General features: G+C 43.9%; 9 protein-coding genes across 15 annotated transcripts; 7 read left to right on the top strand and 2 right to left on the bottom strand.

The window, feature by feature from the left end:
• The first annotated feature begins 7,926 nt into the window (after positions 1-7,926).
• ptpn3 (protein tyrosine phosphatase non-receptor type 3) lies at positions 7,927-23,047 on the top strand. Its single transcript, XM_030102640.1, is given in 34 exon segments — positions 7,927-8,010; positions 9,052-9,186; positions 9,346-9,388; positions 9,545-9,626; positions 10,698-10,707; positions 10,709-10,743; positions 10,832-10,884; positions 11,075-11,089; positions 11,092-11,185; positions 11,281-11,311; positions 11,313-11,369; positions 11,477-11,499; positions 11,501-11,563; positions 11,640-11,703; positions 12,650-12,703; positions 12,705-12,753; positions 12,756-12,855; positions 12,953-13,044; positions 13,047-13,074; positions 13,178-13,339; positions 13,492-13,585; positions 13,678-13,708; positions 13,711-13,754; positions 13,847-13,886; positions 13,889-13,902; positions 14,964-15,120; positions 15,228-15,403; positions 15,679-15,769; positions 15,933-15,994; positions 16,089-16,235; positions 17,037-17,165; positions 19,562-19,707; positions 19,838-19,973; positions 22,910-23,047. Coding segments are annotated over 34 exon segments (2,601 nt in total). The 5' UTR covers positions 7,927-7,941; the 3' UTR covers positions 22,985-23,047.
• A 2,669-nt stretch (positions 23,048-25,716) lies between these two features.
• On the top strand, positions 25,717-43,537 carry epb41l4b (erythrocyte membrane protein band 4.1 like 4B). Its single transcript, XM_030102237.1, has 23 exons — positions 25,717-26,583; positions 30,124-30,228; positions 30,320-30,362; positions 30,956-31,034; positions 31,288-31,332; positions 32,165-32,217; positions 32,491-32,611; positions 33,383-33,470; positions 33,554-33,642; positions 35,137-35,206; positions 35,300-35,469; positions 36,496-36,605; positions 37,266-37,299; positions 37,446-37,467; positions 37,624-37,727; positions 39,857-39,999; positions 40,641-40,762; positions 40,859-40,972; positions 41,062-41,117; positions 41,206-41,358; positions 41,577-41,697; positions 41,883-42,016; positions 43,255-43,537. Exons 1-23 carry the CDS (start codon positions 26,275-26,277, stop codon positions 43,316-43,318), a joined length of 2,349 nt encoding a protein of 782 aa, XP_029958097.1. The 5' UTR covers positions 25,717-26,274; the 3' UTR covers positions 43,319-43,537.
• Positions 43,538-45,422: 1,885 nt separating this feature from the next.
• esrp1 (epithelial splicing regulatory protein 1) lies at positions 45,423-56,992 on the bottom strand. 5 transcript variants are annotated; one of them, XM_030102232.1, is made up of 16 exons: positions 56,658-56,992; positions 56,110-56,274; positions 55,884-56,000; positions 55,375-55,486; positions 54,811-54,954; positions 54,283-54,337; positions 54,077-54,187; positions 53,799-53,931; positions 53,658-53,700; positions 52,701-53,020; positions 51,730-51,954; positions 51,370-51,622; positions 50,064-50,250; positions 48,874-49,015; positions 48,298-48,387; positions 45,423-46,761 (listed from the first exon to the last, which is right to left on the bottom strand). In XM_030102232.1, exons 1-16 carry the CDS (start codon positions 56,787-56,789, stop codon positions 46,633-46,635), a joined length of 2,358 nt encoding a protein of 785 aa, XP_029958092.1. In that variant the 5' UTR covers positions 56,790-56,992; the 3' UTR covers positions 45,423-46,632. The 5 variants fall into 5 exon arrangements, with proteins under 5 accessions (XP_029958092.1, XP_029958093.1, XP_029958094.1 ...); XM_030102233.1 differs by having other exon boundaries at positions 45,424-46,761; positions 51,382-51,622; XM_030102235.1 differs by having other exon boundaries at positions 46,625-46,761; positions 48,265-48,387.
• Positions 56,993-57,811: 819 nt separating this feature from the next.
• Positions 57,812-72,938, top strand: virma (vir like m6A methyltransferase associated). 3 transcript variants are annotated; one of them, XM_030102404.1, is made up of 27 exons: positions 57,812-57,896; positions 58,343-58,455; positions 60,045-60,131; positions 61,779-61,830; positions 61,908-62,070; positions 62,167-62,286; positions 62,872-63,096; positions 63,687-64,417; positions 64,638-64,775; positions 64,861-65,087; positions 65,184-65,711; positions 65,818-65,972; positions 66,051-66,133; positions 67,108-67,201; positions 67,361-67,749; positions 67,829-67,984; positions 68,490-68,725; positions 68,812-69,070; positions 69,160-69,377; positions 69,481-69,613; positions 69,852-69,992; positions 70,102-70,256; positions 70,471-70,567; positions 70,740-70,906; positions 70,985-71,334; positions 72,266-72,412; positions 72,487-72,938. In XM_030102404.1, exons 1-27 carry the CDS (start codon positions 57,834-57,836, stop codon positions 72,714-72,716), a joined length of 5,457 nt encoding a protein of 1,818 aa, XP_029958264.1. In that variant the 5' UTR covers positions 57,812-57,833; the 3' UTR covers positions 72,717-72,938. The 3 variants fall into 3 exon arrangements, with proteins under 3 accessions (XP_029958264.1, XP_029958263.1, XP_029958262.1); XM_030102403.1 differs by having other exon boundaries at positions 62,872-63,126; positions 72,499-72,938; XM_030102402.1 differs by having other exon boundaries at positions 62,872-63,126.
• A 2,110-nt stretch (positions 72,939-75,048) lies between these two features.
• Positions 75,049-78,265, bottom strand: rnf41l (ring finger protein 41, like). Its single transcript, XM_030102306.1, has 6 exons — positions 78,259-78,265; positions 77,946-78,152; positions 77,717-77,856; positions 75,703-75,865; positions 75,494-75,614; positions 75,049-75,390 (listed from the first exon to the last, which is right to left on the bottom strand). Exons 1-6 carry the CDS (start codon positions 78,261-78,263, stop codon positions 75,049-75,051), a joined length of 978 nt encoding a protein of 325 aa, XP_029958166.1. The 5' UTR covers positions 78,264-78,265.
• A 3,090-nt stretch (positions 78,266-81,355) lies between these two features.
• rad54b (RAD54 homolog B) lies at positions 81,356-93,011 on the top strand. The gene is made up of 15 exons (XM_030103513.1): positions 81,356-81,484; positions 81,916-82,105; positions 88,057-88,278; positions 88,416-88,718; positions 88,921-89,083; positions 89,203-89,428; positions 89,568-89,654; positions 89,727-89,847; positions 89,918-90,057; positions 90,139-90,429; positions 90,559-90,722; positions 90,799-91,060; positions 92,211-92,277; positions 92,374-92,571; positions 92,663-93,011. Exons 1-15 carry the CDS (start codon positions 81,356-81,358, stop codon positions 92,890-92,892), a joined length of 2,793 nt encoding a protein of 930 aa, XP_029959373.1. The 3' UTR covers positions 92,893-93,011.
• On the top strand, positions 84,707-87,712 carry LOC115397285 (fibrinogen silencer-binding protein). Its single transcript, XM_030103514.1, has 2 exons — positions 84,707-85,520; positions 86,202-87,712. The coding sequence occupies exons 1-2, from the start codon at positions 85,114-85,116 to the stop codon at positions 86,743-86,745; spliced, it is 951 nt and encodes a 316-aa protein (XP_029959374.1). The 5' UTR covers positions 84,707-85,113; the 3' UTR covers positions 86,746-87,712.
• Positions 93,012-99,576: 6,565 nt separating the features above from the next.
• gem (GTP binding protein overexpressed in skeletal muscle) lies at positions 99,577-101,087 on the top strand. Its single transcript, XM_030102790.1, has 4 exons — positions 99,577-99,945; positions 100,196-100,272; positions 100,498-100,702; positions 100,804-101,087. Exons 1-4 carry the CDS (start codon positions 99,591-99,593, stop codon positions 101,085-101,087), a joined length of 921 nt encoding a protein of 306 aa, XP_029958650.1. The 5' UTR covers positions 99,577-99,590.
• A 3,896-nt stretch (positions 101,088-104,983) lies between these two features.
• On the top strand, positions 104,984-114,545 carry cdh17 (cadherin 17, LI cadherin (liver-intestine)). Its single transcript, XM_030102305.1, has 18 exons — positions 104,984-105,031; positions 105,493-105,588; positions 106,657-106,794; positions 106,908-107,043; positions 107,761-107,919; positions 108,271-108,423; positions 108,879-109,084; positions 109,196-109,327; positions 109,422-109,572; positions 110,180-110,380; positions 110,463-110,539; positions 110,621-110,809; positions 111,016-111,260; positions 111,916-112,043; positions 113,304-113,528; positions 113,630-113,740; positions 114,212-114,328; positions 114,457-114,545. The coding sequence occupies exons 1-18, from the start codon at positions 104,984-104,986 to the stop codon at positions 114,543-114,545; spliced, it is 2,601 nt and encodes an 866-aa protein (XP_029958165.1).
• The last annotated feature ends 986 nt before the right edge of the window (positions 114,546-115,531 follow it).

Here is a 115,531-nt window from a genome sequence, read left to right as displayed (position 1 = left end):
TTTCACCTCTTTATGTTTATTGTTTTTGTGTCTTAGTGATGGAAAGAGCCATCAAAATGTGTCTAAATCATAAGTTAATACTGTTGTTTTTCAATACACAGGGAACTGCAAAGTCACCTCAAATAGAGAAAACTGATAAAAATAATCACACACACACATCAAAACCAAGTTTTTAGAGTCACCAATCAATCATAAACTCATTATTTTCACACTTTTGGAAAAAAAAAACTAGAGATCCAGGAGAAGCCCTACACACAAGGTAACAGGGAGAACATGCAAACTACACAGAAATCTCCCCCGCAAGCCCAAGCTCAATCTAGGGATTGCTGTCAGGTGGAAATACTAACAATTACATTACCTCCAGAAAGTGAATTATACAGTTTACATAAGGTGAATGTGTGATGTCTATATATATATATATATATATATATATATATATATATATATATATATATGGTCACACTGTAGTCTTTTAAGTGTTTTTGTGCACTTTAGGGAATAAGAAACTGGGCCCTGAACACAACATACTGAAAGACCTGGTGCATTCAAATGGGACTGTGCAACCAGTATTTTCTTTCTTTCTTTCCTCTGCCTCTTCCTCATGTCTTCCAGTCACAGGTGGTTTGAAGGAGGACTGCATACCAGCTATAAATCAGACAGTGGGATAACCACGCTGACAGCGTAACATAAAATGAATGTGAGTGTCAGTTTGTTAACACAAGTCTTTATAATGTTGGCTGTTATGTGGCACACATACACATGCTGGAAATGGGTCCAATACACTATTTCAGTTTTCTTAGACAGTGGACTAGCAGCAGGTTCCTGTTGAAGCTAAGGATAGCTAGTAGGTCATGGAGACCATCCTATGTGAATGCATGACAGCATTGCAACATAGGCTGCCTGGCGCGTGTCTCGTGCTGCACGTCGCTGAAATCAGCAGGACCTGTCCGCGTCTTTGTAACCCAGTTTCTTGCTTGAGATATATGGCCTGTCCCCCGTCTCTTATCTGCTTGTAGTTTCTCTGCAGTTTAAGGGTGACAGCTTGAAATCCAGATCTTCTTTTGGCAAATTAATTGGACTTTCAAGAGTTTTACATCAACTTGCAGTTACGTAACGAATGGAAATAGATGAAACATTTGTCCGGCGCAGTTGGTGTTAAATTAATTTTTCTGAGAGGAGGAGACAACACTTTAAACAGACGAACTAAAAGCTGATCGCTGAACCTGGCATGTGGAAGAATAATTTAAAAATTCTGAAATGAATAACTGTCCTTGTGTGGGGAGGAGTGTGGGGAACATAAGATTGAAATGAGAGTATGAATCAGATAAAGTGAGGTGATGCTCTGATAGTGATATAACATCAAGTTTGTTCCAGCGTCCATGGAGTCTAAATTTGGAGTGGGGGGGGTTCAAGGCAAGGTTGGTACAGGATGTCAACTACTGCAGAAAGTTGATCCTCGGAAAGCGACAGGGGGCGGTCCCTTCCTGCTACTGTGAAAGAGAAGACCCCCCCCCCGCCCTTACCTTCTCCCCCTTCTTCCCTCCCCCCGTCACCCCAAAAGCAAACCAGTCTCCACCAGTCAGACCAGCTGACCGCCCTCACCCTGAAACCTGTTGTCCAATCACTCTGACAGCGGGACGACCGGCTCGAGCCGGTTTCACCTCCGTGGTCATGCAGAAGGTGACACTAAACACAACTCACACATTTCATCACTCTGACAGCACTCATAGAGGAACGGAAACCCGCCATCAAGTCTTCACATCAGCTCCACTGCACTAAACAACTGCTCTGAGTGTCACAGCAATGAGCCATAAATCCACATTACCTAATAAACATGAGCTGCTTAACTGATTTCAAGGTCCATTCTCACGACATTTTCATTCATCAAACATTCAAATTGCGCTTATACCACCATAAGTTGCTCTTACAATGTAATGAGATGCTGTTACCTCGACTGTCAGTGCTAGTGAGACACATTCACATTTTAATTCATTTGAAAAAAGAAAACATTTTTAAAAGTTCAATTTGTCCCCCCCCAAAAAAATCAGTCCGCTGTTTTTTCTTTCTCTGAAACGGATTACCAGACTGGAGTTATGTGTGGCAGGTTTGAGTTGCTCATTGGTATGTTTTATGTAATACAAGTTCAGGAAAGCGCGGTGGTGTGGTAATTAGTACTATCACCTTACAGCTAGCAGGTTGGTGTTTAACTCCAGGCTGGGGCCTTCCTGTGGGGAGTCTGCATGCTCTTATTTTATGTGTGTTTTCACCTTGTATACCAGCTTCACCCCACTGCCAAAACACATGCTTGTGAGGTGAAGTGGTGACTGTAAATTGATGGCATTTTTTTTTTTTTTTTTTGTGAGGGATTTTGCTAAAGTTTAGGCCACTGGGTCATATTATAGAAAGTAGTTATTTTTACAGTGTCAGCCTCTTCAGTAAATGTGAGGAACAACATTTTCTTGATGAGGCAAGTTTCTCAGTCCAAACAGCTTGCGTCACATTATTCCTCCTTTCTTGTAAAAAAAAAAAAAAAAGAGGAGACGGGGACTTCCATCTCCTGAAAACGAGTCTCTTGGTGATTACCCTACCCAGAGTTAATGATCTTTGCTTGGGTGTGGTGAAATGATCAGTCAGCTGAGAGCAGTTTAAGATTATACACCCAACATCTGGATGAATAAAATTAGGAATGGAAGCAGAAAATATGTATCTTTGAGCCAGAATCCAGTTGAGTGGTACAGAACTAGAAAGCTTCTAACAGTCAGCCATTTCATATCACACATCCAAAACAGAAGAATAAAAAATGTACTATCTTCCTTAAGTATAGAGAGAGGTGGGCAATTTTAAACGTAGAGAATGTTAACCGTGTGTGTGCCTGTGTGTGTATTGTGGGACTTTTATTTTTCTACTGTAAAACATATTGTTCATCTTCAAAAATTAACAAAGGGAGTTACCGGTAAGACTGAAGTTGAATCTCTTTGGCATCCCATGGAAACAGTAACAGGCATACAGTCTATATGTGGCTGCAGTTCTTGGTGCATCCTGTAAATGGCAACAACAAATTTGGAATGACATTCTCTTCCCTTTATTGATTTTTAAACATTTTGTATCGTCATGAAAGAGGAAAAAGAAACGGCACCTTGTAACTCATTATCACTAATAAGTTTCTATTCTAGCTACATCATTTCAATTAAATTCAATGTCAATCAGAGGCTAAAAAATACAACTCAATCACCTCAAGGCATTCAATGTGACAAGGTCCAGACCATGAAAGTAGCCCACTCAGTAATGAAGCAATTAATCGTTTTCAAATAGCAGCAGTGTCTCTCCTGTATGCTCAGTGTACCGTCACATTTCAGAGTGGGTTATTCAAATCTCTTTTCAATTTTTTTTCCTCCCAGTGAAGAGCAACATGAAATCAGTGAAACCAATGAATGGACTATTAGTCATTAAAGAATAAATGAAATGCAAATTCCTGTTTGGTAACTATAGAAACAAATGCATCTCCGCGCTGAAAAATAGTGTCTGTAGTTCAAAAAGTTCATTAAATTACAAAAGTTTAGGGTTAAAAAATTGTGTATTTGTGTGCTCTCTGTAACCTGTTTAATGTATGATTCTGATTGCTCTCTTCTGTAGGAGATATAATGACTTTGTGTTGTTTCGGCATGTGTTTCCCCACAACTCTCACAGTACTTGATGTAGGGTAACACAAGAGCACAATGCAAAATTCTCAATTCCTTAATTGAGAATTCCTATACTTTTTCCCATTATTGGTATCATCTAATTTGAAACAAAAATCTCTAGAAACCAAGTTATATAAGTCCAATACATTACAACTACAGCTTAGCTATTAAACAAAAGGATGGACGGATTACATTCATGCAGTTATCTGAGAGCTGCAAGTCAGTGTTTTTTGGATTATTTTAAACTTCAAACATCACATCAAAGGTTACAAATTTATTTCTAAAAGATTTTTTTATACCATCTGGGCCTTTGTGTGTGGGGTTTGTATGTTCTCTTCGTGCGTGCATGGGTCTAATAACAAGCATGTGAGTTGAATTGTTGATCCTATGTTGCTCCTGATCCATACTCTGCGCTTCATGACGTCAGCCAGCAGCCGAAAAGAGTTCAGCTGCTGGCTGACATTTCCATTTATACTCCACGCCAAGCCGAAGAAAGTTCGCGCAGGATGAGGGTGACGGGGTCACGAACTTTGTTCTGCCAGAAGGAGCTGCATACTCGGAGCAGCCGAACTTTCTAGATCGCCACCATCAGATAGATCCCCAGCAGTTCATGGTCTGAAGCCTGAAGTGGAGCGATGCTGTGGTGAATCGGAAAATCAATCTGTACATCTCCTTTCCTCTCCTTCAATCCCCTCACCCCAACCGGAATAGCAGAAAGCCGCCACCTCTGAGCCTGATTCAGCAAAGGCTTCTTCCTTCAAAAGGGATTTGTTGGGTTTTTCCTCGGCAAAAGTGCCGAGAAATGACTGTGTTGCACCTGGCGCCAACTGAATTAGCTGGGATTGGATCCGGCAACCCTGCTCAGGATGGATGACTGGATGGATTTAGAAATATATAAATTGATTGTAATAAAATTAAATAGTGATGTGTTTAAGTGCCTCATCATCACAAAGTCACAGGCTCTCACACCTTCCACTAAAAAAAAAAAAAAAAACAGACTCCAACACAAAACTCAGTGAATACGATTATAAAGAATAACAGAATCTAATCAGCCTGTATTGTCAGTTTTTATAATTTTTTCATAGAAATATGTATCTGTGTTATAAAATTGAATACTGAAAATTTTTTATGAACTTGAATTCCACACAACCTCTCACGGCCAACCTGTAATAACTCCGTGGACCACCAGAGGGCCGCGGGCCCACACTTTGGGAATCACTGACTCAGGGCTTCCGGGGCTGGAGGGGTTTCCACAGAATTTCTGACAAAAACTCATACCAATAATCCGCATGCTGTGGGTTAAAGGGGGCTCCAGGGAGGGCAGGCATGGAGACTGGAGTTGCTGTGAAACACACTGAGACAAAATACATCCGGACATGCAAACAAGAAAATGAAAACAAATCCGTAGTGACATAATGCCATTCATGCCATCTTGTCCCTTTTTACTTTCTCTACTTTTCCTGTGCACTCAACTAGATCCGTGCTGTAATCTAAACATTGTCTGACCTTTACTCTTGCCGTTTGTCGTGTCTTTGGCTTCAGAGGTGATGGAACCCTGTAAGAGGTCATCCATGTGCCACGAGAGGCTCATGGGAAATACACTGATTGTTTTCATATCTCAAGACTCTCAAAGTTACCACATTTGTCCAAACCAAGGTCTTTGAGTAGCAGTTTTTGTCCACCTACACTTGGACAGAGAACGTAGTTTTACCATTTGGGGACCTCTGTGGTTCATAGAAGCCCTGAGATAAATCAGAACAGTAAACAGACATTTTTTTTTTTTACCACACTTTCCTCATTTCAGCTAAATATTTTTACTTATTTGACCTTTAGACATGTTTTAGTTGGCCACATTAAATCCAGTTTAATCCCACTCTAGATTTGCATAATAGTGCCATAACCTTTAATTTGAAACTTTTCAGATTTTCTTGTTGTGGCACAGAGTATACATGATAAAATTGTCTATATTTTTGCTGAACCAGAAAATGCTACTGAAAAAGACTACAATAAAACACATGCAATTTAATCATTGTTTGCCTTGTGTATGAATGGTGCTGTACAAATAAACTTCCCTTGCCTAAAGTAAAATTTAACACTAACTTCTGGTGCGAAAATACACTGAAATGTAAAAAAAAAAAGTCTGTTATATCTGTTGCAATAAAAATGTTTTACAACTCCAGTTTGCTTGCAATGAGGCTGATATCTTTTATGGCTGTTTCACTGATATCTCAGCTCCGCCCGGAAATTTGTTTTAAAACAATAAATATTTTCTTTCATTTTTTTTTTTTTAAATACATTTGGTGATTTCACAGGACGAATTGGAGCCTCTTGTAGGCCCGTTTTGGTCCACGAGTCTTACGTTTGGCACCCTTTTTACATAGTGGGTTTTATTATTCCTTGTGGCCACCACATTATTTCTATGGAAGCGCGCTCCCTGCGTCGCGTCGGCGTCGCGTCTCCCGGCGGGAGCGCGCGCGCGGCCAAGGGGCGGGGCCGCGCAGAGTCAGCGCAGCCAGGGATGAGAAACTTGTCCCGGATATTTACCTAACTCTACCTGGCTCCTCCGACGCGCCCCGTCCCGAGGCTTTCTCAGCGCACGCAGGAGGAAATGAGCCCTCTCTGAAGCGGGAAGACTGAGGTAGAAACGCGTTTCTTTATCTGCTCTTTCCAGCCTTTCACTTCCCCAGAAAACATGAACTTGGCCGGACCGGAGTTTGCGAGGACTTGCTGTGCGGCGGTTAGGAGGAAAGTTCGCCTGTGGTGTGTTCCTCCTTCTTGGGTGTAGCTGTAGAAGAAAAAAAAAACTGGAGGCTGTCAACAGGTTCCTTGTTCGTCCTGTGGCTCAAAGTACAGCGAGGTCACGGGAGAGTTCACTAGCGACAGGTTGGCGCACAGATATGGGCCTTTATTCACCGATATAGGCCCGTTTTTTACTCGCATACATGTGCGAAGTGTGTGAGGCAGCAGGGACGAGGTGGGACATGTGAACACTGTGACAAGTACATTATATGTCACGGAAAAACTATGCGCCTGAAGTGGGAGTGCTTCAGATAAAGCACAGAGTATCCGTGTGTCAGTGTTAATTGTAAAGTGCGATAAATCAGGACTAGGTGGAGCCTCCTCTTGGCTTCACAGCACACTTGTACACAGTTTTTGAAGAAACAGGCTTGGAGATTGTATCAACCTGGAGAATTCAACACAGGTCTGCTTCAGATTTTCCTGTCTCTTTAAGGAAACTCAGACAGACCTCACTTTGTTGAAATGAGGGCTCCAGAAGGTACCATTTAAAGATAAGCCTGACTCTATGTTTATGTTTGTTTACTGCTGCTGAATAATCAGCGAGGAGCCAATCAAACATCCATCTGCAGATATTATATGATGGATAGGGAAGTTTATATTACACTGTCCTGCATATTATGTTGGAGGTAAGATGCAAATCACCTGCCACTAAATGAGATCATTTCCTTGTAAATTCATCAGAGGCCTGCCTGTGGGAGGGTTATCATGGAAAAGCAGCCGTCCAACTAGGACCTGCTCTGTTTTAATAGATTCAGAGTGTGTCACTGTGTTCAAACATTAACTCCCACATTGTGTGTCCTTTCAGAAATCGTGTGTGACAGAGCTGCTGGATCCGATAATCGTTCACCTGGAAATTGAAGATAGGACACATGTATGTAAACACACATGCAGGCGCATTAAAGCTGGCACGCAGGGTTATGATAAAAGTTTGGGCGACTCGTTTAATTCCAAATGTGCATGCTCGCACGCACACACGTAGTGGTTAATGTGTTTGTGTTCATGCGTTGCCTCCAGTGGCTGGCCGGAGCTTCCAGTTGTGCAGCTGTAGATGGGGCGTGTTCAACTCTGAAAATGTTTAACATTCTTATCATTCAGCTGCCTGCAAAAGGCGGAGAGACGCGAAAGGAGAGCAGCAGGGAGAGGGAAGGGACATGTTCAGACCCAGGCCAAATAATAAGGGATTGCACAAACAGACGCGCACACTCGCACACATACGCAGTCACTCCTTCACATTCATAGTGCATTACTCACTGCAGCCCGATGCTCCATCCAGCACATACATTACTCACCACACACAATGTCATCCTGAGGGAGGCGCTTTCCTTGGAAGACAACAGCCTGGAAACATCTGACACTGTTTTGTGGTTGTGTGTGTTTGTGTGTTTCCAGGTCCCCTCTCGGTGACGATCTGAGGGCAGGGTGTTTGTCTTGAGAGGGAGGCAGAGTTACCGTGGTAACAGACATGCCAAAACCGGACCTGCTCTGCCTGGTTCAGCTGCTGGACGGCACTATCGAGACCTTCAGAGTTAGCGTGTGTACACACACATACACACACACACACACACACGGGCTCAAAGACACATGCTGCTGTTTGTTGCTCCTCGCTGTATCTGTGCTCTGCTGATGATCACAGTGTCACATAAGATATAGTGGCAGACTATTCTTTTCTATTCCTATTGATCCACATCTCTCATTCAACTCAGTGACCTTGGGTTGAAGGTCATTTTCACCTCCCGGAGCTTCCAGTGCTTGTTGTCACACTCGGCATCCTTTACCATCATCGACGTATCATGTTGTATGCATCCTAATGACAGCACACACATGGAGTCATACATGCACACACTGACAAGCATCTACACACACACACACACACACACACAACTGCACAGACACTTCAGAAAGACAATCAGAGCATTGCTTTCTAGGACATCCTCTGTGCAGCATTTTTATGTGAACAGTGGGAGAGCAGTAAGAGTGGGGTGCTGTTACCCTGTAAAACCAATATCTAAGTCTCTTTTATGGCTCTTTTGTGTTGAGCTGCAGCTCCTTGGTTGTTTTCGTAGTCTTACTTATTCTTACAGAAACATTTTTAAGGCAGGCAGCGCCAGGTTTTAGCAGAGCATCACCTGGATTTCGTCTCCACGCACTTCAGAAATGATTGCTTCCTGCTGCTGGAACACAGCGTCTGCAGCAGTTACAGTAAACAAGGTCCTCTTGTGATGTGAATATCCTTCCAGTGACGGAAAGTGGAAGAGAGACGAGGAAGACATGTGGACAAGCTTGTGGGTTATTCCTCAGAGTGATTAATAAAACAATGACTAGCTGTGTTGCTGCAGATTGCCTTGTGGAAATCTCATTCTCATCTGAATATATTACATACAAAATGTTTTCTTTTAATTTAAGTTAAATATATCGTATTTCACACTGGGAAATTGATTAATATCACATTCCGTCATATTATTTATCTATGCATTGGATTTGGATAATCTCAATTAACTGCAATGACATGTGTGTCCAGAAGTCTGTCTGGTCTGAATGTTGGTTTTTGTTTTTTTGTTGTCTATGCTTTCAGAAGCAGGATGAAGGCGTGGTGCTGCTGGACCTCGTCTGTGACCACCTGGGCCTGCAGGAGAGGCAGCTTTTCAGTCTGCAGATCAGAGAGTCCAGCACAGCCATCGCTTCAATCACAGCCAACAAACACTCTCCCGTGAGCTCGCTGTTCATCTGTGGCCCATTTGAGCTAAGATTGTAATGTATTGCACTTGCTGATTGCTGTTTTGTTGATGATAACCACCGGGCACACTTACATAAATGTTTTTTTTTAGCCCTCGATAGCTGTAATTCTTAATGAGTTTCTCCCTTTCAGAGATGGTTGGAGCCGGAGAAGCCCATGAAGAAGCAGATTAAAGGTACGACTGTCTTCTCTTCTCGCAGAATCACATTTCTAGTCATTTCTGAGTGTATTTAAATGCAGAAATTAAGTAGAGAGAAAGAGGTTAGGGGTGAACCCGTGGCTTTAGATGCTTTATGTGTCAGTTTTTTTGACAAGGTGACATTCTCTGCAGGCCTGGTTCCTCCTTTTTATCTGAACTTCAGGGTGCGATTTCTTCATCTCTGATCCAACTCTCTGCAGCATGAGCAGACGAGGTTTGTACCTGAGCTTTTCTGTCACATATTGCAACAGCCATAAACCACAAATATCATGATTGTGATGAAAAATGAAACATTTGCTAGTTAATGTCAACGAATTATATGTATCTGCATGGAGAAAAGACAGTGGACAGGAGGCATTACAGTGTGTTTGGGTTGGTTTTTCTCATTCATCAAGAATACATTGGGGTAATTTTCTCTTCATCTTTCACTCTCGCTCTGGTGGTGACCTGATTGGACGGAGAGGTTAAATATCATGTTCACGTTCTTTGGCGAATGAAGCATCTCATAAATGCTTCGAGGGAATTTCCTCAAATTGACCACAGATGTTCACCAGTATTTATGAGCGAAGAGGGATTAGAGTGTGGTCAAAGTTTTCAAGGTCACTCTTTCCTCCAATTATCGACCTGTAGTTGAAGAAAAATTCATGCTTGACTAGAGTCCCAAAAATATTTTGACAGACTGTAGATTTGGCGTCTGGGACAAATATCAGTGACAAGGTTTTATTTTAAAATAGCATATTTTTCCATGCAATTTGGTCAGTTCCTTCAAAGGATTGAATGAAAACTAATCTTTATGAAAATAATTTCAAGGAATTTAGTATGGAAGGTAACTGTTAATTGTGATGGTGTATTAACAGTTCTGTTTTATTTATTTAGACATTATACATAAACTCCATTGTCATATGATTTTATGGTTATTTTTATTAAAATTAGAAATCTCAGCTAAAGTTCGAATTAAAATGATGCACTGTTTCATTGTTGCTGATCCTCGCAGGTGAATCTATTGAGACTAAAGTCTGGCCATGAAACAGCGGCTGAGGGCAGATTCTCATAGAGTCCTGAACATTCATCACCTGGCCATTGTTATATCTGTACCAATTTTCATACCGATCCTTGGAGCTGAAGTTGATTTATTGTGCAGGATCAGTGAAGGAATGTTTCCTCTGGGAGTATTGAATATCTTCAAACGAGCAGAAATAGACTGAACAATGTGTGTCGATTTCTAAAGCAGAGAGAGTCGAATGCTGTTCCGTGTCAGTAAAGTTCCTCTTGTCTCGTCCTGCAGGCATCTTTACCTTCCTCCAGATCAGGAGCGACATTAAAGAGGGACGGTGAGTCACTCAAACTCCCCGTCCTTCTCCCTCCTGTGCGGCTTTATGTTCGGCTGTTACGGAGCGTAATTGTTGCATGTGATTGCAGGTTGCAGTGTCCTCTGAGTGCAGCTGTAGTGCTGGCTTCTTATGATGTGCAGTGTAAGTTCCACCTCTTGTCAGAGACATGATTATGTCTTAATGGACCATGTGAGCGATTACTCCTACGAGGATGCTCTCGCTCCTCTCAGTGAGCAGGCTCTCTCACAGACGTCAGATCTAAAGATGTGTGCTGCTCCCGGTGTGTTTCCGTGCGGATGCTCAGTGTCTCTTTGCATCACCTGTAGCGGAGATGGGGATCACTGTCCGTCCGACTCCCTGGTTACCTCTCAAATGCCACTTCATCCCTCAACAGGTATGAAGACTTCCTATCCAAAGTGGAGGATCTGCATCCACAGCACAAGTAACGCACACCGTCCCATCACATACGACTGAACAACCGGCTCGGTTGTTTCTGTTGCCGTCCGTCATTTTTGACTTTGTTGCGTGTGTCCCCAGGGGTCTGAAGCAGAGCGAGGCGGAGCTCTGTTTTTCTCAACACGGCACGTACGCTGGAGCTGTACGGAGTGGAGTTGCACACTGCCATGGTAGCGAGAACTGCCTCAATTAAATTTCATTTGCTTTCAAGGTGAACTTCCTCTGCATTTGTTTGTACCTTTTTGTATTTATGTTATTGCATTTTTCTTCCTATCAGGATGCAAACATGCCCCTCTTATGGTGGCTTGGCCTCAAGCGGTGTTGCAATATTCTGTAATATGATTTGTTCCAGTTTCTTTCCCTGGTAAGTGAAGCCGGTAATGAGAAAAGCTGTTCTTGTGTTTTGTTAGCTTGTAACTAAATGTCTGCATCTCTTGCAGGGGAAACATCATCAAGATTTCATTTAAGAGGAAACGCTTTTTCATACACCTAAAACGGAAACATGTGAGTTCCTCAATCTTTTGTTGAATATTTTTTACTATTTTTGCTTTGGATATCTGCTCTGCATCAACCACCTATTCACACAGACCTGCTACAGCTTTGATTTAAGGCCATGCACCTGCTGGTTGAACACTTTGTCCCGTTTCACTCGTATTCACTCTCACTAAAACACGGACTGCTCATGTTGTGGAGGTTAAAGGTCATCACAATCTCATTTTCCCCCCCTACTTTCTTGTGATTGCATCTGCAGTATATCTGAAAAGACTACACATAGTGCCATTTTATTACATTCCTGAACAATCTTTGAGGCATATATTTATGAGTCTGGACAGACATTAATGGAAGCTGCTCTTGGCAGATGTCTAAAAGTGCAAGTTGGGAGTTCATGTTTTTCAGTGTGTGCCAAGTATAACCCCGAATTCAAAGAGGCTTAGATGCTGCTGTGAGACTTTAATAAGAATACTAACTGAATGCAATGTTCTACTAACTGAATAAGCCCATATTTTCTTTGCAATATAACATAAAACCATAAGAGCGTACTTTTTTTTTTTATTTCTATATGTCTGTTCCTTATTCACAAGTGAATACTTTATTTTCACAGATACACAATAGTAAGCATAAATCTGTCCTAACTTCTTGGGGATATTTCGCTTCAAAAAAGTTCACAATCTAGTATTATAAAGAACTTGTGAAATGCTTTTCTTTCAACACCTGATATGTTTATGCTGTGTTGTAATAACAATCTGTGAATCTGGTTTCTTAACCTCTCCAGTTTTTGTTTACATTTCACACATCCTCCCAACCTTTTAGTGTTTTAGTTAGTCATAACAATTACACAATGCATAGTTTGTCATTGCCATTTATGTCTGAAACATGAGCATTTAATGAGGAAGCAGGGACATGGCCTTCAAATTAGTTGTATACACAAATTAATTTCCACTTGTTACAGGGGGAGACTCAGGACTGTGAAGTGTCCCTACTTCTGCCCTGCCCCAAGACCTGTAAAGAACCTGTGGCGGTCCTGCATCGATCACACTCACTCCTTCTTCTGCTCCACCGAACCGTGAGGACCTCCAAACAGAGCAACAGCTCGCTCAATTCCTACAGGAAAATGATAACGCAGCACCTGGGCCTGGGCAACAATAAACCCGAGAGGTGAGCTTCTTGATTTATCGTGTGTGTGTGTGTGTGTGTGTGTGTGTGTGTTGGCACATTTTCATCATGAATGCCAACATTTCCCTTTCTGCGACAGCGGTCCTATGGTTGAAGCGCGTCGTGGCAGGACGTGTGGACCCCAGCCCCCGCAGGCGCTTTCGTCCGAGCATCTCGAGACCATGAGTCTGCCTCTCGGTCACCCCCGACCACCCCCAACTGGTACAACGACCTGCACCCCCTCCCATCCTAACCAGGACTGACAGCCGTTCATCACTGATTCTCGTGTTACAAATCGCATCTGCTTGTTTCGGTCCTCTGGCAGGCGAAGCCCGAGAGTTCGTCACGGCATTCGTAAACCTCGGCCGTCTTCCGTGGAGTTGACCAACGACCTGAAAGACATGTCAGAGGGGGAAGACGTCTTCTACACGTACAGGGCTTCTGTGAGCAGCAGCAAGGACAGCGAGGGAGATGTTTCGCCTCAACAGTTCGTACCAGAAGCGCTTTTCAGTTCATTAACTGCACCAAACTTCAATTTTTTTTTTTTTTTTTTTTTTTTTTTTTACAGTCCCAATAACTATGCAGTTATTCTCTTCTCGATGTTTGTCAGAGCATTAATGTTAACCGCATCTCCTCCAGCGTTTCTGGTACTTTCAGCCAAGGCTCAGACGAGGGTTTGCTGCAAGCTGATGATAGTATAGGAGAAGAGGACGGCTCACCGCACTACAATAAGGTTCATTATCTCTCACACGGACTGGTTAATGTCTTCATCAGTGCACATTCACTCAGGATGCGTATGTTTGATTCCACCTCTTGTGTCTGCAGGACGCTCTCGGTGACGGCGACCTCATGGTCATACGTATGCCCCCGATCAAGACGGCAAGTTTGGCTTCAATGTTAAAGTATGGTCTCTCCTACACACACTCAAACCTTTGTGTGTAATTGCTTGCTGCTCTCCCGTCCATGCTCTGTATAATTGTGACTCTCCTCCCAGGGTGGGGTGGACCAGAAGATGCCTCTAGCCATCTCCCATGTTAACCTGACTCACCGGTAAGAACAGGCTCGGGTGTCTTTGAATGCTGTTTCTCTGGCAGTCTGAAAATAAGACGACGTGAACTCAGAATGACAGACAGATGCAGCAGTGCACCAGGCACAGCCGATACTTAGGGCAAATCTCCACTGACTGATTATCACTGAGCAGTGCATTGCTTTGTCCATCGTTTCTACACTAACAAAAAATAAACTAAAAGATTGTATGTAAACAGTCTGAAATAAATTTATGTTTACAGAAATCAGTTATTAGTTTAAAAAATGGCACCTTAATATTATTAGATAATTTATACTTAAAAACATTTGAAATGCCATTTTGAGTAACGAGTAAAATTCTCACCCTGTATTCAATATTTTTTTTAAATCAAGAGAAAACAATTATCATTTAGAGGGTTGTGTTTCTTTGAGGAGGTAATGTGAGATCTGATGTTAAAAACGGATGTTGCATTATTGGAAGTGAAATTATGCAGTGGACTTAGTGATGATTTGAAATTATGTAAATCTCTGGGTTTCAAAAAACATTGACCGGTAAAATACTAAAAGATTATAATGGTAAAGATTAAGAAGAATAATTTAGAGTAAATCTGGTTTACTTTTTTGTTTTCCTTATTCTTTTTATTCCTTATAGGATAGGCTAAAATAAGCCTCTGAGCTGGCGTGTATAACAACTCTCCGTTAGCTGACTGCACACAGTTTAAGTTTTGTACAATTTATTTTAATGGAAATAAGTCATTCAGTCATTCATTCAAATGTTTTCTATTGTATTCTCAATATTGTTTGAGGTGCACCTGGTTTAGAAGTAAGAATTCAGCTTTTTTTTTTTTTTTTTTTTTTATTCAGGTAAAATTACAGGAATATAAGCGAACGTGTGCGAAGAATAAAAGCAGCCCTTTGAAGGACATGTTTTGTTGCCTCCTCTGCTTTTTTGAATCAGGGACTTCAAACATATAAAAGCAGCTCCTAGACATTTTCCTGCTTCTTTGTCTTTGTGCTGTCGCCTCTCTGTCAGTCTTTCTGTGAAATACTTGGTGGTTGTTAGATGGACCCTCTGCTGTCTGTAGGCAGGTCGGTGCGAACCCAAACTCCTGGAAGGAGACCTGGTGGTGCTGATCAACGGTCGAGACATTTCTGAGCACACACACGACCAGGTCGTCATGTTCATCCGAGCCAGCAGGGAGTCGCACTCCAGAGAGCTCGTCTTGCTGATCAGACGTAAAGGTGCGGAGAGAGAGAAGTGCTGACGCGGCCGGCGTTTCCAGCGTACGCTCCGTCTGTCATGTCTCCGTTAATATTTATCACAGCCTTGTTTTGTCCTTGACATCCAGGTCCTGTCCGGGCGGCACCCCTGCTGCAATTACCTCCTGCCCTCACGCTCACCATCCAATCGCAGGAAGATAAGCCGCAGTCGCCCGGCCGCTCGGAGCAGGTCACCACACTGGAGGAATCCATGAGACAGCTGGAGAGACAGATACAGTCTGGAACTCTGTGTTTCCATTTTGAGGTATTCAGAAAGTGTGGATTTAAACTTGCATAAGAACAAAACGCAAACGAGTATGTTTGTCTTCTTCCGTTTTCAAAATCAGAATTTATCTTGTTCCACTCGTTCATTTATAACGAGCCTTTTAAGTGTTGCGTTCGGGCCAGATGTTGGCCCTAATCTTTGCTCGGACTTAGCTCACGATGATTTGAAACCAAGCTGCCGCGACTTGTCTGGAATCTGTACTTTCTGTTTGTGTATGTTGACCTTCATGGCTGCTTGCGTTTTGTGATTTCCAGAACTTGTACAGGAGGAAGCCTGGTTTGTCTCTGGGCTGCGCTCGGCTCCCCGAGAACATGGACAAGAATCGATACAAGGATGTTCTACCTTGTGAGTGTTTCCTAATATGGCTAACAGTATGGCCGTGCCCTGGCGGTTGCTCTTATCGTCTGTGTGTCTCTGGCACCACCCACACTTCTGATCCAGAGCTCAGCACGGCGGCTCCTCCTAAGATTTAGTGCGTTGACGGTCTGCTGTCCTGCTCTCCTTTCAGACGATGCCACCAGAGTGGTGCTGCAGAGCCAGGAGGACTACATCAACGCCAGCCACGTCACGGTGAACATCGCTGAGCCGAAATCACGCGTCTTGTCTCGTTCAGTGTAACCTCATCGTCTGTCTATGTACGTGTGTTTATTTGTCCGTCTTCCAGATGACGCCCCCAGTGTCTGGTGTCCGTTTACGTTATGTTGCGGCTCAAGGTCCATTGCCTCAGACCTGCACTCAGTTCTGGCAGGCTGTTTGGGAGCAGAAGACACACACCATCATCATGCTCACAACTCTAACAGAGCGGGGACGGGTATACACACTTCTTTGCTTTTATTCATTCACATTATGAAAGGACAATTTGAAATGGAAATGTGCAAACTACGTCATAACAGTCCATCCATTAGTCTGTTCATGAACGGGTTCAACAGTTAAAAGCTTCATTAGTGACTGACACAGTGACAAACATTTTAGGGTGATACTTATTGTGATTATTTCTTTGAGAAGCCACTAGGGGGGAAAACTTGAGTTTCCGTTTAGAACCACTTCCACCAACACCACCCACTGTGTCACACACTGTGTCATTTCATTGGAATCATGATTACTGTAATTTGAGGGTACTGTGATCATGTTTGTACACAGAAATGATCAATCACTTGGCACAGTTGTCTGTAATTTTGAGATTTGGTGGAGTACAGAATTGTAAAATGCAGAGTGTGAGCAGGATGTTAATGAGATAAATAATTGGAAGACAACTTCCACACAGACGATGCGAGGTATCAAGGTCCCATTCAATGAACATGTCTCTGTCTCGGCTTGCCTGTTGCTTGGTAACCAGATGCTCTCATTAATTGATCATTTTCCTGATATTCATCAGTGTCTTGGCTCTCTCTCTCTCTGTGTCGGAGGCTCTCGTATACATGCATGCACACACACGTAGTGACTTCGGTTCTCATCCTGCTGCTCATGAATGCTTGTCTTCCTCGAACATGCTGTTGAATTTGATTTCTGGAGAGCTGAGCGCGGCCGAGGCAGAGGTAGTAAAACCGTATCCTGAGTAATGGCTCGCCTCGGCAGTAATGCAATTTGTCGGTGATGTCATTACGCTTTGCAGACCAAGTGCCACCAGTACTGGCCGCACCCGCCGGAAGTGAAGGATTATGGGTGCATGCGGGTGAAGTGTCATTCGGAGGAGTGCAACCTGGCGTACGTGATGCGGCACTTCACCTTGACTCACACAAAGGTACAGTAGCAAAAAAAAAAAGAGTCAAAACAGGGTAATTACACTCCGCTATTGTGCCATTAAAATCCAAACGTGTCCAAAAATACAGAAAATTATAGGCTGGATGAGGAGGAGCTGGCAATCGCCAGAGCTGCAGTTTGTGCTGATTTCTTAAATAGTTTGCAGACTTTGTTGCAATCAAACCATTGAACAAAAAGCCCGGTGCCAAACTTTTATACAAGTTTAACAAAATGCTGCCAAGTCAGAACACTTTCAAAAATAGAAGTGGTATTGATTAATTTCTTCATCACTTGATACAATGGAAAGTGAGTGGACTGAAAAGGAATCATGCTATTTATTTGTTATATCATAGAACACTTAATAATATTTAAAACACGAGGAGCAGCAGCAGAAAGTCAAGAACACAACATCAGTTATTCATGCTCACTAAAGAGCAATTAAAAACTTGCCGTAGGTCAGGCCAGTTAGTGATTGTGATTGCATTTCTATGAAATAAGATGTTATTCATCCCACATGGGAGATTTAGTTTTCACAGCAGCCCCACATTGCACAAAGGTTAAAAAAAAATATATCTGAGATATATGTGAAAATTGAATATTAAAGAAGAAAGAATATTAAAATATGAATATTTAAACTGAAAATTATACAGTAATAAGAATTTTCATTAAAAACCACGTCGGTGTTCACAGCAGAATATAAACAAGCGAACACTTGCCTTGACAAACACTGAAAGGGTTTCAAAAGTGGGGGGAAAAAAAGATAAAACTCATAGTTGTGAATCTCCTCCTCTCAGTTCCAAAATAGTAATGTACAAGGGGACAAAAACATCAGAAAACAAACGGTAACAAAAAACTGGAAAAACACAAACTAATTGAAGTATCATCGGTAATACCGTTCCATAATCTCTATTGTCTGCCACTGCCCACTTCATTTCTGTATCCTGTGAACATTAGTCTTTATTTGGAGTTACTGTCTTTAAACAGAATTTCTAAGGTTTGGAATATTACTGTTTGTGTCATTTTCTTTTAGTTAATTTTGAGTGCAGGATTGAATGAGTGTGATCAGGTGACTTCACTGTGTGTGACCAGTATTGCCTTTTAGTAGGAATGAATTTATTGCGCTGCTGTTGAGTGGTTGGAGTTTTTTTTTATTCAGCATGATATAATAGTAACATTTCTTTCAGACTTTTCTGAATTTGATTGTAAAACAAAGCAGCTTAAGGAGAGTGAATGCAGCTTATGCTTTCACTGGACTTTGTTTGAAATCAGAGATGATATTGGTAATTCTTTTATGGATTCTTGGGCCGAAGCTTTTTCGCCTGATCTTATTTTCTTAAGTTGACGAGGCATCTAATCAGATCAGTGATTTACAGAATATCACATAAAATTAGACTCAGCTTTACTGCTAATGACTTCCATGTTTCCAGTTGACTGGTAGCAAAGCCGGACCACGCTCTCAGGGGCTGCAGTGTTTTGCGTTGCATGTTGCAGCGGCATGTTGGACCATGTTGGTACCATATGTCACCGAGCGCAGCTCGCTGCAGGCAGCACTCCCTCACTTCCGTGTGGGCAGTTCGGCCTGCATGTGTGTATGGGTGATCGTGTGTGTTAGAGATGTTAGAGAGCTTGTGACCCTAACAGTATGCATGTTAGTGTGTGTGTGTGTGTGTGTGTGTGTGTGTGTGCGCGTGTGCGTGGCAAGACAGCAGGTGCTCGTGCTGGTCTTCTTGAGAAGCTTCTGTTTGATTGTAACATGGTTAGATTATCAGATTAGATGTTCTGTCTCCCACATCAACATCCACAGCGGACAGGTAAATAAACACATGATGCTCAAGGAGGCATGAAGTATGAGTGCACACACACACACACACACGCACACACACGCACACGCATGCATACACAGATACTGCTGTGTGGTCCCATCTGTTCCTCTGGCGGAGTGAGTTAATCCCTGCATGGAGTCTCAGGCCACGTGCCCGATATAAACTCCAAACTCTGCCTTTCTGGTCCGTGCCCCGCCTTCACTTTTTCAGCTCTGGTGTTTTCCACAATCCTCCCTCCACCCCACCTGTTTTTATCTCTCGGTGTCCCGCTATGCTCCCTAATCTCAGCCACCTATTTGTCATGTGTATTTTTTTTCCCTCCTGCTACGTTCACAGTGCTTTATTTCAGCTGTGGCAGAGCAGGCTCTCATATCAGTGATACACTCACTCTGCTCAACAGTTGCATATTTTGGGAAATGCAGCCATGAAATCACAGCTTTCGTATCAACTTTAAATTGCATTTGTGTCCCTTTTGAATAACTGCTAAACACTGACTATTCAACACCTAAATATCTCTACATTTATTTTAATTTTCCTTTTTTTTTTTGTTTTTTTTGTTTTTTTTTTTGTCCAGCTGGCGGAGGAACGTGCAGTCACACACCTCCAGTATGTTGCGTGGCCGGACCACGGCGTACCCGATGACCCTTCAGACTTCCTGTTGTTCATCAGCTCAGTGAGGGAGAGGAGGAAAGATGAAGAGCCACTAATGGTACACTGCAGGTAACAGCAGCACACACACACACACACACACACACACAAAGTCATTGGGGGGAGACTTTAATTGAACAATGTTCTGTACCATCATCTTCTATATACTCAGTGCGGTGTTTGTTTGAAATCACTTTGTCAGTGCTGGGATTGGACGGACAGGTGTGCTGATCACCATGGAGACGGCGCTGACTCTGCTGGACGAGGGCCGGCCGGTGTTCCCACTGGACATTGTCAAAACAATGAGGGATCAGCGACCCATGATGGTTCAGACAACGGTATGGAGGCAAAAAAATAAAAATAAAAAAGCGTTTAAACCTCAGAAACTCAGTGATAGATTACTGTTTTCACTAGGATTACTATTGTGACAGTACAACATCAGTAGGGTAGAACTAACCTGTCTCGTGATGGTTGTGTTATTTGAACTTGAGATGAAACCTTTTCTTTTTTTTTTCACTCCGAGGTATCAGCACGTCAGAGGCGGCTGGTATTTGTGTTCATTTTGAGATCTGAGGAACGTAATCGCAGATTTCTGCTGATGCAGCATTTGCGTGTTTTGCCTGTTTGATTCCAGTGTTGTCACCTTCACACCACATCTCTCTCAACTCACCGCTGCTCAAAGTTAGAAGTCGCCTCTCCAAAAAATATTTCTATTCTGCCGTTTGTTTAAACTTTCCGCAAGAGCTGCACACTGGATGTTTTCCCGCGAAAACTCCTGCAGTGAGAGTGGAGGGATCCTCTGAAACTCTCTGTTCCCAGAATTCCCTTTGTCTCAGACTTTGACAAGTGCGAGGTCCTGCCATCGGTAACCTCCATCAAAGCACAGAGGCCCGAATGCCACAGTGTTTCAGTGAGCGCTGCTGATGAGCCGAGGCTGGAAGCCGTGCTCTCCAGAACCTCCGTGTTGGCTGTCGACGGAGAGGAAAGTGTTACTCATCGCTTCAGCGGCAGGGAGCACTGGGAATATGGCAATCGTCCAGTCATCGGCCTGCTTCTGCTGCCACTATCTCCCGTATTGTGAAAGGAGACTCGGTCTCTGTGGGTCATCTATCTGATGTTTTTGTGCTGATGGAACATCTCCCCGGGTTCCCGTTCATAATCTGTCTGTGCATTACTGGTGGAAATATGCAGTCAGAGGGCATCCTATTATGGGACAAAGTGGTTATTATGTTCTTTCTTCATTCTTTATAAAAACAAACATATGACTCCATCTCACGGCACTGTTCGCTAAAATATTTTTTTTCATTGTTTTTGACAGTAAACCTGCATTCAAGGCTAATTTGTGACTTTGGATTGCCCTCAGATGTCAGTGTGTGTGTGGTAGACCAGCGACCAGAAGATAGATGGCTGAATTAACGTATAAACAATGCAGAAATAAGCCACCAAGGAAAAACAATAAAACTGTTCAGACTGACAAACTTGCGCATATTTCTTTAAAACATGACAGACTCAAGTTGCCTCACACAAGACAGAACTCATCTGTATCTGCATGTAGAAACCTGCAAGATATCACAAAGGCATCAGCACAAATGCAACTTTTAGAACAGCTTTTTTTAATGTTAGACTTTGTCTTTCTTTATAGTTGGATGCTTTGCGATTTCACCTTCACCCACACACTTGTCAGTCTCAAGATGGACAAGTTGTCAGTCCACTGCAGAGATTACACAGCTAGATGGGCAGTCTCTCTCACACACACTCAAATCACATCTGCGGGCATTTTTGAGTCACAAATTAACCTAAACACTTGTTTTGAACTGAGGAGGAAACTGGAGGACCCGGGCACAAACAGGGGCCCGGAAAGCTTAAATTTAACCTGGAACAGTCTGTCTGTGAGCCGAAAGGAATAACTACTGCACCACTGTTGGTGTTGCATTTGCCATTTGACATTTTTTACTTTGTCCAGAAAAATCTCCAAAAGCAAAAGTAATAATCTACAATATACAAAATGAAATTAAGTGACTGAGTACATTTACTCATTTATCCATTCTGATTGCCGGTGGAGCGCCTCAGCTTAAAGATTAGTCGGCTCCTTAAATTTGTGACCAGAAGTTAAAACTGCATTGTTGGAGACATTTTTTTGCTTCTTTCTTTAGTGACTGACATGAAATGTCATTTATGCCGTCTGTCTGTCTCTCTCGCTCTCTCCCTCCAATCAGAGGAATAAAGCAATCACAAATATAGATGACAGATCAATCTCACCACTTCTGAGACGTGCCCCATCATTCGGCTGTCCGCTTATCGTTTCCCTCTCCTCACTGTAGATTTATCCAGTTGGATTTGACTGTAATTACTCCATGGCTACTTTGTGCAGCACAATAAAAGTTACTTAACGTGCGTGGTACTCGGAGGATGAACTGCAATAACTGTGCCATTCCCCTGGCTTTTCCTTATGCCACCAGCGGGGTCACATTTGTAGGTTTTAGTAAAATATCTTTAACAACTGTTGGGATGTGATGCCAGAAATTTCAATGTGAGCATTTAGGTTCCCTTCAGGATAGATTATAATAACTCTTAATTATTCCCTGTCTTTTCGCAACATCATCAAGTGAAATTACAGCAGCTGTGTGCTGCGGTTTCAGAGGAAAGAAAACAAGCCAATTTTTGCCTGGATTAAAATTAAACTGAGTTCATAGGGGAGGATATCCCTTTGCAGGGCAGCGTGCAGAGGTTTGACTCAAAGAAAACAAGATTGATTACTATGTTTCCTATGTTTTTGGACAATTGAGGAAATCGGTGGCACATATAAGTTACAAAAGTATGAGGCATTCACATGAAAGGTTTTGCTCTATTTTTCTGGATCAACACGATAAGAAAACAGAATTTACATGGATTATTTAAAGATTTTTTTCTTGTGACTCAATATGCTTTAGTACAATGAAATGTTTGTGGCAGGGAGAGTCGGTTGTCTTACAATCTTATTGTTGGTGAATCAGTCCTCTATCTCTATCAGAGTGTCTCTGGACAAAACATTCAGCCCAAAATATTCCCAGTGGTGTGCAAACACCTGACTCAATTGTGTGAAAACAGTGTTTTGAGGCAGCAGAAGTGGTATAATGAATCCATAACACAAGATGTAAGTGTAATCTATATTTGTATCTGTCAAAGTAACGAGTTTATTCTGTAGGAGTTTTTCTGTCAAAATTTTCTAAAAAAAAAAAAAAAAAAAAAAAGCTTGCATTTCCTGACTAAAATTGTGTTTGGATCTGTGTTTCAGTGTCAGTTCCAGTTTGTTTGTGAAGCCATTCTGAGGGTCTACAAAGAGAAGAAGGAGAGCTCAAAAGCATCGTAATCAGCAAAAAAAAAAAAAAAAAAGCTCCGAAACACAAAGACTTTTCTTCCTCTGCTGGGAACCGAGAGACCTACGGAGCTGCAACAGATTAAACTCCGTCGCGCTTATGGGACTGGAGCACAGGCTGGATAATGAGAGCACGAGGAGCTTCAGAGCACAGCTGTCTGTGATCAGTGTAGCTGTGAGCGGATATCAATCTTACACCGAGTCGGCCTTAGTTTTTGCTGAAAGTGCGTTGAGCTTGTAGAGATGGCGGTCTCCATAGAGACTGATGTAAGACTGACGTGAGCTGCTGATTTCTGTACAAGAGGCCACTCAGGAATGACGCCTTTACCTGTTAAGCTATGTGTGCCTTTAGACTGACACTTGGACAGTGGATGAATCAAACAGGGCTGTGGAAGCCGACCGGGATCGTTGTAACATGTGGTTTGTCTTTGTATCTGATGACGAGGAGTGACGTTGGCTTTAGATCACTACAGCAGATACTTTAAGGTCATGGCGGCGCAGCACTTCACGCTGTCTGCCAGAGGAGCAACAAATTCACTGTTTGTCACTCTTAAATTATTAAGACACCGAATAAAACAATGATTTATACTGATGTGTGGGTCGTTTCTTTTTTTTTTTTTTCCTCACACTGAATTAGATTAAATGAGCATATGTCACTTTGGAGTTATTTTTTGAAAGGAGGAATGTGTCTTTTGGGGAATTTCAGTGGTGTGCTTTTTTTAACCTTCAGCTGTGGAGTGCCATTAAAGCTGGCACATCATCAGTGAGACTATCTCGGCATCACAAATCAGCTCAAACAGCCTGCTCATGATAAAATATGGGCGTAAAAACACTGTAACCGGATGTAAAGCTGCTGAGAGGATTGCAGTATCTGCTGGTTTCTAATGATGTGTGGCTCTTTCCTCGGAAGGATAATGCAGGTAAAGATTCAGATTCAGATTCAGATTCAGAAAACTTTATTGATCCCAAAGGGCAATTTGTTTGCAGCACATCTCGAGTCGTTTCACATGTAAATACAACATGAGACAGTTCAGTTTAACCACAAGTGGAACTCAGGTTGAACAATATTAAAACAAGCAATACAATAACAATTTAGGAGCTGGAATTCAATAATTTGATTGCAGAAGGCACAAAAGAGTTTGAAAAACGGTTAGTTTTCCTAGCTGGAGCAAAATACCGGCGTCCAGAAGGCATCAAGATAAACTCTGGAGTCAGAGGATGAAGAGGCTGAGCCAAGATGCTGTGTGCTTTACTCAGCACCTGCTGCTCCCACAGAGAATGCAAGTCCCTCAGTTTAACACCTGTGATTTTAGAGCAGGTCTTGACAATGTTCTGCAGTTTGTTTTTGTCCCTCACAGACAAGGATTGAAACCAACAGATAAAAGAAAATGTGAGTAAACTCTCAATAAACGAGCAGTAAAATTATTTAAAAGAGTTTTGTTCACATTAAAAGAGTTCAACCTTCTTAACAAGTAGGTCCGCTGCTGCCCACGTTTGACAATGTGCTCAGTGTTCATGTCAAATCTTAATTTGTCATCCATCACCGTGCCCAGATATTTATAACTATTGACAATTTCCACGTTTTCTCCATGGATGACACTGACACTGTGGGAGGAAGTCCGTCTAAAATCAATGACCATATCCTTAGTTTTTATAGTATATACAAATATGCTTGAGAAGCGTCAAATCCAACCTGTTCTGCAAGGTGATGAAGTAATTGGCACTCATGCCTCACAGTGAGTGCATGTTTACAATTGCTTTTACAAGAGTAAGAAAAAGAAAATCTGGCGTTCAATGAAAAAATGATTCCTTTGTGTGAGACGGAGCATGTGTGTTTTTCGGGGACCTGGGGATGGCAATGTAGTTCAAGGTCTGTGGGACTGTCTCACTTTAAAAACCTCTGGTGTAATTGTGAAGGGATTTGTATGCCTCTTATATCTATGATCAAATTAGGACACGAACACTCACTTCCAACACTGATTCCAACTGGACAGTTTGTGTTGCTGTACATTTAGTCAGTTTTTGAACTGAAAATTTCTTCCGAATTCCAATTTATTGGTTGTTTACCTCATTTCTGTCATAAAATAGCAAACAATGTCAGACTGGTTAAAATGTGATCTGTGGTTTTAAAAAGATAAGGAGTATTTACATCAAAGAGGTCAAATGAGTATGTATTATTTACATGTTTAAAAAAACTCATTTAATACATTTAATACAACTCACTTGTCATCTCTTTTTTTTTTATTAGTATTTGTTAATTAGAAGTAGTTTTGTATTGATCAATCAGTTCTTATAGTTTTTGTGTTCCAATTTCAGATTTGGAAACTTTTTTTTTATCTGTTTCACTGTCGTTTGAAGTTCCAAACGTGTATATTCTATAAATTGTGTTCATTAGCTAAGTATTTGTGCAGCTTATATAAAATTTATTGAAAGTTTGAAGTATTTGTCAAGTGAAGAATGAGGACATAAATCATCAGCAGGGACCTTTTAAATCTCTTTTAACGGCCTGTGTTGGTCCCCGGGCCCCACCTTGGGAACCGCTCCTGACGTTCCGCGGTGTGTTCCCCGGGCAGGCGGCGGGGCGGCAGACAGGTGGCGCTCCTCCTCCGGCCGCGGCGGGTCTGGTCTGCCCCAGTCAGCGGGAGCAGAAGTTTGTTGTGCGCCGTGTTTGTGCGCATGCGCACACCGCGCTGTTTGTCCAGTTTCGCTGGTTGACTTTTACCTGAGAGGTAGACTAGTTTCGGTTCGCCGGCGCGTGCAGGCACACACCAGCCAGCGTGGCCCGGTCCGGCCCGGAGGTGCTCACACCTTACCCCCCCCCCCTCCCCAAACCGTGTCTCCCCCCAGCGGCCCCGGGTGACTCAGGGGTTCCCACTGCGGAGCGCCGGACGGGATTTCTCCGGGATTTTGGAGTCGGTGCGCAACAGCGAGGAGGCAGGTGCACGAGAGAGGACAGGACAGAGGAGGAGGAGGAGGAGGAGGAGGAAGGCTGCTTGTGTTTCCGTGACAGAGTCCTGGATGGTCGGAAATCAACTGGTTGCCTCCTCGGTGGGTCGTTTGATTAGTATGCGGCTGGAGTCCCCCGCTGCCGCCGACCTCCAGCCCTGAAGTCTCCTCCGTGCCTGCGGAGTGACTCCTCGCCCCGTGGAGGACGAGGAGCGGGAGGCGGAGCGGGAGGGGGCGGCGGTGAACGCAGCAGGACCCCGGCTGCAGCCGCGGGGCCGTGGGGCACTTTGCACGGACGCGACGCGGACGCGGACCTCCTCGCCCGGCGGATCGGGAAGATGATGGGCTTTCTGCGCCGGACGTTCAGCCGCCGCTCCCGGAGCCGCTTCCAGGCGCGAGAGGTGGACGAGCGGGACGGCAAGGAAGGAGGGGTGGGAACGGGCGGAGGGGGAGGAGGAGGAGGAGCCGGAGCCGGGGGGGTGACCGGGAACCCCTTGCTGCTGGCCCACCAGCAGCAGGTCGTCCACGCGCCCGCCGTGGTCACCGGGGGCTCGTCGGTCCACATCCCGGCGGCCGGGGCGGCTCGGACCACCATCACCTGCCGCGTGCTGCTGCTGGACGGCTCGGACGTCAACGTGGATTTGCCCGTGAGTGTGTGTGTATGTGTGTGTGTGTGTGTGTGTGTTTCAAAAGGGCAGCCTGGCAGAAGTAACGCCGGCTTCAAATGTGGGGTCCGGGGACCCCGTGAGGTCCCTTTAAAGCCCCTCGGTGGTCTCCCGCAGGAATGTGAGACGATGAACTGAATTTTAAAAAGGCTTTTGAGGTTATCTCTGCTAAATGTCAGCCTATAAATCTAAGACAACTTACTGCTATTCAATTAAAAGTTTGGGAGAACTCAGCTGTGGGGAGAGAAAGTGTAAAAGTGGAACAATTCTGACTCAGTTTTGCTTCTTCAAGTGTTCAGCAGGCATTCAGATTACATTAGAGCTTAAAGTTAGCCTCACTCATTAACACAATATCAGTCTGTGTAGTATTCTTCTCATATTAATGGGATTAAGCATTGAAGACAATATGAATAGTGCATCTCTCTTTTGGAAAACCGTCACATCTGTACAGTTGAGTCTAACCAAGGTCATAATTCGGCAACAGTGTTTTAGGCTCTGGAGCTTTAAAGGTGAATGTCTGGAAGGGAAAAAAAACCCTAATTATTGACAAAAAATTGATCCATCAACTGAAAACAAAGTGTGCTTTGCCTTTGTATGGATAAGTTTCCCTCTGGCAAAGTTTCCCTTCCTGTAGTGTAGTAGTGGCCCATATAGTGTGTGTGCGTACGTGCGTGTGTGTTTCCCGTACAGTGAGCATTGCAGCTCCAGATGGTGTTATGATCAGCCAATTCATCACGTTACTTCCCCGCTCTGGCTGCAGGGAACTGGAGCTGAAGCAGACCTGAAGCTGCCCGTCCTGCTTGCTCCTTTTTACAGCATCTTCCTCCCGCTTCCCCTCCTCTCTCCATTCGCCTGAATCCGATCTCCCTCCGGCAATCTCCGCTCCTGCCCAGCTGCCCTCTTTGTGCCACCCTCCCTCATAATCTCCTTTTTACACTCCCTCTGTGGCCTGCTCCCTCGCTCATCATCATTTGACTCTTTCATTCTCTGCCTCCTCCCCCCCCCTCCTCCTCTCTCCTCCTCTCTTTTCTCCATCCATTCCTGCCTCTGTCTTGTCTCTCCCTCTATTCCCCGACTCCCAGATCTGATTTACCACTATGGGCACCGTGTGACACAGACGGGTGCCACGAGCGTGCGAGGGGAGGGGGGGGGGTAGGTGGGACGATCGGCGAGTGCGTGGGCATGTGTGCGTAACTGGTTTCTCATAAGACATTTTCATTTTAAAGGTTGCGTGTGTCACAGAAGCTGCTGCGCCGCGTGCGTCACCTCAGATACAGCCGGCCGGCCGCTCGCTCGCTCGCGGGCCGTCGGGTTACAGAGGAGAGAGTGGCTCTGCCGTCCTACGGAGAGATTTACAGCAGTGACACGAAGCCTCGGCCTCTGCTGAGGCATTACTGTTCAAAATGACACATGGCTTGTCAAAGCTGGCGGCTTAGTCACAGGTGTGTTAGAACAAGTTTGTTCATGTGCTCTTGTTTTCCCACAGGCATTGATACAGGTGCACTGAAAAAAAAAAGAAAAGAAAAGAAAGAAAACGCCTATTAAAGCTTTTAGTCTGTCACTCCAGGCTGAATGCAGACAAAACACGAAGTGAAAGAAGAGGGGGAGGAAAAAATATTCACTGCCTTTGACTTTGTCAGGAGTATTTTCCCCCGTGTTTATCGTTCATGCGATAGAGGCTATGATTTCAATCAGCCTCCCTGAAGTACAAGCTGCAGAATGATCAAGAGTGATTTATTTTTTCCTTTTTTTTTTTTTTTATGTCCCCAATCCTTTAATACCTCTGATTTCCTCACACATGCAACAGCACAGGAAGTTCAGACAGGTTATCATGGTCCAAAGTACAAGGCTGTCATCTCTCCACACACCCACAGCGCTTTATGTGGGTCAGTCTTGGTTCAGGCCTTGGTATATGGGACGGTGAGGTGCAGCCTCTCGTAAACCGGCGAGATAAAAGTCGAGGACAAAAACGCTGCAGTAGTTTGTGTAAAGATGACCTGTGGCCATGGTTGTTTGCATGGAAGGACAGTAAAAAAAAAAAAACGGTATGAGTGCTTTGTTTCGGTACTTTATCTAAGCTTTTAACAGGTTTGGGACGCTTTTAACTACTGGAGCCAAAGAATTAAATCATCAAAAGGAATTAAAATGTGTGTATTTTCACATTTTCAGAAACATCCAATTATTTTCTGTTTTATTTTCATAACCTCAGTCACAGCGTCGCCTTGTCATGGCACAGCAAAAACTCCCTTTTCGCCTCCAGCAGATCCACGTTCAGCTGGCAACCATTTGGATGTAAGAGGAAAAAGACCGACAAACTAACAAGTGAACATCAGACAGTAAACTCATCAGTGAAATTAAAAACTTTATGTAACCATGAACTGCAGATCACAAACTCTGCTCCGCTGTCGGGTCCTCAAAGGTTAAAAAGATTAAACCTATATAGCAGATTAACTTGGAAAATCACCCTGAGTGACCTGAGCCAGCCTGATGTGTGAGCTTGCTGAGAGTTTTACACTTTAATAAAAGAATAGGAAACTTCAAATTTTACAAACTTAAAATTTCATTATAATTGTAATTTTATTTTTTGAAAATGATCTTTTTTTTTTTACTGCAATTCTGTGCTTTTAGCCCCAAAAAAAGAGGCGTGACAAAGAAAGAAAAAAACATTGATTTAACATGACGTCTTTGACCGGAAGAGGTTGTCGTCACATGGCGGAGGGATGAATCAGGAAGGAGCTGATTCAGAGCAGCAACACTACTATCAAATTTAGAAAAAAAAAAGCTTTTTATTCAAAAACATTTTAAAACTTACTTCAGTTTTTTTTAATGACAAGAACACGAATCAGTTCATTTTCAGCAGCTGCTTCGTCCAGAATGAGTCCAGAGGATCAATTAACAGCGAACATCAAGTGAAACGCAAGATGCAAAATAGCATCCAGCCATAGACAGGTCAGCCACGGGGCAAACACACTACTCAAAGGCACTTTAGGGTCAGCAATTAAACTTGCATGCATGATTTTTGAGTATGGGAGGAACCTGGAGGAAACCCTCACACAAACACACACAGGAAGAACATGCAAATTCCACACAGAGAGGCCCCGGCCGGTATTTGAACCAGCAGCTATTGGTTCTATAATTGTTACTTATTTAAATTGAGGATTTTAACTTCTGCTTCAGTTTAACGTGTGCGTGTGTGTGTGTTCACTCTGAATGAAGGCCTTTCCCTTGCAGACTGATCTTTCTCATTTCGAGTCAGTGTGTGCTCACTGACAATCACTTTGGCTTCTGTTCCCAGTCATGCTGCTCCTGACGCTGGACTCCAGCTCCATTTCTAATGCGCTGTCACGTCTAAATCACAACCTGCACGGCAAAGCTCCTCACTCGGTTTTAACAACTCACTTTTTTCCATCACAGAAGATCCGCTTACCGCAAAAAGCAGAAATGAAAAATGAAACCTTCATTCAAAACTCAGGCGAAAAAGAAAAAAAAAATCATAATTTTCTTTTTTCCCCTCGACTGTAGAGCAAGTCCAAAGGCCAGGAGCTTTTTGACCAGATCATGTATCACATAGATCTGGTGGAGACGGACTACTTTGGCCTGCAGTTCATGGACACAGATCAAGTCTCAGTAAGTTCCTTCTTTCATCTTAGCGAACCAAATCCTGCTCCGACTCATCCCCGCCTGTGTGCTCACGACTCTTTTACTTATTTCTTTTCAGCACTGGCTGGATATGACCAAACTTATAAAGAAACAGATCAGAGGTACGTTTACGCCTTTAGTCTGTTTTTCTAATTCAGTTAAGTGTGTGTGTGCGTGCACTGTGCAGGTGGATGTGCAGGGCGCCGCGTGCGCCTGTGGTAGCAGGTAAGCGGGGAGCAGGTGGAATATTATCAAATGTTGACACGGTGATTAGCGTGCGCTTTAGGAGCTGCGCTGCTGTTTGCTCTTTGGCTGGTAACAGGGGGATAAATGGTGCAGTCGGAGGGGAGGGAGATGGATGTTGCGCTTGTCGGCTGATCTGCCTGCCTGCCTGCCTGTTGTGCGACCTGAAAGAAACTGATTGATGCTGGAACAAAACAGGAAGGAAATCTGAAAGTAGGTTAAAGAGAACTGTGAGGGAATGAAGTTTTGTGGCCCGGTGACAGTGATCGATGGACCACGTGGGGGAAAAAAACTGTCAGGAAAAAAGATGAGATTAAATGGATGAAATAAATCATGAGAAGTTTTGCTTTGATTGAATTAATTCTCAATAAATTACTGCTTCTGGAGGTCGGTACTTTATTCTCTTCTCGTCTTTGTGGCTGGTTAGTTCTCCATCAGCTCACAGTTCTCCTTCGATCTTTGCTCCTTTTAGATGGTCCTCCTTACAGACTGTTCTTCAGAGTGAAATTTTACTCCTCTGAGCCAAATAACCTGCGCGAGGAATTTACAAGGTAAAAATCAGACACACCCATCCATCCCACACTCTGTTCCCTCTGGAGCCCAGCTGAAGAGGTCCAAAGGGGGCGTTGGGGCTAATTACTCTGCTGCTGTGGGCAGATCGCAATCAAGGCCAAACGGACGGAGACTTGTTAAAACAAATTACGTGTCGGCGATGAGGAAGACGTCTGTGATACATCAACTGATTTATGGTCTGGTTCAGCCAGCGTGTCAGTCACTTTGCTCTGTTGTCTGTTATTCCAACAGGTATCTGTTTGTGTTGCAGCTCAGACAGGATATACTGTCTGGCAAGTAAGTTTTTTCCATCATTAATACACACAAACACACACATTTGATATGACCGTACTAAAAACACTTGTAGATTTTCTAAATTTTAGGAGTAATTACTGTTTGAATCTGGTTCTAAAGTGGTTAAATATCTTTTCTCGTCCCGGTGAAGCTGATTGAGGATGTGTCCGGCCGCAGGCTGCCGGTTGACCATGTCTGATTTGAAGCACTATTTTGTTGTAGTAATTCAGTCTTTTGGGACATTTCTAAATGGATGTTTAAGTGTTGCCGAGAACATTGACTCTGGTGTCTTATCAGCTTTTCCCGAGGACTGGAAACAAGCTACAAGTTAAAACAAAATGAAGTTTGCAGTTGCTCTCTCCTTGTATCTGAGGAAGTCCAGATCTAATCAGTAGAATTAGACCTGAAAGAAACGCTCACCTGTAGCGGCGCACAGACAGGTCGCACAACACTGGACTTTTATAGACTTCTGTACGGAGTCTCGCCTCTTTCCTTCCTCACAAACACAATCGAGCCCTGCACAAACACACACTCCAGACAGTGTGTTCCCTCTCTCCCTCCTCCTGCCTCTATCTGGGCCACGCATCCCCAGAGCCCAGCTCTATTATAAAGCTCAAGATCAAGAACAGCGAAGGGCTGCTTATTTTAGAAAAAGGGTTGCTCCTCTCCTCCTTGACACACACACACACACACACACACACACGCAAAGTGTAGGACATTTGGCCACTTTTAGGTTTCTGCAACACATGTTAAGATGTACACATCAGGGGAGGGCAGAATCGTGATGGTCACTCTGAAAATAGCTCCTCATCTCTGCCTGTTTCTCTGCCGTCAGGTTGAAGTGTCCGTACGACGTGTCGGTGGAGCTGGCGTCGTATTGTTTACAAAGTAAGTTCACTTTTAACTCTCAGCTGTGTTTATTGGGGGGGAAAAAAAGTATCTTGCATTATTCAGGAGAACCGCAGCGATCACTTAAATGAATGACAGTAAGTGAGGGCAATAATTACGTGCACATATGGCATCTTGCACGTGTGTGTGTGTGTGTGTGTGTGTGGCAGACTGTATTTTGTATGCAGCAGATATTTGCAGCTCCTGCCCCCGTGTGTGTCCGGATGTCTCGGGTTTTATACTGAGCATCTGTGCTTAAATGTTAATTTGAAGGTGAGCTGGGAGACTGCGACCCCTTGGAGCACTCTCCTGAGCTGGTGTCCGAGTTCCGCTTCACTCCCAAACAGAGCGAGGCCATGGAGGCGGACATCTTCAGCAGGTGGCTGGATCTCAGGTGAGGAGATTTAAAAGTTAAAGTCCTTGTTATTTTTTTTTTTTTCTTTGAGACCCACACATTATTCTCTCTGTGCACTAAAGCCGAGGACACATGAGAACTTCCCCTCAGGCGTCTGCAGCGGTTACCACAATACATCCGCTGTGTCACACCAGCCTCACTGGAGGGCATCCAGTGGTCGGCAATTTGACCTCAGCGATCTGAAACAAGTGGGGCAAAAAGCTGAGCGCGGCTCGGAGAAGGAAGTCATTCTGCCGCGTTCTCTCAGTGACAAGGGCGTCTGATTTCACTGCGACTCTGCCCTCTTGTCCTGCGCCTCAGCCCCGTACTCTCGCTGGTCTGCGTGAAGGATTATGGGATTAATCCCTGGAGGGTCTTGATTGATTCCAGGCAGTATTTAACCCAGCCGAGCGCTGATTGCTCCCGTCTCGGATTAGATTACACACACACATATGCTGTGCTTGACTGGACCGACGGAGCCACACACACACACACACACACACACACACACGAGGACAGACTGAGATCGCAGTCATTCTCACACTGAACAGCACTAAACTGAGTCAGGGACGCAGCCAGACGGTTTCTCACCGAGTGTTTCCCTCAGAGCTAACACCAATTACCAGCAGAGGTCATGCAGCAGGTGTTATTGTTGATGGCTTCCTTTATTTTTTCGAGCGAGCCGCCAAGCGGAGCGTGAGCGCCGAGGTGTCGGAGGGAGTGAAATTTTTTGATATGATTACCCACCGTGGTCTCGTTGTTTGCGCTCAGGGGAAAGAGCCCGTCGCAAGCGGAGATTTCTTTCCTCAACAAATGCAAGTGGCTGGAACTCTACGGCGTAGATATGCACTTTGTCAAGGTGTGTGACTCTTTCTATAAACATCAGCTGTTTTGTGTCACTACGCCGTGAACGGCTGAACGTGTGCACGTCGTGTCTTCCAGGGTCGGGATGGAGGAGAGTATGCGCTCGGGCTCACTCCCACTGGCATCCTGGTTTTTGAGGGCTCCAATAAAATTGGGCTTTTCTTTTGGTAAGTATATAAATTGCATTTTTCATTCGACACATAATACTCCAGCTGTTGTCTTCTTTTATGCATTTCCTTATTCGTATGTAACAGAAGCACAACACAGTTGTTTTATTGGTTTCAGACTTTTCCAGGTACACAACCTTAACTTTTTCTATTAATTATAGTTTAAACAAAGACTATCCTTAATTAAAAACTAGTGATTAGGCACATTATTGGTCAACATTTTATGGTCAAAGTGTCGATTGGATTACTTTAGTTTTGAACCAGAATGACCAAATTTAGATATTTTCCATCTGTACTCTATTGTGTTTTGTAAACATTGGTTTACAAGGTGCTGGACAGTCACATATAATTGCATTCACACTGGTTTAATCACCAATTAATCTAAAAATCCATGTTTTTAGACAGTGGGAGATGATTACCACTGCACTAAAAGCTGTCTCAGGATACATTTTAAGATTTCTGAAAGTGTAGATTATTGCTATTTCTGCTTAATCTTCTCAAACCATCAAAAAAAAGTCCAGATCAAACAGTCGCGCTTTCTCTGAACAGAATGAACAGAGCAGACTGAAGGTTATGTATCTTCTAGACTGAATTTTTCTTTAGAAAAAAAAACTTTCTATTTGATATATTTAACAGTATTTTCATCATTAAAGCTGGTCTTAAAAATCCCTGCTGATTTCACACCTGATTTCTTCATCCCTTTCTCTGAATCTCAGTCTGTCAGCTGTTCTTGATCAGCCTGAACAGGTAGAAATATGAAAGTATCCAATCACTATTGACACTGGAATCACCGCCACATTTTAGCATCAGAATTTTCAGCAAAAACCTTAAAAAAAAATCATCTTTATGCAATGGTTTCTTCATGACTGTATCCTTCAGCCAGTCGGTGTAGTGACTTTACTGTTGGTCGTGTGACGTTCATCCATGACTTCAGTGAGAAGGAATAAAAACCTTGTCTGCCCCGAAATTGTCGACACTTTCCGTGTCAGTCTAAAGTGATTTCATCTCCAGTGAGTACTTTATTAAAAAAAAAAAAAAAAAAAAAAAAAAAGTACTGTCACTCAAGTTGAAATGCCCACAGGAGCTCCTGACACTTCCCCTCCTCTTCCTCCTCTTCTTCGGACTATCAAGTGTCAAGTGCTTCAAAACCCACTCAGCACAAACTTTATGATATTCCATGTTTGAAATGTTTACTTAGTGGAGTCGAGGCTTCATCGCAGCATCCGGGGTTGTGAAGTGGAGTCGCAGGGAGCCGAGCCCAGACTTTATTCAAATGAATTTGGAAACTGAGATTTGAATGTAGCATAGAGTGTAGTGAGAGTAATGGCGGCTGTGTGACTGCAACCGTGTCCAAACATCACTTTCCTTGATTGAAAAGTCACTACTTTTGATCCCATTTTAGTAATATGTTAATTAATTGTTTGTGAAACTATTTGAGGGATTATTTCAGAGTCTTTAAATTTGTTTGTGTCTTTTGTTAACTGTGTTAATCAGGCCAAAGATTACCAGACTGGACTTCAAGAAGAGTCGACTCACACTGGTGGTGGTGGAGGACGACGATCAGGTCTGTGTCCTTCATGTGTGTCCTTGAATAAACAAACGGCACGAAATCGACTGACGCCGTGTGTCGGGGGGGGCGGGGGTGGCGGCTCTGCAGGGTCGGGAGCAGGAGCACACCTTCGTGTTTGAGCTGGCCAGCTCCAAAAGCTGCAAGCACCTGTGGAAGTGCGCCGTGGAGAGCCACGCCTTTTTCCGGCTCCGCCAGCCGACCACGGGCAAGGCGAGCCGCAGCGACTTCACGCGGCTCGGGTCCCGCTTCAGATTCAGGTAGAGCGCCGACGGGCCTCTCTAGCCGAACTAAACACATCAAGCAAATTATCTCACGCGGGTCATCGTGGCAAACGCAAGTTATCAGCACATGGGGAATAGTGTCACATTAAAAGGAGCCTTTGTATCTATGGTTACTGTGTATCTATGGTGACATGAATCTGTTCCTATGGCGACTGAGATATTGCCTTCATATTGTTTTTCTTTTTTTTTTTTTTCGTGACTATTATCAGAGGTGGTTGAGGCAAATTCTTGAGGGGCACTTACTGTTATTAGAGCAGCAGAACCAAAGCGGTATGAAAACACTGAAGTGAGGAGAGAAAGACTGAGGTTACGGCAGGTGGTGGTGGTGAAAATAAAAAAAAACCAAGAATGCTTACACAATGTTTAAGGAGTGGAAAAACCCTCCAGAGATACAACTCCTTATTGTTCACGGTTTATGATGACCGACATAAAAACTCAATAAAACCTGAAGGCATCCAAAAGACAGAAACACTTTTGTAACAACAAAGGAATTAGTACCTTTATATAATGATAACATTTTGATTAGCTTTGTACTTATATCTTTAGAATTGGTACCAATATCCATATAATACCAAATATTTTAGAATAAACAAAAATCTGTTGAAACAAATTAAATATGCAGTTAACAAGATATTGGTGTAAGAAAAAACACAGGGTTTCAAAACTTACATTTTCAGTTTGAAATAATGTAATAAACTGCTAACTTGAAACTCTCTGCAGCTTGAGCGCAGCAAACTTGCATTTGAGCATGAAGGGAGTTTTTACACACTTGTTCAGCCCATTGCTGGAGCTTTCGAAGGACTCGGTCGTTCAGTGCCGAGGATCGGAGCTGCGACTCGGGCCTCTGTCGGAGTGCAGCTGCCAGACAGACGTCATGAGCACAGAGGTGTGCACAGCTGATTGAAAGGGCTGATATAGGCGGGATCTGTGGAACCTGCGTTTAACGATAAGTCATGATCCACTAGCTGCTGAGACGGTTTTCCCTCTGTGTGTTCTCCTCAGCGGTAAAACGGAGTATCAGGCGACTCACGGAGGCAGGCTGAGGAGAGCCAGCACGTTCGAGAGGAGGCCCAGCAAGCGCTACCCCTCCAGAACCCAGTCACTGGGGAAAGGTGAGTCTCACCAGCACAAACGCTGTTCACCAACAGATCCGGCTTTCTTCTTGTGCAGGCCACCACTCACTTTCTTAAATATACACAGTTTTAGTATGTTTAGCATGTCTTAAATCTGCAGGATAAAATTATTTTTTTCTTGAAAGAAAAAAATGAGTAAGAGCTTGTGAAGCCTTCGGCCCCCCCCCCGTCGGCTGTTCTTCATGAATGTCGAGCATTAGGTAGTAATTTGACAACTCCGGTTCTTTTATAAGAAAAATACTGAAAATTCCTCATTGTTAGACTTTCACGTCACCTTTTCGCCTCGTCTAAAGCGCCTGCTGCAGTCGCTACTCCTCCATGATTCCCTCCTTCTGTGAGCTTCAGCACCTCTGCCTGACTTGACTCCACCGTACATAAATGATCCAGCGAAGGCTGCAAGCTGCATTTACCCCAGAACATCCAGACACTTTCCCTGCTCCATATGTGAATCTATCATTCAGCCCTGAAATATAAATCAGCAGAGATCTCAGTATTAATAGGTGAGCCACAGTACAATCTTAGACACGGTGGCTTCTGTAGAAAAAATGCAAATAAATTAAAAATAAAATGACAAAAATGCAGTCCCGCTTTTCTTCCATGTCCTCCTTTGCTAATTGATTTTGCACCTCTCTCCATCAGCTGCTATTTCTCCAGCCAAGCCTCCACATATCAGGTAAACGAGACATTCACATATTTATCAGAATATTTCTTCAGTTGCAGTAACGTTGACCTTAATCCAGGCAACTACCTGGAATCCAAATACTAAAATATTGTGTTTGTGTTTGTTAAAATTAGTTATTGTCCTTCTTTTCATGCCAGCCCTGATCCCAGCCTGCACCTGGTGAGCGACCTCGGATAACCTCACACACACTCACACACTCACACACGCTCTGCAGCCACCGGTTCGCCCCTGTCCTCGTGGCAACGCTGCATTTCAGCATCTCTCTCTCTCTCTCTCTCTCTCTCTCTCCCTCTCTCTCCCCCTCCTTCCCTTCAGTTCCAACACAACATTCCTCTCGGTCACGAGCCGTGGCACCCGCCGCACGCCGCGCTCACGCCCCCGGTTTACCTGCAGCCCTCCAGACACACGGCGCCGCACAGGTGAGCCTCAGACAGCGATGATCCTGAAACCATCTGTCTGGAAGGTTCAGTCAGTGACTCCGCCGCCTCCGGCGCTTGTGTGAGATTCTCCACATTCGCCTTTCATCTCATCTCATGTCACTGATGCACCTCATCTGTCTGTTTTTGTGTTCTGTCCTCGTCTATCTGTGTGTGTGTGTGTGTGTGTGTGTGTGTGTGTGTGTGTGTGTGACCTCCATCTTCATGTTCAGGCCTTCCTTTGAGGCTGAGAGTCCTGTGTCCAGTCTTCCTCCCGTCCCGAAGCGCACCAGCAGCATCTCCCCCGGATCCGTCAGTTTGGCTTACAGGGATAAGGTCATGACCGAGCTCTGACCTCCGCTTGACCTCAGAGTCTGCTCCCTAACGATCAGACTGTGAGACTGACACAGACTGCCGCCCCAAAGAAAGAGCTGTGGCGATGAACTCGTCTCCGTCGCCCTCATCGGTTACATTTCCCTCCATCCATCCATCACGCCCCCGCAGCCGCCGCCGCCGGCTGGCACGTGCAACGCCTTCTTAAAATATCCCCCAAAGTGCAAAGGACCTTATCATGCAGACCAGAGGATTTTAAGCACTGAGCGAGGCAGCGCGGCGAGCGGACGGGGGCGAGCGCACTGTGTTCGGGGAAAGGGACAGATGAGTGTTGATGTCCTGAAAAAACAACAGGAAGTCAGATGTTGCAGTTTGACCTGAAGAATTCAAGGTGACTCTCAGTTCCCCTTATTAATGCAGTTCACTCTTTCATTGGGTCATACTGTCACATAAACTTCACTATTCTGAAATGTCCATAGGCAGAAATGCAGAAACCTGAAGGGGAATGATTGTAAAATTGCACTTTTCACACATCAAGGACCTGATTGAGAATAGTTGTATTATTAAACTGTAAGCAGTAGAATCACAGGAGCCCAGAGAGAGTTGGTGGAATATTTCTGAATGTGAACAGAGGAACAGCTAGTAGGTAGTTCTGCATGGCTTTTGAATGGTGGTGTTTTTGCATCAACATAAGCAAATATAGGACAAACCCCAGCATAATAAGATCAAGCCTCATTATGTTCCTTATGGGAACTGCTGGAAAGGCCGGAGCATGATAATCCCACAGATTAAACAGCACAATTTATAAGATGTAATGAAATTTCTGTCATGAATTTGTGTTCCGACATTACAGGTCACACTTTCATCCAACGCAGTGTCCTTCATCTTATATATATCCTATATACACTTTATCCAAGTTCAGGATGGGTTGAAACACAGGCACCCACTCGCAGGATGTGTTTGGATTGTGGGATAAAGTCAGTGTCTCCATCCTTTACTTGGATTTTGCATATTATTCATCCATTCACCATATTGTCAGCTCAGGGTTGCTGAGAGCTTGGAGCTCATCTGGCTTAGGATCAGCCAAAGGGTACGTGGCATGGCTTTAATTAACTCAAATTTGAAGTGAAAGACTCGGTTGGAAGATGATCAGGTTGCTTCGTTTTGCTTGTGGATATTTTACGTGGTCTGTGTTTTTAATGCCTTTATATATTGACCGCAAAAGTCTCAAATCTGCCTTGAAGACTAAAATCTCTCCGCTATTTGGAAGCTTTGTAACAGATAACTTATTAAGAATGACTGTAGTCGCAGTGAAATGAAGCGATGTGTGTTGATTGAGGTGAAAGTCCGGTCCTGCACGGAGCGTACGTCTAGAGATGAAGCTGCTTCGTGTGTATTTTGAGAAATCGAAATGTTTTAGAGACCTGCATGTGCATTTTTTTCTGCTTTGAACGTCTTGTAAACCGTTGGGGAAATGTCACATCCGGTTCCGGATTTGCTGAATCAGCCTGTTTACAGACGATGTGTTGCTTTCGTAGAGCGTTGCCTTGTTTACTCGGATCACATTATGCCTTGTGGGATGTTGCCTTATTGATTTTAAATAAAGAGTTTGAAACCTCGCTTTTATTGCTTTTTAATGCAATATCATCTTATTCCGCTTTTTTTTTTCCAGGCATGTCTGTTAAAAGATTTTTATCTACATATTTGTGACGTTTGTTCACTTTACTCTTGATAATATTTCAGTGGTGTTTTACTTTTTTTGGGGGGTCGCTTGTTATGATTCCATGTGTTATCTTTAGTTTTCCACTGAGCGGAGCCGCTTCAGACCATCAGTTCAGTGTTGAAGAGAATGAAAATTCGTACCCTGGGAAGGTCCACCACCACCGCCACCGCCGCCACACACACAGCCAGGACACACTCTGCCACACACACACCAAGAACAGTGAGTATTCTCAGCCTGAGGACAAATCTGAGTTCAGTAGTGAGTGTTTTAAACAATTTAATATGTAAATTTTTGAAAATTATGGCCTCAAAAAAGAAAATTCTACATAATGAACAAAAGATAGAGTTCATGTTCAACACATACAAAAAGTAAGGAAGTTTCAGGGTTTTAATTTTTGTGATTCGTTCAAATCCTTTCTGGTGTATCTGTGCAATATAATTGCATTGTACTCAATGTTGAAAATCTACATCTAAACTAAATAGGCTGCATTTATGCATTTTAATAAGGAAAAGGACTTAAATCTCCCGTGCTCTCCTTTGCTTGATAACCTTGAATCGTTTCTGACAAAGAAGATAAACATGAATACACACTTCAAGAGATTCTATAGTCTGAGCTGATTACATACTTCAGTATTGCTGCTATTTTACTTCTGGGGAAAAAAAGGAACGAAATCGCTGTAATCTTTTTGTTTTGATTGGATCTACACAGAGATGTCTCTTTTAGTGCATTCTGTCAAACCAAACTATTTTTCCTGTCATGTGTTTAAACCTCCTGTATTGTCTCTGAAACAGCCGTAGTACAGTTTGAACTGTGGCCTGTAGTTTTGTGCTTCCTGAGTAATTTTCCTCTGTGTGAATCAGAGCGTCGAGCTCCTCCCTGCCCCGCAGAGGAGATGGACATCTCCCGGTCTCTGCTCAAGGCTCTGGAGTCGGAAAGCGATTCTCCTCCGTGGCCTTCGCTGCACGTCAACATTGACAACAAGGTCAGGCTTGTTTCCCACGTGCTGCTTGTTTTCCCCTGCCGGCCTCCCGCACTGAGTGGGGTTTGACCTTCTCCTGCTCGCCTCTCTCCTCGGCAGGGAGATGAGAAGCAGCTCTCTGAGAAGTCTCTGCACCCGCCGGCCTCCCCAGCGATGCTTCCCGATCACCTCAAATGCAACATCCTCAAGGCTCAGATGGAGGCAGCTTTCAGGGTGAGTACCAGATGTGGCCCACCTCTGCTTTGTCTGTTTCTCAATAACTAACATCAACATCCGCATCCTTTTTGGCACCTTTGATAAAGAAGGAGGCGCCGACAACCCCCAGAGGGAAAACATCGAGCGAGACCCTCAATGACAGGCCAGTTCCTCATCTTCTCTTCACACGCTTTACCTCTCTTTTAGCACATCAGAGCTTATTCCCCCGGTGTGATGAATCTGCTTTTCAGGTATCAGAGCTCATCTCAAGATTCAGCTGCATCCAGCCTGACGGCAGAGAAGACGCCCCACCGGCAGGACTGCGAGCCCACGCCGGAGAGGCTGCAGCCCGCAGCCAATCCGAGCGGCAACCGCAGGAAACGGCTGGTCCGGCAGTTCAGCTTGTGAGTACATCCCCCCCCCCCCCTTCCCGTTTCATTTGCTGTTTTAGGGGAGTATCTGTGCTTGGACTTGTGGGAAATTGCCATCCAGAGATGAATACTCCACGGAGTGCTTGGAAGCAGCAGTCCCGCTATCTCTCCTCTTCAGCACTGACATTTTGTTCAAGTACAATCTGCGGGGTCACAACAGCTATTCAGTTTCTCAATTTGTTGCCCATCAGTAACCACGAAGATGAAGATAATCTCCCAGAAGCACTTGCAGCCATCGCCTCTCAGAGCAGTGCGAAGTCGGGATCCAGCAGCTCGTTGGACAAACAGATCCAGCCGTCCATCTACCCACAGGTAACACCGACCCTCACACACACACATTAAACCCCTTACCGATGCATGACAGTGCACTTCACTCTGACTGGGGGAATGAATTCACCCTCTTTTGCATTATCTGCAAGTAAACAGAGGAACGTGTGTGTGTTTGTGTGTGTGTCTGTGTGTGTGTGTGTGTGTATACATACTGAATTGTATTCCAGGTGGATAATATGCCAGCACTGGAGCTGGGTAGTCCGTGCTGTCACTCTCCTTCGCCTTCCCCTCACCTCTCCCCTTCTTACTACAGTAGCTCCATCCCTCACCTGGTCCCTTACCTTGCTGCCCATAACGACAGGTAACACACCTCCGCTCCGCTCTGGTGTACAGTGGTGGAAAGCAAGAAAGTAAACCAGACCAAAAAATAAAAACAAGAACTCTTCACTTGAAACATCCTTCACTAAGTAATAATTGTAAAGGGGCGAGAAATACATTTCAAAGCTATTTCTTAAAACCTTTCCTCACATTGTGGACTTTTCTCTATAAACTTCCAGGTAGTTTTTAAAGGAAATACATGTTTTGGGAGGTAATAGAGGATAAGATTACTGTTTGTTGGACCTATTGACTGCTCATGAGCATCTGACTGCGACTCCTAACTGCAGGCAACATTGTGTACATCATGAGTCTCTAGATATGCTCAAACCAAATGCTTTTAATCTCCATGTTTTTTTGTATTTTCTTCACAACCTTAGAGCGTAACATGAATGGAATGGAAAGTACAAAGCAGCAGAGCTCAGCGAAGTAATGAAATAGAAAAAAAAATACAGTCTTCAAAACCCCACAGTTGCCCTTAAGTACAATACTTATTACTTTCCACTGCTGGAAGATAGATGTGCAGCGGACTGAATCAAAGTTTTGAGATACTTGGATTTCCGAGGATTTCATGAAAACTGCCTGTGCTTGTTACATTCATACGGAATCCCTCTTTGCATGCATGAGCCTCTGTCTTGAAAGTCAAAATGAGGAACAGAGATTGTATCTGGTTTTATTATATCAAAGTATTACACTAAAGAATGATCCAACAATTCAGACTGAATTTGTGGTGCTAAATGAACACACTGCAGTGCAATAAACAACAAGACAGTAGAACATAGAAATAGAAAGGAACCTTTTAAGAAAAAGTAGCAAATAACAAACTAAGATCTCTTCCTGGAACTGACATAGCTCACATAGCTGACATAGCCCAATAAAGAGACACATTTTATGTCCTGCTGAAAACATAAGTGCAAATATTGGCTTCGTGAATTAAATATGTTTTTGTGAAAAAATAAAGTTATATTATTTGATAAGTAACTCTGCTAAAAGAGGAACCAGATTTTAAAGAGAACAATGTCCAATTTAAGATTGTTGACTGAAAAAAGGAGAAGTCATGTGCATCCTCTTTACAGACTGAATGATTAAAAAAATCTATTTTCACTCGATGAAGCCGTCATTCTTATATCTTCTCAATTTGAAGAGAATTGAGAATTTATTCAATTATTGATGCAAAGTGTCTCAAAAATTGTGTTTTCCTGTGTTTTTTTTTTTTTTTTGAAGCGGAGAAGAAGTCAGGCTGGACAGAGAGAAGATCCTCAGAACCCTGCTGATGACTGAGCTCTGAGTGACCCTTGACCCCTGTGACACGAGGGTCAGATGATGCAAAGTGGGCAAAACCTTCGAGAGGAGCCTCAACGGCATTGGCGCCAACCAACATTTGTATATTTACATTGCACATTTAGCAGTAAAAACATATATATTTGCATACAGGCAATTGTTATATTTGGTTAAATATTATTTTAGAAGGACAACTCTTTATACTCGTGGAACTAAAACTGTATAAAAAAGAGAGACAGAAACCTGTGGAAACTCTCACATGCATCACCGACAAGCTACGGAAGTGACCGGTGCTGCCTGCATGATAAATGTGTTTATCTAATTGTTTCACTTTGAGGCTTTCTTTCTAATTTATCTTCCTCACTGTTTCCGTGTTGATGCCTAAACTGTGTTTCAGACAGCGACTGTTCGAGCATTGATCTCCACACACACAAAAAAAACAAAAAAACTGTCAAAGCGAGATCCACCTCACTCTCATATCACTCCAGCTTGTCGAAAATGTAAATAGTTCTTGTAATTATGTTGATGTCGATGGGGGAAGGTGTTATAAATGCTGAATTCTGGACTGCATTTATGATGTGGGAACTCTGAGGACTTGAAGATTTCCTATAAACTCGAGCAGCTGCAGTCTCAGCCTGCCCACTAGAAGGAGACAAATGCAGTCAAAGCAGCACTGATTCTGTGTTACAGGTTGTCTTTGAGAAGCACATCATGCATTACTGTACGATTTATTTGTCACATTCTCATGCAAACCTGTTCTCTGAAGTTACGTTCTTGAAGATAAGGTGTTACTAAGCGTCAGCGAGTTGCTTCACACCCTGATTTCACCTCTTCTTTTGTCACTACCACCTCCGAGGATCTGCCTTTGTACTGCCTGTCTCGACCGAGTTGATCCTGCCTTCGGCTGGATCTCAATAAAAGCCACATCATCAGTTTGACAACTCTTGAAGCAGCATCTTTGGTCTCTGCTCTGACATGGGAATGCGGACGGGCCTCGCCCTGCTCGCCTGTTTGTGTGCGGCTCTCACCCTCCCTGAGAGGGAATGTTGTTTTAAAGTACGCCGCTCATTGATCTGACTCTACAGCCGTCAGGCGCAGCTCAGTGAGTCAGTCTGATAATTGCGCTTCTGAGCAGTCCTTCCATGATTCACTTAACGTTTGATAATTCAGCCTCAGAGCAGAGCAGGGCAAATGTGAAGCCGATGTTTGCATCTGAAGTGGGAGTCCGTGCATGTTCTCATTGGTCCAGGGAGGAGGCGTCTCAGCGCAACTCGATTCAGGTCGACTGGATTTACTCATGTCTTAGACATTTCAGCCTTTACCCAAATAACTTCCTATAATGACTGTGTGTACAAATATAAACAGCCCTAAATCCTAACCCTCCTGGGGTCGATTCCAGAATGATTTTTGGCAATTTAAACTCACTAATGACCCTTTCCAGCTCTGCTTCCCACATAATGTATTAATCTTACATTGCAGCAACACTTACCACTGCACTACTGTGCTGCCGTCACTCCAAACAACAAAACACTGAACTCTGCAAAAAATTAGCCGCACTTATGGCAGATTTAGCAATTCGCCAACAAAAAGATGCAAACTTTTAACGACTGATTAAAGATTCTCTGTGTAAAGAAGTTAATTGGACATAATTTGAGCTCTGTAGCACCATTACTAATGAAATTGCCTGTCTGCTTTCCTGAGTGTGTTTAAAAGGGATCAAGTTGGGTGGAGAGCACAAGATTGGATTACACACAATGCCTCAAATTTGCCCTGAAGGGGTCCGACTTGGGTTTTGTCTGCCTTCCCTCTCTCTCTCTTCCCACTTCCTGCTCTTCTCCATTCTTTACCTTTAAAACCCTGTGAAACAAAAAGTCCATCCCTTCATAATATGTTCAGTGTCTGAGTGACAATGGCGTCTTTGCCGCACCATGAGTGTGTGTGTGTGTGTGTGTGTGTGTGAGAGAGGCGCACAGGTAATCACTGAGGACACTAAGAGGGAGTTCCCACAGTTTTGCCTCGGGCCGTTTTCTGTCATCAGGCGGCTCCGCCTGCGTGTTTGCGCTCCTTCACTTCAGAACTCTCCCGAGGTGCACGCAGCAAAGTGAAATGAAACGCTCAGGACACAAACAGTCAACTCAAACAGCTGGGGGCCGTCAAATGTCCCGTCTCATGTTTATTGTGGTTTCAGCACAGCTGCAGGAGACGTGTACAGAAACAAGGAGCACAAACGGGAACTTTTCATGGCAGACGTGGTCAATTCGTGGAACGAGACAAATGACGCGCACGTCCGTCGTCCCTTCCTTCCTCTTTCAAATTTCTGGGTGATCTACAGAGAAGCAGGTCTGAAAGAACTACTGCGTGCAGATCGTTCAATCTCACACTCATGATCAGTGTAACTGATGAAAAGAGGACGAGGTAAGCATGAGGGACGAATAAATCTTGAATAATATATATATATTCATCTTGGCCACAAACCACTTCAGGGTCCTGAGATTCACTGGGTAAGCTGAGACCCTGTGACTTGAGAATGCAAACCTATATGGTTAAATTACAGGGAACTGGGGCTGCTCTCAGTTCAGGTGAGTTCAAAACAAAAGGCAAGACGAAACTGACATACTGCAACGTGGAGACATACCCCAACGGGGCACATCCAGGAGGAAAGCACGGGGCGAGGCAAGCGTGAGATGTCACATTTATGTAAGTGAAGCCTGATACAAGAATCAGACTCAGACAAACTCACAGTGTAACATTTTCAAATATACTGCTGTTATATTCATTAGTAGTATTATCTTTTTTTTTTATTTGTTGATTAGCAGTGCATTTATATTTGGCATTATGTAAACATCTTAAAAGTTTTACTACTGACTTCTTCATGCACTAAAGCTTCCAATACAATCACTGTGTACTGTATCAAATGAATATAAAAGTAAAATGTGATAGAATCCGTCGACACAGACATGCATAATACTCATTCTCATCACTTTCACATTCGTACACACACAAGTTCACTCTTCACAGAAAAGCTTAAGGAAAAGTTTTAGCTCAGTTTCTATGACATTCTTCTCTAGTTTGGCTATCAAATATATCATAATGATTATATTATAACAGGTTATAAAATCTCTATAAAGCTTTTAAAATACACATTGTGCAATATAAGACAAAAATGCTATTTTTTTGGCCAACGCCACAACAAATTTGGTATAAAATACAATAATTTCTGTCCTAAAGTTATAAATAACATCTAAAAGACTAAAAAAAAAAAAATCTAACAAGTCTTTGACATATACCAAAATGTCACATGACCTTTGTATATGCGTGACCCTACAGCAGGGTCAGATCCAGGTACTGCCCCCCTGGCTTGGCCATGAGAGCTGGGAGGGACATGAGGGGAGTGTCACCTGCACTGGACTGACCAATCAGACTGCTGCTCAGGAGAGACTCTGCTGGACCCTGAAGGGAAGGAGAGAGGAGAGACACACACATGGAACAGTGTTATCCGGGTGCAACAGTGACAAAGACATAAATCAGTCAATCAGTGAATAAGGAGCCCTTGCACCAGCACCAGATGTTACCCATCACCTTCTGAACCGGCTGAAGGCTACGCTTGTTATTATGCTATAAAGCTACAACAACATCCAATTGACCGTTGTCTAAACTCGCCTCTGCAGTTCCCGCCACGTGTGAATCTTTACGCTGACTTCCGTAGATTACGATCAATGATTGAGTTGTTCTTTTTTTTACCAGCCATAGTTGAACGCTTCATATTTCAGCTCGGTCTGTCAATTATCCTCTCAGTTCAGTTCAAAACACACACAATGTTGATGAGACTAATAGCTCAGGAGCCTATTATCTGCGACAGAGAAATCCCATTAAGACTGTTCTGTGGCTTTTAATGAGCGATTAATGAGAAAGTGAGAGTGTGAATCACAGCCGGCGGACACCTTCTGAAAGTCACTGATTCAGTCACTAACAATGGTGATTCAGTTCAGTCGGCTTCGACTGACGATTTATTTACTGAAGATTAGTGTGTTCATGTATTGAGCTCCTCCATGGATTAATGGAGCCGACCGTATTGTTTAAGCTCCGAGATGGTAAACACTCAACAATATAGAGCCACCAGGATACTACAGGAGATTATAGGAACATTAGTTCAGTGGTTCCCAACCTCGTGATCTGAAGTGGTAAAAACATTTTGCATGTCTAATACCATGATGAAAATAAGATACTTTCTATTTAAACTCTACAGCAGGATTCTTTTATTTTGAAAGCTCCCATTAGAGCATGAGTGTGTCTGCTTGTGTTTGGCTTCAATGCAGTGTTTTAACAAGTCTGAGATCTGATAAGGAGACGACAGTCTTTCCTAGAGGCAATTTGAGGGGTTCCAGGAAAACAAAGGCTGAAAAGTGGTGAATTAGCCTAATAAACATGGTCATTTCAGCTTACACTGGAGCTGATAAAGACATTTTAGACTCGTACTGTTGTGTTTTTGTTTTAACTGAAAGGAAAAAAAATCAAACATGATCCAAATTTAGAGATGAAATCAAGCAGTAACAGTTAGTTACTGGACAGGGACTGACGCCGTTTGGAGAAGGGCGGTTTAGTGAACGGTCAATTGGCTCTTCTGCTGCCAGCGTACCCAGTGAAGACATCTTCAGAACAGAGGCTTAGCGGTCGGGATTTGATAAGAACAAACATCATCAAAGACAACAAAAACCAAAACCACAGACACACTGAAGTCCCAGGAAAACTCCTCTAATCACTCATCCCAATCAGTTATCAGCCTTTTACAGCTGTTGCTGCAGTGAGGCATTAATAATAATAGCCCAAATCTATCCAGAAAATTTTGCTGAGACTTTGCAACTCCCCCCCCCCCCCAAATTACCAGTCAAAATGCAAGCCATAGCTACAGGTCTAGAAGGAGCCCCCTTCGCTCAGCCCTTATCCAATCCTTACCTGCCACCTGCCTCAGACACCTTAAATACACACCCATTCTTTGGGCTGTGTTAGCAATGTCCTGGCCTGGTCTTGAGCGTGCACGGGCCCGTGGGGGTGCATGAGAGCATCCTCGGGAGCATACTGTTTCATGAGGAAGTGGGGAGGAATAGGAAAGAGAGGGGGGCTCAGACACATGCAAGCATCGACGCTGACCTAAAACGGCAAGTGGCTCTTCGAAATCCAGCCCCGGCGTTAAAGTGGAGGCCAAAATGTGTTTTTGCTCCAAGCTGATCTCCAGATTGAACACAACTGCCTTTTTTTTTTTTTTAATCACTTATCTTATTCATAGAACTCTTCACTGTCTTGCAGATTAAAAAAAAAAAAAAGACTTGAACTTCTTCAGTTCAAGTTGAAGCAGGCAGCGGAGCGTGTGTGACAGAACAGGGAGAGTAGACAGGATAAACTAGTTTGATAGCCTTTGGGCAAACAAAGTAGATGCCTCACAATACACACCCATAATAAAAGGGGACTCTATTACAGCGCTGGATCATACTGAGGCATATTTCAGCTCGAGAAGGTGCACAGTGGTTCACAAAATGAGTGAAATCAGTCAGCCTGTGCTCTTACCTGGTATCCCTGCATGGCGCTCATGATGTCCTTCACTCCGTTGCTGTTGTAGGTCAGGCTGGGCATGCGAACCAAACCTCCCGGTGAGGAGAGAGAGGAGGGGGAAGGGTAGAAACCTAAGGTGTTGGGTGAGCCAGGTGGGCTGGACAAATTTAAAAAGAGAGAACGAGAGAGAAAGCAAACAGTGACTGTTATCCTGAATCTATAAAGCAATAAACCTCTTGTCAAAGTGATTGGAGAATCCATGAAACTAGGAGAAACTTTGGGTGTTGTCTTTATGTGACCTGCTTTCTCAATGACACACGGTCGACGAGGAAGAAACCAAGGTCGCCTAATGTTTACCAAGTTCTCTGATAACACAGCAAAGCTTCTCTTATTATTCGGCCTTCCCCGAGCTGGCCTCCCTGGATAAGACGTCTTCCTCTCTCTGAACAACTTCATGTGGGATCAAACTAAAACAACTATAAAGACAGATGCTTGAAGACAAAAAACTAATGCACAGATAATCAATTTACTGTCATTATTTGTGATTCACAGCACAGATTTTTTTAATTTGTCACTTTTTCTGAACTAAAAGCAGATTTTACAATCTCTTATAGGATTTAGCTATACAATTCTGGCTTTATTTGATGATGGTCAACATTTAAAAGAGTTGCGCTTTTATAAGGTTCAACATAAATAGAAAAAAAGTGCTTACAACTTCTTGTTTGTAAAACATCTCTTGAGACGTATCACCACACTTGCATTCTTCCATTCAAAGTTACAATAATGATTACTCTGCAAACAGAGCGCTCAGAAAATCAAACAAGGCTTGTTCGGTTTCTGATTCACTGGCTGAGCAGCACACAGCCCAGAGGAAAACCAAAACAGCTTCAGCTCAGAGCGAGGAAGTCACAGTCCGATGTTAAATGTAATATTTAAGTTGAGAAAGAATCAAAAATGTAATTCAAATACTTCTTACAAAGTTAAATCCTCACAAAGGTTTCTATGCCCACTGAATGCTGCATGTGGCGCAGCATTATTTCACTATCGAACAGCATGTTGTGCTCAGGCCTTCTTGGTAAGTCTTTCTTTTTAATTACATTCAGAGATAACACACAAAAAGTAAACGTTTTAACAGATAATGTTTAAACTTAAGGTGACTGTTTTTAAGAATTGTAATAAGTCTACGTCATTTAATAAAATAGTACCTTGGGTAGTAGGCTGTGTAGTTCATGTTCATGTATAACTGAGCTGAGGCAGGGTAGTAGTGATGTCCTGGTGGCAGAGGGCGAGGGGCCAGCAAAACCTGCCCGAAGGGAGGGTAAAGGGCAGCAGCAGCCTCTGTAGGCAGGACAGGTGGAACGGGGGCGAAGGAGTAGGATGGAGGGGATAAACCTGGAGAGAGAAACAGGGGGACATAATGTTTTGTTTTCTTTTGCTTTTTAAAGACAAATAGAGGCAGCTGTACACAGGTGATTTTGAAGCCTGGCCATAGTTTTTTTTTTTTTTTTTGAGGAAAGCTGCTCATGCAAACTTGCAAATAATGGCCATCTATTTTCATTGCTCAGCTTTTGACAAAAGTGTGAAATGATGAGAAATGAAAGTTACTTATTCAGCGGTATCATTGGGGTTGCAATCATTATAAACAAGCTCTGGATTGGCTCAAATGTCACTCAACTGTGGCACTGTACATTCTCTTATGTCTGTAAGTAATTTCAACTTTGTGTGAAAGAGATTTTGCCATCTTTGCATTCTTAAATCATAAACAGAAAGTATTATTTTAGTACCACACCACAATCCCCCCGTAATTCTCTGTGCTGTATCCTTTTCACTCATGTGAACATTCGCACTTAAATGTCTGTCAAGGAATTTGCGGACAGAACCATTTTCAATTTTGTCTCCCAGAGTGCATCGGTGCACATATAGTGAAGGATCACAGGCACACAGAACAAAGCACATCTACATATCAGCGTGCAGCTCTGCCCACCTTTCGCAGGTCCTGATTGGATAACCACATCAGACATATACTGGAACCACTGAGGTTAAATTCCCACAAACACAGCCGCACATCTGATAAAATTAGAGAATTGTAAGCAATTTTACTTTTTTTTTTTTTTTAGACAAGCTGGATTCTACATCTTCTTGCTTACACATTTCCAACCATATCAGATTGTGGTGGGGGAGTAAAATTAACGTTGAGTTACGAACATGCCACTGAAGAAACGAATCAGAGTGGGCGAACACAGGTGAAAATCAAAAGAACGGCTAAGCGTGAGGTTTCTCAGAACATGCAGTTGGACAATTTAATCCCACTAAATTACAAAAAAAGAGTACCACACTCACACTAAACCAACAAACTCACACACACACACACATTTTGAATCCTGGGTTAAACCACATGAACCCCATCCTCCCACAGTTCTAGATTGGAGAAAACCCAGCAACGCTGCCCGCACGGCAGGAGCCCACCTACCCGGCAGTCCCGAAGCAACCCCAGCTCCCAGCAGCACTTACGTCTGGACTTACATGGCGGCGGGCTGAGCCCCGTCCCACTCCTGCTCCTGGTGTGTGTGTGTGAGTGCATGTGTGAAAGCGAGCCTCCCATCAGCACGAGGCCCATCTCCTCGGCGCTGCAGGGAAACACCTCCACGTAGCGGCTATTGGCCCCGCGCTGGCTGTTCATGATGTGCTTGTGCAGCCGCTGCGAGGCCTGGAGCGCTCGCTCTGCCGAAGTCATCTGGATGAAGCAGTCACCAGATGGACGGCCCTGGAAAGACAGGGGCCACGAGTCAGAAAACATTCTGCTAACATCTGCAGATTTCAGTCAGAACGCATTTGAGTCGATGGGTGTGTCGGCGTGGGTGCTGCATGTACCTGCTGGTTTAGGACCATGTGCACACCATGCGGTCTGATGTCGTGTGTAAACTCGCCCAGGAAGGTGAGGATGTCCTCTATGCTCGCCGTGTAAGGCAGCCCCCTCAGCCTGAGGCAGTCTCGTATCCCACCAGGAGAGGGCAGGAGAGACATTGTGGGCAACATCGTCATCAGGGGAGCGGGGGCCACAGGGATCAGGGGGGCTGAGGAGTAGCGGTTCAACACCTACGAACATGCGGCAACAGGTTCTTATTACATGCTCTTCCTATAGCAGTGATTATTAAGGAGGCAGTCTAGTTGATAAACTCAAATTCTATATAGTCTACAACAAATGAGCTCATCGGTTGTCCGGATTACATAAAAAGACCTCAGTCCTGACACGCTGTTTACAATAATAGCAGGTCCACGTTGTGTTAAAATGTGTTGCAATGTCAGACGGGAGTTGGCTGGTTGCCAACAGGACACCAGCATGTTTGCATTTCTGAAGAGGGCCAATAAAACTGCTCTTTCATGCGTACAAGCGCAAGGAAAGGTCCCTGCATAGCTACCTATATGGGCTATAAACCTAGCAGTCCAGGAAGATAAGGAAATTAGCCAACGTGCTCACACCTCAACAGGCCGAGAGAGCAGAAAGACTTTAGCAGAGATACAAAGCAAAAGAGAAAAAAACACTGCTACTGTGCAAAGATAGTTAGTAAGGTCCCAATCCATAAGCCTTACTTCAGTAAATGTAACAATTAACTGAGCAGATAAAAACCCTCCCTCGCATTGTCACCCTCCGCTGTGAGTGTGGAAACAAATGCAAATGTCCAAAAGGCCCTGTTTTTCCTCAAAAGGCAAAACAATCACTCATAATTCACAAAAAGAGACAGATGAGAGTTAAAAATCAGCTCACACATCTGTGCATTTAGCTCAAGTACATACTGTTACATGAAGCACACCCACATCCGAGCGAACACACCCCAACGTACCTGTTGCACCTCCGCTGCCGTGCTCTTAAACAGCTCAATGTATCTCTTCCCCAGGATCTCCTTGTGTTTCTTCAGAGCACAATGAGCGTGTTCCTCACAGGCGAATAGCACAAACGCATCACCAGTTGGACGTCCATCTGGGTAGCGCACAAACAGGATGCCATCCTTTCCCCCGCTGACGGGACACGTCTCCTTCAGATCGTCCTCCGGCGAGAAGAAGGCGAGTACCTGCTCGTGTGTCGCGGTGAACGGGAGGCCCCGCATCCTCACGATTATTTGGTCCTCACGGGACAGGAACACCGCTACCTCATTGGAGGTACCTGACAAACACACAGAACATAAGGGATTTCAACCTCAAGTACATAAATATACATATTTATAAAGCTTCTTTAAGCAGTGGCCTGATGGTTTTCAGTGTTATTTTCTCCTGTAATGTTTGAAAATCAAGCTCAGACTGATGACTGAAGCTTTCATGCCGTGATGATAGATAATGAGTCATTTCTGTGGCATCGCAGGCTGTCATCATGTGAGTAAAATCCTAAATATGCAGATAAAGTGATTCAGTGATGACTTCTGTCTTGTTGACAAACTTGCTGCACTCATGAAAAAGCCATGTTACTATAAATAAATATAAATGATAGGCATCACTGTGTCATACTTATTAACATTTAGTGCAGATCAACGTTTTCCACAAAAGGTGAGCTGAAAACCTACTTGCCATGTTTGTTACGGAGCTAAAAGTTGTTTTGATATCAGCAAATTAAAACAAAGCATTGCACGAAGTCAAACGATTTTATTTTCATAGTGTGTTCAAGTGTTTTCATAAAAGGAAATTTCTCAGAGGAGAACCATCAGAACCTAATTCAGGAAAACAAATAACACGATGTACAATACAATGTTTTAAAAAACTAATTTTTCAATATATGGAATTTGATGCAGTAGACTAATGCTTCTCACCTCCTGCTATCTTCAAGAAGTCCTCTCCTGTTGCTTTATAAACCTATAATAAGAAGAAAACAAGGTGCTTCTGTCAATATGGCCGCAGCTTGGGTGAATGATGGGAAAAAAAGGCTTGACTGGGTGCGTCCGACAGGTTACCTCTATGTATCTGTTGCCCATATGGTGCTTGTGTCTCTGTAGCGCCAGGTCTCGGTGTTCTTCACTGACAAAACGAACAAGAGCTTCTCCATTCCTCCTCCCCTGAGCATTAAGACAGAGCGCAGCCCCTCCTCTACACAACACAATGCAACAAGTGTTAAAGCCCTCCTCAGGTAGACAACGGCTTCCAAATATCATGACCCATATGAGGGTGACTCGTGAAAATCAACACCGAAACGTCCAGGAAATGACATGATTTTAGCGCGTCACCAACATACTTGGCGATGTTGAGGCCTCTGAAGAATCGCGCGATGTCCTGGTCAGACGACTGCCACGGCAACCCTCTGGCTCTGATCACCGTGTTGTCGCACACCTTCTCCATCTTACTGCTGCGGAGCCGCAAACACAAACCAACACTCTTAGGAAAACGGGCACAGCGGGAGAGGTAGAGAATAAAAAAGGAATGTTTATAAACACTGCTCACCATGTGCCGCTCTCAAACTTCTCATTAACTCTTTCCGCATTAGAAAGACTGTGGTCTGTGATTGGGGGAGAAACGAGAGGTATTCCAGGTTACACAAAAGCCCTTTGAAATCACAGCCAGCAAGGCCAACTTTGTCATCAAAACCATAAATTTTAAGCTGGATTTCTTCTCACAGGAAACAACATTTATGTACTAGACTCTACCAAGGATTGAGGGGTGCTGGGGCCCCAATCTCAGCTGACTATGGGCAAAGTTAGAGTTCACCTCGGACACGTCGTCACGTCATGCCACGAGGCAAAATCCAAAACAAAACAACACCAATGTCTGTGTAATTTGGAGTCACCAATTGGGAAACAGAAGTATCTTTGGTTATTGCTTTTAAGATCCTGTTGTGATTTATTTATTTTCTTCCAGCTTGAACCTTCAAAATGATCCCCATTCGATGTTTTGTCTATTCCAATGAACAAAGCAAGAATCCTATATGTCTGATAGTAGTGCTTTTTGATGAATTTCATGCATGATACTCACTAAATGGCTCAGAAAGCAGTGCGAGGGCCACACTGCCCATAAGCTGCACCTGCTGCACGGCTACTTCTGCAGGCATGGCGGCTGATGGATCCAGCGTGGCTGAGGGATCCCACATGGTGGGCACATCGACGGGTATACTAAGGGCTGAGGTATGGAGGTAGTTAAGAAACGTAAACAATGAGGTTAGAAAGTGTTATTACTCATCTATGGACACGTGTGTCAAAGATACAATGAAAATACACAATTCCGATGGAGAGTAGAGGAAGAAAACAACATAAAATAAGGTGAAGGAGCCATGAAGACATTAGTTTCCCTGTTGCAGAGGGTGTGTGGGGTTTGCACTGTTGGCTAAACACACACTCTTTCATGGAGGACTTTGCAAGGTGCTCCCATTGATTCCTTATTTGCATTTCAAAACTTCTAGCCCTGCAGCCAACAACCCGCGGCTTATAAGTATTTAATACGTGTCTTGTGCATATTCCAGAGTGATATTATAAGGAAAAAAAAACAATGAACAACCCTGAAGATACTGTATATAACACACAACATGGTAAAAAAGGATACACTCTGCCATGGTGTATACATTCAGAGTCTTGAGGTCAGATGTGGGGAAGTGCTTCTTGAACTCCTTTCGGAGGTCAAAGAAAGAGTAGAAACAGTCTGGGACCAGTATGTTCTAGAAAAGAAAGAAAATTAAAAAGGAAATGATGAGAACAAGTGGCTCCTCAGCAGCTGTTAATTTTATAGCTCTCACAATAATGTTTGCTCAAGCCAGCAGAACAAGCCCTGCCATCTTCGTGACTTTGTTTTAATACCGTTTCAGGGCACATAAGTATCATTGTCTTCATTGTGCGACAGCTCCTTGATGGTCACAAGTATGTGCATGGGTGTGTGTAATTAGACAGGTTTGTATGAGCGCCTTGCTCCTGTAGATCAACTTTCACTGCAATGTTAAATTCAGCTGGGAACGCAGTGTTGACACCACACATCTCGTTGTAGTCGGTGTGGTTCCTGCAGCGAGTGAGCGAACATCCGCCCTGGCTGCGAGGTGTTCCCTCTCCCAGCTCCCTCACCTTGCTCGCGGCCTCGGGGTGAATCACTTGACGGATGTGAAGCTGCCCGTCTGTACACAAACACAATGACGTGCCTGCACCCGTGCTGTTCACCTCGTTTGTCACTTGTAAATGAAACTGTAAAAAAAAAAACGATATTAAAGATTGTCAAAACTGATATTTAAATGGGTGAAAAAGTGCATAAATACATAAAAACATAGACATAAAATGACTGCAGATGTGTTACCAGATTTAAAGCTGTCTCAAGACTTGTGGCTGTAGAGACACAGTCTGCTCCAGAGGCAGTGTTCTCTTCCACACTCTCCTCCACAACATCCTCCACCTCCTTCTCTTTTTCTTCTGTCAAGTCTGAAAGTTCGGGCTTGATGAGGAGCTCATTCACCTTGCCCAACTGGTTTAGAGAAGAAAACTAGTCAGTCTTGAAACTATTTGCATAGAAACATCATCCAAGCACACATGTGAATAGCATGGTTACAGATACGTAGACACATTGAACACAAGCAGGAGACTGTTTAAATATTCAGTTAATGTGTTTTCTTTGTAGCTGTATTGTGAAATTGTTAACCTAAGTAGGATTTGTGGAAACGTGTGCACAGAGACAAAGAAGCTATGTTAACTCACTTTGTTCGTTACATTATTAATTTTGCAATAGTTTCATTTTCATCGTCTAGTCCAGTTATCTTGTGTTCTCTTTACTTTCCCTACGTTTAAATTTAAGGAAGCAACAAAACAAAACTATTTTTTTTAAAAAAACGTAAACAATATTGTCTTTACCTGTTTGTTCTTTACATCCACGAGCTGCCAAACCAACTGCACGAGCTCTTTTTCGTCGGACCCCAGCAGCTCTCCGCTCGCGCCAGATGTGGCGGTGAAAAGCACCACCAGGTAATCTACCTGCGCCGTCATCTGAACACCAACAGCTCAAAACACGCTCAAAACTACACTACTACACTAACTCCGGGCGCGAGAGAGAGACAGGAGACGCGAGCGGGGAGGCGCCAGGTATAAACACCTTTACCACGACACCTGAACGAAAAGGTAAGCTCCGTAAATCCAAATTTCGTCGCGGGTGAGATTTTTTTTTTACGTGAAGCCTCCCGCAGTCACCATCGCGGAGTAATGGCTGAACGCCCCCAGTTTTGTAGTGAACCTACCTGTGTGACCACGTGACACCTACCTGCCCCCTCCCTCTTTCAGGTAGTTCAAAGACGTGGCATAGCACGAGCCATCAGTAGTATTAAACATGGTCTGTTTTTCTTGTACAACACCAATTAGTTTAATAAGAAAGGTTGTAGAGGTGCGTGTCTGCATCCCCAAGAAAAATAACAATTACCAGCAGTTTTGAAATTAAATTAAATTGTGAGCAGTAAGGTCAGACTTTAATGTTATGTTATTAATGTCTGATGACATATTTTTACCGTGTTATTGATGTTATTATTGTTTTGTACTTGTTTTACATTATTTTTATTTTTGTTGGCATTCTTTTATTTTGTTACTCTTCTGTGTTGGGGGACAAATATTTATTTATTTATTTATTTATTTATTTATTTATTTATTTACTTATTTATTTATTTATTTATTTATTTATTTATTTATTTTACTGATCTATCTATCTTTCAACGTAAATATAAGACAATAAACATTTATTAGCACCAACACTGACTCTAGACATCTAACAGTGCTTATAAAAGGTAATAAAGGAATTAAAACAAAGCGATACAGAATAAAGAATCCCAATTCTGAGCAATTAAGAAGAGGGGCGTAGTAGAGTAAGGTAACACAATACCGAACTTGTGGGAAAGTAATACTATGTAAAGAAAGAAAGAAATAAGAAAGGTCTTTATTGTCCGTTTTTTTTTTTATTTAGATTTTGATACAAACTTGTTTTTGACCCGGAAGTGTTCGTTGCTCTGGACCGTTTGCTTCCGCCCGCACTGACAGCCGTGGACGATGGCGGCGGATGCTTCAACGGAGCTTCTTTTTCTAGATACTTTTAAGCACCAGAGCGCAGAGGTAATGTTTCTTGTGCCTCTCCGCACTCTCGTGTATTCAATGAAGGGTTAATCGAGCTGAAAATCCATATTAATTGCATTGGTGACATTTTGGAGAATGATGGTTAACTTCAGAGCTAACGGAGCATACTTGGCTAACGTTAGCAGTTGTGAATATTATGTTATTGTGTTATAATTCGACACAGACTCTCTTGATTCTGCTCACAGTCCTGCAGGAAGCATGCATTAAACGTAGTTGAGCTGGACAATCAGAAAAACTTAACGGAGCTGCTAAATAATGCACTCCTCGGCGGTTTGTTTGCTACTTAGCCAGGTGGCTAACGCTAACTTTGTAGTCCTAGCCCATCTGTGTTCACCTCATCTTGGAGTCAGACAGTGATCGCTGCGTGATTAACGGTGGTTAGATGTGTTGGTCGGTGCTCATTCTCAATGCCCTTTGGTTTTCAGTTAACTAACGTGGATGTGGTGCGGTTTCCATGCGGGGTGCTGGTGACAGAGGTGCGTGTGATTCCTCCGGGGATCAAAGCGCACAGCAACCTGCCCGACAGCAGAGGTTTTGGGTAAGAACTTCAACACATGCAGCAGGGTAGTTTTGCATCAAGCAGTAAATATTTCCATTTTAATTAAAGCGACAATCTCTTTGTCTTAAAAATGCATCAAACTGGTGGTAATTTTGAAGTAAACATAGTTATGCATCTTGGATGGACCAGGCAGATATAACTGGCATTTTTAAGCAGACAGGGTGTTCACCAATAGCCAACTAGCTTCCAACAGATTTTTTTTTTCTGTTGAATTATTGTTTTATTCACGACAGACCATTCACTTACTGGCTAATGCCTGGCAGTGTGCTTGTCCCAATGTGTCAACTCAGTTGTTTTGTTTTGGACACAAAGCTCTCCAGACACTTGAAAACATGCCTGTTATCAGTCAGCCTGACCACCTCTGGAGTTGGTGACTCAAATTCCCACATACATCATCACACCACTCCTTTATTATTTCAGGCAAAATCACTAGTTCCTATTCATCTTTGGTTCACACTTGTTGTAGTCCTGTGTCAAAGTAATTTATTAAGTTAGAAGGTCAGCAGTGTGATGTAGATTGTGCAAGTGTCTCATGCTGAAAGTTGTTTCTCAGGCTATAACAGAAATACAGAACGTCAACGAGGTGACCTTTTTAAAATTTTATTTGTTGTAGATTATATTTTTCCTGTGAAATCTAAGTAAATTTAATACCCTGATTTATCAGATGGTGCCCTTTGTTTAAAAATGGTTTTTATGTATTGTTTTCAGACAACTATTCCAATGTCTTGAGCCTTGAGCCTTTCGAAGTGATGTGTCCCATAATGATGATAAAGTTCAAATTAAAGAGGGACAATCTACCAGGCACATTTTCTTGCCAGGTGCAAAAGTGAGTCACATTGTGACTTTATCAGCAGATAGCAGGTGTCAGAACTTTACTGTAGTGAGTAAAAACAGGATCGGTTACTAAATTTGCAGAACACTCTTGACGGTTGTTGCACTTCTGGGGATAATCATTTGCTGAAGATACCTGAGATCTATGTGCGTGAATGAGAAAGTGAGTGAGCTTGACACTTGAGCTGCATTGTTGAGTGTGTCCTGATTCTCACCGAGCCTGTTGAGTGATGTGTGATGTAATTGTCTTCAATAAATAGATCTGGTGCTCATGTTACTAACTGGTATGTTTCTGAATTTAAATGTCGAACGTAGTGACAAAGGGCATGAAGTCTCTGGAGAAACGATGAATTAATAATGGTTTCTGTGTTGACAATAAGTTTACCTGTCATTTTTACATTGACCAGCTGTTTGTTGATGTAATTTAATCCTATATCCAGGCATTGAAATGGAGAATAGTTGTGTCACTGTTATCTGACAATCAATAGCTGGTAATATGTTGTAGTTCAGTACAACACCGGCGTTAGATATTAGATCTGTGTCAGTGAATTTAGGCACATTAAACCATCTGTTAAACCAGATGTTGCAACCTTTTAGGAGTAAGAATTTAGCACACAATGTAATATATCACAGTTGTTGTTAATAAAGAGGTCAATGATATTGCCCTAGTTATTCCACATACCGAATGGTGATGTTTAAGTTACAGTATTGAAGCTGCTGATTGTTTGTGTTACCAGCGAGACGTCGCCTCACGCCTTCCAGTTGGAGCTGTTCTTCAATAATCTCACCAAACCCAACAGCCCCACCTTCCACAGATTGGGCAGGTCTGATTTACCTTTATTGTTACCACTCTTGTTTTGTTTTGTTTTGTTTTGTTTTTTTTCTTCTGTGTCATCACACAAGCATCTTTTCTCAGCCAGCCTCTTTGAATTTCCTGGTCAGGTCTCAAAAGTGCTTAATCTGCAGAAGTGCGTTTCACCTGTAGAACCAGTCACGGTAGCATCACACACCTGTTCTTATAGACCTCGCTTGCTCCCACCCATATTCGTGTCTCTTTGTTCCCAAGCTGGCTAACTCGTCTCTCCAGAAACCCCACCCCAGCCACGCTGAAGCCAAGTGACACAGAAATGTAGAGTTCTCTGTGAAATGAACCGAAGTGTTTGAGTCAACCATTTTTATCCTAGCCTCATAATCACAGAGGTGTACACAGCAGTAGCAGACCAGAAACGTTTATTCAGAAGTGCCAGTGGTGAAAGAGGTATTGAAAACTGTAAATATGACACGCCCAGGTTATTATACCTCTGCTCAGAACGCTGTTAGTAACCTGCGTGGCTGCATTTGAAACATCTTCTGTTTTTCATGAAAAGAAGGTTCTTAAAACATTTTTTTAATGACTGTTATGTTGGCGAATGCTGATTATGCTTTGTTACATTATTTTTTTATGTAAATTTGACCTATTTGACTGCAGTGGCACTTGGGTGGATTTAATAGATGGGTATTAAAAATGTTCTCTTTCTTTGAAATAAATGGATGATATGAAAGAGGTACTAGTTTAAAAAAAAGAACAAAAAATAGAGCATTGGGTAGGATTTGCACATGTGAAGATGTTTATCTAGTTCTTTTGGGCGTAATACCACAGGTACTGATGATGCTGGTGAAGGATTGACTGGAACTTTAGAATGAGATTGTAAAAGTGGCTCATAATCTGATAGATTGGATTGAAAAACACAATCAAAAAAAAAAAAACCCAGTACCTGAGATTGGTGTTTGCCAGTGTCAGTGATGTGTTACCAACAGGATGTCAGAACAACACCTCCCACTGGCAGGATGCTGAAGAATTCAATCAAGGACTACTTTGTTAATTCAGGGGCTTTTTAAGTCAACCATGGTTTATAGCCATTGTCTTTAAAGTAAGCAAAGCCCAATGTGCACACTCAGGGGTGGGACAGTAATGCACACGGAATATAACAAACTGTAGGTGGCAATAACACTCCACCTGACTGCAGTTCACTGTTTAACTGAATAATGCTGCACATCAGCTCACCCAGATCTTATCTCATTGAAACTGATCTTGCCAATTATCTGCAGGACTTCTTGCACCAGGTGTACTTTTCAAGAGAAGAATCATTTCCTTATTAGATTGTAGACAGCAGGAAATTAGTGTGAAATTAGGTCAGACACCTGTAAGGTGTCAAGAAAGAGGCTTCTTCCTGACAAAGATCATGTGTCAGTTGTAAAATAGTTTGTGTTTAATAGTTAGTCTATGCTACATTGGCAAGTTAATTTTCCACATTCACCCATTTAAACACAAACATTCACACATCAAGCATGATGGGTGAAACAGAGATTGAACCACCAACTTTTGGGTTTCAAGACAACTTGCTCATTGTGTAATAAACACATTGAGGTTAAGCCATATTTCATATTCCTACCACAGCTCTAATCTGTCATTTTTTTGTGTCTGTCCACAGCCTGGAATATGATGAGAACAAGTCCATTGTGTTTCGACCCAGTAGTGGAAAGGTAAGCGGCCCGCTGCCATCATCTGAGAACTTTTCTTTTTCAAACTCGCGCTTGAAGAAATCCGTCTGTGCACGCAGATTAACACAGATGGCCTGGTCCTGCGTGGCTGGTACACCACCCTGACCGTGGCCGTGTACGGTACAGCGGAGCGATCACACGGCCACAGCCAGGAATCCCCCCCTCCTCCTCCGCCCCCTCCGCCTCAGCAGCCCAGCGGGCTCAAGAGGATCGTTAAACAAGGTGGAAATGAACCGTCAAACCTCTGAAAGACCGACACTCTCGGATTTTCCTGTGGCGTCTAAAAGCTTTTCCCCGCGTTTATTTCCCCTTCCTCAGAATGGGAGAAAGATGACCAGTACAATGGCAGCCCGCCCCGACCGGCACCCAGAGGGCCCCGCACTCCGCCTGGACCGCCGCCCCCAGATGATGACGATGAAGAGCAGGTTCAGATGACGGGTGAGCGCTGAACATCTGTTTGGAGTTTTTAGAAATGACAAAGAGGTGCAGATATCTTCGAGTGTTTGAGTGTAGCTCCTTCAGTCACCCAAATGAAAAAAATCCTACAGTAAAGCTTTTACTTTCCTTTTTTATTTTTTTCCATTTCCTTTGTTTTTCCTGGATGTTTATTAGTCTTTATTTTGCCAGTTAAGACTAATAAACCACATTAACAGCACAATGACAGTTCAGTTTTGTAATTCCTTTTTAGTATCTTACCAAAATTAGAGTTAAATTTTAAGATTTCAGAGAACGAGAGAATTATTTCAAAATGTTCATTTTTATGACAACAGATTAACACACTGCTCATGGATATAAACAATATTAGCACATCATTCGTGGGTAATAAATACATCTGGGTTTTTCTTGCCAGTGTGTGTGTGAAATAATGAAAACAAACAGCTGCTTATTAGCTAGAAGAACAGTCAGATTAATCCTTAAAATGTTTTGCATAAGCAGACTCGTATGATAAGTCCTTAGTTTGCATATTCAGATGCGCCTCAACACAGGACTGTGTGCCATCGGTATGTGTTGTATCATCCACAGTGGGAGCGGTAAAAGAGGAGCCCAGCGAGGGCCGTGACGACTACCTGGAGGCCGTGTCACCCGAGCGCTCGCTGCCCGCCGACGAGACGTACTCGGACGCCGAGCAAGAGGACGAGGGCGACGAAGAGGAGGAGGAGGACGAGCAGGAGGAGGAGGAGGACGCGCGGACCGAGGGCAGCGTGCCGGAGGAAGAGGAAGAGGAGGAGGAAGAAGAGGAGGATGAGGGTGAGGACGAGGAAGAGGAGATGGAGGAAGGTAGGGGAGTCCTGGTGTGAGAGTAGGACAGACTGCAATCCCAAATGGACACTCAGCCCTGAACCCCTCGCTCACCAGCAACAGCTTCTCAGGCGTCCCGGGGGGCGGCGGGAGCTGGGTCCATTTGGGACTGAGTGTACCGTTGCAGAGAGAGTGTGTGTGCTCTGGCATGCCGCGTCCATCTGCGACCGCTGGATGCTGCGGACTCTCAGCCGGCAGCGCCGGCTCAACCCCCAAAGCTTATGAGTAGCCGTCATAAGCTGTCACTCGGAGGTCTACGCGACGCCTCCTCACCGCCGTGGCTGATTGTGTGCCGTGGTCACATCACGCATGCCGAACTAACCCCGCATGTCTGCAGTGCTGCTGCCGTGTGGGAGGTTTGTGAATGTATGTGTCTGCGTGTGAGAGAAGGACGATGTAGCTTTCGCTGGCCTCCTCATTCTCACTCATCTTCATACGTATATTTTTAAACGTCTGTGCTGAAGAGATTTAAAAACAAGTTCACTGTTGCTTATTTGTGGAATTTGTCTCCCCTTTTTTTTTTTTTCTTCTTCCTTTAGGTGATGACGGCTACGAGCAGATCTCTAGTGATGAGGACGACCTGGGTAATGGCGGCTTCAATCTGCCCTCCTTTGACATGGACTACACTCCCGAGGATCTTGCGTCTGTGCCGCCGGTCCAGTACGACCCATACGAACGGGAACTCAGACCCCTTCTTTACTTCACTCCTCCGTATAAGACTCGCTTCGATACCCAGTTGGAGAAGGCCAGCGCGGAGGAACCCAGGGATGCTGGTGGGACCGAAGGAGCAGCAGGTGGAGAGGAGGCCGAGGCCGTCTCTCAGCTGAAAGAACTGCTCTCCAGTATCGGTGACGACAGAGACGCCCACTGGGTCGCCGCTCTGGAGGAGGCGCCCGGACTGCTTACCAAAGGGTTGGCTCATTTGATCAAACAAGGAGAGGGAGAGACGGAGGAGCCCCTCGAGGTTTTGGTGAAGTGGACGCTTCAGGCTCTCAGCATGGACGTCGCACTCAAGCAGCCCATCGCCCTGAACCTCAGACAGCTCAAAGCCGGGGCCAAGCTGGCGTCGTACCTGGCGGAGTGTCCACAGAGCCTGACGGTGCTGCTGCGCGACGGGGCTCTGAGCGCACTGCTGGAGCTGCTCCACAGAGACCACGTCTCCTCCACGCTGAAGCTGAGCATCCTGAAGGCGCTGGACGCTCTGATCAGCGCTCCTGCTGGGGTGGAGGCTTTTCTACATTCAGGAGACTCAGAGAAAAGTGGATATCAGGTAGCAATGCAGCACGCACAGTGAACTTTTTGTCACCGCTCTTATAAACATAGTTTTCACTGACCTGGTTCAAAGTACGTTATTTCTTCTTTACAAAGAGAAAAGGACAAATATCCTGCCTTTACAAAAATGGGTAACTTTCCCATAAATAACACAAAGGAAGTGAAATATGTTATATTTCTTTGCCTCTTTGTGATCTGACACTGCATGTGCCTCACAGCGTCTCGTCCAGCTGTTTCTGCGAGAAGAGACGGTGAGGGTCATCACGGCCGCGAATGCCATCTTACAGAAGAGCCACATGTACGAGGTCCTCATCGACCTGCAGCAAACGGCAGCAACATGGAGCGAGCCCCAGCAGGTAAAGACGGCCGCCTGAACTCCACACACTGTGCACTGACAGTGTTTCAGTCTTTCTTTTAACCGTGACGGACTGTCGCCCGCAGGAGGAGATGGAGGACGCCGAGAGCCCCATGGAGGAGGACTTGTCCCTGAACTCCTCCCCTGTCAGCGAGGGGGAGCTGGATAGGATGGCTGAGGTTTTGGAAGAGCTGCATCACCTGTTGGAAACAGCCCCTCACTGCATGGTGCAGCCTCCCGGGAAAGCCTTCCCCACGACGGCGAGGATAACGGGACCACAGGAGAGGGACAACCCATACCCCACGCTGTACAGGTGCACATTCAGACACACGGCCTCAAATCTCACTTTGCATTCACTTAAATAAGTTCTATAAACTTCTGGTGCATTGACTGAATCTTCGTTTTCCAGGTATATGCACGCGCGTCGCTTCCTGGAGAGCACGACGGCGGTGCTGTCGGTGGCGGCGGCCGCTGGTCATCTGGGCGTCACCCAAGCCGTCCGGGAGCTTCTGCGCTTCCTCTCGGCCACTCAGTCAGGCCTGCTCTTCCTCCTGGCCCAGCCCACCCCCACCAACCTGCTGCTGCGCCTCCTGGCGTCGGTGGCCGACTCCGATGGCGAGGAGAGCACGTTCACCCGCGGGGAGGCAGGACTCACGGGGCCCGGCTTCGGCGAGGAGGGCTTTGGCGCGTGGCTGATGCAGGCGCTGCACGCCCTGCAGGGCATCTCCGAACTCATGAGCCACGTGGCTGCCGGAGGAGAAGGCGGCGCGGGACTGGAGGAGGGCGACGTCGCGGAGGTCCTGGCCATGCTGCACGCCATCTACCTGATGACTTTCACGCAGACGGGCCGCAGCGCCGTCGCCCACGTTTTCAGCCAGGAGAACAACTTGTCGTGCCTGGTGACGCTGCTCCAGCACCACAGCAAGGAAGGACAGGAGTACGACCGGCTGCTCATCCTACATGCTTCCTGTTACTGCTTTGAATCCAGTGTTATTTCACCTGATTTTCTTTTCTCACCCCTTTTTTTTTTTTTTTTTTTTTAGTGAGGCCAAGGCTCGCAAAGCAGTGACGTATAACTATGCCTGCATGCTGGTTTTGCTGGTGGTGCAGACCTCTAATGAGCTGCGGATGATGGAACAATACGCCGCTCCACTGCTCACCTTAGCAAAGGCAGATGACACGAACGCCAAATTACAGGGTGAATATCTCTAATTTCACATGCATGGACTGTGTGCTGGAGTTTTTTTTGTATATTTGACGTTTTTTTTCTTCTCAGAGCTCTGTAAATGGTTGGAGCCACTGGAGAAACTCCGCTTTGAAATTGGCAGCTGTCCCACCCTCATCGACTACATCAAACAGGTGCAGATCCTCCACTCTACAAGCTTCCTGCTGGAATGCAGCAACATTTCATAATGTTTGTTTATTTTGGCTTTCGTTGACTTTTCATCCTCCTGTCTTTCCTGGAGACATCTGTCGTCGCTGCAGATTCCCTTTCAGGAAGTAGATTTAGTACGGTTTTTTTTTCCCAGTTTGCGGGGACTGGACAGCAGCGAATTTGTCTCTTTTATCTTATTCATGATGTGTGTTAACTCGTTCACTGATAAGATCAGGATTCCACATTCACACCACTCTGTTCGTAATATAGTTATACATTATTATCAAAGAAGAAAACAAGCTGAAAAACACGTAGATACATGTCAAGTTTGGCAAAACTAGATGTGTTTAACTTTGTGTGAATATAAAAGTGTGCATGACATGACTTAGTTTGTTCTCTGTTACTGTCTGGTCTGTGGATGAAGGTTGCTTCTTTGCTGCTCTGTCAATGTGTGTCTAAGTGATATGATATTCTTCTCCAATTTGTCCTTAACTTTATTTTGTGCTGTGTGTAGCGATGTCGTCTCCTTGTGTTCTTGTTCCATTTATACATTGTAAAATAAATCGGTTATGATTTTGAAAGGATGTTAAAATATACAGTACATAAATATGATAAATTACCAGTGTTTTGAAATGTAAGGAATTAAGAGAAGCAAATTTATGTTAAAAAATGCAAATTAAAGTCTCAAATACGACACAAAATCAGTGCAGTTGACATAGTGCCACCCTCATAAAAATTCTCATCACTGCTGGAGTTTTTAAGCATGAAGTATTCATTGTTCACACTCTCAGCCTGACCTTACAGCAACCGGAGAAAAACGCTCTGTAGGAATGTGCAGCCTCACTGACGAGTCTGAACTGCTCCAACATTTACTGACTCTGCATCCTGATTCACTCAAGGCGATGTGCAGATAGGTTTGCTGTGTATCTCTCTAAATGTGGTTTTCTGTCGACTTCAGAACGTGGAAAATGTGCTGACTGCCGAAGGAGCCGGGCTGGTGACTGCTCTGAGGGTCCTCTGCCACATCGCCTGCCCGCCTCCGGCTGTGGAGGGTAAATTAATAATTAAATGACAGAATGGTATTAGTATCGACATTGTCTCGCTTTGATATGATGCTTATGGGTAATCTGCTTTGATGTATTATAACGTGTTTACCGAATGTTAAATGCAGCGGTGACAGAAGGGACACTTTCTCCTCTGGTCGTCTGCAGGTCAGCAGAGGGATCTGAAGTGGAGCCTCGCAGCTGTCCAGCTGTTCTCTGGGGAAGGTCTGGACACGTGCGTGCGCGTCCTGCAGAAGCTGTGCGGCGTGCTGCTGCAGCCGTGGCGCGTTCACGGACACATGGGCCCGACGCAGCAGCGCTGCATGATCCTCAGCATATGTATCAGCACCCTCAGGTTACTGCGCACCATGCTGACGGAGCTGCTCCGCGGCGGAGCCTTCCAGTTCAGGGACGCCCGCGTTGCCAACGTGTTAGTGACACTCCACATGATCGTTTGCTCCATCCCCGCGTCGGGACGTCTGGACGGCGAGGAGACCAGAGTGCAGGCGCTCATCGTGGACGTGCTGCTCACCTTCACGCAGGGCGTCAGTGAGGAGGTGTGTGAATACCCCAGAGTGCAGCTGGGATTGCTTGAAGTAGAAATGTGATTCACAGTGTTTCATGCGTCTGCTGCAGGTGACTCATACAGAAGAAACTCTGGCCAGCAACACGTGGTCTTTGATGCTAAAAGAGGTTTTAACCTCGCTGCTCAAAGCTCCAGAGGGTCTCTTCTCGGGCCTGACGCTGTTGTCAGAGCTCCTGCCTCTCCCACTGCCAATGCAGAGCACTCAGGTGATGTCGGCCTCTCTTGTTGTCTGAAAAAGTTGCACTTTGATGATATTATCCTTGTATTGTATTGACTAATATGTCCAGAATTTCCATTGATTGCTTTAATGATGTATATTATGCAAAAGATCTTTTCTATATTATAAACAACAGTGCAGAGCTTGCTACATGCACTATTTATGTTTTTTTCTTTGGAGTTCACTTGTAAAATTTCATTAAAATCAAAAGAGCAGCAATTATTCTGCCAATGTACGTAAAATCAACGGTCAGTTTTCAGTATACATCAGCTCTTATGCTTTGAATTTATATTTCAATCAAATTCTATTAGAATTCATTGAGTACATTGATACCCGCCCCTCAGGTTATCTCACTCAGGTTTGCATTGCAGTAGCTTTTTGATGGCCTCGGTAAATTGAACAAATAGGCAGTGACACCAGTATTGATTTTAATTCAAACAAACCTGTCAAGCGTTCCCACTGTCAGAATATTAAGAGACCGTTTCCTCCCCCAGGTGATTTCAGTCCAAGACGTGGCGGTCGCCTTAAACACAAGGAAGCTATGGAGCATGCACATCCGTGCGCAGTGGAAGGTGTTCTCCGAGGCTCTGAGGACCGTGTGTGCCACCAGCTGCCCTCCCCTTCTCGCCATGCTGAGGCGAGTGTGCGTTCAGCTGGCAGACCTTTCCTCACCCACTGCCACCCTCATCATGAAGACGCTGTCGGAGATGCTGCTGGAGGAGCTGCAGCCGTAAGAACGCGCCTCCATCGCCCCCACCGCTCTCGCTCTTTCCAGTTCAGTCGTGTTTGAAGCGCCGTGTGATCTTCTTGCCGCAGGGCGGAGGGTAAAAGCGCGTGCTGGGCCCAGGTCGTGCGACTGCTCTCTCTGCTGGACGCTCTGGCGTCTCAGAGAGCTTGTAAGAGCGCAGTGCTGCACCTGCTGTCCGGGTCGGTTTCCGGAGACGAACAAATGGCCGACCTGTTTCCCTTGCTCCTGTCTCTGTTGGTTCCCGCAACTGATCACACCTTGCAGCAGCAGCAGCAGCAACAGAGCAGCGAACTCGTGGGGACGATATTACAGTCACTGTGTGACCAGGTTAGGAGGCGCTTTCAACAGCAAAGCAACTGAACTCCTTCAGGGGAGAAAAAAAAAGGCCTGAATTGTCTCCCTTTTCTCTTCGTCAGGACATTTCTCTGGTGGTGTCCTCTCCTGGTGAGAGCTGTGTGTCAGAAGCAGATCAACTTGCCAATGCTCTTCCAGGGCGAGACATGATGTCTTCAGTGTGTAACTCCCTGCTGGAGGTTTTGGGAACTGCGGACAGCAGCGTCCAGCTCCTCCTCACCTGCATCAGGACGTTAACATTCCTCACAGAGCACGACTACGGACTCTATCACCTCAAAGTGTAATGCTCTTTTACCGTCTGCCAACCACGGCCCCCTTCAACCATTTTTATCTTTAGTTTCTTATTTAAATAAGATTCCAATTGCTTTTTCTGTTTCTTTCAGTGCTCTGAAGAAACACAGTGCAGGACTTTGTGCACTTTTGAAGAGGCTGGTGTTCTCATTCAATAAAGACTCAGCGGTTCTGATCTCAGCTCTGCTCGACTTCCTCAGGCAGATACTCACCACAGAAACAATGGTTAGTACATTCACGTTTATTTTTATTCCGAACAATCTGTTTGCACTTCATGCTTAGATGCTTTCGCACCAGGATGCTCTGGAGACGCGGCCCAGAGTTTGAGGTTTCTGCCTCACAGTTTCTGTTGATTTTTTTTTTTTTTTTTTTAATACAGTTCACACCACAAAAGTCATTCATCTCCGTGAAAGCAGGGCTGTACTTCAGCTTGGCTCTGAGTTTGTTCTTTCCTTTAATCCAGGGCACCGAGGAGGGCCAGGGGTCCAGCGAAGAGTCTGCCTTTACTCCTCCACGCCTGCTGTCAGGATCAGAGATGAAGGCTCTGCTGCAGTGGGAGGAGTCAGACACACATCCACTACCAGCTTTGGAAAAACAGATCACGGTATGAAGGATGCTAGTTTCTTGTTTTGTTTTGTTCCATAATTTAAGTTTTTTTTTTTTTTTTTTTTTGCCCCGTCGGTCTTTAACTCACTACTTCTGTGTGTCCTCAGAAACTATGTAAAGAAGATGATTCACTGGAAACTTTGTTGGAGAACGTGATTGTTCTGAGGCAGACATTGGAAACGGCCGGCGACTCGCCTCCCACAGCTGATACTGAGCCCACCCTCCCCCCACCGGAGACTCTGGGAGCACAGTTCAACCACAGGTTCGACTGCTACATGAGAGAGAACGGCAGAGATTTTCCCGTGTGCATTTTGATAACTCTCATTTCCAAAAGAAATGAAATCAACTACTACTTTAGCAGCTTTTAATGAAAATGAAGCCACAACCAAACCAGTTTCACATGAACTGAAATGACTCATGAAAACCATCAAACCGCCTGATAAACCTGTTGCTGCTCTGTGGTTTTCTCTCTCTAGGACAGTGTTCATTTTGTCAGAAGCTCTGGACGAGCAGCTCAAAGCTTTGTGGTTCTCACCCTTCCAGACTGATGATATAGAAGGAGATCTTGATATGGTAAGCGGTAGTGTTTAAGTGGTAATCATTATATATTTTTTTCTACTGATTTTCATTCAAAATCAAATAAATATTGAGTAAATACAAATTTCCTAGGTGAAAAATTGGCTCAGATTGTTTCATGTCCAGACGGTGACAGACTCTGAGCCCTGTTTCCCTGTTTGTGCGCCAGGTGAAGGTGGATCTGGTGGGTTTGGCTCAGGAGTGTTGTCCAGAGCTGGACCTGAAGGCGGAGCTGGAGCGCTCCTTCCTGTCTGAGCCGTCGTCTCCGGGTCACACCAAGGCCCCCAAAGGTTTCCGCCTGGGCAAACACAAGCACGAGACCTTCATCACATCCAGGTGATCGTTTCCTCCGCCTCTCACGCATCTCGCTGCGGTGTCTGTTTGCTGAGTTTCCTGTTGTGCTCGTCTTTTCAGCGGGAATTCCGGCTACGTGGAGCCCGCCAAAAGAGCCCACATCATGGCCGTCCCTCGCGGCCGCGGCGGTCGCGGAGGCTTCGGACAGAACCTCTGCCGACCCCACGACATCTTCCGACAGCGCAAACAGAACACCTCCCGTCCTCCCAGCATGCACGTGGACGACTTCGTCGCAGCGGAGTTTAAAGACATTGCTACTCCTCTCGGGCTTTTGCCCCCCAAGCGGCCCCCGAAGAGCGCCCCCAAACCCCCCACCAGAGGACTGTTTACTGGCAACCGGGGCAGAGCGACGTTCCACAGCCAGACCCGCTTCTTCACCCCGCCACAGCCCAAAGGCGTCCTGCTGTCAGGTAAGCGCAGACGCGGTCGATCCTTCCTCCTGATGGCAGCGATCAAACTGGAATAGTTTAGTGACTCATTCTTCAGTGTTGTGAAGTGAAACAACACAAGATGCTTTTTTCCAAAATTCAACGCTGTCCTGTAAAATCACAGTTAAAGCAAAAATAGGAGAAAATGGTTTGACCCATTTTACCAGTAGTTGGTATTATTATCCTGCATAAGTTTGTGATGGTGTGACTTTTTTTTTTTTTTCCAAATCACAAGCTGTCACTTGATTATCAACACAAAGCCTTTAACCTGATGTTCACTTTCTGCTTTTTAACATCTTTCTCCAGACCTTCCAACCAAATCCCATCTTCATCTGCAGATAAAACTGATTTTTATATCACAAAATAGAAAATACAGTTGAAAGCATGAAAAGAAACAAGTACTTTTTGAAAACTTTTTTCTGCCTCTTCTACACTCTAAAATTCGGTTGTGATAATTGTAGCCTCCAGTTAAAAAAGCAAGCGCGCACTTTCCACAGATAAAAATTATGAAGTACTGTACAGAACAAGAAGCACATATCATAGATTTTTAAAAAGAAATGGAGAACAAACAAAAAGGGTCAATATTTCCCGTTTGTGTATCAATCTAATGCATTAAATTTGACTTAAATTATGGGAAGATCTGACTTTCCCATGTATTATAAATATCAGATTCCCTTGTGAGGCAGTTCACTAGAATTTAGAGAATCAAGGTTGTAACTGGATGTTCGCAGCTTCACTTTCCTCTGTTTCCATCTTCTCCTCATATGTGTCTTTTCTTTTGATGCTGAATTCGTGAATGTAGTTTTCACAGAGGACCTAGACACTTTTCTGTGTCCAGTTTGCGTGTCGGCCCAGCTGGAGGCCGTTAGTCGAACCAGTAGAGGGTGACAAATCCTCCGGCTTGATTGTGCAGGAAACTACGCTCGAAGAGAAGGAGGCCGCGGTTCTTCCTGGAGCAGCCAGGTTCCTGCCGTCACTCACAGAGGGACGTACAGCGAACCCCGCGGAGGCCAGAGCAACTTCACACGAGGGCCTCTGCCGTCCCGGCAGCCCGCCGCAAGTATGTACAGCGCACACACACACACACTATTTCCTGCCACTTTCTGATCCTAACCTGAGATAAATACGGTGCGGGTGTGTTTCCAGGCGCGTATCGGCTGGCTCCACGGGACCGGGCGCCCCGGGGCCGGGGGGGCACCGGCCTCTCCTGGCTCAGCGGGGGAGGCGGGGCCGGCAGCGCCGGAGGAGGCGGCGGGGGAGTCGGGGGAGGCGGCGGGGGTAGAGGATCTCAGGGGAGCAAGTTCAGCGGCGGGGGCGGGAGCGGAGGCGGGAGGGGCAGACACGTTCGCTCCTTCACCAGGTAAACTCACCTGGGACACGACTGCAGCCTCCCATGGCAACATATGGACCAATCAGGACATTATATATGCTGTCTCCATGGAAACGTGGTAGTATGACGTAGTCACAATGACGTACAGACTGTGTTGTTGTTTTGTTATGACTTGTGTACGGAGAACAAACGAGATTGGGACTGAGTTTACACCTTTGTTTTTAAATGTTCAAATAAAAAGTGAACACATCCAGGATGTCACCTCCTCTTAGTCCTTTTCAACAGGTTGCGTTTCTTCTTTTACTTATTTTACAAGTTACAAATTTAAACTTCGGCAGGTGTTTACAATCGGTGCCTCTGCAGGGAAAAAAGTTCTTCAAGTCTTTATCAGTTTTAATTACTTTGTTTGGGAATTTGTCTCCAAACTCATTAACTTCAGTTAATGACGTCTCATGAGATCGTCGTTACTTTTGTAAGGTATGAGGAAAACGGTGTTTCAGCTTTGTGTTTTCACCCTCTTGCTTTGGTGAAGCTTCTATTATTCTGAATTATTGCAGTGATTGTTTTTCTCATGAAAATCTAAACTGATAGAATAGTGACACCATAAATGTAGACATGCACTCTGCACGTCTGCATCGACTGTAAATGGCAACATGTCTGTTTTTAAAAGTACGCTTCATGTGTCTTATGTTAAGTACAGAGCCAATTTATAAATAACGCTATACTATAAATCAGTACAATTCAGGAGCTTCTAGGTTGTTGCATAGTGAGACTTTCAACTCATTTGGAAACATTTTAAAGCTTCAGAATGTGAATGTGGATAATGTGTAATTTGCTAAAAAGTTTGAAAATATTTCTCCAAAAGTAAGTGGCAGAATTCAGCGTCATTAAAAATCCTTAAAGGGCAACTTTGATTTTTTCACATCTGGACCTTATTTCTAGGCGTGTGCATGCTCATATACTCACTCAGACAAACATCGTGCAGCTCGGAGTCCTTCAGAAGTTATTTAGATCCAACCGATGTAGCCGCACTCAGCGGGGGCCACGGCAATGGAGCTTCAGCGCGGGACATGATCTCTGCAAAGTCGCTCATTTCGGCTGTATTTCTTCATCCATCGCCAGTGTTATCATAAAGTCAGCACGTCTCCCGTCTTCAGGTGAGTCAGCTGACAGTTTTTGCTAACTTAGCCACAATTGGCTCAGATGGGAACGTTGCGGAGCTCCTCTCCCCAGCAGAGAGGCGCTTTGAGTCGGCCTCGGCTGTCACGGTGCCCCGGCGTCTGACTTCCAGGGGCCGAGTTGGAAAATGGCCCTCAGCTGCTCCACGGAGGCTCCCGACACCGGCGAAGACGCACGGCTCGCGCGCGGCCGCTGGATGTCTCTCCTCGCCGGGAGGAAGCGTGTCTCCGCTCCCCGGTGGATGCGCGCTCCACGCCGGACGCGCGACGGCCCGCCGCGCCGCGGCCGAAGCTCTCTCCTCAGCGGGAGAATCCAGATCTCCGCCGCCCGGCGGATGCGCGCTCCAAGCCAGGCCGCGGGACACCGCCGGAGGCCCCCCTTCCGACCGAAAGGCAACCCAGCGCCGATGGAGGAAAAAATACAGCCGAAATGAGCGACTTTGCAGAGATTATGTCCCGCGCTGAAGCTCCATTGCCGTGGCCCCCGCTAAGTGCGGCTACATCGGTTGGATCTAAATAACTTCTGAAGGACTCCGAGCTGCACGATGTTTGTCTGAGTGAGTATATGAGCATGCACACACCTAGAAATAAGGTCCAGATGTCAAAAAAACCGAAATTGCCCTTTAACAAAAAAAAAAAACAACTCTTCAACAAGGTTTAAGTTGTTTGAATTTCTGCATCAGTGGAGTAGATAGTGTTCAAACGGCTGAATTGAGATGATCGCAGTTGCAGTCTGCAATAAGATTGTTTGGGGATACAACTGGAAGCAAAATGGTTTGGCCAGATATTCTCCATTTGTTTTCTAGAAAGAAACAAACTCTGGAACAAGATGAGAGGACAACGAATAAAATGGTCGTTGGGTCAAGAAAAAAGTAAATCTTTTTAATGGAAACCGCATAAACATTAGTATTAATGAGGTGCTGTGGTTAAAGAAAAAATAAGGAACTGAGCCTACAAAATGAAAAAGCTTTCACATAAGAGAACAATCTGATCTGAGACTAATCACAAAGACAAAACTAGAACTAAAATTAGAGAGTCTGTGGTTAAAATTCTCTTCTTTTTTTTTTGTCAAAAAATAAAAATGTTGGAATTGTGTTCTTAAAAATTCCAAAGCTTTTGTGCAAAATCAAGCAACATATGAAAAAAGTCAAGCTTCCAGTTCTCATACTTGTCGCTCGTACCCAGCGTTCAGATGACCGTCACCTCCCGGCTCTTCCTCTTGATGCAGTCCAGCGTCAGACTCCGGGTTCCCCCTTTCCGCGGCCCGTCCCCGAGCTGAGGCGACGGGGGTGCGTGTGCGGCCTGAGCCGAGAGCAGCGACGGACTGGAGGCGTGCAGAGACGCTTCCCCGTGCTGCCGCTCCCCGGACGCCGGCTCGGCCGGGGTCTGCCGGCCCCCGCCGGGCTGCAGGTCTCTGAGCAGCTCCAGCAGCTCCCTCTTCTCCAGCTCGGCCTCGGCCAGCTCCTGCCTCCTCAGGCGCTCCGCTCCCAGCAGGGCCCGCATGTCACACACCACCCGGGACAACTGCGCCTGTGCAGAGGACACACAACTACAGTCTGTCTGATTGTTCCCAGTTTTCATGATGCACCTGTCGTCTCAGTGTAGTTTTGCAAAACCAAAGTCGACACCTCACCTTGAGCTCCTCCACCTCGTTCTTTAGCTGCGACTCCTTCTGCACCATGTGTCTCCTCTGCGAGTCCAGCCGGGACTCCATCTCCCGTCTCACCTCCTCCACTTTGCACAGCATCTCCGCCCTGCGGCGAGCACACGGAGAGCGCCGGGGTGACGAGCTGCTGCTTCGCACCGTGAACTCACGCTGCCGCCGAGGCAGTCGGGACTCACCGCAGCATCTCCACCTCGCCGCGCAGCTCCGCCACGCAGTTATGCTGCGACTGCTCGATGGAGAGGAGAGTGTGGCCGCAGCCGTTCGGACAATCTCTGCTGCGGAAGTTGCACTCTGACAGGTGAGCCTCCAGACCACGCCTCTCTACCCGAATGGGACATCCTGGAGAGGAACAGCCACTTCACATCACGGTATTTGATTTGACCATCTGACTCTCATGCTTGACTTCCATTACTTTTGTCTGGCAGATCTCATCATGGCCAAATGCTCATAGTAAATCTGTTTGCATCCCTAAAAAAAGCGTGTTTCACATTTTTAGTTGGCTAACCCTGACACTTTTTTAAAACATCCCTATTTTACAACTGGAAAAAAATGAACTGCACACATCAATTGAACAATTTTGCTAAATAAAACTTTGCTCGCACACATGCCTTGAAACAAGACAGATAATAGAACTATACAGCCAACTAGAAACTTCAGTTTTAGTAAAGACTTGTTGAAGAGCAAGCAGAAAAAGTCACTCAGTCAGAAAACATGCAAGCAGTTGGTCAATCCTAATTTCAGCACCCTCCAAAAGATTTCACTCCAAAATCATTCTGTTTGCACCGTGAATGAAAATAGAATCAAGAAATATGTGGGATGAAAAAAGAACTGATGATGGCTTGTATGAATGTTTTATTTTGAGTTAAACTTTATAAATTGTTCCCAGATCCCCCACCAGACATGATTAGTGACTGCAGTCTTCTACACAACAAACAAAAAACACTGCATGCACACACTCTTTACCTACCACAGTGGTAACACATGTACTCTCCACCTGCCAATAACGGGTCACACACACACAATAAGCACAAATACACATCCTCATATGGTGTAGATAATGTGTGTATGCATGCAGGGGTTTGAAGTGAAGTGCTCATTAAAGAGTGATGGGAAGTCGACCCTGAGCGCTCTCTGTGAGGGCGAGGGTCCCATGAGGACCCGTTCACCGACTACAAAAGAGCCACCTGCTGCTCAGCCGCACGGAGGCGTCACGTTACACCTGCATCACACACACATTCTCGTGGATAACAGTTTAACTTGAATGAGTTTTATCGAACACCCTGCAGAAGCGTGTCCACATCGGTTAGTGTGAAACAGGAAGAAGATTTAGAGAACCGAAGTGCAAACAAAACTGTCTGATCCGCTGTCTGGCTGTCAGTTTGACTAACGAGTGATTCTGCTTATGCATCACAAAGTTTTAAGTTTACTCATCTAATATTGATCAGGCGTCAGTCTTCCTTTCTATAGCATGTTTGCAACTCAAAGTGCTTCACAAAAGAACAAAGCATTAAACAGAAATTAGCAAATATGCACATCTGTAAGTATATGTTGTGTATATGTACACAGAACATACAGAAATATCCTGAGAAATTAATTTAAAACTAAATAAAACAGACCAATGTACGAGTGGGAGAGGTGGATGAAATAAGCCAATATGTTTTTCTCAAAGAGGCATATATAAATTCAGTTATATATAAATTAAATAAAGTTTGGGAAGAAGATGCAATGAAAACAGAATAGAGTTGATCAAAACGAGTGAAACATTTACAGGAGGAGTTAGATAATGCAAATAGTTAAACATTAAAGCATAAATGAAAGAGTTACAAATACACTAAATGTCAGAAGGAATTAATTTTAAGTTTGCTATTTCTATGCACTGTGAATAATTCTCATAATACATTCTGTAGTTCATCTATGAAATTGGCAACATAAGTTGCAAAGTGTTTCCAGTCCAGGATTTTTTTGTTGTTGTTTGTTTTTAGAAAGTTATAGAGTAATAGAGACTCGTTAGAGTGAGTCCATTGTTGATGTTATTCCTGCTTCTCTGTGGAGCTCTGGATGAATTCACTTGTCTTTATGTTTGTTACTCATTGTATTGTTCACTTTGCATCATACGGAAACATAATGTATCCTACACTTCTGTTTCATGTTGTATTCTATATTGGGCATCATATTGTTTTACTGTCATACCTGTGTTCGAGCAGGATATGAAGGCGAACTCACACTCATCCTCGTGTGTGTGCAGGCTCTCCAGGAGGCAGACCACCTCACAGCCCTGCTCTGCGTTCACACAACGGATCTGCAGACGATTCAGGTCATTACGCATGTACCTGCCGGAAAATATATATATTAAAAAAAAACAAAACAAATTCGGACGATGTGGTGAACAGCAGTAAAGCTGTGATGAGGCTGCAGAGACCTGTACAGAGGTTTGAGACTGCCCACATCCAGAGGCAGCCTGTCCTCAGGACAGGAGTGGTGATGGAGCAGCCAGCTGCTGATGCAGGCGCTGCAGAAGGCATGTTCACAGGGCGCCTGGAGGGGGCGCTCCAGCACGTCCCGGCACACACAGCAGAGCAGACCCTCATTCACATAGCCCACAAACCTCTCCAGATCATAGCCCATCCTGCAAACCACACATATTACACAGGTCAAACAACACAGGACAACTTAATAAAGTCCCACAGAATACAGTTTGTAGATCTTCCTACCTCAGGAATCTGTTTTTTCACTTCATCCAAGTGCAGATTTGCAGTCCACTTGCTCTTCCACAGGTAGCCTTGCCCCTTGTTCCTCAGCTACTATTGTCTTCCCCTCCTCGTGCACTCTCTCAGCTCCATCAGGGTGAGGGTCTCCTCTCTATTAGAGCCCTCCCCTGCCGTTTGGGAGAGCGTCTCTGTGGAGAGGTATCCGTGACAACAAGGGCTCAGGATACAGGCAGGCAGCTGTCAGACGAGATCAGATCAGATCAGAGGCGAGGGCAGAATTACAGCAAAAAGAAACACTCAGTCGCAAATGAACAAATTCTGCAGCACTGTTATTGTCTGACTACCTGATCATTAAAGCCATGCTACGACATAGCCTTTAGAGATTACTCCTGTCCTTCAGCTGTTTTAGTCTCTCTTAATGACCAGCCCTATCCTTGGTTTCTCCCTCTCTCTCTGAATGCAGGATTATCATGGATTACACTCTCTCCCTCCCTGATTGGATTACAAATGACACAACATCAGATAGCACAAAAACACAAGAGCATAAAAATCAAAGAGCACACCGAATGCTTGGGTTTATGATCTGGTCTCTGTTAGGATAGAGTTTGCTGTGAAAAGAGTGGAAGTAACAATTATGCAATGTCAAAATATAGGTTTAGGTAAAATGCTTTGATTTTCACCTTTATGAGTCTTTTAGGAAAATGTTCAAGCATGCAAGGTACTTGCATTTACTGGAAAAAAAAACTGCTTCTTAACAATTTCACCTTGTAAGCTAGGACCTGTAGTACACCCACAATTATTATTTAAACAGTTTGATCTGCAATTTTGTAGACAACAAGTGGTCATATCATGGTATTGTACGTATTGCACATTTATTCAATGCACAAAAAAATAAATGTATTGTAGTTCTGTTGGGCCTGGTTTGACTCTGTCACACACAGTCAATAGTTCAGGGCAACACTTCCTTTGTTTTTCTTTTCATTTTTTTCAAACGTTCTATCAGGCCACTTTATGGAAAGCAAAACCACATTAGAAAGACACACACTGTTGTGGGGAAAACTCTTCATTGATCAATATCAATACCACAAGTCACAACAACGTCAGGGTTGTGATTCAATTAATCAATGGCTTTATTCAGTTCTGCCAAATGCATGTTGTGATACACTGACAGAGACAGGGCCAAGGCATTGTTATATTTAAATCTGCAACATTTCAAACTCTCACAATGTGAGCAATATCCAAGTAACAAACAGTTTGAGAAATGCAGTCAACTGTAAGAAAACACAGCTGTACCAACCACTGATTGTATATAAAAGACCTCGACACGACTTTACGGGTTACTGTTGTCAGTATTTAGGATTGCAGTCATTTCAGTAACAGGCAATGGTACAGAATAGAATTGCTACAACATAACAGTGTATAGTATTTGACCAATACAATGTATTTCGAACTGCAGGATACAGGTCAAGTGCGCCAGATCAGTTGTTTAGAATTTAACTGATGCCTATTGTATTGACAAATACAAAACCAAACTGCATAGCATGGCTCTGAATAACATCATACCAGGTGAGGCTCAGGGTTCTGAGTCTACTGATTCTATCAGAATCAGGTTTACAAATATTTTACCCCTGCAGAGAAAATGATTCACTGTTTCATTACAATCAGTTGAAGGGTTAATGTATTTTCAAGATCAATCATTATTTTTAAATGAAGAGAAAATACTTTATTAATCCATCCATCTTCTACACCACTTTATCTTGTGGAACTGTTTAATCCTGAGAAAATGAAACACACTGCTGCTTCTTCCAATCCCATTATGCCATTAAAAATAAGTAATTCATCTATGTCTAACTTTTTTGATTTTTTTTTGAAGAGTAATCAGGACATGTAGCAGAAGATGTCCTTGAGTTAAATTTTTCAGAGCTTTTTGTATTTCTGCCTTTCACAAACTAATCTGCAAAAACGGAAGTAAAGTACTGCAATTATATTTCAGTTTGAGATTTCAGATCAGAAATGTGCAGAAATAATTCAAAATATAAATTTTGGTATTATGAGACAAAAAAGCAAAACAGAAAAGTTGTGTAGTCTCTTAAAAAACGACGGGAAAATTTTAATCCGCAGGAATGTTCACATTTTGGACACGCTTTTCGAAAAAAAAAGGTAAGTGTTTGGAGACCTTTTGGTGCGCTCCATTTATAACACGGTGATCACTATATTGCTACAACTCTCGGGCGGTATCAGGAGTACCAGCGTAAACGCTGTAGCGGTGCATTAATCAAACGCCCCCTTCTTCTCGTGGCCACGCCCACATCAACCGGCTTCACCAATCAGGTTGCTGGCACCATTCAGCGGGAGAAACCGAAGTGAGTCGGGGATTTACAGAGACACAGAAAAACAGAGTTTCATTAAAATTTACGAGGTGGCATGTTCCCGTCAGCCTTCTAGCTCTTCTTGGTACGTATAGCGACATGATGCGACATGATAGCGTCCAGCTTTACACCGTGTCAGACGCGTTAGCAATAGTCGTTAGCTTGTTAGCTGGTTTGCTAACTTTAGTGACTAGCATCCAGTCATTCCAACAGGAGTCCACCACCGAGAATAACTCCACTCCAAATACTGTCACTTGTGTTTGTACCGGAAATTCCAAATAACTTTGCCACAGAGTCGCTACACAATATATTACATTTGAGCATGTTTTACCAGGGTACCAATTTCGTCTCATCAGAGGACACATCATACAACATATTTGGTAGGAACATATAGTCTGATCTCTCTAGATTAACAGGACTGTACATGTCTGTAAAAACTGGTCAAGTGTGTGATGAAGCTGTTATCATTTTGTTCTGAACGGAAACCACTCAAAAATATTAAGATGACAAGTCTGACGGCTCATTGGAGATGCTTTCATAAATAGCACAAAAGAAATCAATTTAATATTGCAAAGCACTCCTCCACATGGTTACTGAATTAAAGTGGAAACTTTTCTATGTCTTTCCGTTGCAGTGATTTTACTTAATATGAGATCACGAGTCTGTACTGTATAATATGTTTTGATATCTAATATTTACTGTCTTCTTATTTACTCCCGAAGGACAAAGTTTGCGTGTGTTTTCACTGGAAAATGAGGCGCTCAGGAGCTCCCAGTCAGCTGGGTAATGCTGTGAAAAAGCCTCGATTTATGCCACCTGGAGCATCTGCTTCACTCACTGCAGCTGGATCGAAGCCTGCTGGACTCAATGCACTGCATAAGGTATATTTTTCTGAGTGTTTTTCTTTGCTTTTGTTTTTACTGCAGTCTGGCCCCATGAGAACTCAACAAACCTTCCAATAAAAATGTGATCTGTGACATGCCTCATTAGTATATTTGTGTAAATCACTTTAAAAGCTCTTTACTTTTAATTCTAGCATCTCTTACGAAACTGTTCCTTCAGCTGCATTGATTATGATTTACTTTATTTCATATTGAATGTTTATGGTTAGATCATAATCTAAATTACTTTAGATTCTATTTCACCATTTATTCATTCTTTTAAATGGTTCTTTGGATTTATTGTATGAATTTTAGCAGCACTAATATATATTGCTGGTTTATTATTGCATTGCTGTTTGCAATACCTGTTTTCAGAAATGCTGCTCTTTTTCTTTAAAAAAAAAAAAAAACCCTTTTCTGTTATCTTGAAGGTCCAGAGATGTCTTGTTGCCCCAGTTGTGGAGAAAACTTCATGTAACCTTCAGCCTAAAGCTGCTCCAACTGCTCCCACCTTGTCCAAGGCCCTGGCTCGTGTCCTCAGTGCAACTGAAACCAAAGAAAATGAGACACATGATCCAAATCTTTTGTTGGAAGACCTTTCGGGTGACAAGATAACAACAGGTAAGACGTAGATTTGAAATTAATTTCATTAAGTATACGGTACAAGCACAAATCACTTCACTATTGTATACAGTATAATACACAAGACATGATCTCAGGGGTGGGCATTCCTAGTCCTACTCCGTCACCTTTGACAGAATTGGCATTCCTTACTTCCTACATTGTTTATGAGACTTCAAAACTCTTGATGTTCAGTTCACATTTTTTTTTGCACAGATGTACAATTATAATGCAGTTGCCATTAGAAATAAGTGTAAATTGTATTGGAATCAGATCAGTTTGCAAAAACCTTATTTCTCCCAAACACAGGTCTCCTAAAAAGGACTGTTTTGCATTTGGACCATCAGGGTAGATAAGTTTCACACACTGACATGTGAATCAGTTTTTTCAATCAATCAATCAATCAATCAATCAGATTTTATTTGTATAGCCCTTTACACACAAAAAGTGACCAAAGTGCTTTACTTTTTATTAATAAAAGCAATAAAATCATAACAACTAAAACAGATAAAACAGATGATACAAATTGAAATTTTGTCCATGATCAATTAAAAGGAGCTATGAAAATAAAAACATAAAATACTATTAAAACAAAGTGCCACTGTGCTACTGAGAGTTAAAAGCCAGCCTGAATAGATGAGTTTTAAGCCTGGATTTAAAAAGGCCCAGGTCAGTGATGGTTTGCATGTTGGGGGGCAGTTCGTTCCAAAGTCTGGGCCCAGCAACAGAAAACGCCCGATCTCCCCAATGTTTATATCGGGCTCTAGGGACTTCCAGCAAGAGCTGATTTGATGATTATTGCTGTTCAATTAGAGCTGATAAAATATTGTGTAACAATAAAGAAAAAAGCACATATTTTAATAACAGCATGAGAGTTTTGACAAGAATTCCTTAAAGGAGAGCTGGTTTGTCAGTTCTTTGAAATGTTAACATGGACTTGTTAAACAAAATAAAAACACCTGAATTCTTCAAACACTTCCTGGGTTTCATATACCTGAACTCGACTCTTTCTTACTTTACTAGACCGGTTTAATCTACACCCATACTCTTAAAGATAAATATGGATTCTTCTCACTGGACTAACTATATGCGGTGCTCAGAGACTTATAATATGAACAGGTGGTTTTTTTTCTCCTTCAAATATAAACTGTTGTTGCTGATTTATGCACCAAGGATTTTGTGCTTTATTGAGTGTAGCTGACATAGCACAACACTGAAACCCCAGCCAAGAAGTAAATGATGCATTAAAGGCTAATTGCTTCTGAAGTGTCCTCAAAGGCTGCAATGGAGAACCTTTCTTTGACATTTCACTATATTTTACACCAGGAGACATTGTTTAAAAAAAAGAATAGAAGAGAATAAAACATTTTATTAATCCCAGGGGGAATTTCTTTACTAAAATTCTCTACACAGAATTAATAAAATGGAATGTTAAAATATCAAATAACAATGTATGTATAAGGATTAACGGTTCCCACTATGGCATGGAAGAATGGAACTGAGAGAAACATCACAAAACAATGGAAAAAATGTAATGTATATATACACACACACACACATATATATATATATATATATATATATATATATATATATATATATATATATATATATATATATATATGAAGTTGTTCAGGTGTAGTAGAAATGATAATAAATGTAACTTTTTTGACGATATATACCTATTTGAGCTCAAACAAATGAAACTATTTCACCAGTAATTTGTATTCAAACGTTGCCCGGCTGTCTTGTCACTTATCGTTTAAATAAACCTATTTTTAAATCAACTTGAGCTCTTTACACCCTCTAAAGGAGTGGACTGACCAGATCAAAGCGTGGTGAGACGCCGCCGTACAACAGCAGCCTGACTCATTTCCTGACCACACAGCATCCACCGTCGTTTTTAAGCAAATGATCGCCGGACGCCTGCGGCAGAGGCGAAGTGCGCCTCCTCCTCCTCCTCCTCCTCCTCCTCTTCCTCTTCTCACGGCTCCATTCTCCACAGGAGTCTAATAATAACCGGCAGGCAGTGAGGTGGATGTTAAACCGGGCTGCTTGAGGCTGAGTGACAGCAGGTCCGGCATTATGCAGATGAGCGGCGGCTGCTGCTGCAGCTGCGGCTCCAGTAGGACGGTGCTCAGGATCAGTGAGCCACCGCGCAACTAGTGCGTCCGTCCGTCCTCACGAGGACCACGCGCACACACACACACTCAAAAAAAAAAAAACACACACAACCCGTAACATGTTCGATCTGCGCTTACTGGGCAGATTTGAAGTTTATTGTCCGCACGGAACGGACAGGTTCGATGAAGCGGCTTTTTTTTTTCTCCCCCTGCGGGCATGCGCGCGCTCGCGCGCCCAAACCCCTCCCCCACGCGGTTAGTTAAGCCAGCGCTATTTCAGATCGCCACTCAGTTTAGGAAAATAGACTCTTGACCTATATTAACCTGTAAAAATGGCATTTGGCAAACGTGTGAGTGACTGTGTGTCGCGCACGGCCCCTGTGCGGACGGCGCGCTGCGCTGCAGAGGCAGCAGCGCGGCCGTGCTGTGCCTGGTTTGGGCTTTACTGAGACCAGGCTGTAAGTAGGTCGGGCTGGGTTTAAGCGGCTTAGCTACGTCAGCCTAAGCTGGGAGGAATTCATCCAAAGCCCTCCGCGGTAGGCGGGGGCCTAAACGAGGCTGGCCTAGTTAAGCCTGATTCTTATTGTGTGCAGCACAGCTTGTTTTTGTTGTGCAACGTAGCTGAGAGGGAACCCAGGAGTAGTGTGTGGATCCATGCACTTGGTAGTCAGAGCTTGTGTGTGGTTCAGGGGAGAAGAGGAGAGCAGAGAAGTCACATGAGACATGTCTGAGAGTTTAGGCTGGTTTTAGTGTGTCACCGTGGACCAAGAGAGGAGAGCAAGCAGGGAAAGGTGGGGAGGGCGAGGAGCCACAGAGCTGAGTGGTCACTGAGGGGTGACAAGCCACAGGCCTGACTTGGTCTGTGTGAGCTGGCTATGCTTCAAGATGGAGAGCAGTCCTATATTTCTGCCCAGCATGGTAGGTAAAGCTCGCTCTTCCAACTTCACCCTCTCCGAGAAGCTGGACCTGTTGAAGCTGGTTCAGCCTCACATCCGCATCCTGGAGGAGCACACCAACAAGCATGCGGTCATTGTGGACAAGAACAAGTGCTGGGACACGGTGGCCGAGCAGTACAACGCCCTGGGAGGGGACAGGCCCCACCGCACCGCTCAGGGCCTGAGGACCCTCTACAAGAGGCTGAAGGAGACGGCCAAGCAGGAAGTGATGCTTCGGAGACACGCCCAGCCAGAGTACAGAGCCAGCATCTCTGAGCCAACCAGGAGAATTATGGAGATGATCCCTCACCTGTTTCACCACGTGCCCTTCCACGACAAGGACCAGGCTCTGCGCAGGTACAATGCAACTTACACCTACGAGCAGAGACTCGCATTTAAACACGAGACATCAGACACAGACTTTGTGAGCACTCATAACTAAAAACAGACAGGAGAGGCAACTTTTACTCACAGCTTTTACTGTTATCAGATTGGAAACTCATCTTTAGATTCAACAACATAACAAATTATTTTCATCATTCACTGACCTTTGCTTAATAATTTAATCTTCTTTTCAAGTTTTCACACATGGAAAAAGACTGTTATGGCTTATACAGTGTCGTTAAGTTTTCATAAACATGTATTTTATAAGAAGTTGAACCTTGAAAACATATTTGGCTCAAAGTCTGTTGAACATATAAAAGCCAGAAAAGCTTCTTCATCAGATTTTCCCTACACCATTCTAAAAAAGTGTGTAAAGATAAATAAAACATGCTATAAGTTCTTGACCAAACAGCATAAGAAGAAACTAATAAGTAAATTGTGTCTTATGTGTGACTGTCAGCATGTATTGGTGGAAACTGCTTTGATTTATGATCAACCTTTTCCAATTTGTTACCTAATCCTTTAATTTTCTATATGTTCATCACCACAAACAGAAAACTCAAGATATTTAATGTTACCCAGAGTTAGACACCTGATCAGAACCTGCTTAAACCCTCCAGGTTCAGTCATTTTTCTTCTTTCTTCTATTTGTAGATTAATATACAGCAAGCACAACTCCCCCACTGAGACTCCTGGCAGCAGCTCCTCTCTGGCAGGACTCCAGGATTACTCAGCAGCTGTCCCAAGTATCCCCCACAAGGTGGTCCAGCTGGACCCCGAGGAGGACGTCAAACCACCACCGGACCTCCCCATCCTCTCCTCGCACTCAGGACAGGCCGTGGACGGAGGCCAGGAGCGAGAGGAGGAGCAGGACTTGGGCAGCGTCCATGATTACGAAACGTCTCTGTCTCCCACTCCTTCCTCCGTCAACATACTCCTCTCAACCTCGCCGCTGCCCATTCGCCACAACCTCTACCCCAATGACATCCAGCCTCACCACGAGCTGGACAAGCCTCTGCACCTGGCTAAAGAGGAGCTGGAGCTGGTGTTGGCCAATCACAGGAAAGTTGCCCTGTACCTGGAGGAGAAAAGACAAGGGCTGAAGAGGAAGCAAGAACTGGAGGAGGAACTTCTGCGGGCCAAGATTAAAGTAGAGAAACTGAAGGCGGCTCGTCTTATGCACGGCCTGCCTCTATAACAGTATAAACACACACATCTGTGGCCAATGTTGGAAAGGGAGAGGCTCTGAGGAGTTCAAAGTATGTCAAAATAAGCTGTGGAGCAATCACGCTTATCAGTTTAATGTGTGATTACAAATGTCAGATCTTGATTTACTTCTGGAAATACAGTGCCTCGTTCAGATTACCAATAACCCGTTTGCTTGTAGCAGGATAATGCAGACCTATGCTGCCATCAGACTCTTCTTTAAGCTTTACTGTTAATAATGCATCATCATTCCAGTGTGTTCTGGTAGCAGTTGTGACAAAGCTGGTAGAAACTTACATTAGTAACACTGTGATAGGCCCACAGGGGTAGAACAAATGTGAAAGTCCAAGTTTTGGAAGGGAATGTACGTGGTGTTGACTGACATGTACCTTGCTGGTGCGTTCTCTAGAAACCAGAATGCTACAATAGGACCATTACAATAGTGTGAAAGGTCTTTATTATTGAACAGAGCTGAAAAATACAACACACATTTATTGTAATGACCGGTAAGTGTTCTGAAAAAAAAAACCCACCCAATTTTAAATGTTCAGAAAAAAAAATGTGATCAGTTCAGCTGACATTCCTCTTACATTTCTACATTTCTTACAGTCAGTCAGCCTTTATTTATTACATTTTATGGCATTTATTTTTTTCACTTCAACAGAAATTAACAAGATTTGAGTGCAAGTTCAGTTTTTTAAAAGCCTTAATTTTTGTTCTGTTTTCATAAGAGCAATTATTTTATTTTTTTTCCAAAACAAGGTTAAATAAAATTCAGGAATTCTTCAAGTTGTTGAGTTTTTGGTCAGTTTGATGAACACAAGAAGGGTGAATGTTGTGTGTGTTTTTGATGTTATTGCTATTTAATGTATGTGAGTGCAATACTGATTGTATTGTTGATTGACAAGTGTTGTCAGTTTGTTTCCAGTTTGTTTACATGTTTGCTCATTTTTAATAAAAAAATAAAACAGGGAGACACTTTATTGGTGTTATGTTTGTTTGAAGCTCGATACCCTTTTTCATTTCTTGAAGCGTGCCTAACGTTTCCTTATAGTGGTTCAGATGTGTTAATACCTGCTCAATGCTCGATCCAAACCTGATAACATTTGCAGTGTAAGATCTGGCAGTGTTTTTTTCTGTGTTGTGTGTATCTGTAGTGTTTGTTGTGAAGCAGTGACATGATTCCGTCTTTATGTCTTGGTGCAACAGGGACATCTGCTGGCAGCTTCCTAAGCTTTCGCCCTTAATTCTGTTATTCTTTTTTTGTACTGTTTGTTTAGCCGCTGTGTTTGATGTGTTGCAGGATTGAATGACCGCCCTCAGTTTACTCACGGGTCCCTTCAGACACCGCCGGCTCCTGCAGCCACCAACTCCAGCTGCAGTCAGGGTGACGCTCGTTACTTCAGTGTGGTGTGGTGTAAAGCCAGTAAGAAGAAACATAAACGCTGGGAGGGCGACGCGGTGCTGGTGACGAGAGGACGCACTGTCACACTGAAAGACATGGAGGGCAAAGATATTGGAAAGGGTGAGGCGAAGACACATCGGTTTGTTTGTTTTTTTTATTTGTTTTCTTGTCATAAGACATGACTGATGAGCTGTATGAGACATCTTCCTCTTCAGATGCCTCATTCAGACTGTTGTCTGTGCGTGTTTGTGTTGTAGGTAGTGGCTACAAAGTGTCTCAGTTGGCCTCACTGTCTGAGGGAGAGACTCTGATGGTCGGTGGGAAGGAGGTGGAGGTGATGGGGATCATTTCTGCTGAGGACTTCGCTAAAGGCCGCTGTTTCCAGGAGGTTCAAGCTGAGCAGGAGTCGGTGTCACATGCGAGGTCCGCTCCTCCCCCCTTTCGACGCGTGACCCCCAAACCGTTCTGTCCACCAGCAATGTCAGGCAACGCAGAACACCGAGCACCCCGACCAGAGGAAGAACATACTTATAAACCTCGACATGACCCTCTAGCACCCGGTACGTATCAGAGTATAGAATATTCTACACAGGATTTGTTCTTCACATGATGATTCAGTTTTGTTGTGTTGTTTTTTTTCATGGAATTGCCAGAATGTTCAATAATTTCGGTAAAAGTGTAGTTTTCTATGATAAGATATGCAAAAGTAATTTAACAGGTAGTCCTCTGACTTGTGTGGGGGGGGGGTGGATCTATTTTCAGGTGCTCTGGTGATGCCTCGTCCCTCTGCCAACCACCAGTGGTCCAATAACAAGTCAGGCCTTCCTTTAGTAGACGTTGTGGTGGATCCGCACCTGACCACCCACCTGCGGCCGCACCAGAGAGACGGCCTGCTCTTCCTCTATGAATGTGTTATGGGCATGAGGTGAGTGATAGTTTCCATCAAATGCTGTTTTTGAAAAACTTTTTCAGAGACCTGGAAAAACATCCACAGCTTTTATTAGATTCTATATGATAATTTGTTTGAATGTATTTGTGCCTCAGAGTTGTTGGTCGCTATGGTGCCATCCTGGCTGACGAGATGGGTCTGGGAAAGACTCTGCAGAGCGTGGCACTGATCTGGACATTGCTGAAACAGGGACCTTATGGAGGGAAGCCTGTTGCTAAACGTGTCCTGGTGGTCACGCCAGGAAGCCTCGTGCAGAACTGGTCCGCAGAGTTTAACAAGTGGCTGGGCTGTGAGAGGATCAAGGTTTTTACAGTGGACCAGGTGAGGAGGGAGCAGGAAGAGGAACTCATTTATTCTTTTTTTCCCCAAATTCAGCAGAATGTGTGTTTGAAATGTTATGTTGAATCACATTGTTTATGGCATGTCTTGAATAACTGATGTAAGGTTTGCATATGTTTAGGACCACAGGATCGAGCAGTTCGTGATCTCCCCTCTTCACAGTGTCCTGGTGATCAGTTATGAAATGCTGCTGCGCTGCCTGGAGCAGGTAGGTCTGTCCTGTATCTCGCAGAATATATGAATAAATCAGTTCACGTCATTAAATCGTCTGTCTTTTCAGGTGCAGAAAGTGCAGTTTGGTCTTGTAATTTGTGATGAGGGTCACAGACTGAAGAACAGCAACATCAAAACGTCCTTGGCCATCAACAGCCTCAGCTGTAATCGCAGAGTCATACTCACAGGTGAACAAGAGTGAAATCTTTGATCTTTGTTAAAGTCTTGAGGCTTTCTAATGAATTCTTCCTTTTAAAGGCACTCCGGTACAGAACGACCTGCAGGAGTTTTATGCAATCATAGAGTTTGTTAATCCAGGAATTCTTGGATCATCAACCGGATATAGAAAAGTGTACGAAGAGCCGATCTTACGCTCCAGACAGCCATCCTGCAGCGAGGTAAGGCCGTTTCATCTCTCTCGCTCCACATTCGAGTGACCTTGTCTGGTGTTTAGATGTCACATCTGCTCCCGTGAACAGGAGGAGAGGGTTCTGGGTGAAGAGCGAGCGGCCGAACTCTCTCGCCTGACTGGCATGTTCATCCTGAGGAGAACGCAGGAGATCATCAACCGCTACTTGCCTCCTCGCCTCGACTGGACGCTTTTCTGCGAGCCGTCGACTCTGCAGCAGGAGCTGTACACCCAGCTGCTCTGCCACCGGGTCTTCAGGGCCTGCCTTCAGGGATCCACTCAGACGCACACACACCTGGCCTGCATCACCGCACTGAAGAAGCTCTGCAACCATCCTGCTCTGCTTCACTTCACCGTCAAGGTCACCTTTACGTCTGCTGAAGCAGTGGTTTATCAATTTAACATATTCCAATCGTTTACTTTATGATGATATTTGTTGTAACTTTGGATATTGTGTTATCTTAAACGGCGATTATGATGTCATTTGCAGGAAAAAACAGACAGTGGGTCTGTAGAGAGTTCAATATACGAAGGCCTGGTCGACGTCTTCCCAGAATCCTATTCTTCTGGCACATTCAATGCTGCAGACTCTGGAAAGCTGCTGGTTCTTTCTGACCTGCTCGCTGCCATCAGACAGCTCAGCCCTTCCGACAGGTCGGCGCAAATATTCATTTTTTTTGTGCTTTTGAATCAAAAATGTATTCCTGACAATGTGCATGTGCCTCTGCAGGGTGGTGGTCGTGTCAAATTACACCCAGACGCTCGACATGCTGCAGGACCTGTGTGCTCATGCGGGCTACACCTTCTGCCGGCTGGATGGACAGACGCCCACAAGCCAGCGACAGCGGCTGGTCGACAGTTTTAATAGTCCTTATTCTCAAAACTTCCTGTTTCTGCTGAGCTCCAAAGCGGGTGGGGTGGGGCTTAATCTGATCGGAGCCTCGCACCTGGTGCTGTACGACATCGACTGGAACCCAGCCAATGACATTCAGGTAACGCACCAGCAAAGCTCCGAGTGTGAATGACTGTTATTTTGTTCCCAGACAGGAATGTTTCACATTCAGATCAGACAGTGCAAATGATGAAGAAATTAATTCACATGTAAACTGTTTAGTTTGATTAGTTTGGTTACTGTACTGGACTTTTGCATCTAGATAGTGGGCTCTATGCACTACTCAACCACTTCCTGAACCTCAGGAGGCTCCTTGTTTCCTGTCTTTCATGATAGAATGAGCTGATTAATGCAGGTGTGTCTGATCATTACTGTTGTTACAGAGGTCAGGGACACCTGGATTAATCAGCTTGTCCTGTCATGAAAGACAGGAAATAAAGAGCCTCCTGAAGTTCAGGAAGTGGTGAAGTTGTGCATAGAGTCCATAACCATTTGATGTGAAACTGCGGAGTGTTTGCGATACTGAAACACAGCATCAACAAGTGTTTGTAGCGGCTCGGTTCAGAAATGTCAAAGTGAAAATGCTTTTCTGCTTTGCAATTACGTGTCGTACGAAATCAGTTACATGTGTTGGATAACTCTTCAATCTATTTTCTACATATATTTGATTTTATGTTATGATGCACTTGAAGCATCTTGCTTCTCGTTTTTTGTTCTTTTTTTAATTCTGTCGTTATTTAACTACGTAGTTCAATTTGATTTTACAGTGTTGTCTCATATTTCACATTTTAACTACTCCCACATCCCCAGTACTTTTTTATTTATTTATTTGTCATCAAATGTTCCCCATTTCCTGTTTGAATAGTCCATCTTTATGGCTCTCAGCTTGTGCTTCAAGGACTTAATGTACTTTTTTCAATGGTGATATAATTATTGGTAGTTAAAATCCTAAATTGACAGCACTGTATAATCTAGAAGCCACTGAGGACAATAAGAAAAATGCCAAGCTTAAATCACATCAGTTTAAAACCTTTTCCTGCCAAAACAACTAGCATTTAAGAGCAGTTGAATTCATTCTTGTTCATTCATTTAAAAATTATAGAAGAAGAACTCTTATCATGTGTAGCAATGCATCTATTTAAATTTTTTGTATTTTGATGCAGACGTAAGAACATCTGTGTCCAGCAGATGGCAGTGTGTATCCTGTCTGATCATTCTAAACTACAGCTGACCTTTCTCTCCTGGTGCAGGCCATGGCTCGGGTGTGGAGAGACGGGCAGAAAAAGACGGTGCACATCTACCGCCTTCTCACTGCAGGCACGAAAACATGATTAAGCATGATTAGTGAGAAATGTCAGCACATTCAGACTGGTTTAGAAGTTTTATACCTGACTTTGTGTTGCTTCCTCTCAGGTACCATTGAGGAGCGTATATTTCAGAGACAGGTCTCAAAACAGGGGCTTTCTGGAACCGTGGTTGACCTGGGGAAAGGGACAGAGCACGCCAGCTTCTCCATCAGTGAGCTTCGAGATCTCTTCAGTCTGTCTGACACGCCCTGTCTCACCCACGACCTGCTGAACTGTGACTGCAGTCTGGACGGAACAGTCAACGGTAGGTTCACCTGTGTGCCATACTCCAAAGTGCTGGACACACACACACACACGCTGATACTCGTATGTTCACGCACACGCTTCTCTCCCAGCACTTTCAGAGGAGGAAGAGCCAGTCCACGACCGGCCGTGCCAGCTGGGTCGCCAGGGTGACCGCAGGGGGGCAGCGGGAGCGACGCAGAAACACCTGAGCATGTCCGAGCTCATGCAGTGGAGACACTTCTCTGGTGACACACACACTTTCTCAGACCCCTACCTCGATCTCGCGCGAAACCACATCACATTCGCCTTCCAGACCACCATCTCCCACGCGACTCAGTGAACTCTCGATACACACGCACCCTCTTCTTGTTTGTCTTTAGGCCCGCTGGGCTTTGTCAGCCGAGACTCAATGAGTGACTGAACATCCAGCGACTGCTGTATTTAACAATTTCTGATGTTTCCATCTGTTTTGAATTTCATTTGTTATGAAAATGTTTTTATTGTCTGAAACATTTTGAGGTTTCAGTTATTTTTCCACTCAAACTGTCATTAAATAAATAAACTGAAATGCGCCACAATTGTTCGAGGAACATCATTGGGACGAATTAGATAACAACTCAGAGCTGTGTGACGCTTTCTCTCCTCATACAGGACCATGAAGCTGCGGTACATGTGTGCCCTTCTAAGTTAATGTACATTTACCTTGTCATTGGATCGAATTATACTTTTTCCAGGTGGATTGGTGAGAATGTATACAATCAGCTGTTCAGAGAACGAGTTCATAGCCGTCTCCATTCTCTGTAACTCTTCAATACCTGAATCCTCTCATAGAAGAATGAAGACAGTGAAGGGCGAGTGCGTTTGGCCTCAATCGCTGCCCTTTAATGTCTCATTTTATGCAGTTTATGCAATGACCGTACACATTGACGTGGTGAATGTGGGCCATACTGGATCTGTTTGGTTTATTATTTTGGATAACACTGGTCCGTCCACGCTCTTCAGCACAAAGCCGCTGCGTGGGAGTTACAGCACGTCCTGCGTATTACTGCGTGTTCGTGCGCGCAGATTCACATATGATTTGTGTTCGGGCTTGGCAGATTCACTAAGCTGTCGCACATTGTTTGACAAACAGCGCATTCATTATTTAATGGGTGATCAAAATTGTGCGTGATAGTTGAGCGATGTTGTGTAATAAATGGGTCTGTGTGTTTGTTAAACTCCTTTGTGCCAATCCTTTGTGTGTTGGAGGCTCTGTGGCGACCATGCAGAGGCCTGCTGTTTCTCTGCGACCGCAATGCAGCATTAAAGCACGTGTATTTTTATTACACAACAATTTATAGTCTTGAACCCCTTTATGACCTTTGATTATGACATAACAATTTATGAAATATTTAATTTTCTATGTGGATCTTCATGTTGGCCCCTGAGAGACGATTCATGATTCACTAATGGAAAAACTGAACTGAGGCTACTGAACAAAGTTGCTGCTACTTGAAGCTGTGTTCAGGTCTCATTGATGCATTTCCACGCTAACTCCCGCTGAGGTTAACATGTTATGCTTATTTCTAGTTACATTGTCAGTCCCTTCATTATGTGCATATACTAGTAAAACGGACCACAGATATTTATGTATTTCAAGTATACTAAAGTGCTCTTCTCTGATCTGTTTTTACAACGTCAGAGCGGTAAAGTGTTTTGCATGATTCATCATATTCATGCAATAAAAATTTTATTTTTTGAGGTTCCATTTCGAGAAAACTGTTTTTGGAAGGACCGTTTAAAACATAGTCAGAGATGTGGACCAGCTTATAGAGAAAACAACCCTCTTTCATCACAGGAGGAGCTCAAATCTATGATCGCTCTCTCACATATGCACCTCAAAAGCAAATGGGAGAGAGGTTGTAACAAAGACAAGTCGATCATGTTCTCAGGTCAGAGCGAGTTGATGATTTGTCCTGAAATTCCTTCTCGTTTTTGTCTCGCTTCATGTTTATTCCTGTCTGATTTCAGTGCTCTGAGGAACGATGACAGAAGGATCCTGTTTTGTTCCATTATGAATTATAGTATGTTTGGTTTGACATTAATGTAAATCAGAAGTTTAAGGGTGTCTTTCAAATGATTCTTCTCAGTCGATGGTGGTCATTTCATGAGACCAGATGTGAGGAAACCTCAGGAATTCCTCTGAATGAACGTCTTAAAAATTGTATCACAATCCACTTGAAGGGTCTTGACAAGGCTGGACTCCATCTGGGAGCACAATATAAAGTCCACCAGGCCAGAAATTGAAGGAGCTGTGCTTGAGACGGAGACCTGTCGTGGCTAAGCAACTGTCACCTAGCAACTTGCTCCGGCTCCTACCCTGGCCTGGCTTTGCCAGCGTTCGGCCCCATTCGTTTTGTTTCACATCAATTACATTTTGTGCTGCAGCTTTTTGGTATTGCTATTGGACACGTGCCTGACAGACGAGTGTCCCCGGTTCCAGTAAGGTATTGATCCAGATCACATCCCTCACAGCCTCCCGGGCCATGTGCTCGTGGCTGCATGAGGTGGAATTTGCCTGCCTGTGTAAAGCTCTTACCAGCCGTCATTGGACAAACTGCCAATCCCTCTTTGAATCTGATTCCAGCTCGACAGCCCGAAGATCTGGATATGGATTGAATGAATGACTCTCCACAGCTGTGTGCGCGAGTGTGTGTGTGTGTGGGGGGGGGTGATGCAGTTGTTTTGAAGGAGACAGATTGGAAGTTCATTCCCTGTGATCCCAGGACCTCTGTGGATGATCCAAATGTATTAACGTTGGCATTAGCATTCACTGAGGCTGCACTTTTTTTTGTTTTTCATTTATTTTCAGAGAGAGAGATATTAAAGCTGCAAGTGGTTTTAGGAATATTGGAAGATATGAGAAACATGCATGAGCGTGCTGTCAGTCATCTGTACATCGCTGTGTTGTCAAAGACTTGAAAAAGTGACCTCTGGGTCGGCTGCAGCAGTCCGACTTCACTCAAGTTTCAGCATATTTAGCTGGCTGTCAAGTGGATTTTATATCCAATCAACTCACATCAGACAAAACTGTAACAAATTTAATAGTTGAGTTTTCTGCACGCTGGGTAATGATGCCGATTGCTCTCATAAACTTGCTGTGCTGATTCCTTTGTGAGTCATCTTCCCTAGTCTCTCTATGGATCATTTACAAGGTAGGATCTATCCATTCGAGGGTAAGTCTCCAGGGCTGTACATTGTCTCCACTTCTGTTCATAAATTTCATGGACAAGGTCTCAACATGCAACCTTGTCAGGATTGTGAAACGGCTACAAGGTGCAGTGACTGCCACTGGGTGAGAAGAGCTTCTGATGCAAATCAGCAGAAAAACCTCTGTTCTTGTCTCGGAAAGAGGTGTGTGCACACCAGGTGGAGGTGAATTACCCCAGGGGGCTTATCACAGGTAGTGTGAGGTGGGATTGTGAGATTTTCTGCACATTTTGAGCAGCGTCTGTGTCTGCTTCTCAACTGATCAAGGAGAAAAACTGCCGAGTGAAGCTGTGTTTACCTTCCTTCAATCAGCTCGGAGTTCAGTCTTTCTGAGGTCCATTAAAACAAAAACTGAAGGAAATTAGGTTACATCCAATTCATGTCGGCAGAACATTGAAAACATAAAAGGTTTAGAAACATATAAACCACAATATCAGCAGTACATTTTATCTGAATTGAATTTTGAATTTGCTTAGATTAACTCTGCTCTCCACAAAAGGGGCCTCGAGTTTGCTGTCTGCACCGGGCTGCATCCACGTCCATAATGATCTGTTTTGAACACTGACTTGATGTCAATTTAAAGGGAGAGAAAAGGGGTCACTCCTCTCTCAGTTTACTGTCTATATTCAGCCATCAACATCACCCTGCCAATCTGCAGCCAGCCAGAGCACAATCCCTCCCTCCAGCCATCCCCTCCTCATGACCCTGGTCCCGCTCCAGCACTTAACAAGGATTTAATGTCGCCCAATCATCTGTCCTGCAGATCGGATCTGAGCTGTAATACACAGCAGCAGGTCCCACAGATGAGGCCGCGGCCTCATGCAGTAGTCCTGAAAAACAACAGTCGCAAAAAAAAAAAAAATAAGGCAGACGTAAATCCCACAATTACTGTAATAACCCTCCCCGTGCCCGGTGGCTCATTCTCTCTCTCACACTCACACAAAGTGCTTTAGCAGATTAAAGTCTGATGTTTACGAACTGAATGAGTGGGTGATGTGAGGCAGGGTCTCTCGGGTCTCTCTGCACATTTGTCCGCGTTGACGGATGGGTCATTCACAAAACAGCGACTGGCGGTTTCCGCCCCCATTAATAATATGCTGCTGCCAGCAGCGCTCATGCCTCCATTCAGTAGTTTCTGACCGGAATTATATTTTTCTAACAGTGAAAACCCACCATGCATGTTGATGTGGGTGTTGGAGATATATATCTAAGCATTGTGACATCGATGCTTGTAGATCTAAGACTGATAAACCCTTCATCTATTGTGGACAGGGTGTGTTGGTTCTTTCATAAAACATTGTGTTATCAGTTGTGGAGCCACACCTTGTAAATGCTACTTCAGTGTGTCACCCAGCTCCAGAGCAGGTGTGACTGAAACATACATCTGTAGTGTTTCATCTTGTTCAGGGTCCCAACTGTCCTGAGAAAACCCTCGCATCCGTGAGGAGAACATGCAAACTCCAAAGAAATTCCTCTGCCAGATTGATTTGGACTTTGTAGTTAAAAGCTGTTTTTAGAGCATTCTTAGACGTTCTGAAGAGTCTGCGTTTCCAGCCAATGCACGTTTTGTTCTCCTTGGGTTGCGTGAAAGCTGAAGCTTTTTTAAAATCAGTTGGATTGCAAGCGACACATCATTTGTTGGAAGTTGTTGCCTTTCAGAACTGAATGATCAGACCATAAATGGAAGAATGCTTGAATTGATCTTTTTGCTTTTATTGACATAAAGTAATATTCAAAAGAATAAAATGGTGAAAAGCTTGCAACCTCAACCTCTTTTAATGAAAGTAGTTTTTCATCACATTTTCTCTTTCTTTGTCGCAAATAGAAACCAATTTTCTCTTCAATAAAAGAAATATTTCCGGTAATCATACCATAATATTGCTTTTGTGCTGATGGATATAGATGACTCGGTTGGGTTTTATTGACTCCAAAGTTTCAATCGAAGTGGTTTTTCCAATGACTTAATAAAACAGCTCCGTTCATTTCATCTAGTCTTTTTTGAGGAGACTTGACAAAGGGCCTGTTGAATGCTGAGTTTCCAAAGCGCGCGCGCACACACACACACACACACACACACACACTGCGATGCAGAATTAAATCTCTCTGCATTTGTAGTAGTTAATCCTTTTATCAGTAAAAAAAGTTTGAGTGACCTTTATTTAGATTTTCTCATGTTTATTTAAACATGTAAACAAAGTGTTGAAAAGTTAATGAGAATAGTTGCATTATGTAAGTTCAAGATTTTCTCTAAATGTTCTCATTTCAGTTTAATTAACTGGAGCATAAATACTGATGATCCCATTTCATCTTCACCTGTATGTAGCTTTCTTTTTCAATTTCTCTTCAATGGCATGCATTCAGACCGTATCAATTTGAACAGGTTCATTTGATGAGGGTGAACATGTTTCTGTTTAGTGTATAACCTGCCTGGGCTTACACAACACTCAATTCAGACACTGTAAGCTGAATTTTAGTACATTACATTTCGAAATACAAAGAAAGCCAATTCTGCGAAACTTATGCAATTTTTTTTCTAACCTTCACCGCGTAACCTACCGATAATCAATTTTGTGTTACAGAAAATACCTGGAGGAGTGATACGTACTTTAGCAGAAGATTCACGGACATGTTTTGATCTGATACGGGGGGAGTCGCAGACCTGAGTGATAACATCATTAAAACAGTCCAAGAAGCAGAAAAACTCCAGTGATCTACATTCGTCATCAAAATGTCCAAGGTCCAGTGCCTGTAACATCAACATGAGTAAAGCCAACATGTAATATGGATGAACACTGCTGATTTCATTGTATCTTTTATGGTTCCAATACTTTCAATAAACTCACTACTAAATCAAACTGTGAAGCTTGAGAATATTGAAACAGGCCTTCTGTACTTTAGAACTTAATCTGCATCTCCATTTCATAAGCTGTTACATTAAAAAGCCCAATTCCTCACCCGTATAAAAAGTAGGACAGCAGAAGCACATTTTTGCCAAAAATATATCTTTCAATGATATGTAATGTTTTTTCTTTGTAGCATGAGAACAGCACACGTTACTCCAGAAAACCATGAAGGCTCTGAAAAACAGAACTATTCAACTTTTTTCTGAAGAAGACAGCTATGAGTATCATGTCAAAGAGGTCGAAGGTCGCTGAAAAAGCACAAGATGTCATCAAGAAGTCAAAAACTGATTGTATTTGTTCCAGCAAAGTGTGGAATGACGAAGTGGAGAATGTAACCGACTGGCAGCCAGAGAGTGAGACAGCATGGAGCTTTTTGTTCTGTATAAGCTGGGAGAATGAGAGCTATTAGAGGAAGACCACCGCTTGAACATGAGCACCGATAAACTCCATCACATCACATCCATCCTCTCAGCCATGCTCCACTGGAGTGACACCCCCCTCCACTCCTTCAGCACCCCCACCCCTCCTCCCACCCCTCTCCGTCCACAGGCTGTATATAAAGTGAAGGGAACCCCCCTGAGCGCATTAACAGCTGACTGCACTGAGCGGCAGACTCCCAACTGTTTGGATTTTACAGACCGAACGGCTTTTGGAGATAAAACTTTTTTTAAAAAGCGGGAGAGAAGCCAGTCTGCCACTGAATTTATTTTTTCTCTCTTTTTTTTATGATCCAACTTTCTGATGTGTTGTAGGTAAAACAGATGGACTGCATTATTCAAGATTTTATTTTATTTTTTTTAAACTAGAGAGATTATTTGTTCTTTTTAGTCGATTATTCCTCTAAAAAGTGAAGCGGTTGAATTCCCCCGTGCTGCGTTCAGGGACCATGCTGTCCAGCGTGCGCCGCCACAGCCTCCGCCTGCAGACCGAGCTGCACCGCTGGAGCATCTGCGACCCGGGCAGCCACCTGCTGCCGGACAGCCTCCTGGCCCGGGTCCCCGCCTGCATCTCCCGCTCCAGGTCCTGCACCAGCTCCGCCGGGGAGTCGGAGGGCAGCCGCGGCAGCTGGTCGTCCTCGGACTCGGTCATCTCCATCGAGTCCGCCGGGGAGCCGGCGGAGCCCGAGAGCCCGTACCGGGTGGTGCTGCTCGGGGCCAGCGGGGTCGGGAAGACGGCGTTCGCGAGCATCTTCGCCGGGGCGGCAGACAGCATGGACAGTGACGACTGCGAGCTGTGTGGAGGTGAGGAAAAGATCAAAACAACTGTTGTGAATTTGAATATAAAGAGTTTTTTAAGGCGCTTTTGGGCGATTTGCGCGTTTCTCAAATAATCGATCCGTCATTTGCTGAAAATCCGTTGATCGCGCTGCGCGTTTTACCAAATCAAATGTACATGGGCTTCTGCGTGTAGTTATATGAGTTTGTAAAAATCCTGGAAGACATAATGAGCAGCGTTTGTTTTGACATTAACTCATGTCCTGTCCGATTTCAGATGAAGTGTGTGAAAAGGACATCGAGGTGGACGGAGAGCCTGCAACTATCACTCTAGTGGACACATGGGACACAGAGGTGAGCACAAACCACAGCCTGCTCTTTATCCTCTCTGCTCTCAGCTGTCTCACCCTCTATTTGTTTAATTTTGCCTGTAAACCTTCATTCTCACTGGCTTTCTAGTTTATCTATTATAATATAAAAATTGAATGCTCTGATTATTTTCATGACAAGTGATTTGATTTGATGTTTTTGTCTTTATTGAGTCGACTCCTTTAACTCGAAGCACTTGTGTGTTGACAGGCTGACGCTGACTGGGCCCATGAGCAGCACATGCAGACCGGCGATGCCTACCTGCTGCTGTACTCGATCACTGACCGGACCTCGTTCCTGCGAGCCTCCGAGCTCCGGATAACTTTGCGTCGTTTCTGTCCAGCCCAGAACACGCCAATAATTCTCGTGGGGAACAAGTGCGACCTGGTGCGACGCCGAGAGGTGTCAGCAACTGGTAAGGAGACTTTGTGAGTGTGTGATCAGTTTTACTGTGTTTACATCCCACGTGATGCAGCTGCAGATCTCTGACTTCTCTCTCTTCCTCCTTTGTTTCAGAGGGTCGCGCTTGTGCCGCCGTTTTCGACTGCAAGTTCATCGAGACCTCAGCCGCCATGCAGCACAACATCTGGGAGGCCTTCCACGGCATAGTGCGACAGCTGCGTCTTCGCCGAGACTCCAGGGAGGCCAACAAGCGCCGCCGCCACGCACACTGTAGCGCACGCCGGGAAAGCCTGCCCATGAAGGCCAGACGGTTCCTTGACAAGATAGTGGCAAAGAACAATCCCAACGTTGCGTTTTGGCTGAAATCCAAGTCCTGCCATGACCTCTCCGTGCTGTAGGAGTCAGACAATCATAGCGAGAGCATCAAACGTTTGAGCAGGTGAAGGAAGCAGGACCATGAGGGAGACTGCCTCCGACGGGCCGGTACCTCATCCATGCTCCACACCACCAGGACTCCACAGGAGGGCGGACGGCGGCGTTTCCACTGGCTTGCCTCGTGGACCGGGCTCAGCGTGCCGGGCTTTCTGATGGAGTGGACAGTCGCACTCACATTCAGTGTGTTTGTGTAGCAGAATCTTTTGACGGGTCGGAGATCGGTTGACGGAAACTGAGAGAAGAACAGGATTTTTTTGTTCAATTCTGTGTTTTGAACAAAGATGTTAATGTTAGCTATTTTTTTCTCTTTTCCTCATCCTCTTTGTTCCTGTTTTTGCCAAAATTGTCCCGAAGTGCTGAGTTTACCTGTCGTAAGCTCATATTAGTCGTGGTTTATATATTTGTTTAAATAATTACAACTGAGTAGTATTGTTCACTGTATTTATGAGCTGTTGTATTTTGCACTTATTGTAAATAATGGATATTGTGTTGTATTTTGCTACTTAGAAGATATTTAAGCACAGTTAATTGAAATAAAGTGATGTGTTATTTGAATAGAAAAAGCTCCCTCTTTTGTCTGTCGTCTCTGTCATGCTAATGAGAGATTAAAGTGGGTGACTCATGCTTTACGCAGAGGAGACTCACACAAACGAGGTTTTTTTTTTAACTGCAACAAAACCAAGCCGATGAAAGATGACTCAGGAGGTGACATTAGAGCTGAACTTTTTGAAACACAATTAGTTATGTGTGTGTGTGTCTTATCTGATTGGGTGCAGCAAGTCGACTGCTCGGGGACTGATTAGAGATTTGGGTCACAGTGTGACACCGAGCTCAGACACAGTTCGTCCAAAAAAAAAAAAATCCCAAACTCGATTCTGCCGAGAAAGCAGTTAAACCCAGGAAAATGAGTTGCCAAGGTAACATTTCACAGAAGCCCATGGGTGTGTGTATGTGTGTTTGCATGTTCAGTTCGGGGAGCGTCGGGCAGATGGCGTTGGTTCATGTTAGCCATGATATCTGTGAGGCTGCCTGCACACATATGGAGCCGTGGTTTATGTAACAGAGTCCCTTCCATCTGAATTCATGGTTTTATCTGCCGAACCATCGACCGCACTGCTGATGTTTGTACAGCAGGCCCGTGAACAGCGAGTCATGGCTTTCTTTTTCTACCGCAACAGATCTTTACAGTTTTCCACCTTGTCGGCTTCAAGCTGCTTTCTACAGCTTTTTAAGCTCTTTGCTCTGGATAGTAGCGAGTATATCTGGATGTATAGAAGATAATCCCAGCAACATGTGAGGGGAAAGATTACACAGCAAAAAAGAAAAAAAAAAAAACACTTATACAGCCTCTTTGAAGAACGCTTTCAGACCTCTCTCACTCTTGGATTTGCACTGGGGAGCTTTATCAAGAAACAAGGTCAGGAGTAGAAATCAATCCTTCCACATGTGCTGTAACTTGTGAATCATTCAGATAACCTCAAAGCTTTGAATTTTTATGAACCAGTGGAGCATCAGTCCAGCCTTTCAGTCTTATTGTCCACACAAAGCTCCTTATCAGGAAGTGCTGCAAGCAGAGAATCTGACAGGAAACACTGCAGACACACACACACACAGGTCAAAGTCTGAAGGGAAATAAAAGCCTTAAACAGCAAACAGCAAGTTTCAATACCAATGTCTTTTAACCACTTTGTTCTATTTTGTCATCTTTTTTTGTCTGTAAATGAAAGTAATGCTATTTAAAATGTGCAAATCTCTGTGAGAGAGACTCCGTCAGTTTGTGCTACAGCAACAGAAGAAACAGAACAAATCTGTGATTAACAGCACGTCTTATTGACTTTTTTTCTCTACTGTATGTATCACTGTTCCGCTCTTCCTGTCTTTAACTCCGTTGTCAGCGACTTCCTTATTGGCCAGCTTGACATAGAGGGGCTGGGTGATTAGACAATCATTAGATCCAATAAAACATTGCTAGGTGAACGCTTGGTTAACGTTTGACCAGACTTCTTGAAACTGCTGGGCTCACTGTGAAAGTGAGGAGTGAGTCAGTCGGTCTCTCCTGTAAGGTAGGTCACCTCGCTCTCCCGTCTCAAGGTTTAGATTTTATTCACTATTTGGTGTTTGAAAAGAACAAGCTGCCTTGGATCAGTCTTTAGGCCGCGTGTTAAATGTTACAGATGCTCTGAGATTGTTATAAAAGTGTTTTGATCTTGACTTGACTTTGGCAGGGCCTGAGTGTGAGGCACATCTGACTGCTGACTTCTACGTTTTGGTTGATTCCTGGGTTTTTCTCAACATGTGACTTATTCCTGCAGATTTTTTTTTTTTCTCTGTGTGGGACACTAATTTCAGTGTTAAGGCTCCTGGAATATATTCAGACAAAGGTCATCCAGTGAGGCCTGTGGAGGTGATACAGCCTCCTTATAGCAGCTTCACTTAATCCTGTTGAAATAAATACACTGAATAATTTCCTCAGTGGAAGTTCTTTTAGTCACGACAAGACTAGAAGTGAGTAACCACAGTTAGGACCTACTATAATGTGACTCATTCAACAGGCAAGTGGCACTAAATGGAGAGAGAAACACTCAAGAAAGTGTGTGAAACCTCTCGGAAGACATCCTGGTAGAGTTTCCTTTCATAAGGTGTGGCAGTCAATGGTACTGACTTTTAAAGCGTCTGGCGCAACAAAAAGGTCATTAGTCATGACTCAAAGTCACCTTCACTCAGCCAGTTGACTTCCTCTGTTGTTTCAGGAAGGTATGTTCTCATTCCCATGTAGTGCCTGTGACTTTTTTAACATGTGGTTTAAAGGTTTGGACTGAAAGCTTTAAGATGTACAGTAAACTGCTCTAAAGTCACATTGTGTGATTTGCCAGGCTGAGGTTGAGGGCCTGTAAATGATAGGTGTGGTAAAATGCAAAATTGCATGATTGATTTGTTTGTTTTTTGTACATAAAGGTGACGAGCTTTGTAAAGTGAGACTGACATTGACATGTAACCGAAATTACAGAGCAGTTTTAGACGGCCTTTAAATGCCCTGCGGCTGACCTTTAATTGCCTCCTTCATATCTGTACTAACTCACTTTGGAAGACAAAAACGCTTCACCTTCCCATTATGTTAACGTTAATGCTCCTATTTGTCATCTGTGCAGCCACTGTTTAAACAGTTAAGTAATTTTGCAATTACTCTGTAAGTTATCCTTAAAATAACAATAATCACAGTTTACAAACCGTAAGTCAAATGTTTCATACTTGGTACCTCTGTATTATTTCCTAAGAATTAATACTTGTAAATTCACAAAAAAACATTGATATGAAAAAAGAGAATTTTAAAAGCAACAGAAGAATCTTCGAATTGCCCTTCTGTCTCGGCCCTCAGGCTTTCATTTTCTCCTTCGCACTACGCTGGGCTGGCCTCTCGGCTGCGAAGGTGGAGTCACATGTGGACGTCCTTCACGTTCCCGTTAAGCTCAAAGTATGAAGCCGAGAGAGAGATAGCGACGCCCATGTGTGAACTCAAGGACAGAGGACACAGTTTCTGTGTGCAGCTGCTTGCTTTGTGAATCAATAACATACTGTACTTAACAGAGAATAATATTCCACCGAGGGGCGCTGGGTTTAAAGATTTCCACATGAACAGTGTGATTCAATGTCACAGTCAATATTCGTTTGTTCTACAGATTACTGGACGTGATCTGGATCAAAAGCAAGAATGTTAATGTGACAAGTCTTTTCTTTCTTCTCGACATTTATCGATGTTTTCCTCCAACTCCTCTCCCTCATTGCCTCCTTCGCTCCTCCACCTGCTCTTCCTCTTCCTCCTCCTCTCCACCCACCTCCTCGTCGTTCGCAGACGGCGATCATGACGCCCGTGGTGCATCTGCTGTTGCTCCCATTGCTCTGCAGCATTGTGAGTACATAACACGGCCAACTGCTGCCTTCCAATGCATATTCATGTAACAAACATTCAAACATACAAATCTATGAAATATTCATGTTTTCATTTATTCTCATGCAGTTTTAGGGATTATCTTTGATACATGGAAAATTCAAGAGAGCATGTTAAGAATGTGAAAAGATTAAGTTTTTGTAGTTGTCCGCAAAGACAAAATGTGTGCAGGAAGATAGACTGGAGTGTAAATGTTACTGAGCAGACTTTGATCCCCCATGCTGGAGCGAAATATCAGAATTTCACCGCTGTCCTGTCATTTGAGATCAATAAATAACTGGGCTGTAAAACGTCCTATCAATGCCTGACTGCCTTCAGCTCAAACTCTGAAGCGTTAAACGCCGGCGTGAGCGTGAGCGGTTTAACTTCCATTCAGCCTGTGCTGTGCCAGACCTTTGACCTCCGTTCTTGTTGGGCGGCAGGCTGCTGGGACGGATCTGGAGGAGAAGACAGGCCCGTTTCAGAACATACAGCTGGACGTGCCCGAGGGAACGCCGGTGCCCTACGCCTTGTACCAGGTACATACACACATGGCTGCTGCGGTGCTACTGAAGCTTCCTCAGTACAGTTTGGTCATCTTCAAGTCCAGTGGTTGGTGGTCCGGTTTCCCATCTCTCCCTGTGTTGAGGTGCACTGAACTCCCAGTATCCTCAGTGGAGGCCGAGCAGCTTTAAAGTGGTTTGAGACGGCTGAAGCAGTGAAAAGACACTGTATCAGTGAAGCAGTGTACTTTCTCACTGTCATTTTCCGCTGTTTCTTCCTTCCGCTCCACTACATTTTGACACTTTTCTTCTCAACAGATATCGGTCAAGCGCACGCAGACGCATGTATTATTTTTCAAGAATATCACAATTCACGCAACGAGACCTGAGAATTGTTATCCTTCCTCTTTGTTACCTGCTTTAAAGCCTTTCAGATGTTGAACTACTGTTTCACGTTATCTGAAACAGGCATTCATACAGAAGTTGCAGCTGCACAGATGACAGAAATGTAAAACTATTTTACTCTGACGCATTAATGACAGGATAAATTTAGAAAGGAGACAAATACCTTGAGTTTCCACATTTAAAAAAACTTGAACTAACCTCACTTCAAATAGGATTTTGTGAGTAATTTGGAATGCAGGCAGGACTTTGGGTAAAGCCTGCATGCATGTCTTTGGACTGTGGAAAGCAACCATATAATCCTTTCTCATCAGTTAATCCCAACAAGACTGTAAATATTTTGTCCTAACAGACTTAAATATATACATTTCAAACATATTTCCCTGCTGATGTTTAGATTTATGCTTTTGTGTCTGTGCTGTTTTTAATCTGTTTTTATATTTACTTGACATATCAAAAAAGTGCTGCTTGATAAGAAAACTGCAAAGAGATCAATAAATATCGATAAGATTTGAGTATTTCATGTTCATTGCATTTGATCAATTTTTTCAAAAAATGTGTTAACACTTCTACTTTTGAAAGTATAATCACTTTGAGTAATCTTTGAAATCCATTATTCAGGGGGACTCGAATTAAAGACAGCGATTGTTGTCACCCATCGTCTCATATTACTAATTTCCCTTTTCTATGTCTCTCCTACAGTTTCGGGTTGAAAGTCCAGGTGTTAATGGTTTCCAGCTGAAAGGAGACGGAAGAAACGACATCAAGATTTCAAAAGATGGCTGGCTTTTCCTGGAGGAACCTCTGGACTGGTCTCATGAACAACATTTCATCGTTGAGGTACTACAATCTCTTTGCGTTCACACACAGAAATGAGAGCCTTTGCATCATGCCAGCATTGGACTGAGTACTCCTACATGATTGTGTTTGAATGTGCAACCATGTCTGTCCAGGTGGAGGCCCTGGAGGATGGAAAAATCGTCCTGGACCCAGTTACTGTCACCATAAATGTTATGGATGTCAACAACAATGCTCCAGTCTTCAGCCAGAGCAGCTACGTAGCCATGGTTCGAGAAAACAGCAGTCCAGGTGTGTGTGTGTGTGTGTTTTTGGTTTGTTTGCTTTTTTTTTTAAGAAATGAGGGCAGAGACGATGTTCTAGAAACAAATTTCAATAGACGCCCACATGAAAGTGTGCAACGTGGTCTTATTACCGTCATCCAAAAATAACAGGGGTCCATGGATGGGGGTTCAAAACGGGCACATGTCCGGGACCCCTCCGGGTCAAGTGCGTTCGCCCCCTGGGTGGGATCCAGTAAGGTCGCGAATGGAAAACAAATGAGTCATGAAGTGTATTTACAAATTCGGTTAGACAAAAGAACCCATAATAATCATTATTTCAAGTGATTATATGGGTTCAAGGATGAGATGGAAACACAGTGTGTGGGGAAAACACACACGGGCGTAACTGTGAGATGTTACCCTTCATCCCTGGACAAACACAGAGGGTCGGCCTGCGTGGGATCAGGCTTGGTCACTCATGGGCAAGAGAACTATGAGGGCTGAGCGTGGGCAGATGGTCAGGCAACAATGCAGATGACTTGTTTCTTGCTATTTTGGTAACATTTCTCTTTTTCCATAGTTTAGTCCACTGAACTAAACTACAAACCATGCGCTCATATTTGAAAAGTTCACAAAATGCACATGTTTAGTGGTGAAAAGGAAGTCCGAGCATTATGTGGCTCGTTGACTGATGGATTTTTAATCCCCAGGTGTAACAGGCAGTATTGTTCTGTTTTGATTCCAGGTGAGCCGTTTACTCAAGTGTTCGCATCCGATCAGGACGACCCCAACACGCCTAACGCTCATCTGAGGTACAGCCTGGTGAGCCAGCTCCCCAACAAGCACAACGTTCTCCTGTTCCAGATTGACCCCGAGACCGGAGAGATTTCCACCACAGAGCAAGGTGATGCTTCCAAACCCAACGGTCTCACACACACACACACACACACAAGCGTGAGGCCAGACACAGAGGGCCACGACTGGGATCTGGGAAAGTCTGTAATCTGTCCATCTCTGCCTGTAATCTGGCAGTATAGTGCCACTGTAAATCCAGATTATACAGCTCATCTTGGGTGCTCAAGATTAACGCTGATTGGAGGCACATTGCCTAAATGTCGCGTGATGTTGATCTCTGATTACTTCGAGTGTGTGCGAACATGTGAATGAGCCTCAGGACACCGATGTCTGTGAAAGCGCGCTCGCGATGCGTGGGAGTATAACAGCAATATGTGATGTGTGTTGATCTTTTGAACAGGTAAACAGATGCTGAAGGCTAGAGACGGCATCCAGTACGACAAAGGAGAGGAGCAGAACACCGAGACTCTGAAGAGGAAGTTTGACGAGTACTGTACACCACAGAGGGTCCCCTATGAATTAAACCCCTTTTTCACCTGCGTGGAGAAAGCAGGTTTGTTTCCAGATACGCTGGACAAATTGTTATTCAACAACTGGAGGACTGTAATTTACTGATCAGTGATATGGAACAGATATATTGTTTATGACGGCTGTTTTCTTTCTGTTCTTGAAACCCATTGTGTGTGACGGATTAGTGTTTTCCTTAAAATTCTTTACTTGCTCCTGACTGATCAACTATGCTCATGTCAGTAAACGCACCCTGTCATGAAGCAGTGCTGGTGATTAGTGGTGGTCATGTGGTTGATTGGGTGTTAAGTTGATGAGTTTGTCCAGTCGGGGGGTGGGGGGTGGGGGGGGGGGTGGGGGGGGGGGGGGGGGTGTGACGGTTTGGAGTTGAGTTCACGTGACTGTCCTGTTCAAACTTAAAGCTGTACTGAAAGGTTTTCATGAAAACGTGTTGGTTTGTCATCTGTGCTGCATCTCTAACTGTCATTTCCATGTATAAAGAGATGAGGAGGCGAAACATTGACCCCCTGGAAGACCCAGACTTCACCCTGCTTGTGCGCGTTCAAGACTTGGGAGGATTTTCAGAAACTGCGCTGAGTGGAAACACCAGAGTGCACATCGTTGTGGAGCAAAATCTGTGGAGAAATCCCGGACCACTGACCATTCCGGAGAACTTCAAGGAATCGTACCCTCTGGTGATTGCAAAGGTCTGTTAGAAGATACACATGTTGAAAATTCTCACTATACCCGCTCAGACTCTTTATTTGCCTGAAAGAAACATTCATTTATGTTCTCCTCCCATCTCTCTCTGCACTCAGGTCCAGTCCAACGATCCCAATGCTCTCTACGAGTTAGTGCAGAAGGAACGGGAGGTGAATTTCCCCTTCCAGATCAGGGACAATGGGGAAATCGTGGTAACAGAAGAGCTGGACAGAGAGAAGAAGGACATGGTAGAAACACGTTTTTGGATTGATGCATGAATCCTTCACACAAGACACGACTTGCTCTGAGTTACTCCTGAACTTCTGTCTTTTCCGCTTTCAGTACATCCTGGTTGTATTTGCTAAGGATTTTAAAGGAACACAGGTGGATCCCCCCATGGAAATCCAAGTCCTGGTGAAGGATGTGAACGATAACATGCCGAAGTGTGAAAAAGAGGAGAGTGTGTTTGAGTTGCAGGAAAACGAGCCCGTCGGTGAGCTGCGCCCGAATGACTTTTATAGAACAGTTTCCAGAAAACGACAGCGTGCTTTGTGTTCGCAAAGGTTGTTATGAAAATGCTTTTCAGTGCCTGGCCTTCACTTTTCCTGTGTGCTTAATTTTCGCTGTATTTATATAGTTTTAACTCTCAACAAAGATAATTTCAAATAATCCATAAAAAAAAGTTTTTTTATTTACTTCCACATACACTTTCTGGTTTTATGTGATTTATTGTGTATGTTCACTGCAGGAATTATTCATTTCACCATAACATAACTTCTAAATAACTTTTTGCTATGAACTTAAAAGGAAAGAACCCCAATACACTCTGTTTTACTGGAGCGAAATCTCTTCTGGTAACAAGATGAATGATCACTGCTTTAGGCAAAAATTGTTAAATGTCATGATTTATTAGAAATGTTATATATAATACACTTCTTAGTACTTGCTTGCTCTATTAATTTCTGTTTCTGTTACACTTGTAAGTTCTGCTTTCATTTGGTGTGAATTCCCCGATGTTAAAAAGACGTTAATGAAAAAGTTTTTCTACAGACATTTGTTAGGATAAACATGCAGGTAATATTTGTTTTTTGTCTTTCCAGGCAGCCCGATAGGAGACTTGATAGCCCACGATGCCGACGAAGAAGGGACACTGAATTCGGAGCTGACTTACACCATCGTGTCCCAGGAACCCACCCCCAACGTCTTCTCCATCGATCACACCGGGAAAATTCAGTCGCTGCGCTTGCTGCAGCGCAAAGAGCAGCAGCTCTACAACCTCGTCGTCAGAGTCAGTGACTCAGGTAACGCTTCGACCCGCAAGCATCAGTTCTGGAATTCATTTTCACTCTGCGATTTTAAAAACTCGTGACCTTCGACCCACAGATTTCAGCGCCGACTGTAAAGTCGTCATCAAGGTCATTGATGTCAACAATGAGCTGCCTCTGTTTGAGAAGACCGATGTGAGTGTTACAGTGCCTCACACACCTTGTTTTGCATCTTGTTTGTTGGTGTGATTACTGTGTGTGTGTGTGTGTGTGCAGTATGGCAGCCACACCCTGGCAGAGGACATTGAAGTGGGCCACACCGTGCTGAACATCAGTGCCACGGACGCCGACGACCCAGACAGTGGCAGCTCCCTGATCCAGTTCCACATCGCTGCAGGCGACGACGATGGAGTCTTCACCGTGGAAACCGACGGCAAAGGCGTCGGTCATCTGGTCGTAGCGAAGGTCGGCAAGATTAGAAACATCCACCCGGAGGCCTGGGTCTCTCTCTGTTCTGTTTTGTCCATCTGTGGTTTATAATTAATCAAGCCATAGATTGGTCAGCTGATAGCACAGTTAGGAATGATCACATCACCGTAGCTGAGTGCTCATCATGTCTTCTGTTTCTTGTCCCAGCACTTCCTCTAACCGGCTCATCTTTTCCCCTACAGCCTCTGGACTTTGAGTCGTCTCCCACCTACAATCTTAAGATTGAGGCCCGCAACCCGGAGCCGCTGATGAAAGGCCTGGAGTACGGCAGCGAGTCCACCGCCTCCGTCTTCTTTACAGTCACCGACGTGGACGAGGTCCCAGAGTTCAGCATGGACATTGAGGATGTGACCGTGTCTGAGAACGTCACCAAAGGATCCGTGCTCTTCACTGTGGAGGCAAAAGACCCAGAAGGCAAAGAGATTGGGTAAAAGCACAGCAGCTCCAGCTGCAGGCTTCATGTTTCGTGTGTGACTGCTCATATAGACATGATTATTTGGAAACTGATTTCTGAAATATCTCCCAATTTCAAAAACTGTTACATACATCCACTTTCAAGCATCATTTTCTACTTTGTCTACTAAAAACATGGCTGAAAAGAAGATTTGTAGGGAAGTATTATCTGCTGCTTTAAAGGAAGAAACCTTTGCAGAACTGGCTTCAGAGGTGGCGACTGGCTGTTACTCAATCAGTGCTGCCAGTGTTTTAGACGATATCCTTGAAATGGAAATAATTCTGAACCCTCTGAATTCTAAAGCTAAGATACAACGAAGAGAAATCATCACTTCGTTACAATCATTTATCTAAAATGTAATCATTCACATAGCCTCACCTGCATATTTCAGCATTGTTATTGGACTAATAGGATACATCAACAGGTTGTAGTTTTGAGGGCCACATCGGCCACATTATTTTGGTCTTTTTGAACCATCACATGTGCAGAAAACCAACCATTGATTTGTTTTGACAGCCTTCATTTGCTTTGGTCACCAGCTCGCTGGCCGCTGTGTCATGGATGATTCATCGAATGTTTTGACTGAAACACACTACTGATGATTGCATAACTGTTTGTCTGTGTGCAGTTTTAAGTTAGATGGGGACTCTCACGGCTGGCTGGAGATTGACTCTACAGGAGAGATCAAAACCAAAGCGAATCTGGACAGAGAGACAACAGAGAGTTTGGATCTCACCATTACTGCTTTTGAGAAGGGTGAGATACAGGAAAACACACAAAATAATGTGACTGTCAGGACAGTTCTGTCCACGTGAAAGCTCCCGTGGTGCATAAATTTTTTCTTTTTGAGCATTATTAGCCATCGCCGAAGGGTCTTGTTCTTGCTCAGTTTCTACTGTATTATTAGCCATCGCTGTAACACGTAGTGTAACGCCGAAGGGTATTTTTCTTGCTCAGTTTCTTCTTATTATTCTTTGTCCCGTGAGAAAGCATTTTTGACCCCCTGAACATAGCTGAATGTGGGGTTTTTTGGTATCTACGCAGCAGGCCCAGCGAAAAATTCGATCAAATTTACACCTCCACAGTGACAGATCAACACTGGCTCAACAGCGCCACCTACAATCAGACCCCTATGGCCCACAGAGTGGGCATATTTTGACGTAGGAACACGAAATTCACACCAGTGACAGAGCATGAGGGGACAAACAGAAAACTCTCTTGGCTCAAATCTGTGGGACCAACAGGAAGGCGGCCATCTTGGAAACAAAATTCGCCGCCATTTCGCTTTTCATTTTTCAAATGAACTGAACTCTTAGTTCCTTTCTTCCAAATGAGCCCAAACTCAGCACGCTGCATCTAGACACATTGACTTTCAAGATTTGACAAGCCAGATTTTTTTGATACGTCGCTCGGTCTCCTCACAGCACGCCATCGAAAAACGCCTTCATTTCCTGTTATTTCGACAGCCCCTCACGAGCTCAGGCGTCGTCCTAGAACACTCAGATTACAGTCAGTTATGTGCCATAATGGTCCTCATGCAATGCATTATAAAGTTCAATACAACTCAACTCTATAGCACCCCCTACCATAGACCTAAAACATTAACATTCTTCCACAGTAAGCAAACTGTGCAGTAAAATTCTATGCCCAAAGACAAGCAAAACATTATATTACCATTTTAATGCATTTACAACCGTTGGCCAGCAGGGACGCAAAGACCCCCCCGAAAAATACATAAACATTTCTTACAAGCACATACTTTGTCCGACTGTCTTGAAATTTTGATCCATTATACACAACATGATGCTGATTATATTTATGTATGAATGACTGTGATAGATGCTACAGCGCCACCTATGGGAGTGTGCAAAGATTATGATGCATTTTTAAAAAAATTACTTTTACCATGAGAGCCATGGCTTTAATGGCGCGTGGCTTTAATTAGATATTGCGCTTGTGTTTTGGAGTTTTGAAAATTAAAACCTGACTTTTAAACACTCTGATTTCCCTCTAAAGAGAACCCAGAGAAATTCTCTGAGCATGTTGTGCGCGTGACACTGCTGGACGTCAACGACAACTCCCCTCAACTGGTTGACAACTATGCTTTCATCTGCATGGAGAACAACAAACCTGTCAAGCTGGAGGCAAAGGATATAGACAGCGAGCCCTTTTCATATCCACTCAAATTCAACTTTACTCACGGAAAGAAGTCACACAACTGGGAGCTGCAGAAAGTTGATGGTACAAAACATCACAACATCGATAGATATGAATGTCAGAGACATATTGGTGTCTTTCATTTGGTACATTTTCCCTTTCTTCTCTGCATGTTTTCCATCTAGCAAAATCAGCTTTGCTGATCTTGAAGAAAATGCCAGATGAGGGTAAAACCTTCTCAGTTCCCATCACTGTTACAGACAACCAAGGCATGGGAGTTCCACATTCAGTAGACGGTGAGTAGATGAATTAGGTTATTTCTCAAATATTTTTCCTAAAATCTGTACTTTCTGCTCGGTGACTAAAGCAATGCTCCACCGGCAGACCAAAATAACTTGAAATATTTCAGTGTTGTCTCCAACGCCAGTGACTCACACAAAAACACAAAACACACCAAAGAACAGTGAAGACGTCCGCTCATCGGATAGTAAATTGGCTTCACTCGTCTGGCCACTCTTAAGGCTTCAAGTAATCTTATTTGAGAATTCACAAACTGCTGGCGATGGAGCTGCCGTGCAGGTTGACCTCTCAGGAAGGTCACTGACCTTGCTGTTGCAGGATGGCCTGCTGCACCACCTGAGCACACCTGCCATTTGTTGTAGTTCATCATATCAGCGTAAGAGAGGATGCTTTGTGCACTCTAAAATGCCTGTCCCTTGACTCCATTCGTCTTTTTCTCCGATTGGTGTATCCTGTCTTCATGTTAGTCGAAGTGTGTAAGTGCACAGAGCTGGGACACTGCTACAGGGATCCAGGGCGATTCACCTCTATACTGGGAATGGGACCCACCGTGGGGATCCTGGCCAGCATCCTGGCTTTCTGCCGTAAGTCTGTCACACATCATAGAAAATTAAATCTCATGTAAATCCAACAGTATAATGATGTGAACTTGTGGTTTTGCTTTGGTCCCTGTTTTTACTTTCCCATGTTGTCTTGTCTCCTCATTTCACAGTCATTGCCTTCATTGTCGTCAACAAACGTAATAAAAAGAAGAACAAGAAAACCCTGAACAACGAGGAAGAGCGGGACAGCATGATGTAGTTATCTCAAGACCTTTATTTATATCTTCAAATTCAATCAATTCCATTCAAGGTGAAGTAAGTAATTTAAAGCTTTTGAAAAATGAACAGATAAAGAAAACAAATGTCAGGCTGTAAATCAGCTGATGTTTGAGCTGTTCTGTAAATCCAGGGCCTCACTCTGTTTTCAGTCCAGGAAGAGAAGTGACGACAGTGTACACAGCACAGGCTGGAGCTGCTAGATATGAACACGAACCATCTACCAAAACTCTGACAGAAATTCAAAGAGCTGGATTAAAAATAAACCGTGCACTACAGTAACTCACTACTACCACCTAACGCTCAACAGCGCCAGTATTCAGGTTTTACGTACTGCTCCTTTAAAAGGCTTTAATTTATGCAGTATGCAATATAATCTGTCCTTCTGGATGAGGATATCTCTTTTATAATACATTCAACTGGATTTTCTATGGTTCCGAGAAAAAAAAAACATAGAAAAAACAGTGCACTAAATGCACACATTTTAATCACTATCATAATGTATAAATCACATTCAACATCATGGACTCATTGTTGTGGGATTTTTTTTTTTCTTCTGTTGATCAATTTACATTTTCATGTTCAGTCTTGTGAGGATTTCATGGAGAGAAAACCACCAGGATGAACTAATGTGTCCTCAAACTCAAATTATTCCTTAGAAAATACAGCCTCACATTTATGTAACTTTTGTTTTTAACTTACACGACAGAATTCATTTTTAGGTGTATTTTTTTTTTTTTTTTTTTTTTTTTTAATGAGGCTTTAATTAATCTCATAGGTGCTTCCATACAAATCATACATTTATGCAACCTGTTGCTATAATTTATTAAAATCTTCCCAGAGCCAGTTTGTTCTGTTAGCAGTTTAAACTTCTGTCATGATCCAGTAATTCTTTCGGCTCCTGGCTTATTGTGTTATTTTGCATTATTCTGCTTGAATGTACTCCAGAGAAGCTGAATGTCACACAAC

This window comes from Salarias fasciatus, chromosome 11, assembly GCF_902148845.1.
Source record: "Salarias fasciatus chromosome 11, fSalaFa1.1, whole genome shotgun sequence".
NCBI lineage: Eukaryota > Metazoa > Chordata > Actinopteri > Blenniiformes > Blenniidae > Salarias > Salarias fasciatus.
The sequence above is the reverse complement of the archived record's forward strand: the minus strand, read 5'-3'. Positions and strand labels throughout refer to the sequence as shown.

What these genes read in the sequence shown, in the direction of transcription:
- cdh17 (XM_030102305.1), top strand. Translation starts at nt 104,984, where the DNA reads ATGACGCCCGTGGTGCATCTGCTGTTGCTCCCATTGCTCTGCAGCATT. An exon ending in CATTACTGCTTTTGAGAAGG is followed by an intron (nt 112,044 to 113,303) that starts GTGAGATACAGG and finishes TTCCCTCTAAAG; the next exon opens with AGAACCCAGAGAAATTCTCT. An exon ending in AGTTCCACATTCAGTAGACG is followed by an intron (nt 113,741 to 114,211) that starts GTGAGTAGATGA and finishes TCTTCATGTTAG; the next exon opens with TCGAAGTGTGTAAGTGCACA.
- rnf41l (XM_030102306.1), bottom strand. An exon ending in CATATCCTGCTCGAACACAG is followed by an intron (nt 75,866 to 77,716) that starts GTATGACAGTAA and finishes GTTCCTCTCCAG; the next exon opens with GATGTCCCATTCGGGTAGAG. An exon ending in ACGAGGTGGAGGAGCTCAAG is followed by an intron (nt 75,391 to 75,493) that starts GTGAGGTGTCGA and finishes TCCTCTGCACAG; the next exon opens with GCGCAGTTGTCCCGGGTGGT.
- LOC115397285 (XM_030103514.1), top strand. Translation starts at nt 85,114, where the DNA reads ATGGAGAGCAGTCCTATATTTCTGCCCAGCATGGTAGGTAAAGCTCGC. An exon ending in AAGGACCAGGCTCTGCGCAG is followed by an intron (nt 85,521 to 86,201) that starts GTACAATGCAAC and finishes TTCTATTTGTAG; the next exon opens with ATTAATATACAGCAAGCACA.
- epb41l4b (XM_030102237.1), top strand. Translation starts at nt 26,275, where the DNA reads ATGATGGGCTTTCTGCGCCGGACGTTCAGCCGCCGCTCCCGGAGCCGC. An exon ending in AAAATTGGGCTTTTCTTTTG is followed by an intron (nt 33,643 to 35,136) that starts GTAAGTATATAA and finishes TGTGTTAATCAG; the next exon opens with GCCAAAGATTACCAGACTGG. An exon ending in AGCGAGACCCTCAATGACAG is followed by an intron (nt 41,118 to 41,205) that starts GCCAGTTCCTCA and finishes TCTGCTTTTCAG; the next exon opens with GTATCAGAGCTCATCTCAAG.
- virma (XM_030102402.1), top strand. Translation starts at nt 57,834, where the DNA reads ATGGCGGCGGATGCTTCAACGGAGCTTCTTTTTCTAGATACTTTTAAG. An exon ending in TAGAAGGAGATCTTGATATG is followed by an intron (nt 70,568 to 70,739) that starts GTAAGCGGTAGT and finishes TTTGTGCGCCAG; the next exon opens with GTGAAGGTGGATCTGGTGGG. An exon ending in GAGACCTTCATCACATCCAG is followed by an intron (nt 70,907 to 70,984) that starts GTGATCGTTTCC and finishes TCGTCTTTTCAG; the next exon opens with CGGGAATTCCGGCTACGTGG.
- esrp1 (XM_030102232.1), bottom strand. Translation starts at nt 56,789, where the DNA reads ATGACGGCGCAGGTAGATTACCTGGTGGTGCTTTTCACCGCCACATCT. An exon ending in TTGAGACAGCTTTAAATCTG is followed by an intron (nt 56,001 to 56,109) that starts GTAACACATCTG and finishes TTTTTTTTACAG; the next exon opens with TTTCATTTACAAGTGACAAA. An exon ending in CGGCAGCGGAGGTGCAACAG is followed by an intron (nt 51,955 to 52,700) that starts GTACGTTGGGGT and finishes GCATGTTCGTAG; the next exon opens with GTGTTGAACCGCTACTCCTC.
- gem (XM_030102790.1), top strand. Translation starts at nt 99,591, where the DNA reads ATGCTGTCCAGCGTGCGCCGCCACAGCCTCCGCCTGCAGACCGAGCTG. An exon ending in TGGACACATGGGACACAGAG is followed by an intron (nt 100,273 to 100,497) that starts GTGAGCACAAAC and finishes GTGTGTTGACAG; the next exon opens with GCTGACGCTGACTGGGCCCA. An exon ending in CCGAGAGGTGTCAGCAACTG is followed by an intron (nt 100,703 to 100,803) that starts GTAAGGAGACTT and finishes CCTTTGTTTCAG; the next exon opens with AGGGTCGCGCTTGTGCCGCC.
- rad54b (XM_030103513.1), top strand. Translation starts at nt 81,356, where the DNA reads ATGAGGCGCTCAGGAGCTCCCAGTCAGCTGGGTAATGCTGTGAAAAAG. An exon ending in AGGTTTTTACAGTGGACCAG is followed by an intron (nt 89,429 to 89,567) that starts GTGAGGAGGGAG and finishes GCATATGTTTAG; the next exon opens with GACCACAGGATCGAGCAGTT. An exon ending in CAGCTCAGCCCTTCCGACAG is followed by an intron (nt 90,723 to 90,798) that starts GTCGGCGCAAAT and finishes GTGCCTCTGCAG; the next exon opens with GGTGGTGGTCGTGTCAAATT.